General features: G+C 36.7%; 1 protein-coding gene and 3 long non-coding RNA genes across 6 annotated transcripts; 2 read left to right on the forward strand and 2 right to left on the reverse strand.

Annotated features, from left to right (window-relative positions):
- Positions 1-3,938: 3,938 nt before the first annotated feature.
- LOC147369004 (uncharacterized) lies at positions 3,939-8,035 on the reverse strand. The gene is made up of 2 exons (XR_015167066.1): positions 6,422-8,035; positions 3,939-4,310 (listed from the first exon to the last, which is right to left on the reverse strand). It is a non-coding gene; the product is annotated as an uncharacterized LOC147369004 (long non-coding RNA).
- A 2,151-nt stretch (positions 8,036-10,186) lies between these two features.
- Positions 10,187-71,725, reverse strand: SRFBP1 (serum response factor binding protein 1). 3 transcript variants are annotated; one of them, XM_086410711.1, is made up of 9 exons: positions 71,646-71,725; positions 68,618-68,684; positions 58,748-58,836; positions 57,661-57,733; positions 34,781-34,852; positions 19,874-19,955; positions 18,196-18,907; positions 16,655-16,692; positions 10,187-11,489 (listed from the first exon to the last, which is right to left on the reverse strand). In XM_086410711.1, the coding sequence occupies exons 3-9, from the start codon at positions 58,825-58,827 to the stop codon at positions 11,305-11,307; spliced, it is 1,242 nt and encodes a 413-aa protein (XP_086266837.1). In that variant the 5' UTR covers positions 58,828-58,836; positions 68,618-68,684; positions 71,646-71,725; the 3' UTR covers positions 10,187-11,304. The 3 variants fall into 3 exon arrangements, with proteins under 3 accessions (XP_086266837.1, XP_086266836.1, XP_086266838.1); XM_086410710.1 differs by lacking the exon at positions 68,618-68,684; XM_086410712.1 differs by lacking the exons at positions 57,661-57,733; positions 58,748-58,836; positions 68,618-68,684.
- Positions 71,726-71,880: 155 nt separating this feature from the next.
- On the forward strand, positions 71,881-73,003 carry LOC147369006 (uncharacterized). The gene is made up of 2 exons (XR_015167068.1): positions 71,881-72,322; positions 72,456-73,003. It is a non-coding gene; the product is annotated as an uncharacterized LOC147369006 (long non-coding RNA).
- An 8,581-nt stretch (positions 73,004-81,584) lies between these two features.
- Positions 81,585-88,362, forward strand: LOC147369007 (uncharacterized). Its single transcript, XR_015167067.1, has 2 exons — positions 81,585-83,882; positions 88,130-88,362. It is a non-coding gene; the product is annotated as an uncharacterized LOC147369007 (long non-coding RNA).
- Positions 88,363-111,297: the final 22,935 nt, after the last annotated feature.

Genomic DNA, 111,297 nt, shown 5'->3' on the forward strand with positions numbered 1-111,297 from the left:
TATGATTTCCACAGTTATTGCGGTTCCCACATTGATGGTTATTTCTTCATCTTAAAAACAGGGTCCTCTACTGTCTCCCCAGGACTTGACACCTGAGGGTGAAAAGAAGGGTAGAAGATAGATGACAATTTCCTGGGGCAGACCTAGAAGTAGTTTATATAATTTTCACTCATATTCCAATAATTAATTCTTGTTACACGTCCCCAACCTAACTTCAGGAGAGGCTGAGAAACACAAATTCACTGTAACTAACTGGTGTGATTATTTAGCAGTTTGCCCATCAGGGTAAATTCCAGAAATATTAAGCTTGAAAGGTAAACAAAAACCCATAAAAGTTCTAGAGGAAAATGTAGTATAATTATTTAGAGATGTCAAGAACTCTAAAGGGTATGGGAATTCCATAGGTCTACACTGGGCACTCAGGAGAAAGACTGGGGACAGAGCAAAAACTGTTGTTGATGGTGCAGGCCTGAAAGAGGAGAGCTACTACTGAAGCAAGGACACAAATACCTACAAGGATCCTTCTTCCTTACTGAGAAAAAAAGCCTTAAGCCACAATAAGGTCGTCAAACATTGTTAACCAGAACACAGGTACAAAGACTTGCTGTGGGCTGGGGAAGGGTAAAAGGAAAAATACGAAAAACAAGAAACAACTCTGTATCCCTGGGAAGGGTCAAGGCTTCACCCAGATCTCCTAACTTGGGAAGGAACAAGAAACTCCACCACAGATACAATGACTGTTTAACTGTCACAAGCAAAAGGGGCAGGATCACTGAGAAAGCCACAAACCCAAGATCCAGTCATGTTTAACTATGAAAACCAGAGAAAAAAAATTTATAGTGTGAAAACTACAGAAAAACATTGAAGCATCAAGAGCTCAAACAGTTTTTTCCATGAGTTCTTTTTGAGGAATCTGCTAGAAAATGAACTTTATCCAACAAAAGATGACTGAGAAAACTTCAGCAATTTAGCTTTAACATACTTAATTGTAAATCTAAGCCTAAAATGAAGGTGGGGATAAGGGAACAATATGTTATATAATAATGCTCTATGTTATGTGTTGTATCTCCTAATGAAGTAAAAACAACAAAACTAAAAACTGGAAGAGAATGCAGATGGAAGGAGGAAAGTAGAATAAACCCATTAGTTGTGGTTTAGGCAACAAGTGAAACTTAAGAGATGTCACTGAAAATGGATAATACAGATTGTGAATTTAAAAAAAAAAAATACAGGACTAAAGGCATTAAATAAAGGTAGAAGCACAAAGATAACTACCAAAACGGAAATACCGGCTTTTCTAAACATCAAATTTAGGAATCTCTTTCTAAAAAAGAGAACATAGCAGACATTATGGAGAGGAACAAAATGAATATAATAATTATTGCCTGAGAGGATGAGAAGGTTGGACAGCATCAATGACTCAACGGACTTGAAAATGAGCAAACTCCAGGGACACAGTGAAGGTCAGGGAAGTCTAGAGCACTGCAGTTCATGGGGTTGCAGAGTTGGACATGACTGAACAAAAATAGCATAAGATAATCTGAAAGAGTTGAAAGCAATCATATTCATCTTATTAACAACTGTGAAAGGGTTTAATTTGATTATACAGAAAGATTTTCAAGCTGGCTCATAAAGGCTCAACAAAATGCTCTTTTCAAGAGACATATCTGAAACAGAATGATTCAGAAAGACTAAAAATCAAAGGATAGTCAAAGGTGTTTCAGACAAATGGAAACACAAAGAACACATGGACAGCAAAATTGATATCAAAGAAGAAAGAAAGTAGCAGAGTAAGATTTTCTAACTATGATCCCAAATGTATATATAAAAATTAAAATAATAATTAAAATAATAGTAAATACAGAGGAACCAGTACATCTGAATACATCAAATAAGTGATAGACAAACATGATGGAAACATGAATGACAAAAATCAAGACAACTGACAATGTATGGGGCTATTTTTAATAAAACTACATACACATTTACCTTCTAACCTAACAGTATTACTTCTAGGAACCTACTTCAAAGACACCCTCCAACAATATGAAAATACACTGTTGGTTCATATTTTATTTGAAAATTGCTTGCAGTTGTAAAATATGAAAAATAACCAAAGGCTCATACATGGTGGTGGTGGTGGTGTAGTTGCTAAGTTGTGTCTGACTCTTGCGACCCCATGGACTAGAGCCTGCCAGACTCCTCTGTCCATGGGATTCTCCAGGCAAGAATACTGGAGTGGGTTGCTATTCTCTTCTCCAAGACTCATACATAAGTGAGTGAATAAATAGATCTACTCAATGATGTGTGATGCTATTGCTATTCTGTAATGGCTTAAACAAAAATAAACATAATCTAATAGTTCTAAAGTCTGACATGGGTCTCAGTGGGCTAAAATCAGAGTTTCAGCAGGGCTGTGTTCCTCTTTAGAGGCACTCAGGTAGGGTCCTTCCCATGGCTCATTCAGGTTGTTAGCAGAATTCAGTTTTTTGAGGTGGTAGGCCTGAGATTCCCATTTTCTTCTTGGATGTCAACGGAAGGCTTCTAGAAGCCACCAGCTTTCCTCAGGTTGTGATTCTTTCTCTGTCTTCAGAGCAAGCAACAGTGGATACAGCCCCTCTCACACACCTGGCCATGCTCCAAGTGCTGTGCACTACATCCTCGATACTTTTTTGTTCCTAGCAGTTTGAACCTCTTAATCCCCTTCACCTATCTTGCCCCTCCCCCACCTCTCTCCCCTTGGTAACCACTAGCCTGGTCTCCATATCTGTGTCCATTTCTATTCTGTTATATTCACTAATTTTAAAGAAGGAAGACCTCTATGGACAGATCTGTAGAGATTTACAGAATATGTTGGGTTGGCCTTTGGTTTTTAACTAAAAATAAGACACATTTTTCATTTTCACCAAGAACTTTATTGAACAACACATTCACTATGTTGTTCCACTACCTTCTGGCATTTTTCAGGCAACTTTGTCATTCCATCATCCCAAAACTTTCTCTCTTTTTGAGCAAAGAACTATTCCAGGTGCCTTTTCAGTCTTCTAGGAAACGGAAGCTTTTTGCATTAAGAGAATTTAAAGACTGAAATAACTGGACATGTGAAGGTGCAATGTCTGGTGAAAATGGTAGATGAATCAGAACTTCCCAGCCAGGCTTTAACAGTTTTTATCTGGTCATCAAAGAAATATGCAGTCTTATGGTAAGCTGATTATGCATTTTCTGTTGACTAATTCCAGACACTATTCTTTGAGTGCTTTCAGTTGGTCTAACTGGGAGCAATATTTGTTGGAAATAATCATTTGGTTTTCCAGAAGGTGCTCATAAGAGGACTCCCTTTCAATCACACCATATACACAACATCACCTTCTTTGGATAAAGTTTGGCCTTTGGTGTGGTTGGTGGTTCATTTTGCTTGCCGCAGGATCTCTTCTGTTCTACAACATTATACAGTATTCACTTTTCATCACTTATCACAATTTGTTTTAAAAACACAATATTTTCATTACTTTGAGGTAGAGAATTGCATGAAGAAATATAGTCAAGAAGGTTTTTTCACTTATGTGGAACCCAAATGTCAAAGAGATTAACTTGGCCAAGTTCGTGCAAATTATTTTCAACACTTGAGTTGGATATTCTGGGTATGTTGGCTATCTCCTGTGTGGTAAAATATTGATTATTCTCAATTAATGTCTATTTGATTGCTATCACTTCAACTGGTCTACCCGAAGACCATGGAAGATTTTTCAGCGAAAAATGTCCAGAATGAAACTCTGTAAACCATTTTTGACATGTCTGATCATTCACAGAACCTTCTTCATACACTGTACAAATCTTTTTCACATATTAGTTGTTTTCACCTTTCTTGAAATAATAAAGCATAACATGCCAAAAATGTTGCTTTCCCCATCTTCAATATTAAAATGGCTATACAAAAATTCACCAAGTTTGATAAGTTTTTAATGCATGCTGATATGACAGCTGTCACAATATAATCTAACAAAATTGTTTTGAACAATGTTAAGGACAACTAAGCATTAACAAGAGCCATCTTATGGAAAAAAACAAATGAACTTTTGGACCAACCCAACATTTTTAAATGAAGAACGTGAACGTGAAGCTGCTCAGTTGTGTCCGACTCTTTGCGACCCCATGGATACCAGGCTTCTCTGTCCATGGAATTTTTCTAGGCAAGAGTACTGGTGTGGGTTGCCATCTCCTTCTCCAGGGAATCTTCCCAACCCAGGGATCAAACCCAGGTCTCCTGCATTGTAGACAGACGCTTTACTGTCTGAGCCACCAGGGAAGTCCTTTTTTAAATGAAGAAACCAAGGATTATACAAGCATCTAGAAAATTTCAATTTTTATGTAAGAAAGGGGAAATAAAAAATTAACATTTATTAGTCTGCAAATAAAAACACAGGAAGAATACACTAAGGATGAATGAGGCTGATTATCTACATGGGGAGGGAGGGCTTGGGGTGAAAAGGAAATAAACAATTTGAAGAGCAGAGCTGCCACTTCTCTGAGTATACTGTTTTATGGAGCTCTTAACATACAGAACAATATTAACGTTTCACATACATAAAGAAAAAAGTAAATACAATTACCAAGGATATAGAAAATAATCCTTAAAATAAAATACAATCAGAAATATTTGAACTAAAATGCATTTCAAATGAAGTACTATATGGAAGGAAGAAGAGTGGGGGAAAAAATACACTAACCCAGGTAAAATGTTATTATTATTTTAAAAAAATGAGATGTAATTCACATACAGTAATATGCATCCTTACAAAGCATACAATTCAGTGGATTTTTGTATATTCACAAAGTTGTGGAACCAACACTACAATATCCAATTTCAGAACACATCCAGTCCTTAAAGAAATGTCACATCCATTAACAGGCACTCCCTATTCCTCTCCCCCTCAGCCCTTCTCAGCCACTAACCTACTTTTGATTCAATGGATTTACCTATTCCAGACATTTCACATAAACAGAACTCTAATTCATCCATGTCACAATATGTATATCAATACTCCATTCTTTTTTAATGGCTCAATAATATGCCACTGCATGTATATACCATTTATCCAGTCATCAACGGATGGATATTTGGGTTCTTTCCTCTTTTTCTCTATTATGAATAATGCTCCCATGAACATTTGCATTCAATTTTTTTTTCCTTTAAATATGTTTTCAATTCTCTTGGGGGTATACCACTATACTGGAAATGTGGGGTCATATTAGACTCTCATTATGCCTATATTAACACACTTGATGGTATCCCCATGGATCTTCAAGAGTCTACTAACTTTCATTATTTATTTTCAACTGATGAATTGTGAGCTTCAGTTAATCCTTCCTAACTGCTCAAATGTACTGTCGAACCCGTGTGTTGACATTTTTGTTTCAGTAATGTATTTTTCAATTTCTAAAATTTTTTCTTTCTTCTTTATAATTTCTATCTCATTACTTATATTCTCTATTTGATAAGAATAGTTCTCAAACTTTCTCTTAGACTTTTAGTATTGTTTCCTTTTGTTCACATTTAAAATAGCCTATTTAAAGTTTTTATCAAATAAATTCAAAGTCTGGGCCTATTTGGGACAGTTTGTATAGACTGTTTTTCTTTCTCCTTGTATATGAGCCATATGCTGTGTATGTGTTACAACATTCTGTTGAAAACTAGACATTTTAAATAACAATGTATGTTGCAACTCTAAAAATCAGATATTCTCTTCTCCTTAGGGTTTGTTGTTGCTATTTTTTGTTGCTGTTTGTCTAGTGACTTTTCTTAACTATTTTTGTGAAATCTGTATTCTTTGTTGTATATGGCCACTAAAGTCTCTGCTTCATTTGCTTAGTGGTATGCTAATAACTGGACAAAGATTCCCTTAATGCCTGGAATTGATACTTCACTAACTTTGTTGAGAGCCTGTGTTGGGGTACACCTTCAACACTTGGCCAGGAAGTTGACAATTCCACACTAGCCATCACTTCCCGCTTATGTAGAACTCCCAAAGTCAACCAGAAGTGAGGGTTTAGGGCCTTCTGAACACTTTCCTGAACATGCACATAATCCTGTCATTCATATGACTTTCTTAATTCCAGGAAATATGTCAAAACTTATCAAAGTTCCCAAGGATAGTGAATTTTCCAGATTTCCTTTTAAACTGTTTGATTAACTTCTGTCTGTCCCAACTTATTCACTGCCTTGGGAAGTTGTGATGTTAAACAATTGCCTCTAACTGATTTCAAAAAGTGATCTCAGAAAAAAGGCTTTTCACATTGGGCAAGCTCTTAGCCAAGTTAGTTAAAGACAGAATTGCCATGGGGTGTTCCAGTGAACTACCTTACTGGTCAAATAAAGATAATTCTCAGGGAATTTGAAAAAGTTCTTTGAAAAAGTTCCAACCTTTTTCTGGCTTCTCCAGTATCTGTCAGGCTGCAGGTTTTCATCATGATTGTGGGCTGCTGATTTTCAAGACACCATGGACTTGGGGAGTGGGGAATGAGAATAGAGCAAGTTAAAATGTCACAAAGATACTCTATCAAGTTTCAGCCATTTTTAATAAATAACAACCCTTAGTAAACTTTTGGTTAATTCTGCAGTTCTGAAAACGTCAATTCTGACACTATGAACAGCTTTCTCCACTGCTTTTAGAGGAGAAAGCTAATTCTTGGATGTCCTTAGTCAGCCATTTTTGCTAACAATATCCCAGATAACTTGCAAACTTAGTTTTGAAACCATATGCCCTCAGGCTAAAGAAAAAAGAACTTCAAACATAAATTAGTTTGGCTAATTTATTTAGCCAAATATACTTGTGTTTTGCAGAGGTATCAACCAGCAATTTTGAACTGAACTTCTGTGTACTCTGGGGCTGAGAAAATAAATATATTGTGGAAACTAAGAAACCACCTTCCTCACTACTACAGAAAGGACTTACATGCCAAAAAAACACAGGAAACAACTTGAAGGGGCTTCCACTAAGCAAAGTAAGGATAAACCAAGCATTGATATAAAGAACTTCTATTTCCTACCATTACAAAATAACAGGAATTAGATTTATTTTTCTATATTAAACTAGAAAACTGGACAAAACAGATGTGAAACAAAGGTTTCAGGCAATAGACAAAGAGCAGTACAGGATATTAATACCTGAGAGAAAACACAAATGAGTGCTCTAAGTGCACAGCTCACTGGTTGAAGAGTTTCCAAATTATAATGCAAGAGGAAGGGACATCAAAATAGCGCAATAGCTTTACTTAGGAGACAGTTCAAAGTTTAGGTAGGTTTATGTGACTAGAATTTGTTTGGCAAAAAAAAGAGGAAAGAGATGCACAGAGAGGAGGAAGCGCTCTGGAGGTCTATACAATGATTCCCTGAAATCAATCATATTAGACCGATCTGCATAAAGTATATAAAGAATCTAACAGGGCCAGGGGAAAAAAGTCACTAGACAAAAATTAGTGGAAACATCCTAACATAGGTCCAGGTACAGTCTGCTTTCACCAGACACAACAGAAAAATTTCCTAAGAGACAAAGAATTAGGCAGAGTTCTTAGAATGGTAATGCCTCAACAGTGGCACCAAATGAGCCCCAGACCAAGATTTCATAACCTTGGTACTGCTGAAATTCTGGGTGTGGTACTTATTTCTTGCATATATAATAGAATACTTAGCAGCATCCCTGGCCTATATCCACTAGATGCAACATTGTTCCCAGATGTGACACTCAAAGTATCTCTGCTGCTGCTGCTAAGTCACCTCAGTCATGTCTGACTCTGTGTGACCCCAGACAGCAGCCCACCAGGCTGCCCTGTCCCTGGGATTCTTCAGGCAAGAACACTGGAGTGGGTTGCCATTTCCTTCTCCAGTGCATGAAAGTGAAAAGTGAAAGTGAAGTCGCTCAGTCGTGTCCGACTCTTAGCGACCCCATGGACTGCAGCCTACCAGGCTCCTCCGTCCATGCGATTTTCCAGGCAAGAGTACTGGAGTGGGGTGCCATTGCCTTCTCCACAAAATATCTCTAGGCAATGCCAAATATACCTTGTTGGTACAAACTGCCCCAAGAGAATGACTGCAGACAAGATCATTAAAACAGCTATTAATATTCCAGGAAGTAGAGAAAATCATAAACATGATACAAAGAAAAACAGAAATTTTAGTAAAATCAATAACAATGCACTACAGGGTTAAATGTAGAAGCAAAATGTATATAAACAACAGTACAAAAGCTTGGGGAGAAATGTGACATTTACTACAGTAAGGTGTTTGGATCGTATGTAAAGTGGTATAAATACTACTTGAGATGTATACTATAATAAATCTTATAATCCAATGATCGATAAAATGAATAAAAAATAGCCAATTAATAAAAAAATAATAGAAAAGGAGAAAAGTACCCATGAGATAATACTGAAATACATTTAAAAGCTCAATTAACAGGAAAAAAATGTAAGATTCTCCCTTATTCTAAGAAGCCATCTAGTAAGTATAGAAAAACAGTGAAATAAAAAAAATCATAATTTAAACCACTATAGCAATAATTATTTCAGGTTAAGAATTATGAATGAATGTTAAAACTAGTGCATGAAAGTTTCAAGACAGTTTCACACAGTCTCAAAGTATCTCCCCATAAGATAATTATTCATGACAAAGAGAAAATAGTAATCCTGCAGTGGAAAAACCATATAAATACCACTTAAAACAAGTAAGCAGAGTTAACATCACCAGTAAAGGCCCAGCCATATCAACATCATCACCTAACCTCAGATATGATGCAACAGGACAAATTCAACATTCTTTCTGCAACATTCCTGCCAAAAGTACATAACTTGAACATGAAAATGTGAATATTAGACAAGCCCAAATAAAAGCACACTGCAAAATAACTGATGTGCATTTTTGAAAAAGGTCAATGTCATGAAATCCTAAGACAGACTGAGGTACTTTTTCCAACCAAAGAGAGATAACTGAATGTAAGGTGACAACTGGATGTAAGGCTTGATGCTGGATTTTTCTGTTGCCATAAAAAGACACTGGGACAATTGGCAAAATCTTAACATTTGATAACTGAAGTGTGGTAATACAAAAGAACAAAGAATGACTTTGTTTTTAGAGAGAGGCTGTAAACAGCATAGAGAAAAAGAAGAAATGGTAAAAGGATGAGAGGAAGAGAGCAGATGGAGAGGGAGACAGGGATAAAATGAGGAAAAGAGAGATGAAGGGATAAAGATTATAAAAAAGGAAGGAGAGAAAGGGGAAAAGGGAGGAAAAAAGGAGGAGAGAAGGGAGTATGAGAGCCAAAGATAAAGTAGATACAGAAAAATGTTAGTATTGGGGGAATTCGGGTGACGGATGCTGTGCAGTAAAGAACCTGGCCTTGCCCAAAGAGAGAAATGGCCTTTGCCTTCAGCTTCTTGAGGCACTCTATGTCATACCTGATAGGAGTGTCCTTGTTTAGAGCAGGGGTTGGCTGCACTACAAAAGACCTCATTTAGGATGAGCCTTCGGGTCATATGATATTATCAATCTATCTGAAACCATCACATGGGCAATCAACTGAGCATGTCTATATATGAAAGATACAATAAAAACTCTGGACACTAAAACTCCAGTGAGCTTTTCAGATTGGCAACACTGTACATATTGATGCAACGATGGTAATGCAACTTGAGGACAACAGAAACATTGCTTTTAGAACCCTCATGGACTTTGCCCTATGCATCTCTTCCCTTGGCTGGTTATAATCTGTACTCTTTACTTGTAATGAACTATCTGTTGTTGTTCAGTCGCTGAACTGTATAATGAACTGTAACTAGGAATATAATAGGTTTTAGTGAGTTCTGCAAGCACATGTTTGAATCTGACAGTATTTGGGGAGCCCTCCCTTGCAATTTCCAAACCTGCAGTTGGTGTCAGAAGTGAGCAGTCTTGTGTGGCTTCTTTCTTCTAACTTTGTAGTCAAACCCTAACTCCTTGAAGTTAGGGTTAGAAGTGTTGGGTCGATGAATAGTGCGCTCAACCTCATGGTTTAGCTAAATCTGGGTAGGGACAGAAACATTATTTTTCAACTTTCTTAGAGTCGTTTTTCATAATTAAACTTTCAATTCAAATTAATTTCAATGTGACATAATTTTGTATGTAACTGTAAACAAACTTAAAAGAAAAAACAAATTTTGCATTTAACACAGCAAAAATAATTTTATTTCCGTATAACCTCTTGAATTCTACTGCTTTAGTTATCTAAACTCTTTAAGCATTTGAAAAAGATAAAAATGACTTTCCAGAGTTCCTGAATTCCTACCACCAGAAAGCTTTATTTCATCATTAATAGGATCAATGCATAAAAACATAGAATTTAGTTAGCATTACTTAGTTAACCAAGAACTTTAATTTCTCCCAGTAGCAAGAAGTGAAACATTTGAAGGGATTTTTAAAATTCTGTTTTCCTTTTAAATAACAGTACTATGAAATATAAAGCAGTCCCATCTTCAGTGAGTTATAACCTCTGCTTAGCTATCAGTGAAAATGCTTCTGTAATTATATCTCCTTCAGAATTTGCTCTTGTAAATTCCAAACCTATGATTCCTCAAAAACTGTTTCTATAAAGAACACATGTCTAGTATGTTATATATTTATGATTTTACAGAAATTTTATATGCAGTAAAACCAATTTTTGGTTGGTTGCAACATTTGAACATGAATGCTGCCCAAATAACTAAACATAATTCAGAAATCCAAAAATTTCCTTGGAAACTATTTTAAACAGTCAAAAACTAAAAAATTACAAATAATTAAAACTATAATAAAAACTAATATTTACTTATATAACTTATTATCTGTATACCCATAATAAAAGTTATCATCTTAGTTTTGCTAACAAGAGTATCTTCCAGTAAAAATAGTCTGTTTTAAATAGCTACACTTTCCTCATATTTTTGCATTATTATTTCAAATATCACTCAACATTTATTTTCAAAGTAACGAAACACAGAGCTGACCTAGTGAAATACACTTCGTGATAAAACCAAATGAGAAAATGTGAGATAGCTATCATCTCAAAATTCTTTTATAGAGGGACAGCAGTCTAGACATATTTAAAATTAAGTATGTACTTGATCAACAGAAGCTTAAACGTACATGAACACACGTAAAAAAATAAAGACAAAATCAACTCATTTCTATAACCCATTCAGAGACTTACTTAAATATATATTTTAATAATGAGCTAGTTTAAAAAATAAGAAGAAAATCAAATTTAGACAGAGAAGTTAACAAAAATATAGTACTGATCAATCATCAAAAGTAATTTTTTTCCCCTGAAACACAGCAATTTTGGATTGCTGTTCTTTTCGCCGCCGGCTTGCTTCCCATGAAGGATGAAGAGGCAGCTGTGATTTCTGTTTTGTATTTTCAAATCCTCTTTGTGCTTTCTTATTAAACTGATTCTTGTTCTGAGGTTCAGTGTGCTGAAAATCTGTAGGAGAAAACAAAATTAATGAAAACTAAGTCTATACATAAATAGCATAGAAGACAAAAACATTTTATCTTCTCAAACCAGTATTTAAGGAAGAAATTTAGTTTTACTTAAGTAGAATACCTCATACTGTTAAAAAATCTAAGCCCTACTGGGAACTTTGAACTTGAAATACACATATGGCCAGTGATTTTGGGACACATGCTTTCTGTTGTCAATAAATGTTTGTTGCATGCCTCCTAGTATATGCTGTTCTATCTTTTTACATTGACATTAAGGAAACAGTCCAGACAACACATAAGGAAACAAAATTTTAAAAGTGGAGTATTTTGTATTTTTAAAGGAATATGATTCATTGGCAATATGATATCTGTGTGTGGAGCAATGCAGCCAGAAAACTCACATGTTTTAACTAAAATATTGAATTCAACAGTGTGGATAAGTGAGCTGTTTAAAGGGCTATTAATTGATTCCACTCCCTTCTGTTACTGAACAAAAAATTTGTGACTGCAAGGTAACTGCTATATCTACTCAAATTTAAGACACTGTTCTTTTTGACCATAATATAAGTTATCCACCAAATATGAGGGTGGCAATTTGTAATCTAGCTCTTACCTCTTTCATTATGAGAAACTTCTATTACATTATTTTGAACAAAGTACTGGGAGACATACGGGCCTGGATGGACTGAATCAATGCACATTTATAGGATCAGAAAGACAAGGCAAAAAATTTAATACCGATTTATTAATCAGTCCTAGGGGTGCATAATTTCTCCACTGCTAGTTAGCCATCATTGTCAAGAAGCCTTTTAAAGATCTTAAAAAATGTCATAATGTTATTGAAACAAGTGTACAATTGGGATAAATTTCCAAAGATCACTGCACACAGATTCAAAACATCCCATATCTTGTACAAATCACATGTGCTCTAGAAATCTGTTATAATATTCCAAGAGTGCCTATAGTGATAAAGAGTAAAGAATGAAAATGTTAAATGAAACCATTTCATGTAACTTAAAATTTGAATAAGATAGTATTTCTAAACTGGTATGTATTTTAATAACTATGTAAGGCATACTTGGATGTGAAAATAAATGGATAAATTAAATATCATAAATTTATAAGCTAAGTAGAAACAAAAACACGTTCTACTTATGCCTTCTCATTAGGAAGATGTGGGAATTTTTTAATTTGCAGCTATTCTGTATTTGTGAATATAAGGCCACGTATTTCCCAATGACTTTATACAGTCATTAAAATAACATAAAAATGTGGCATGGGTTTTGCAGTTCTGTTGTAGGTAGTATGGCACCCCACTCCAGTACTCTTGCCTGGAAAATCCCATGGATGGAGGAGCCTGGTGGGCTGCAGTCCATGGGGTCGCTAAGAGTCGGACATGACGAGCGACTTCACTTTCACTTTTCACTTTCATGCATTGGAGAAGGAAATGGCAACCCACTCCAGTGTTCTTGCCTGGAGAATCCCAGGGATGGGGGAGCCTGGTGGGCTGCCGTCTATGGGGTCGCACAGAGTCGGACACGACTGAAGTGACTTAGCAGCAGCAGCAGCAGTAGGTAGTGAGGAAATGATATCTAAGGCTGCAAGTGAGTATCCTATGTGTCACAAGTGAGCATCCTATGTGTGAGTATCCTATTTGTTAGTGAGTATCCTATGTGTTAGGAAAAAGTAAAACTGTTGTTAGTTAAAACTTGGGAAGCAGGCTACATGCTTATGGAACTGCAGCACAAGGTAAATGTCTGGAAAGAATAAAAAGATTAGTGTACTGATGGCTCTTTGGCAAAGTACTAAAAAGAAAAAGAGAACAGTTCAAAAAAAACTGGCCAGTTCACAGGCAGATACAAAAGGGAAAAGAGGGTACAGATATTGGGCATTTAAGGTTTAGAAAAGCCTTTGGACTCCAAACTGTGAGAGATAAGACTGAGAAAGATTTTAAGCAGTAATGACCTACAGAGATGTAGCCCTGTAGCAGAGCTAAGAGTAAAGGTATGGCTCTCTCATGAATGCAAAGAAGAGAAGCAGAAGGCAAAGGAGAAAAGGAAAGATATACCCATTTGAAGCCAGAGCTCCAAAGAATAGCATGGAGAGATAAGAAAACCATCCTCAGTGATTCATGCAAAGAAATAGAGGAAAACAACAGAATGGAAAAGGCTAGAGATCTCATCAAGAAAATTAAAGATACCAAGGGAACATTTCATGCAAAGATGGGCACAATAAAGGACAGAAACAGTATGGACCTAACAGAAGCACAAGATACTAAAGAAGAGGTGGCAAGAATACACAGAAGAACTGTACAAAAAAAATCTTCATGACCCAGATAACCGCAATGGTGTGATCATTGACCGAGACCCAGATATCCTGGAATGCGAAATCAAGTGGGCCTTAGGAAACATCACTACGAACAAAGCTAGTGGAGGTGATGGAATTCCAGTTGAGCTATTTCAAATCCTAAAAGATGATGCTGTGGAAGTGCTGCACTCAATATGTCAGCAAGTTTGGAAAACTCAGCAATGGCCACAAGACTGGAAAAGGTCAGTTTTCATTCCAATCCCAAAGAAAGGCAATGACAAAGAATGCTCAAACTACCGCACAATTGCACTCATCTCACATGCTAGTAAAGTAACGCTCAAAATTCTCCAAGCCAGGCTTCAGCAGTACGTGAACCATGAACTTCCAGATGTTCAAGCTGGTTTTAGAAAAGGCAGAGGAATCAGAGATCAAACTGCCAACATCCATCGGATCATGACAAAACCAATGAATTCCAGAAAAACATCTGCTTTATTGACTACACTAAAGCCTGACTGTGTGGATCACAACAAACTGTGGAAAATTCTTCAAGAGATGGGAACACCAGATCAGCTTGCCTGCCTCCTGAGAAATCTGTATGCAGGTCAAGAAGCAACTGTTAGAAATGGACATGGAACAACAGTCAGTCAGTCAGTTCAGTCGCTCAGTGGTTTCCGACTCTTCGCGACCCCATGAATCGCAGCACTCCAGGCCTCTCTGTCCATCACCAACTCCCGGAGTTCACCCAGACCCACGTCCATCGAGTCAGTGATGCCATCCAGCAATCTCATCCTCTGTCGTCCCCTTCTCCTCCTGCCCCCAATCCCTCCCAGCATCAGAGTCTTTTCCAATGAGTCAGCTCTTCGCATGAGGTGGCCAAAGTACTGGAGTTTCAGCTTCAGCATCATTCCCTCCAAAGAAATCCCAGGGCTGATCTCCTTCAGAATGGACTGGTTGGATCTCCTTGCAGTCCAAGGGACTCTCAAGAGTCTTCACCAACACCACAGTTCAAAAGCATCAATTCTTCGGCGCTCAGCCTTCTTCACAGTCCAACTCTCACATCCATACATGACCAAAGGAAAAACCATAGCCTTGACTAGACGAACCTTTGTTGGCAAAGTAATGTCTCTGCTTTTGAATATGCTATCTAGGTTGGTTATAACTTTCCTTCCAAGGAGTAAGCATCTTTTAATTTCATGGCTGCAGTCACCATCTGCAGTGATTTTGGAGCCCCCCAAAATAAAGTCTGACAGTGTTTCCACTGTTTCCCCAGACTGGTTACAAATCAGGAAAGGAGTACGTCAAGGCTGTATATTGTCACCCTAGTATTTCAACTCATAGGCAGAGTACATCATGTGAAATGCTAGGCTGGATGAAGCACAAGCTGGAATCAAGATTGCTGGGAGAAGTATCAATAACCTCAGATATGCAGGTGACACCACCCTTATGGCAGAAAGTGAAGAAGAACTAAAAAGCCTCTTGATGAAAGTGAAACAGAAGAGTGAAAAAGTTGGCTTAAAGCTCAACATTCAGAAAACGAAGATCATGGCATCTGGTCCCATCACTTCATGGCAAATAGATGGGGAAACAATGGAAACAGCAAGAGAGTTTATTTTGGGGGTTCCAAAATCACTGCAGATGGTGACTGCAGCCATGAAATTAAAAGACGCTTGCAAAAGCATCTGCCTACAATGCAGGAGACCTGGGTTCGATTCCTGGGTCAGGAAGATCCCCAAGGAAATGGCAACCCACTCCAGTACTCTTGCCTGGATAATCCCATGGGTGGAGAAGCCTGGTGGGCTACAGTCCATGGGGTCGCAAAGAGTCGGACATGACTGAGTGACTTCACTTTACTTCACTTGCTCCTTGGAAGAAAAGCTATGAACAACCTAGACAGCGTATTAAAAAGCAGAGACATTACTTTGCCAATAAAGGTCCATATATTCAAAGCGATGGTTCTTCCAGTCATCATGTATGGTTGTTAGAGTTGGACTATAAAGAAAGCTGAGTGCTGAAGAATTGACGCTTTTCAACTGTGGTGTTGGCAAAGACTCTTGAGAGTCCCTTGGACTGTAAGGAGATCCAGTCCATCTTAAAAGAAATCAGTCTTGAATATTTATTGGAAAGACTGTTGCTGAAGGTGAAACTCCAATACTTTGGCTACCTGATGCAAAGAACTGACTCATTAGAAAAGACCCTGATGCTGGGAAAGATTGAAGGCGGGAGAAGGGGATGACAGAGGATGAGATGATTGGATGGCATCACCAACTCAATGGACATGAGTTTGAGTAAACTCCGGGAAGTTGCTGATGGACAGGGAGGCCTGGGGTGCTGCAGTCCATGGGGCCGCAAAGAGTCAGACTTGACTGAGTGACTGAACTGAACTGAAATCAAACAGACTCAATATTACTGATAAGTTCTGTCTGTATCTTTCCTACTGGCAGAACATAGAGAGTTAAAAAAACCACCTAATATAAAAAAACAAAAAACTATACTGATAATTACAAGATGCTCTATTTTCACTTCTGTGGGCACAGAATTTATTCAGACTACTAAGCAACCAGGCTTCTCTGGTGGCTCAGTGGTTAAGAATCAGGAGACACAGGTTCAGTCCCTGGCTCGGGAAGATCCCCTCGAGAAGGAAACGGCAACCCACTCCAGTATTCTTGCCTGGGAAATCCCATGGACAGAGGAGCCTGGCAGGCTACAGTCCACGGGGTCACAAAAGACTCAGACACAAAAGTCTCAGACACGACTTCATGACTAAATAACAAGTAAGCAACCAGAGTTTTTCTTCTTTCCTCTTTGGAAAGGAACTGCTCAACTGTATGTGGAAGTCAGGTAGTTATTAGTACATACCCATGGTTTTGCTTCTTGGAACCTGTTCTCTGTGATTTCTAAAAGAAGAAAAACACCATTAGGATATTTAATATTGAAACAAATCTTCTGACTTTAAGAAGACAACATAATAAGAATGTTGATAAAACTCACTTTAAAAACTATCATGCTCCTTTACCTCCCCCACTAGAAACAATTAAAAAATTATGAAAACCCCATGTTTTAGCTACATCAAAGGTTTGTTAGATCCCAATATCACTATGGGCTTCCTAGATGGCACTAGTAAAGGTGGTGAAGAATCCACCTGCCAATGCAGGAGATGCAAGAGAAATGCGTTTGATCCTTGGGTTGGAAGATCCTCTGGAGTAGGGATTAGCAGCCCCGTTTAGTATTCTTGCCTGGAGAATCCCATGGACAGGGGATGCCGATGGGCTACAGTCCATAGGGTCACAGAGTCAGAGGTGACTGAGCGACTGAGCACAGTATCACTACAGAAGTATGTAGGAATCTTTCTCTCAACATCCTTACCGTGACTTTTGGCTATAAAATATCCTGTCTTGGTTACCTTGGATGCTTGAGAACTATCTAGACAAAGAATTTCAAAAATTTTCTTACTGGAACAATGAATCACATGTAACAAAAAGTAAGTTAACAATATTGGGGAAAAGAAAGGGATAGTGGTGTGTAATTTTCAAGTGAGGAAAAAAAATAAATCTTTCGAAGGCAGAGTTGGGAGCTACAAGGACTAATTTAATAATTTTCAAGGCTTCAAAGATGGTTTATGTGTCTTTTCCATACTCTTACTTTCTGGGAAAATTTCAACATCACTTTTTTTGTTTTATTAAAAATTATGCCTAACCTATTTAGTATAGAAAAAGTTTACTGAAGAAGATAGCTAACCATGATTTTTATTCTAAAATGTAAAGATACCGCCTAACATTAGAATTACAAATGAAATTAAACCTATTGATTTACAACAAAACAGCTGAAAAAAGCAGTGATTACAGAAGGGATAAGGATGACCACCTAGTATAAGCACCACCAAATAGAAAGCAGTCTGGAGATACTTGGTGTTAGGGCAAGCAAGCAGCCTTATATACTGAAACAGGAAAATGTATAAAACAATTGTTTTACAATAATGCTCTAGGTCAACAAGAGAAAAAACAAAACAAAACAAAAATTCACCACAGTCTTTTCAGAAAGTTCTGTTTAGAAAGTGAAATACATGAGACATTTTCAAAAGTTTTCACCAAAAGTTAACTCAAAAGTTTCAAAACTTCAATAAGTGAAGGAATAAACTTAAATTAGCTAGATATTAAATTAGATAAATTATTTATCTATCTCATTTTCTGATGAGGCTGGAAGAATTTGGCTTTATCATACGTATATTTGAATATATTACTCCAATATAAAGTTGGAGACGGCCAAGTCTAAAGACAAATTCTGTACAAACTAGAATTATGTATGAGAGATAGCCATGTCAATGTCAGGGTGTGCAGCTATTTCATACCTTTCACAAATTAAGAATTAATAATTATTTCAGAATGAAAAAATATTCTTACCTTTCAAGGCTCTTAGATCCAGATAAAGACTGGAAAAACACTGATTCAAACCTCCTTGCCTGTGTACGTGGCTTGTTTTTATCATTTTGTAAATTTTGATGGGTTTCAAGTATACCTTCTTCAAGCAACAAGTTTTTGGGGGGGTTTTGTTCCTTATCTGAAAAACGACAACTACTTTCCTTCTTTCGTGCCCGTTTGACTTTCCCAATGAAGAAGTCATCACCACTATCACTATCCTCAGACATGGAAGACTGTTTGTAAAACCTTTCTTCTGTGCTATCATCAAAATATTCCTTCTCTTCTTCATATAATTCTTCTCCATCACTGTCAACATCAAGTGAACTACTGGACTCTTTCATTTTTTTGGTTTTACTTAATGCTTTCATTTTGGGGTCAGAAGGTGTCTTCTGGGATGCTGAGGAAGCTGGAGAATCTTTTCCGGAAGGCTTTGATAGAGAATTTGGGACATCCATTGCTTTGGGTCCATGATCCATCTTGGCTATTTTTTCTTTTGAATTATTTATCAGTTTCTTTGCCAATATTTTGGCTTCCTTCTCTTTTTGTTCACGGATAATAGTTCCTTCATGCTGTAACTTGCTGGCATCATCATTTGAACACAAAGTGTCCTTGGAATGATTTTCTTCTGAAGCACTGTTTGATGACTTAACTTCAACAACATTTTGTCTTGCATCTTTAAAGGATTTGACAGCAGCTGCAAGAGAAACAGCACATGACTTGTTTCAGCACTGAAACAAATAATAAAAAACATCACTGTTTTAGTACCATATTTCTTAAATTATTTGGAAATACTTAACAGAATGATTGGAATTTAAATTACATATATATAATAGGTGCAAATTCACAAAGAACTCTATTAACTTTTAGAAAACCAGAACACTTATGAAATGCTCAGAGATATCCATTTTAAATCTCTAAAATTAAATTTATTCTTCCATATATGATGTTAAAAACAGTAAAAACTTCACTGAATATAAATGAATAAAATTTTGCAACTTTAATTTCTATAGCAATAATGTATTAATACAATTTCAGGGTACTATAAATTGTGCTTTCAGGCATAAAAATAATTATCTTCTAATCTGTGTCAGAAGCATTTAGTTCTTTCATTGTATTTTATAATATACAAACATAAATAAAAATTATGTGACTGAATGGCAAGGTAAGTAATAATGTGAATTACATCAATATTTAGAAAGGGCTTGGTGGCTCAGTTGGTAAAAAAATCTGCCTGCAATGTGGGAGACATGGGTTCAATCCCTGGGTTGGAAAGATCCTCTAGAGGAGGGCATAGCAACCCACTTCAGGATTCTTGCCTTGAGAATCTCCATGGACAGAGGAACCTGGCAGGCTACAGTCCATGGGGTTGGAGAGTTGGACACAACTGAGTGACTAAGCACAGCAAAATATTTAGAAAGTCAGTTGTATTTAATATTACCATGAGTATTATCTATTTTAAGAATTTATAAAATTTAGAAAAAACACAATTTTTTAGATATAAAAAAATTTTCAGGTTGTTTCCTACATTTGGAAGCATTTGAAAAGACATTTATAATGTAAAAGATCCTCAAAAGTTAAAAAAAAATCATAAAAGTAAATAAATGAATGGCCATTTATTCAAATTATTTACTGAAAATGGCTTAAGTCATTTAATTCATACCTTTCAGCACATCTATTTTTTTCTTCAGAAGAGGGTGCACTGCTAGTCTAGCAATTGCTCTTTCAGCAGCAGTCGAATCAGGCTGCAAATTGAAATAATAAACACATGGGAATAAAAACTAACACTACTAAGAAGTGAATAAAATGCAACTCATAATTTTTAAAAGTTAAGAGTTAGGGAACAGAAATTTGTTAATATTCTAACTAGGTAACTCACCTATATAATGCATTCTAAAGATAACATGCTGAAAAAAATACTACTGTTCTTGACAGTTATAATTATGTAATCAATTAACAAATATTCTTTGAGTAATTAATATTATTCCAGAATTGTGGTAGGCATCATGTGTGATATTTTAAAAAATGTAATATAGATCCTGCAGTCAAAGAGTTTAAAAATCTAGTATAGAATACTAAAATAACATGAACGAATCAAGTAACATATTAGTACTAAGCTGGGTGATAATCCATGACTAATATAACGCCTGAAGTTCCATTTACTAGAGACCTAAAGTTACCAAATACTATATATTTTTATGTTGAATGACTAATACCACTATTTCATTCTCAGAACTTTTCACCAGTGCCTGGCTTATAGCCAACACTTTGTAGATGTTTGATGATGACCGAATGGGATTATATACATATAATGATATGTGTGTGTGTGTGTATGTGTACACACATACACAAACATACAGACACACACATACATAGTATTTATTCATTGAGAAAATTCATAGTTCAGACTACTTTAAATAAATATTATCTGTGGTTGAAACTTCCAAATTTCTACCTCAAGCTCTAACTTGATCTCCAGACTCATATATCCAACTACCTACTTGACATGTTAAAAGAAAATTCTGTGATTTTCTCCTGAAACTTTAAACCTTTTCCCATCTTATTAGATATAAGTTTAATTTTTCTGTTGGTTAAGGGTTAAAACTCATGATTCTTCCATTACGTTTCTCCTTTTTTCACAGCTCACAATAAATCCTTCAGCAAATCCTGTCATTTCATCTGCAAAATCTATCCAGAACCAGTCACTAATCACCATTTCTACTTACTTCCTTTGACCAAATCACCAACACCTCTCACCTGGACCAAAGCAATAAGCCCATAACTAGTCATTCTCCATTGGCTTTTGTTCTTCCACAGACTGTTTTCCATATAGCAGTTACAGTGAAGTTTAAATGTAACCAGATCATGCTACTTCCTTATGGGTTCTTTTGAAAGCTTTACTGCCTTCTGATGCTTAAGCTATCCTTTGCAAGTTCTTCTCTACTTGGCTGATCATTTCATTGTATTCAGGTCTCTGCTCAAATGTTATCTGAATTAACACAACACTTTTCATCACCATTTACTTCACATCACAAGAGGCAGGGACTCTGTCTTCCACATTCCTGTAGACCTAGTGCCTAAAACAATAACTGATAATAGTTGGTATTCAATAAACACTCCCTGAAGCATGTAAAAATTTCACTAGTGTGTGAGAGCAGAGCTATCAGCTTTAAACATCTTTATATTTACCCTATTGTTAATAGCCCAATAAGGCTATTTTTCCTCCCAGTCATAAACACAGATGAGTACCTAAGCGAAAGCAAGATAGTAGCTTGAAATCTATTCTGTATGGAGAATTTATCTAGGTAAAAATCACTCAGAAAACAACTTTAGACCTGATGCAAATCCTGTGCTAGGATCACTTGCTGCCTAATTACGGTTTTTATCTTGGGTCAAATGGTATTATCCTCAAGTTTGATACCTAACAAGAAACTGCAAACGTGATCCTAGTTGGAAATAGGAACAAGGGCATTGCAGATATAATTAAGAGGACAGCATACTGGTTTAGGATGGGGCTTAAATCTATTATGACTGGTGTCCCTATAAGGAAGACACGTGGATACAGAGACACAGTAGACAGCAAGAGAATAACACTGAAGTAAAGGTTGGAGGTAGCCTCCCACAAGCCAAGCTGGAAGAAGCTACTGGCTCCACTAAAATGAGGAAGGAAACAAAAAGAGTGAGGAAGGCATGGATATGAGAAATAGGAAATTCAGGCCAAAGAAATGCCCAGGATGGTGACAGGGGATTTAGATTTATATTTAGAATACCTAGTGTTATTAAATATCTTGAGAAGAGATTTCAAAAACCAATGAGGAATTTGGTTTTACATAGAGTACACAATCAACAAAATAAGCATAATAATTATAAACTATAAGTAGAAATATTATACAGAAAAACAAAAGTAATAAACATTCACTAAATGACTCATAGCCAAAGTAACATAATCACTAAATGTTCACCTCATCTAAATCTGACCCAAGCATATTAGGAAGACAGAAGAGATAAAGAGGGTACATATATGACACAGAGGCTGAAGGAGGAAAGAGATCTAAATCCTTGTAAACCACAGCAGGAAGTCAATAGCTAGTGCTTAAAATGTATTAATATAAACATATTGATGTGGGGGTAAATTCCATAAGAATCAACTGTAACTGAAGGTGGGGGATGACCAATAGAGAACTGTCATTTCTCTCTCTCTCTCTCTCTCTCTCACACACACACACACACAAATCTTGTAGAAGTATTTGATTTTCAAAATCAGTGGCTGGCAAACTAACTCATGTGCCAGTTTCTCACCTGCTATCTGCTTTTAAAAATAAAGTTTTATTAGAACATAAAACCAAATTCATTCATCTATGGCTGCACTATGTCACCGTTGTATTGTTCAGTAGTTGTGACAAAGACTGTAAGGCCTAGAAAGCCTAAAATATTTACAATATGGTCCTTTATGGAAAGAGTTAATGTCACTCTATATTACATGCAAGAAGAATCTTCAGCGGGGATCAACCAAAAACTGATAAAAACAGAAAAAACATTTTTTTTTAAAGCGAGCTCATGATGTCTAAAACTTGAATTTAAAACAAAAACACTGCCCTGACAGTTTTGCTGCCAAATTGAGGCAATGGGTTATAGCCCTAAATGCAGTAAATGTGTTTCCTGAACTGTGATATACTAAGATATTCTGGCTTAGTAGAAACAATTTGGTGTTCAATGCAGAGGCACTATTCTTAATCCTCAGGACTGCTGCTGCTGCTGCTAAGCTGCTTCAGTCGTGTCCGACTCTGTTTGACCCCATAGATGGCAGGCCACCAGGCTCCCCCGTCCCTGGGATTCTCCAGCCAAGAACATTGGAGTGGGTTGCCATTTCCTTCTCCAATGCATGAAAGTGCAAAGTGAAAGTGAAGTCGCTCAGTCGTGTCCAACTCTTAGTGACCCTATGGACTGCAGCCTACCAGGCTCCTCCGTCCATGGGATTTTCCAGGCAGGAGTACTGGAGTGGGGTGCAAATTACATTTTCCCTGGGTAGCTACTAAAAATTCAATTCACTTAAAAGAAAATTCCTGATGATATATGAACAACTGTATCTGTAAAGCAGAAAAACTAGAAAGTAACTATTTTTATCATGTGAGTTAATTTCACATGTTTTAGATAAGAAGTTCTGGGAATCCAAAATAGATTTTGACTAATGTATTCATGTATAATTGTTCAAAGCTATATTTATTACTGTTTCCAAATCTCTGTTTTGACAACTTGCAAAGAGTTTTAACGACCTGGGCGTTTTTCTTTCCAGAGCTAGCTGCATCTTTCCAGTTAGTCAGAAAAAGTTTAAAAGAACAGTGGTAGTACATGCATATCGAGTGTAGACACTAAGTAACACCACCTTGATAAAAATCACTTTACTTTGAATTTACTTAGCAATGCTACTTCTGTTCTCTGGAAAATATCTCAGAGTAATCTAACTTAGTGATCCAATTTCAGTAAATTTTATTTAAATTAAAAAAGAGCCCTAGAATATGATTTAAAATTGTATAATTACATATGACTTCTAATAAATGAAGAGTTATTCTTATTTGTTACATATTGTTTAACTGTATTTTTACGCTGCAACCTTTGCGGTGGACTTATTTGGGAAGAATACCAGGTTATTAAGAAGTGAGATTGAGTAAAAAAGAGTCATTGTATTCCATAATCCTAGGGTTGGCATTCACACTAGTTGTCACAATTGGAGTTATACAGTATATTGCTTATGCACCCAAACGTAAACGGTGAATTCAAACAAAAACATTAAGGCTCGAGTTGACAAGTTACACGGGTCTATAAAACTAAGTAGTTACTAATCAGGTATGATTACATAACAATAAGTAGAATTACCTATATCACAGCTTTAGGTTTTGTGATTATATGCAATTTGTGTTTTTAAAGAAAACAATGATATCAGCAAATAAAATTTTTATTATTCTTCTGAAAGTACACTGTTGATGAGTAATTACTTTAAAATAAAGATATATAATGAATTCTCATTCTTTGTGCTTCCTAGCAAACAGCTAGTGTGTGATGACAAGCGCTGGTGGCTCAGATGGTAAAGAATGCAATGTGGGAGAGCCAGGTTTGCTCCCTGGGTCAGGAAGATTCCCTGGAGAAGGGCATGGCAACCCACTCCAGTATTCTTGCCTGGAGAATTTCATGGACAGAGGAAGTTGGCTTGTTGAGGCAGTGTCCAGTACTATAAGGCAGTGTCCATGTCCTTAACAGTAGCTAGGAGAAACAGTACTCCACTGGTAGGAATACAATTCTGCTTAAAAAAACATAAGGAGACGAATGAGTTTCTCTAATGGTTTCTCTAATCAATGGTTTCTCTAATGCCAATCCTTTCAAACTCTTTCAGAAAAAAAAAATGAAGGGAGAACATTATTAAAGTACCAAAATTCAGCAACCACCACCCTGATCAGTCAGCAGTCATAAATTTCAAGGTAAGACCCTCCACCAGCAAAAAGAATACAACTTGCTGAAGACTCAGATGATGGCTAGTACTTTTCGGCAATGAAGTATTTTTAAATAAAGGTATGTACATTTTTTAGACATAATGCTATTATACACTTCATCGTCTACAGTAGTACAAACATGACTTTTACATGCACTGGGAAACCAAAAATTTGTGTACTCTTTTATTGTGGTTATTTGCTTTACTGAGGTGGTCTGAAATTGAACACCCAATATCCTCAATGTATGCCAGCAGTTCTTAAAATGTTTGATTTGGATAAAGTCTTAGTTAAAAATATCAAATTTTATATATTAGAGCAAACATTTAAATAAATTCATAAAATTCTCTAAGTAAAAAATTGTCAAATTTAACACTTTAAACTTTTCTTTAACTTTATTCTTAAGAAAGCAATTAGAAAGCATTTATTTAATTTTTTAAGTTCAAATTTTAACAAGAGATTAAAGAAGTAAACAGAATAGAGATCACAGATTTTATCAACAATTAAATTAACAGTATTGACTTGATTTCAAGACCACTTAGCCAGTTAGGAACAAGTGAGAACTCAAAGTCAGGTTTCTAAATTCAATCTAGTATTCTCAACAAGCTTTTCTCTCAACTATTTCAAATTGGGTCATTTTGTGACCCAATTCCAAGACACCCTCAAATCTTTTTGTAAAGAAATTAAATATAAACGTAAAAACAAAAAGAGGCTTATTAATCAAGTGGGCTAAGTTCATACCTTTGGCAGTGTTTGGGGTCTGTGCTGCAATAAGAGATGTCTACATTTTCCTTAAGGCACTGAGGTTAAGTGTAGGAACTCACAAGAGTAAGTACAACAGTCCCTGAAATAAGGGACTTCCAATTCTTTATCTAACTTCCTTACTTCTTTCCCATCCCTTTTCCTTCCTCACTTAAGTTTCTCCCTCTTTATATTTACAGATATCTATATATAAATAGATACAGCTAACAAAACACATACACTAGAACAAAGTAATGCTCAAAATTCTCCAAGCCAGGCTTCAACTGTATGTGAACCGTGAATTCCAGATGTTCAAGCTCAATTTAGAAAAGGCAGAGGAACCAGAGATGAAATTGCCAACATCCACTGGATCATCGAAAAAGCAAGAGAATTCCAGAAAAACATCTGCTTTGTTGACTATGATAAAGCCTTTGACTGTATAGACCACAACAAACTCTGGAAAATTCTTCAAGAGATGGGAATACCAGATTACCTTACCCCTGCCTCCTGAGAAATCTGTATGCAGGTTAAGAAGCAACAGTTAGAACTGAAGATGGAATAACAGACTGGTTCCAAACTGGGAAAGGAGTACGACAAGGCTGTAAATTGTCACCCTGCTTATTTAACTTATATGCAGAGTACATCATGCAAAATGCCAGGCCGGATAAAGCACAAACTGGAATCAAGATTGCTTGGAGAAATATGAATAACCTCTGATATACAGATGACACCACACTTAAGGCAGAAAGTGAAGAGGAACTAAAGAGCCTCTTGATGAAACTGAAAGAGGAGAGTGAAAAAGCTGGCTTAAAACTCAACATTCAAAAAAGTAAGATCAGGCCATCCGGTCCCATCACTTCACAGCAAATAGATGGAGAAACAATGAAAATTGTGACAGACTTTATTTTCTTGGGCTCCCCAATCACTGCAGATGGTGACCGCAGCCATGAAATTAAAAGAATCTTGCTCCTTGAAAGAAAAGCTATGACCAACCTAGACAGTATATTAAAAAGCAGAGACATTACTTTGCCAACAAAAGTCCATCTAATCAAAGCTATGGTTTTTCCAGTCATCATGGATGTGAGAGTTGGACTATAGAGAAAACTAAGCACCAAAGAATTGATGCTTTTGCACTATGGTGTTGGCGAAGACTCGAGCGTCCCATGTACTGTAAAGAGAACCAACCAGCCCATCCTAAAGGAAATCAGTCCTGAATATTCATTGGAAGGTCTGATGTTGAAGCTGAAACTCCAATACTTAGGCCACCTGATGCTGAGAAAGACTGAAGGCAGGAGGAGAAGGGGATGACAGAGGATGAGATGGTTGGATGGCATCATCAACTTGATGGACATGAGTTTGAGCAAGCTCTGGGTGTTGCTGATGGACAGGGAGGCCTGGGGTGCTGCAGTCCATGGGGTCTCAAAGAGTCAGATGTGACTCAACTGAATGACTGATACGTAAGTATGCTTTATTATGTGAAGGTGAAATCTTACACATAAGGATACAAATATCATCTCTTGAGGCTCAGAATCTTTCACTAATTTAAAAGTTTAAAACAAATGCACAAATAACTAATCCAAAGCAGAACGTGATAAACTTCACAGGAGAGACTGAAAATGTTGTGGAGGTTTATAGAAGAATTAAAATATAGTCAAACATCTTAAATTCAAATAAAAATATTTTGAAGCTTAAAAGCCTAAACAATCTCTATTAACAAATAGAGATTTGTTAATCTTTCTTCCACACCTGCAAGAAACAGTCATCACAATATTGGGAGATATGCAGGAAACCACAATTTTCCTTATTTGAAGTTGACACAGTGTTTGCCTTGGAGCATTCTCAGGAAACTGTGGTTTTCACACACCTCCAGTTTCTTCCATTTCTAATAAATTAAATCAAAAAGGGAAAACACCTCATCTTGGAATGGAAAAATTTTATTTTGGCATATGGGTATTTCTGTGAACACAAAGCATTTGGCGCTCAATTTTGAAAAGAATTTTGAGAATGTACATGTAAATATAAACAAGAGTCTAAAAGTGGAACAGCTCTCTTACATGCAATGTTCATTCCTTTGAAATGTTGTTGCCTTAGAGAAGAACTAACACCTATCTCTGCTCAAACTGTTCTAAAAAATTGCAGAAGGAGGAAAACTCCCAAACTCAGTCTATGAGGCCATCACCATCCTGATATCAAAACCAGACAATGATATCACAGAAAAGGAAAACTACAGGCCGATATCACTGATGAACATAGATGCAAAAATCCTCAGCAAAGTTCTGGCAGACAGAATCCAACAACACATTGAAAGGAACAAACACCATTATCAAGTGGGGTTTACCCAAGGGATGCAAGGATTCTTCAATATATGCAAGTAAATCAAAGTGATACACCATATTAACAAACTGAAAAATAAAAACCATATGATCATCTCAATAGATGCAGAGAAAGCTTCTGACAAAATTCAGCACCCATTTATAATAATAATAATAATAATAATTTAAAAAAACCTCTCCAGAAAATTTGCAAGAGGAACTTTTTACCTCAACATAATAAAGGCCATACACAAGAAACCCACAGCAAACATTACTCTCAACAGTGAAAAACTAAAAGCTTTTTCTCTAAGATCAGGAACACTTACCACTATTATTCAGTATAGTTTTGGAAGTCCTGCTGCTGCTGCTAAGTCGCTTCAGTCATGTCTGACTCTATGCGACCCCATAGACGGCAGCCCACAAGGCTCCCCTGTCCCTGGGATTCTCCAGGCAAGAACACTGGAGTGGATTGCCATTTCCTTCTCCAATGCATGAAAGTGAAAAGTGAAAAGTGAAGACGCTCAGTCATATCCGACTCTTAGCGACCCCATGGACTGCAGCCTACCAGGCTCCTCTGTCCATGGGATTTTCCAGGCAAGAGTACATGAGTGGGTTGTCACTAGCCACAGCAATTAAAGGAGAAAAAGAAATAAAGGAATCCAGGTTGGAAAACAAGTAAAACTCTCACTGTTTGCAGATGACATGATACTACACATAGAAAACCCTAAAAATACCACAAAACAACTACTAGAGCTAATCAATGAATTTAGTAAAGTCGTAGCATATAAAATCAATACACAGAAATCCCTTGCGTTTCTGTACACTAACAATGAAAAATCAGAAAGAGAAATTAAGGAAACAATCTCATTCACCATTGCAACAAAAAGAATAAAATACCTAGGAATAAACCTACCTAAAGAGACAAAAGACCTGCATGCAGAATAAGACACTGATAAAGGAAACCAATGACGACACAGATGGAGAACTCGACCATATTCTTGGATTGGAAGAATCAATACTGTCAAAATGACTGTACTACCCAAAGCAATCTACAAATCAATGCAATTCCTATCAAATTATCAATGACATTTTCCACAGAACTAGAACTAAACATTTCACCATTTATATGGAAACACAAAAGACGACAAACAGCCAAAGCAATCATGAGAAAGAAAACCAAGCTGGAGGTATCAACTTCCCTGACTTCAGACTAAACTACAAAGCTACAGTCATCCAAGACAGTATGGTACTGGCACAAAAACAGAAATATACACCAATGAAATAAGACAGAAATCCCAGGGATAAACTCATGTATACCTGGGCACCTTATTTTTGACAAAGGAGGCAAAAATATACAATGGAAAAAGAAAATCTCTTCAATGAGTGGTGCTGGGAAAACTGGTTAGCTACATGTAAAAGAATAAAATTAGAACATTTCCTAACAACACACACAAATATAAACTCAAAATGGATTAAAGACTTAAATGTTAAGACTAGAAACTATAACGCTCTTAGAGGAAAACACAGGCAGTACTCTCTGACATAAATCACAGCAATATTCTCTCTGACCCACCTCCCTGATTAATGGAAATAAAAACAAAAATAAACAAATGGGACCTAATAAAACTTAAATAAAAGTAAAAAATAAAGCTTTTGCATAGCAAAGAAAGCCATAAACAAGATGAAAAGACAACTCTCAAAATGGGAGAAAAAAACTGCAAATGAAGCAACTGACAAAGGATTAGTCTCCAAAATATATAAGCAGCTCATACAGCTCAACATCAGAAAAACTAACAGCCCAATCAAAAATGGGCAGAAGACCTAAACAGACATTTCTCCACAAAGAAAATATCAGATCACATCAGATCAGATCAGTCGCTCAGTTGTGTCCGACTCTTTGTGACCCCATGAATCGCGGCACGCCAGGCCTCCCTGTCCATCACCAACTCCCGGAGTTCACTGAGACTCACGTCCATCGAAGTCAGTGATGCCATCCAGCCATCTCATCCTCTGTCATCCCCTTCTCCTCCTGCCCCCAATAGAGGTGGCTAATAAACACATGAAAAGATGCTCAACATCACTTATTATTAGAGAAATGCAAATCAAAACTACAATGAGGCATCACCTCACACCAGTCAGAATGGTCATCACCAAAATATCTACAATCAATACTGGAGACGGTGTGGAGAAAAGGGAATTCTCCTGCATTATTGGAAACAGTATGGACACTCCTTAAAAAACTATAAATAAATCTACCATATGTCCCAGTAAATCCACTACTGGGCATATACCCTGAGGAAAACACAATTCTAAAATACACATGTATCCCAATGTTCACTGCAACAGTATTTATAATAGCTAGGACATGGACCCAAGCTAGATATCCATCGACAGATGAATGGATAAAAAAGATGTGGTACATAAATACAATGAAACATTCCTCAGCCATAAAAGGGAACAAATTTGAGTCAGTTGTAGTGAGGTGGATGAACCTAGAGCCTCTTATACCAGTAAAGTAAGCCAGAAAGAGAAAAACAAGTACCATATATTAACACACATACATGGAATCTAGAAAAATGATACTTTTTACCTAGTACAGAACAGACTGGTGTCCACGCTTGTTGTCTTGTATGTGTATCATACTATCATGTGTAAAACAGTTAATGGGAAATGCTATAAATACAGGGAGCTCAGCCTGGTGCTCTGTGATGACCTAGAGGGATGGGTTAGAGTGAGTGGAGGGAGGCTCAAGAGGGAGGGTGTATATATATACACAATGAAGTGTTGGTTTCTGCCATAAGCAGCATGAATAGATTGCCATGTGCTGTAAACATCATAGTAAAGCAATCTTTCATCAGTTAAAAATAAAAATCAAACTGACCAAAGGAACTCGTACAGGTAGAAAGCTAGTAGCAGTACTTTTAACATTAACTCGACTTCAATTCTAGGTTTTACCTAAAGATAGAAGTCAACACATTCATATTTGTATTTATTAAAAATTTAGAAATATAATAAGAAACAGTCCTCTTAGCTGAATCAGAAGAATTGTGACAAGTAAAGGGCTTAGAGTCCACATTTAGGAGAACAGGAGATTTTTCTGTATTCATTAAACTCTTAAAATCCCATGATTCCAAAATGCTTTTATATATAGACACTTATTCTATCCTTTTGTCCTAAAATTTCATTTTGCAGGCAGAGACTTTGCTTGTCTAAACCTTGGATCTAACATTTCCTACTGATTGATCACAGGTATATTTTGACCTTTCTGGGCCCACTGTCTCATCTGTTAAATGAGATTATTATCATCTTAATGAGAAAGCTAATGTATATAAAGTATCTAACAAGTCAGCTACTAGCAGATGTTAGCAAATATTAATTTGCTTCCTCTTATCCTTTAAAATCAACATTCAGAAAACAAAGATCATGGCATCTGGTCCCATCACTTCATGGGAAATAGATGGGGAAACAGTGGAAACAGTGTCAGACTTTATTTTTTGGGGCTCCAGTATCACTGCAGATGGTGACTGCAGCCATGAAATTAAAAGATGCATACTGCTTAGAAGAAAAGTTATGACCAACCTAGATAGCATATTGAAAAGCAGAGACATTACTTTGCCAAGAAAGGTCCATCTAGTCAAGGCTATGGTTTTTCCAGTGGTCATGTATGGATGTGAGAGTTGGACTGTGAAGAAAGCTGAGCACCAAAGAATTGATGCTTTTGAACTGTGGTGTTGGAGAAGACTCTTGAGAGTCCCTTGGACTGCAAGGAGATCCAACCAGTCCATTCTGAAGGAGATCAGCCCTGGGATTTCTTTGGAAGGAATGATGCTAAAGCTGAAACTCCAGTACTTTGGCCACCTCATGCGAAGAGTTGACTCATTGGAAAAGATTCTGATGCTGGGAGGGATTGGGGGCAGGAGGAGAAGGGGACGACAGAGGATGAGATGGCTGGATGGCATCACTGACTCGATGGACATGAGTCTGAGTGAACTCCGGGAGTTGGTGATGGACAGGGAGGCCTGGTGTACTGCGATTTATGGGGTTGCAAAGAGTTGGACACAACTGAGCGACTGAACTGAACTGAATCCTTTAAAATAACTATGTTCTATTCCCTTCCTTTTTTACATAGTGCCTGGCCAACTGTTCTGCATATAATAGACATTTGGACTTGAGAAGTCCTTGAAATTCTGGCAATAATTGTCTGGAAATGTCACAGTTCTAGTGCCCAAACTCTATAGTTTTAAAACTCTCATACAAATATTAACTGGCTACTTAATCTTTCTAACCATTTCTGAATTTGGAAAATGAAGATACTACTAGTATTACTACACACATGTACACACATGCATGTACACACATGAATGTTTTCACTTGAAATCAATGTTGTAAGATCAACTGAGATACTAATGTATATGGAAGAACTAAGCGAGCTCTAAGGAGTTACACACATCAGCTTGTTCTGCTCTATTCTGATGGTCAGACAGCTTCAAATGTATAAGCTCTATGTAATAGCCTTATACTACCTCTTTGGTCATCTTTAATTAACTTCCCTTCCTGTGGCAAACCAGTCTTCTCTCCATGACACTCAGCTAATTTATTAACATATTTTGATACAGGAGAATATTAATTCAATGGGAAGAATATCATAAGTGAAATAAAACAGTAACAAAATAGTTGAAATCAAATAGCTCAGGAGGAATCTGAAACCATTCTTAAGCAAGGCAATTTCCCTTGGCTCTAAATCGTCAAGGGTTCCATCAAGAACTATAAAACAGAACTGTCTTCCTTTGTCCTTCTCCACCTCCCTTTCCTTCCTTTCATTTGGAGGAAGGTACCGAAAGGGCAGAAATGTAATGAATTTTTTTTTTTTTTTTGCTTGACAACATTCCAGTTTGAGCCCAACTTTCTACATGTTTATGATACATCTCATGACTATAAATCTAGTGATATGCAAATGTATTTACTATTTAGAAAATATAAATGATAAGCGAATACAGACGCATTTCCCCATTTTTAGGATCACATTTCACACACTGGAAGGTTAAACAAAAGGTTGTAAATGTAATAAGATGCGCTAAAGAAACCTGATTTTACAAACACTACACATACATTAACTAACAATAACCTTCCAAGTGAAAATAATCACACTGAAAAGTTCAAAGAAAAAAAGACCAAGATATATTATTTTGGATATTTTCAAGTTCCAATTAAAAAATACTGTCAAGCTTCAGTGCTGAAATTTAAATGGAAACATGATATTAGGCAACAAAAAGAAATTGGTTTTTATTCCCATCATAAATTAAATATTACTGAGATACTTTTAGGGTGCAGCAACCAGAAAATGAAAAAAATTTATTCTGGTAAAAACCTTAAATTATTATTTTTTTAAACTCTCAAGAGAAAACAAATACATTCTATCATATTTTTATACAATTACCACTATTCTATTTAACATGTCATTGTTTTGTCAGAAACATATACACCAAGTAAAAAAGTATCACAGAACTAAATTTTTTTCCTCTCTATGAATGAATGCTATGAAGTAAGAATATTTACTGCAGAATCAGGTAGAATCAAAATAAGGAAGCTGTAAAATCATGCTCCTGACTTTTTGGTGTCGCTTTCCTGACAAGGACCATAACAACAAAAACAAACGTTCCCTTTCCTCAAACATACAACAACCTTTCATTTTCTGCCCTTCTTACAATAAAATGTTTTAAAATTCTAATGTCTAATATCAATTAATTGCAGAGAAATGAGTACTAGTGTACATAAATGTGGAGTTAAGAGTATTTTTCTTCTTAAAGCTGTAATAGGAAAACCGCCATTTATAGTTGTAGATTCCAATACATCTCTCCTAGTAATCAATAAAACAAGCAGGCAGAAAGTCAGTAAAGCTGTATATCATCTGTACAACACCATCAATCAGTTTGACTTAAATGACATTTACAGGCCACTGATCTCAATATAATAATATTGCTTTCAAGTACACATGAAATATTCACCAAGATAAGCCATACTTTGAACAAGTAACATAAATACTAAAGTTAAAAGAATAATAATCATAAAAACTATGCTCATGGATCATAAAGAAAACAAAAAGATACCCCAAACCCTCTAATTGTTCAGAAATTAAACAATATCCATCTAATTAAACCATAGGTTAAAGGTGAAGTTTCAAGAGAAATTTAAAACATTTTAAAATAAAAGAAAATAAAATACAACATATCATATATATAAGATGTAGCTAAAGCAGTGCTTAGAGGGAATTTTATTGCATTAAATGTTTATATTAGAAAAAAAGAGAAATGTCTAAATTAGTAATTTAAGCTTCTAAATTAAGAAACCAGAGGAAAGAGCAAGTATACACAGATGCAAGAGGAGGAAATAATACAGATTACAGCAAACATGAATAAAAGTGAAAACAGAAAATCAATAGTTACAAAAATCAGTTAATTCAAAACTGTTCCCTGGTGGAACTGTTATGTAGGCTTCAGAAAAGTGGGCAGAAATGAAAAAGAGGGAAAAGCAAGAAGCAAGTGTAGCAAATGCAAGGGGTAGAAGCTCTGTGTAAAAGTCCATGTAAGTAACTGAACGTAACAGTGGTGTACTCTTACTTAGCTCACTTCTTACTTTCCGAGCTTCAGTTTCCTTACTTATAAAAAGGGGGTAGAAATAATTTCCATAGGATAAATGCAGAGATTAAATATTTATAAAAACTAGTATGCGGAAAAAATAAAAAATCTGTGTTCTAAATAATAAAATTAACAGACTAATTGCAGTCTAGCACACAAATGCCACATTAACGTCAACATACCTTTTAAGGTCTCTGGAGGTGTGATATAAGAATAAAGTAAAATTCATTAATTATCATAAAAATTTTTTTGGTAGCAACAGTAGAGCTCAAATAGAGAAAATCATCATACACTAATAGTAACTGGTTTATTCAAGGAAAAAAAGTTAAAAGAAAAAATGAGGTCAAGAATATAAATATGGAACTATTCCCCAAAGAAATACAACTTACTGCAAAATTACCTTTTTGCAGATTTTTTCAAAGTTGATATCTTCACCAAGAGCAGATTTAGTTACTACATCAGGTTTCAACTCCTGTAAAAGAATAAATTAATTTTAGTTATGACCCTAACTTTAAACTGTCATTATATTATGAGTTGAATTTCTTCCTGTGTTTTGCTTTCAAGGACTCTGTTATTTAAAGAAATTACTACTTATTTTAATGATATTTCAGGACACTGGAAATTCTATCAATTTATAAAGAAAAGCTGATATTTACAGAGAAATACTTAATTTTAATCCTTGATTTAAAAAAATCTAAACCACAAATATTCTTCTACTCTGGAAAGGATAAATCTTTTATTTTAGAAAACTAAGAAACACAGAAAAACAAAGAAAAGTAAATAAAATTACTGGCAATGTTTACATAATTATAATTTTATTATATATCCTTCTACAAGCTTCTTTCAGAGTTTAAGTTTGATATGCATTCCACTAAGGAATCATCAGTACCAAAATCAGACTGATTCTATTCTATGCAATTGAAGATGGAGAAGCTCTATACACTCAGAAAAACAAGACCTGGAGCTAACTGTGGCTAAGATCATCAGCTCCTTATTGTAAAATTCAGGCTCAAATTGAAGAAAGCAGGGAAAACCACAAGCTTATTCAGGTATGACCTAAATCAAATTGCTTACACTTATACAGTGGAGATAATGAATAGATTCAAGGGACTAGATCTGGTAGACAGAGTGGATGAATAACTATGGACGGAGGTTCATAACACTGAACAGGAGGTGATGACCAAAATCATCCCCAAGAAAAAAGAAATTCAAGAAGTCAAAGTGGTTGCCTGAGATAACCACTGAGAGATAAGAAGAGAAGTGAAAGGCAAAGGAGAAAACATATACCCAACTGAATGAAGAGTTCCAGAGAACAGCAAGGAGAGGTAAGAAAGCCTTCTTAAGTGACCAATGCAAAGAAATAGAGGAAAACAATAAAATGTGAAAGACTAGAGATCTCTTTAAGAAAATTGGAGATATCAAGGGAATATTTCATATAAAGATAGGCACATTAAAGGATAAAACTGGCAAGGACCTAACAGAAGCATAAGAGATTAAGAAAAGGTGCAAAAATACACAGAAGAACTGTACAAAAAACCTCTTAATGACCCAGATAACCACAAATAATCACTCACCTAGTCAGACATTGTGGAGTATGAAGTCACGTGGGCCTTAGGAAGCATTACTATGAACAAGGATAGTGGAGGTAATAGAATTCCAGCTGATCTATTTCAAATCTTAAAAGATGATGCTGTTAAAGTGCTGCATCCATTATGCCAGCAAATTGAAAAACTTAGCAATGGGCACAGGACTGGAAAAGGTCAGCTTTCATTCCAATTCCAAAGAAAGGCAATGCCAAAGAATGTTCAAATTTCCATACAACTGCAATCATTTCACATGACAGCAAGATTATGCTCCACATTCTTCAAACTAGGCTTCAAAAGTACATGAACCGAGGTCTTCCAGATGAACAAGCTGGATTTAGAAAAGGCAGAGGGACAAGAGATCAAATTGCCAAAATATGCTGGATCACAGAAAAAACAAGGGAATTCCAAAAAAAAAAAAAACCCATCTACTTCTGCTTCACTGACTATGCTAAAGCCTTTGACTATGGATCACAACAAACTGTGGAATATTTTTTTTTTCCCGGAATATTCTTAATGAGATGAGAATACCAGACCATATTACCTGTCTCCTGAGAAACCTGTATGCAGGACAACCAGCAACAGTTGGAACTGGATATGGAACAATAGACTGGTTCCAAATTGGGAAATGAGTACGTCAAGGCTGTAAATTGTCACTGTGCTTATTTAACTTATATGCACAGTATATCATGCAAAATGCCAGGCTGGATGGAGTTAAGATTGTAGGGAGAAATATCAACAACCTCAGATACACAGATGATATCACTTTAATGGCAGAAAGTGAAGAACTAAAGAGCCTTTTGAAGAAAGTGAAAGAGGAGAGTGTAAAAGCTGGTTTAAAATTCAACATTCAAAAAATGAAGAACATGGCATCCAGTTCCATCACTTCCTGGCAAATAGATGGGGAAAATGTGGAAACCGTGTCAGATTTCATTTTCATTTTTCATTTTCTTGGGCTCCAAAATCAATGCAGATGGTGACTGCAGCCACAAAATTAAAAGAATAATTGGAATAATAGCTATGACAAACCTAGACAGTGTATTAAAAAGCATAGACAACACTTTGCCAACAGAGGTCCATATAGTCAAAGCTATGGTTTTTCCAGTCGTCGTGTCTGGATGTGAGAGTTGGACCATAAAGAAGGCTGAGAACTAATGAACTGACACTTTTGTACTGTGGTGCTGGAGAAGACTCTTGAGAGTCCCTTGGACAGGCAGGAGATCAAACCAGTCAATCCTAAAGGAAATCAGTCCTGAATAATCATTGGAAGGACTGATGCTGCAGCTGAAGCTCCAACACTTTGGCCACCTGATGCAAAGAGCTGACTCACTGGAAAAGACCATGATGCTGGGAAAGACTGACGGCAAGAGGAGAAGAGGGCGACAAAGGATGAGATGGTTGCATGGCAACGCTGACTCAATGCACATTTTGAGAAAACACGCAGAGATAGTGAAGAACAAGGAAGCCTGGTGTTCTGCAGTTCATGGGTTGCAAAGAGTTGGACATGACTCAGTGAATGAACAACAACAATAGCATAATTCAGTGTTTTGGGTCAATTCATTTTTAACTTAATTTTAAATATAACCATATCTCCTATGACATCATACAAAATTTTTAAATGGTGCTTAAGTATCACTGTATAAATAGAAATGCTATGCCATAACTGGAATTTTGGTTCAGAACTATCCTAATTAGACACTGAGGAATTTAATAAATCAAGCAGTTCACTTGGTAATAAAATAAAAATAAAATAAAATATAAATTATAAATATATAAATTATGAACTTATTCTTTCCTCCCTTCAGTTTTATTCAGAAAAGATCAGGAACTGCCTTTCAGAAAAGACTCTTTGATATGTTATTCCAAATGGAGAGCAGCACCTCAAATGTTAGTATTCCTTTTAGAAGATACGATGAAATCTAACTGACAGCCTTTCTCAATTCTTCTAAGAGTCAGCTATGCAGTCTACTTGTGAAATTCATGGTAAACTCCCAAGACTTTCAAATTGTTGCTCCAAATTCTAAATCTGTATCTATTCTGACTCAGTATATCTAATATATGTTTAAAGGAAGAAGTCTTAAGAAACTATTTTCATTATTCTTGGATTGGATTTAGTAGTTCTAATGATAGGTTATAATCTAGCCACAAAACTCAATTTACTCATATTGTAAGAATAAATTATCCTTCAAATTGATTATGAAAGACAGTTGCTATAGCAAAATTCACTAGGGTCTAACAGATCAGTAATATAAGCTACAGGGAATAGTATAATATTTTTTTAATACAAGATCTGAAGTAATCCACAGTTTTCAAAGAATGCCTTGGATGATGGGAATTTTTTACTGCAGCAAATGGGATGGGAAGTTGTGACTATAGTACCTTACCTGACATTCAGCTACTTTCTTCATTATAAATGAATGGCTTCCCATAAGAGTTTGAAAAGCATGTAAGATTGCAAGCTTTGTACATAAAACTCCAAAAAGCCCTCATTTAGATAAAAAGTAGAGAACTCTAAAAGACAAGTGGTATTTAGAAGCTTGGTCATGAAAGAGTTTCAACAATTTCAGCTTTCAGGCTAGCTATTCAGAAATAGAAGTATAATCTAACCAGCATCTTGGGAACACTTCCACTTCAAGTACATGGGAAGAAGCTAGCTTGAACATGGTTAGGCAGTAAGCCATCTGGTCAAAAGGTCCGAGGAACTACATAAAAACATTGGGGAATAATTTATGTTTATGTTAATCTTGTTTTTCATTTTCTTGATGGGAAAATAAAATGAAGGGCCTAGAATGTAAGTTTTTCAAGGGTGAGAATGGTTTCTTATTCATCTTTGACTATCTGATCCTAGTACAATGACACATTTATTCAACAGAAATGGACCAGGGACAAGAAATTTAAAGTGCTTATTCCTCAGTGAGAGGTCAGTGAAGTCTTTTATCAACAGAAAAGGCAAATTCAGAATTTCCAAAGAATTTTTAGATGCCAATGTGGGCTTTTTCTTTAGAAAAGCAAAGACAAGTACTATAAAAAAAACTACTAGGACCTACTAGAATGTTGCAAAGTAGAACATTATGCTCCAAAGTATTCTACACTACCTTAATTTTTATGTATAGCAGGAAAAGGCTAAATACTACTTAAGAACTCACTGAAACATATAGCTGTATCTTGAACGGCCAGGAAACCACACTAGCTAATAAGCCAGGCAGGTGCCATAAAAGACAAGACTGCTCTTTCTGAGAAAAGACTTCATACTAACTCAAAAATTAAGATTCATTTCTAGACCCAGGAAAAGACACTTTTACACAACAGCTCTGTTCCTATTCCAAAGACATTATACATACTCAGTGTAGAAAGGTTGTGTGATCCCCTCATGCACTAGACTTAAACGTAGTGTTAGTCACTCAATCGTGTCCAACTCTTTGCAACCCATGAACTGTAGTCCACCAGGCTCCTCTGTCCATAGAATTCTCTAGGCAAGAAGACTGTGCCATTCCCTTTTCTAGGAGATCTTTCTGACATAGGGATCAAACTCAGGTCTCATGCATTGCAGGCAGACTCTTCAATGTCTGAGCCACCAGGGAAGCCCTCAACATGGTTAAGAAAATACCGGTAAAAATGTGAAAGAAAAGACATCAGTTCAGTGCTTATATGATAATTTTACACTATGCCATTTATAGTATTTGGGGTTAATGATAAGTAAAATGACTAAGACAGGAACACTTAGCTTTCTTTTATATAAAACTAATTCTAGTATCTTTTTTCAGATAAAAGTATTTTTCTTAAATTTTAGAGCTTTCTCTACTTTAAATTGAATTTAACCATTTCAAATAATTCTGCAACTTTAAATGCAGAACAAGATGCATTATTACAGATGGTAATTTGCAAATTTTATACCAAAGTCATACATTATGGACTCTGGGGGAAAAAAAAATGCCTAGGTATATTTCAAGGAGAAGGCAATGGCACCCCGCTCCAGTACTCTTTCCTGGAAAATCCCATGGATGGAGGAGTCTGGTAGGCTGCAGTCCATGGGGTCACGAAGAGTCGAGCACGACTGAGCGACTTCACTTTCAATTTTCACTTTCATGCATGGGAGAAGGAAATGGCAGCCCACTCCAGTGTGCTTGCCTGGAGAATCCCAGGGACGGGGGAGCCTGGTGGGCTGCCGTCTATGGGGTGGCACAGAGTCGGACACGACTGAAGCGACTTAGCAGCAGCAGCAGGTATATTTCAACTTATGAAAAGAAAATGTTGAACACTTTTAAATCAAAGAAATTTTAAATATGACCCAAGCACATTAAAAGGGAAAAAGAATAACAATATTAAAATGCAAAACTATTCTCAATTAGAAAACCATGGATCAAGAAAAAACAATGGGAAAATAAAGATACCGCCAACTATGTAACAGGTGTTAAATATTGAATACTTCACTAAACAAGTTTAAAATGAGTGAGAGACTAACATTAAACAAGACAAGTAAAACTTGAGCAATTTTACACAACTGTACAAAAATGCTGCAAAATTTTTTCACTAAAAAAAGATGTTTAAATTTATCATAAGTGCCAGAGAAATTAAAAATATCAATAATTTGCTAATCAAATGCTAAGTGAACTTAAGCTTCTGAAACTGGGCTTAAGTAATTTTTTCCTCCATAGACTTCCTTAATGTTCACTTCCTTAATTTCCTTTATGTTCATCTTCCGACTTGTAAGCTTATTCATTAGTGAGCAGGGCTTGTGTTGACTTGTATAAGACACACATTCTTTTGTTTTTCGACATTCAATTCAGCTTTGTTTTCTAGCATCAGCATAACTTCTTTTATTTCAAGTTTCAAATAGTTATGATTATCTAAGCCTTCTTAAAGATGAAATAAAACATTAACTACAATATATGAGTTACTAATCTGTTCATAAAACATCATAATTATTAGGGACTTCAGCTATCACATAATTCTACACCTGTGCAGGAAAGGGTTAAAGTCAGCAGGCGTGGGCTGCTCCAACTGCACATTCCTGAGAAGGCCTAACTTCTTCAGGACTGGCCTTTGGCCAGTTCCTAGGAATTAAGTTCTGAGCCCTTGGCCACAGGCTTACCAAGCTGATCAGGTAGTTTACCCTAGTAATGTGATTTATGGTGACTATGTCTTCACTCTGGGGAGTTGGAGTTTGCGTAGTAGGGAGGAGTCATGCAGGTGATTCATGTCTCTGTGACTGGCTCCCAATAAAACCCCTGACACCAAGGCTCAAGTGAGCTTCCCTGGTAGGCAACACTTTGCAAGTGTTGGCATACATCTCTGCTAGGAGTGTGTCCATGCAACCATACTATACTGGCTGAGGGCATCTACAGGCTTATGTCTGATTTTTCCTAGACTTCCCTTAGGGGCCTTTTTCTTTTGCTGATTTTAATCTGTATCCTTGAATATAAATAAACTGTTATTCTGAGTATAAAAGTTGCTTTTTGTTTTTTTTTCCTGAGTCCTGTGAATCCTTCCAGTGAATCATTCAACCTTGGGCACCCTCAACCATTCAATTTTAAAAAGAGAAAATGAGAAGCCAATAAAGTTTAAGAAACTCATTAATTTAAACTAACATTGCTCAAGTTTCCCACATTAAAGATAGCCATTCACTAATAACCAGACCCAGCAGAACATTTCAGTTCCTTATTCTACAGTGCCAGATGCTATGCAGCAAACTCGGTGGGAATTAGCTAATCTCAAATTTTGATTATTTGGCTATCTCCTTGTCTTTTTTTCTCTCCAAAGGCTTTTATTTGAACAAATGAATATACCGAGTCATAACTAAACATAAAACTAGTGTGATGTTGTCTCTGGCTGAGTGGGCAAAGTATGTTTGCAACCAAACTATTCTGTATCAGGCTGTGGGGAGGGACACTAAGACGAAAAATAACTTGAAGGCATTAATCAAGCTGATGCTTTTAATTCCAAGAGACTCTCATTAAGGTTGGGCTTTTAATGTAATAAAATATAAAACATGTTTGTACTTTCCAAAATGTGATTAAAACTGGAACATGATATTTTAGATTACGAGGGGTTAATCTCTAATACCAGGGACTTACAAGGTGCCAAGAAAAGTCTGGATTCTTGGAGGTATTTTTTGTCTATTTGGAAATGAAGCAATAAATGCATTTCTCTGAAATAAAGAACCTGAAATAACTCGTGAGAGAGCTATTGACATCCAAATTCATGCTTTTCCACAGATGGGAATGTCATTATGGTTACCCTTCAGTGACAACAAAAACCCTATTTCCTATATACTGTTCTACTGTCTCCTAAATACAGTACCAGATGGAACTTCAATAAGGTTACACTCTGTCACCATATCGCCAAGGGATTTTTCCAAATAAAACATCTCTGTCTTTGTCCTTCACCTATCCCTGTGTTATCTACAGCATTTAATGGCATCTCCAGCCTCTGCTACTCAGGTTAGACAGCTCAGAGTCATCTGATACTGCGGGCCTCCTCGTCACGCCTCTGCTATGCTCCCATCCCCCTTTCCACTACTCTGCTGTGGTGTCTGTTGAATTTAGTTCCTCCTTTGGATTACCATTATTGTACCCACAGAATCAGAACTTCATTATGGATTGTGTGGGTTATAATAACGTAACTGAGTTTCCTGCCTCCACAACCAGTAATTCCAAGGACCATTATGTCACTGTCTTGAATACAGAAAGAAGCCCAAAACCTTTATTCTGGTGTTGAAATCCTTTCATTATCTGGTCTCGGTGCCTCCTTCTAACACTATAATACTCTTTTTCCATAAGTCTTATATGCATTCATTCAGCTTTACATAGAATTCCCTGAATAAGTTTCCTATTCTCCCACCCCAGTATCTTTGCTGCGTGCTTTAACAATTTTTATTGCAAAATGCCTTTCTCTTATCAGTCACCTGGCTTTCTCACGCTTTCTCCCCAATCAAGATCTATTAATGTTTCAACTCTTTGTTTCTGAGTGTCACTGAAATGAAGCAAGGCTTCTTAGAGACATGGCTGAATAGAATCTAAGGCAGAAAAAAGTATAATCCATGCAACGTTCTGTTACGCCAGGAAAGAAAATTGGGTTCTCTCAAAAACTCATAAAAGGTAGCTTAGAAAGGATACTACTGGTCAAATTTGGGTGTCAAAAGAATAATGACAGCAAAGAATCATAACCACACTGACCATATAAGTAGCTGTTTAAACCAGTACCCATCTGAGAGTGAAATGAGGCTCTATTAAAAATAATGCTGGGACAAGTGATGATTACCAGAACACCAGGGAAATCTAGTCATATAGCCACCCTAATCATAACACTTGCCAATTTTTCTCTTTTTCTCTTAAAGCCACTGCAAGCAGACTTTTAGCACGATTATCCCCATCAATCTCATTTTTGTTTTCACCAATCTCCACACTGCTAAATCTAATGAGCAGACCTCAGCACTCCTCTTACTTGAGGAGCATCAGGTGTCTTTTAAGCACCTAGAAAAGGGCATGTCATTTGGTAAATGTTCAGAAATACTTGTTAACAGAATAGATACTGAAGTTATTTTTACCCATTAGGCATTATAAATTGCTAAACTAAGTATCTATTATCTCAGTATTGGGTATAATATATGCCAGACCTGCTAGTAAACCCTGCTTCTGCTCAGGAGCTGAAGGAACTACAAGAGAGTACACTTAGAACTATGTCTTTCCTTCACATTTGTTATTTTTCAATTTTCTAAGTTAAAAACAAAAGACCCCATTAATCTTTATCCATGACTACACTGAGATGTGAATCTAAATCACTATCACAGATAACATAACTTCATTTAGGCAAACTTGTAAAATAATCTAAAAACTTTATAACTCTTGATCTTACAAGTACTTCCTTTACAAATTTTCAAAACAAGCACAATAAAGGCATATAAATTTAAGTGTCCATTCTGTAACCTGTGAAGTTACAGTCACTTTTTTTTTTTTAATTTAATTTTATTTTTAAACTTTACATAATTGTATTAGTTTTGCCAAATATCAAAATGAATCCATCACAGGTATACATGTGCTCCCCATCCTGAACCCTCCTCCCTCCCCATACCATCCCTCTGGGTTGTCCCAGTGCACTAGCCCCAAGCATCCAGTATCGTGCATTGAACCTGGCAGGAAGTTTCTCTTGAGTCCTCAAAGCAGTACTAAGTGGTGCTCCTCCAAGACATCTACCAGTAGATGTATTGTATTCAATACACTGGACTGAAACTGTTTACATGTCCATGTCGCTCATCAGACTCCAAGTTTCTCAAGGGCAAATGCCATACTGATTTCTATATACCTGTAAATTAGTACAGTATTTGGCATACAAAGTACAGACCTAGTACATTTTTGTTGAGCTGAAATAAAGTGCTTTGGCCATCTGGAAGGTTCTGAAGTCATTATAAAAATGTGCAAACTCTTCAGGCAAAGTACAGTTCTAAACATACCAGGTAAAACTTTCATTTTTGGATCCTACGGTACAAAGTAAAAGAATGAGAATGATTTCTGCACTAGTCTAAAGTCATAATGCAACATGGACAATGATGATGGACTGTGTGGTATGCTACGTCTCCAAAAGACCTCTGGTTCAGGAACTCTGTCGTTGAATAGTTTTGGCCTACCTTTAAAAAAATGGTATTGAAGACAATGGCTATCTCAAATAATATTTCATCCATGCAAATTATATGGAGTAAAAGACTACAGAGATTCAAAATCTTGAAAAATTGAAAGAGTACCATACTAGGAACATTGATGTGGCATATTTTATTTAATCCCTACAGCAAATAGTTCAGACAGGAATTATTTCAAATTTTAAGGTGAAGAAACAGACTCAAGGACACAAATTAGTTAATGGTACAAAAACAGTATCAATCCAACTTGTTAAAAATTTCAGGAAATAATGTAAATGGTTTATTCTTCTTCACTGTTAGAATTACACCCTTCTGCATTTTAAAAGTTACCAACTTACTGTTGATTTTAGTTCAAAAAACTACTGAAATTCAAATTCTTAAATCCAAAATTCTTCAACAATAAAATCTCAAACATTAGCATTAGATAGAAAATAAGAAAAAGAAACAAAACATACCAAACAACTTTGATAGAGATCTATCTTCCTTTTGATTAGAAAAATTTAATGGCGCTTTGCTATTACCTCTTCAAATATCTGTTTATAATAGATATGTGCTTTGCTATTACCTCTTCAAATATCTGTTTATAATAGATGTGCGCTTTGCTATTACCTCTTCAAATATCTATCTGTAATAGATCTGTTATTAATATCTGAAACATGTTACTATTGTGCAAAATATCAGGCGCTGTTTAAAAATACAAATAACCAGAAAGAGTATAGTTTTTAAAATAACATGCAAATGACCTGACATAACACAAGGGAAGATACACTAAAATACAGACTGTTAAAAACTATCACTTAAGAACTATACATATGAAGATGAAGTAGCAGGGCAATTTCTCCTCAGTGTTGTAGCTCTCAATGGTGGGAAAATAAAAAGATACTCAAATTACTGGGAACCTTTCTCAAATTGGCCAAACCTCCCATCCATTATGATATACATGCCAGGCATGAATCTTTGTGCATTTATCCCCTGCCTCCTCCAGTAAAACCACTGTTACAGAGGACGGTGAAGGCTGTGAAAATGATTCGCTCTAGTTTTGTAAAGAGCATGTAAGAGTTGGTGAATCCTGCCTTGTTATCAATAAAGCCCATGAAACTTAAAAACAGGATAATGTACAAAGTACGTGGAGGAGATACAACGCCAACCGTAATATGCAGACAAAAATGATCAGGAAGAGAGAGACCAACTGATAAAAACCTTTAAATACCCACAAGGAATTAGATCTGGTCTGGTAGACAACAGGAAAAGCTAACTTAGGTTGATTATTATGAGAATGATATAACAAAACAAAGTAGGTTTACTATTAGAAAATTTTACCAATTTCAGGTTTTTGCTGGCAGCCAGTTCAAAGCATTACTAAAGAATATACTAAAGATCAGTACTCTACTGATCTTTATATAATATATAAAGTATATTATACTAATATACTAATATACTAATAGTACAGTACTCTCCCCTTATCTGTGGTTTTGGTTTCTGCGGTTTCAGTTACCCACAGTAAACGGCAGTTCAAAAATAAAAAATTCCAGAAATAAACAATTCATAAATTTTAAATGATGAGCCATCACTCGAGTAGGGTGATGAAATCTTGTGCCATTCTGATCTGTCCTGCCTGGTACATCAATCATCTGTTTGTCCAGGTTTCATGCTCATTAGTCATTCAGAAGCCATTCCTATTAGACTGAGTGCTGAGGTATCACAGAGCCTCGGAGCAGTGACACTGGCAATTTGGATATGCTAAAGAGAAGCAGTAAAGTGCTTTCTTTAAGTGAAAACATGAAAGTTCTTGAAAATAATAATAATAATAAATCCTATATTGAGGTTGGTAAGATCCACAGTAAGAACAAATTTTCCATCCATGAAATTATCACGGAAAAAAAAAAAAGAAATTCAAGCTAGTTTTGCTGCTGAGCCTCAAACTGCAAAAATCATGGATAAGTGCCTAGTTAAAATGGAAAAGGTATTAAATTTGTTGATGGACAACAGGAACACAAAACACATTTCAAGTCATGGCCGTGGGCTGCACCAGAAAGCCCTGAGCCTACAGGAAGACCACAGCCAGAGACTTACTGAAACAGGTGACACTAGCTTCACTGCAAGTAAGGGACGATTACACAGATTCAGTAACAGGTTTGGACTGAAAACTGTAAAAATTACTGGAAAGCTGCATTTGCCAATCAAGAAGCCTCTGCCACATTTTTGGCAGAGTTGAAGAGGTTGATAAAGGAGAGAGATCAACATTCACATAACTTTTATTACAGTCTACTGTTAAAGTTGTTCCATTTTATTATTAGTTACTATTAATCTCTTACTGTGCCTAATCTGTAAACTAAACTTTACTGCAGGTATTTACATTTAGGAAAAAACGCAATATTTATAGGATTGGTTTGAAACTGTTAGTCACTCAGTCATGTCCAACTCTTTGCAACACCGTGGACTGCAGCCCGCCAGGCTCCTCTGTCCATGAAATTTTCCAAGCAAGATTACTGGAGTGGATAGCTGCTCCCTTCTCCAAAGGATCTCCACAACACAGGGATCAAATCTGGGTCTCCTGCACTGCAGGCAGATTCTTTACCATACTAGGCAGCAGGGAAGTCCATAGGATTGGATACCATCTTCCACTTTAGGCATCTACTGAGGGTCTTGGGAAATGTGCAGATAAAGGACTATTATACTGCCTGACTTTACTTCCATCTTGACTTGCATTCATGTTTAAAGCTGAAGTTTTGTATTTTAAAAACAGAATTCATCTTTCAACTATAAATTATTTTCAAGATATGAAAATAATTAGACACAAAAATAATTACAATTTCAGTGTGCTAAAAACAACTTGTACAATTCGACAGTCCAAACATTTGCATTTCACTTAAAAATAGTAACTAAGCATAAACATCATCAAATAATTTAGTCAAATGAAACTCTAAAACCACCTTATCTCTCACAATAGAACACTTTTTAGAAAACAGAATAGGACATTTTTATCCTTCTTTCCCCTGATCTAAACTGTTCTTGGCACATAAAATGACTCACTTCTGTCATGTTCAAAGAGGCAGGCAGAGAGAATGAGATAAGAGTAATTCTATCAACCCAGAGACTCTACACAGAACACTTCTGCATTCTAAAATAAGTCAGAGTAAACAGATTTTTTCATTCTAGAGATTCTTTTCTAACAAAATGGCTGGCTTTGGGGATAAAAGTTAACCATTTTTGAGTGGAATCCAAACATTTGTTTAAACGGGCATTATTTCGTGGCAAATTTATAGGGAGTAAACAAAATACTTAAACACCATATTTAGAATAACATGTTGAGAATAAGAACAATTAGAGAAGGTGAGATAATATATAGGTATTATTTTTTATTATTTAATAAGTATGTCAAAAAGAGGATAAATTATAGCTTGGTATGAATATAATAAATGTACTTTACTCCTGAATTTTTTTTAATCTATATATCTTTGCAACTTTAGATTTCTTAACCCAACAACAAAGAGCTAAGGAAACGAAGAAACAAACAAAACCTCAAATTTAATGAATAATTATATAAGATCATAGCAAATATTCCCCACAGTGTAGCACCTAGAAAATGCATCAAAAGGCAGGAAATTGTTAGGGAAATTGTATTAGGTGCCTGAGGCAGTCTTTCTCTGTAATTTTAGAATTATGACTTAGATATAGGGATGTTCTAAAAGGGTTATAGGCATGTATTAAGAAAGAGAGCAATCTTTACCTGAAAGAATAAGGAACAATCTTTCAAAGTCTCTAGAAAGTCACATTATTTGTTATTACAAGTTCTAATTCCTTCAAAGTATTTTCTCTAGAACCTTCAAATTTGAAGCAAACTTTTCCAAGGGCATATATGATAACAAAATACATACTCATTTCTTAATTATATTTCTAAGTGTTAATAGTTTAAGGAACCTGTATCAATAGGATGTTACATTCAAGTATGTTTTTAAAGTGAAAGTGAAAGTTGCTCAGTCATGTCCGACTCTTTGCGACCCCATGGACTATGGACTACTGCTACAGTCCATGGAATTCTCCAGGCCAGAATACTGGAGTGGGTAGCCTTCCCCTTCTCCAGGGGATCTTTGCAACCCAGGGATCGAACCCAGGTCTTCCGCATTGCGGGCAGATTCTTTACCAGCTGAGCCACAAGGGAAATACAGTGCCAAACTGAGTAAGGAATAAAACTTTTTTGAAATATAATCACTGTTATCAGTACATAATCCCAAGGGAATTGATTATTTTGGTATTTAGCTTCCAGACATTATTTCTAAATATTAAATTTACACACAAAAGCCTTTATGGATAACAAGACATTCTGTATCTTTAGGAAGTCCCAACTATTCTAATTATACCAAATTAAAAATGAATACTATTTTTCAACTCAAAGGAGCAATGATGATACAGTATTTCACCAGTATTTTTACTTTTCTATTAAAAACACAATGCAAAAGCACATTTATCATACCTTTATCAATCTTGATAAAAAAACTGTGTACTTAATTCTTTTTTTTTGTTTGTTTGTTTTTTTTGTACTTAATTCTTAAGAGAGGTTAGGTTAGTAGAGTGTTAAGAACACAGGTTATTGATATAGATAGACATAGACTGAAGAACTCTGAGCAAAGCAATTAACACTTAAATCCCCAGTTTCCACCTCATTAAAACGGGGTTAAACAGGAACCTTTATGAGTTAATAAGATTACAAATAATACATGTAGATTGTAGCAGAAAATATGACATAGAGCAAGTGCTAAATAATAACTAAAATTACTAAGCTATTTATGAGCAGTATCCTTATATCTGAAATTGAGCTTCACAGTGCTATAAATAATATGTAAGTCTTGGATATGAAGTTGTTACATGAAACACTGTCCTTGCTGTCTAATTGGGATTCAATTAAATACTATCAAGGAAATCACATCAGTTTGAAAAATCAGTAATTTTTAAATTAAACTTTCCCAAGAAACATTCCTCAATTAATTACTAGCTAAAAGCAATCTTTTCTCTTCCATAATTTTCAAAGACCTTATCATAACTTGGAGGTACTTGCAGATCTGTATGCATTGTTCTTGTGCTCTATTTATCTAGTCTACCTTTTTGAAAACAGAATCATACTTATTCTTCAGGTTCCAACTCAGTACCACAATTCTGTAAGATCTTCCCTAAGTCCTAAAAGTAATTAAATAAATTGATCCTTTCTCTAGGTTCTTACAACTTTTTGACTGTAACAGGGTATGGCATATATTATAGAGACTAACATGCTTTTTCCCCAGAGAACAATGTGTTCCCTGACAGCAGAAATCTATTAATCTACACATATAATAGGCTCTAATTTAAAAGACATTTAACCAACCTGAGTATACAGTATGGAATTTATAACAGCTGTACTGTAAATTCCTAATTGTTTTTTTTTCTTTATACTTTCTCCTTTTCTGGTTGCAAATTTCATGGGTCTTAAAGATATATGATCATTAATAAACTAGGATGCTATCTTAGATTGTGATGAACAGCAGAAAACTATAGTTACTGATTCACTACAACCAAAACTCATAAGTTCTACTATATTTTAATATACCAAGTTTCAACGAAAATCAAGAATTTTAAAAAGTGAGAATTTCTCTCTCAACCTCACTCATATATAAAATTAAAATGCCTTTTAAGGAGTTTAGTTTTTATAGAAGGGGAGAATAAAAGAGAAATATATATTTTCAATGCAAATTGCTAAAAAAACATTTTTAATTGAATTAATTACTACTTGGGATTATTTTTGTTTCTTGGAAGACTACATAGTTTACATAATTTAGTGGCAGGTAGAGAAAAAAATAAAATTCTTCACAGGCAAGAAAAATTTTCTCTTGTCACAAAATACTGATTGAACAGCAAGCCACTAACACGAGGTATTCTAACATAGAAAAAAATATAGAGAGAGCTTCCATCACAATAGAAATCTGGCAACATAAAATATATGTTCAAAGTAAGGAATTTAAATGTTTAAAAATAATCTGTCTCCATTTAACCCAAAATTCAGGTGATATCCCAGATGAACAGAAAGAAAACCTCATTAAAAGAACAGTTACTTACTATTCTTATTGCTGCTTTTCTCTTGGGCCCTTTGTCTTCCACTGGGTATTTCCAACAATGCTGTAATATTTGCTCCTTTTCTCAATCACTGCATTATTCCATATTGGAATTAGGACAGTAGTATTGGTTGTCCAAATTTTTAAAAATTAATAGTTGAAAGGGGCTTTGGGTACTTTCACAGTTAGTTGGAACATCATGCCAAGGTTGTAAGTTCAAATTTCCAAAATTACAAAACTTAAAAAATCAAATCAAAACAAAACAGAAAAAACAATATACATTTTGGGGGAAAAAAAACTCATATGATACTCCTTCCTTCCTACCCCTAAATCCTGTTTACACACTAAGTAAGTAGCCTTTGAACTAGGCTTAACTGGACTGAAGCAATTCCAAAGTAAGTTTTTCATTTTAAAATTAAGTGTACATGACTCAGTAAGTGGTAACAGTACTTCATCAATTTTACCAACAAGGACCTGTACCTTTTCATTTTCAAATAAAAGCAAGGAGGTTAAAAAGCAGGGAATGGATACCACTTTTATTTGCTACAACTGCTCTTATTTAAAACACAAAAATACTTTAAGGCCACCACAGACTTGACATAACATCTTTAATATCAAAGCAGCTTACAATGAAAACCATGACTCCTACATATTAAAAAATGCAACACTGCTAAGGATTTCAGGAATATAAACTATTCAAAATACTGGCTTCAAGCTGCAGGATCCACATGCCAAGAAAGCAAACTGGAATTCCAATGTGATGATCTGTTACTAAATGATGTTGTATGAGTGTGAGGAGAGCGGTATATACTGGTCCCTTGCCCTTTTAAAATACCACTATGACTTCCTGTTTATCATTTCAAATGTCACAAGCTGAGTACAGAAGGATATTAAATCAGGGCATCCTGCTCTGCCTTCAGAAGCAATAAAAGTTCTCCCTTAAAAAAAACAAAACTGAATTAGAAGTTAAATGGTCTTAGGAGTGCTGGTTAAGCTGACTATAAAATGAACAGCCTATTCATTCTTTGGTTTCTGATAATTAACATTAAAACCAACAAACAAAAACACACTATCCTAAGTTGACAATTTTTATTGAAGATCTTTAAAGTTACCTAAAGGTTTAAAAAATTATTTATTACTCGACTTCTACAATGCATTAGAGAAAATAATCTAAATAAAAAGTACAGATTTATAAGAGACTTACAGGTCATAGTGCTGAACCTGTAACTATAGAAGACCATAATGTGGGTTATGCTCGAGTATGGAAACCACACAAGAAACAGAAACATTATGCCTCTTTCATACTTGGACCAGTGTTTGCAGCTTCTAGGTTTCAGACATAAAGGAAGAAAATATGAATGTGGAAACATTTCAAACTTTTGAGATTTTAATATCATTTTACAGAAACAATCAAGACAGGGAAGGGGAAGAATAGAAGGCATGCTTAGGATGACATGAGCAAGAACAAAACCCCTTCTGGTTCTATCAGCACAATTCTGCAAGGTATTCTAGACTCTAGAATTGAGACAACTTGAAAAATTCATTAGTGATTAGGATCTAATAGGTGAGTTTACACTTTACAAATAATATTGCTAATTTTGAAAACAAGAACAACAATATAAACACTTAGTTCATCACTCTGTTCTCTTGAGACAGTTTCTTCACTTGGTTTCCTAGATACCATACTCTCTTGGTTCTTTTTCTCCTTCACTATCTACACTTTCTCAGTCTATTTATTCTGTCTCTCTAAGATCTAAACTCTCAGTGTTGTGGGGTGCTCAGTCCTCTTCTCTAGCAATTTATAATTACTTTGAACTTTGGCTACTTCCATTTCTGGGAATGACAGACCAAGGTACTAGCAGATAACATGATTAACCCTTCCTTCAAAAAACAAAGTAAAGCAAAAATGAAAACTGGGCACACTACAAAAAACCTTCTCTGAAGGTAAAGCAGAGAGAATGCAAGAAGGCAGAGTCTGATGCAGTGTCAAAGCGCACTACGAATACAGATGGAAAGCTGTACAAATAAGTCACAACCTCTTAAGAATGTAACCTAAAACTAACTGCATTCTTCATGGTTCAGAAGCAGTGGCCAAGGAACACATGGAACCCATGTGAAGCCTAGGTACATTACCCGCTCAGAGAGTAGGGGAAACCCAGAAGAGACGGAACCATACAAGGGGTTCTGAAACTTGAACAACTCATCAAAGAAACAGATTCAGTTCATCTCACCAAAAGGCAAAAGATCCGAACTGAAGCTAAAAGTGCTATCCAAGAAACACTGTTTGAAATTCAAGTGAAAGTCGCTCAGTCATGTCCAACTCTGCGACCCCATGGATTATACAGTCCATGGAATTCTCCAGGCCAGAATACTGGAAAGGGCAGCCTTTCCCTTCTCCAGGGGATCTTTGCAACCCAGGGATTGAACCCAGGTCTTTTGCATGGCAGGCAGAATCTTTACCAGCTGAGCCACAGTTTGAAATAAAAGCCTACTCCAAAAAGCCACCATTCACTGGAGAAGAATAACCAAACCCTGAATCTCTATCATTTAATCTTCGTAAAGTTCAGAGTACAATGCAAAATTATCCAGCATATGGTACTTCCCTGGCAGTCCAGTGGTTAGGACTCCATGCTTGCACTGGCAAGGGGCATGGGTTTGATCTCTGATAAGGAAATAGATACTGCAGCATGCTGCACAGTGCAGCCAAAAACAAAACAAAAACCCCCTCAAATTACTCAGCAGATGAAGAACCAACAAAAACAACCATCTTTTCCTCTCTGAAAGCAAAAATGGCTATTATCCCTTTCCTATGATGCTAAAAGGAGAAGGCAATGGCAACCCACTCCAGTACTCTTGCCTGGAAAATCTTATGGACAGAGGAGCCTGGTGGGCTGCAGTCCATGGGGCCGCTAAGAGTCGGATATGACTGAGCGTCTTCACTTTCACTTTTCACTGTCATGTACTGGAGAAGAAAATGGCAACCCACTCCAGTGTTCTTGCCTAGAGAATCCCAGGGACGGGGGAGCCTGGTGGGCTGCCATCTGTGGGGTCACACAGAGTCGGACACGACTGAAGTGACTTAGCAGTAGCAGCAGCAGCACCATGATGCCAAAAAAGAAGAAAATCCTTTCAATGGATTAAAATCTTATGAGATAAATTAAAAAAAAAAAAATCCCAGCACAGAAACAGAAACAAAAAAAACTGGTAACTGATTCAGTCACAGAACATCAGTCACTGGGTGAAAAGACCACAGGATATTCACATAATCTCAAAGTTACCATTTTACAGATGACTTAACAAATGCTAAAACAGAAAAAGGAGCCTTTAAAACGGAGGAATCTGTCAGACAACATCTAAACCAAGTGTTTGGAACTCACCATTGCCAGTAAGGGATAAACATGTATGTGATACAATGTATTATTATTATTACACCGTAACATTACAATTTTCCTTTAGTTTTGAAATATTTTCCAAAAAGTTAGAGGGAAATACAAACAAAAAGAAAAAAATTGCAAAAAGGTGTATTTTTACAAATCAGAGAGAGAAGAATTAAAACAGCTGCCTTGCCATCTGTTCACTTTTCTTACCAGGAAGAAACTCAGGGAAAGGTAGAAGATGGAGTTTAATGTGTAGTTGAAAATCTAGGTATAAGTTGCATATAACTTAGAAACAGGCCATGATGGAGCACAAGACAAAGCAATTCTAACAGCTGATAAAGTGCAAAGGATGCTTTTAATAAGAGATTGAAACATGCAAAAACAGAAAAAGAATGGAACAAAAGGTGAAAGAGTTTTAACACAGAGAAGAGTAGCAGACAGAGCAAGATCTCACATATAAATTTTCATTGTATACGAATACTTAGCATAAAGAAAATTAATGGCCTCAGAGAAGTGAAGAAAAAAAAAGTTAACTGGGTATATTTAGCTGTGAGGAAATAAAGAATCTGAAAACTCATCACACATCTTTGGACCTTTTTTCCTTAGAGAGAAAGCTTCATGTTTATTATATTACCTCTTTACTGGTGGCTTAGATAGTATGGTAAAGAATCTGCCTACCAATGCAGGAGACTCAGGTTCAATCCCTGGGTCAGGAAGATCCCTTAGAGGAGGAAATGGCAACTCACTCCAGTATTCTCCCCTGGGAAATCCCATGACACAAGAGCCTGGTGGGCTATAGTTTATGGGGTTGCAACGAGTCAGACACCACTGAGCAACTAACTCATCCAATCTTTAGGAGATAGAGTCTACATATATTTCTGAAGTTCTCATTTTAATGAAGGAGCATAGTGAAATGGCTAACACTATCAACTTTATAGTTAGTTACAACTAGATCATTACCTAACAACTATTTGACCGAGAACAAGCTGCTGAACTTCTCTAAGCCTGTTTCCTACTCTGTAAGATGGAGATAATGATATCTACCTCATGAGATCGTGAATATAAAACACACAATATAGTGCCTGGCACATAGTAAAGAATAAAAGCTAGTTATTTAACCCTTATTATTGAGAAGAAAGATTTCTTGTACATTTTTATTAATTTCATTCTATGCTTTAATTTTACTGTCTCCTTCTCTAGCTAAACAACCTAGAAATCTAAGTCAAAAAGCTACCTTAATATCCAAAGAGAAAAGAACTGTTTCAGAAGCCAGTGTATATATACCAGAATCAAAGTTAAAAGTGTGAATACTATTAGAAAAGGCAGCAAGATTTCTTTCACATTCACACATTAAAGGCTATAAAACTGGAATCTATCATTTTATAGTATCATAAAGACCAGGCAATTTTTTTCCTTGACCAGAAAAAACAAACTCTTATTTCTAAAAATATCTCAGGTTTTCTTCTTAAGGAAGTCCTCTTGCAACAAAATACCCTATTATCATAGAAAGCAAGTATAGGACAAGACCATAAAAATGTAGTGGTATATGAGCCGAGGAAAAAATTCATGTGGAAAAATGAGTAAGAAAAGGTTTTTTCTTCAAACTTAATTGAGACTGTGAGCTTTCTGTTTTGTGACTATTTCTTTGATACTCCCATGTACATGATAAAACATTCCCTTAAGAAATTACAAATGATCTTTCAATTTAAAAATGTTTTATGTATGTGCTTCTTTTAGAAAGAAAAGTAGACCAATTTTGTAAAAGAACCATAACTGAAGAATGAAATTTGACATGCAAGGAAAGCAAACATATAGACTTACTCTTTTTCTAGTTTTTATATTTAGATTTAATCCATTTTTTAAACAGCACTGTGAAAGTTGAAGGTAGAGTATCCAAATTAAACTACCCTAACCACTGACATTGACTCAAGAAATATATATACTATTAATTTTATGAATTCAAGGACTATATCAGGCAGTGAATTTTAGCTTTCTATGAGGCAACAATTCCATAGTGGTCTTTTATAAACACAAGGAAAAACAGAAACAAACAAAAACTATAATCATGACAGTAATCTTAAAAACCTATGAACTTTATCAGTAAGTCTGATTTTCTACTGCTGATGAGGTTTAAGAATTACAGAAAACAAGTTTCACATATAGATCAAATAGGACAACTTTGTCCCTAATTAACTAAATTAAAATCACTATTGAGTTATGGAAGGCATGTAGTTTAAAGATTAATGAATATCTTTTGTTTCTAAACTCCTGATACAATGCACAGAGGTTTACTGTATATAATCCATCCTTTCCACAGTAAAATAAAATCACCAATTATATAGTAGCTCAAAGCCTCTGAATAATTTAGGACTACAAAAATGACTATTCAGAAGAAATTACAGGGAAAAGTTTAGGTAAGGAATGTAATTTAGTAAGGAGCTTGGTTAAGAGAAAGTGAAAGACAACAGCACAAATCATAACTTCTTACCTTAGTGTTATCCTCAAAAATCTCTAAAGATTTTATTTCTCATAGGAATTTTATGGGAAAAAAAGTCTAAATATGTATAAAACAAAGTGATACAAATAATAATTAAAAGTCCAATATAGAGTATTTTGAATGAATGGCTGGACAGTAAGAGTATTAAAACTTATGACATATCAAATGGATGCCATGAATTTTATGGTCCTGTGAAAAACAATACAAATTGAGGGAAAAAAGCCACAAAAACCATACCTCACACCAAAGAATCATGTCCTACATCTGTTTCTATTCAGATTAACTATGGTAACTTTGTCTTATAGGACACTTTATCATCCTTTCAAAAGGAAAAAAACAGTGAGAAGTTTTGATAATCTAACTCAATTAAAATAGTTAGAGATTTCTCTTGCTTCTTTATCTATCTCAAAACTTAGAAGTTCTACCAAAATGTAATAGTCAAACATACATGCAAAATGACCCTCCAATTAAGGTAATTGCTGGTACCAAATGTTGTTTTTAAGTTCTTCAATAAAACAGTCTTCCAGACATTTAATAGTATGTCATTTGGTAAATGAAAGTTTCCACAAAGAACAGCGAGAAGACCTAAAAATTATGCTAGAGAAGAGTCTGGCTGAAAGAAACGAAAATACGGATCATTTTGGTCCAATACTAATTTTATTTCAAGTTACTACAGAGCTGAATAAAATGGTGATGCCACCACACAAAAATTTATTGAGCTGGCAATAGGCAAAGCATGATGTCAGCCATCAATATCACCATCCACATTACCAAACAACAGGAACTTAACTTAGACTTCATGCCTAAACTTTTAGTAAAAATAAAAACCTTAGGTATGAAGCATTATTAAATATAGAAGAGTTTAATCTGGCAGTTTTGACTCAAATTAATCTAGTACTTTAACAACTTAAGTAAAAAACATAAAATAATGCAAACAAATCTAATTTTCTAAATGTAGTGCTACATTCTTCACCAAACAGATCCACACAAACAAGCCTTAGCCAACTCACAGTTATATTCAATAAATAACACCGAACACACATACACAAAATGCAGCTGACAGGAGACATGGAAACACACATATACACAATTCCGCATAAGTTCTTACCTTCATGGCACGAATTTCTTCGAGCAATCGTTGTGCTCGTCTTTGGTTTTTTAACAATGCATCTTCACTACCCCTGCAAAAGACACATTATAATACGTAGCCAGAAAAAAGCATGTATTTTAGACTAGTATCATAATAAAAAGTCCTCCATTTCTTTTGGAAAAGCTTAATAATCTCTAAATAACAAGCATTCTGTCATTCTGCACTGCCCTTTCCCCCATCCAAAACACACTCCAACTCCATCAACAAACCCAAGATTTTGGCATTATATTAATGACTATTATCACTGATAGCTTGTCTTCTAATTCCTTAATAGGAAAGCCAAATAACACTTTCCAGTCAATTAACAGCACATTGCATTTCATGTAAGCGATAAGCTTGGATACAATTAAATGAAAATTTGTTTTCTGGAATTAAATAAATACCTAAAGAAATTAAATATATAATTGTATCAGAGGAGAGCTACCTTATGAAACACACACACAAAAATAAGAAATTAACCAGAAACAAAACATGTTTGAAGACTCTGTAAGTATTCATGCTTTAAAGCATAAGAAGTATAAATAACATACTTTTGTTCTCATACTAGTGATACCAAAAATATAAAACATTATTTTTTCAAAAAAATTAAATGGAACATAACGTTTTGACAAATACTTCCAAAAGGGACTAAAGATTTCAAATTAATCAGCAATTCAAGGAATACAGTGATATAAAATCTTCATAATTGATTCAGAGTATCACTTGATTTGCTAACCTATATGAAAAACATCTTAAAAGAATAACTTCTAATAACATAAAAAATATAAATAACTTCAAAGACTTTTCAGTTTGACAAAGCCAAAAGAAGAGTTTTGAAAACAGAATTTATCCTATGTCTTAAGTGAATATGGTCTGAACTATGTAAGCACATGCTGACACAGCACATTTTATCTCACTCAAGATCTATCCACATATAAAACAAAGTGCTGTAAGAGTAAGAAATTTAATTACTCTTCTAGGCCCCACCCTCAAATTTTGTAAATACTGAACAAAAACAACTTTCGACATTTTGTTAGTCACAGGACCATAACATTAAATGACTAACTTTTTTGACTTCAGTCTGCCAACACTCCTGACAAGTTTTCGGATAACCAAAACTCGGATTCTCTTCACTTCTTTTCTCATCTTCACAACCTTCAAGGAATAAAGCCAAAATTAGAGAGGGTCTTAATTCAAGAGAGAATATACCTTATAGTGCATACTAATAATGCAGAATATGCCTGCCACTTCGGCAGAGTTTCGTTTAACTGTATTTATAGCTTGATGAAATCTAACTTCTTTCGTAACAGTGAAGGAATAAGAAATAAATCAACATTCTAAACAAGTGTATGAGGACTTACGAGAAACATCTCATGATTTAAAACACAAAACACAGCATTCCCAGTGGCTAGTGTTTTAAATTACACTTATATCTTGTTGGGTTTGGCACACAATAAACTGTGAACTCACTGAGATCAGAGACCATCATATTTATCTCTAAATCCTTGTGGTTTAAAACAAAGCTTCACCTAAAAACTGTAGGAATTTAATTTACTGAATGAGCATTTGTATTAACAAAAGCAAATGCATGAAAGTGATTTTATTTTACTTATTTTTAGCACATCCCTTTAATTTATATTTAACAAATCATTTGAAGCATAACTTGAAAAACACGAGGGCAGACACCATGCAGGCACACACAGACACTTTAAATTACTCCATTAGAGAACAATGCTGAGCTCTAAGAATCAAAAAAAGCCAAAAAACAAAAAACTGTTGGCCAAGAGAAAGAACTATTCTAATGATAAACAACTACATGTTATTAGTGCAATGGGATGCTACCATTCTGAGTTCCTGTTTTCTCCATCATTGTTAAGAGGCATACATATATAATTCCTCCTGTAATGTCCTTCATCCCATTCTCCACTTTAAGAACTACATGAAATTCAGTCTGGATGTATCATTCCTGTGAAATCTTCAACGACTTCTTCAGTAGGAGAGTCATCCTCTCCCTGGAGTTGCCACTATACCTGTAGGCAGCGCCTACCACCGCACTGTTACTATTGCTCATAAAGCGGTCTTTTTCTATAACCTCCCAAAGGGCAGGGCGCTTGCAACACTTACATAATGTATTCTGTGCCTTGCAAGCAAGAGTGTCTGGCATGTACAATTCTCAAAGTCTTCTTGCCAAAGTAACAGTAGTAACATCATTCTGTTTTTACAAGGCTCTTGTATTTAGCTGTTACTTTTTTACCCTTCATTAATATCATTCATCCCCTTATTCATTGACAATATGGGTGACCAACCCACAATTTCTCTCCACCATAAGTTTTGCCATTATTCTGGGTGATGCAGATGTCCCAGAATTATTAAGGTGTCCACTTGAATAATCTACCCAATATTATAGCCTCATTCCTTGATTTCCTCCTTTCTAATGGCTTAATCTGTTCCATCACAGCCACCCACTTTCATGGTCACACTGTAGTCCCTGTCATTGTTCATGATTATTCAATTTCTAAAACCATCAATTTAAATGCTATACACTGAGATCAAAACTGCTTTCAGCTTGCATGTTCAACCCCAGCCACCACAAAGGTGTAACGATTTCACTGGAACCACCAGTTCACTGACCCCTATTACTTTTCCTCAAATGATTAGTCCTTTTCAATTTCCTTCTCTTATCTAGTTTAGGTACATAACCAACACTTGCCAATATATTATACTCATGCCTCTGGCTAGTGTATCCTGGATAAAAACAATATTCTGAGTTCTTTATCACAGTACCCCAAGAGCCATGAAACATCTGAGATATTCTATCTACTAGATATCTATCATAATTAACCTCGAATGAGTCCTTACTCTTCTTATCATACATAAATACATACTTTGGTCAATTCACTTTACAATCATTATTCTAAATCTGTGCCTGCTTTCCTAAAACATCTAACCTTTCTCTTCCTCTCCTTCTCAATTTCATGAAGAAAATAAACATCAGATGGGAACCATCATCTTTCTACTATTATGAATGTAAATTTACTTGCATCACCCATCCCCTCTATTAATAAAGTCATGTGCATGCTCAATCATATCCAACTCTTTGTGACCCAAAGGCTATAAGCCCGCCAGGCTCCTCTGTTCATGGGATTTTCCAGACAATAATACTGGAGTGGGTTGTCATTTCCTCCTCCAATTCCCAACCCAGGGATTAAGCCCATGTCTCCTGTGGCTTCTGCACTGGCAGGCAGATTCTTTACCACTGAGCCACCTGGGAAGCACTTAATAAAGTTACAATATAAGAAATATTACTAAACTTTTCTGAGGTTAATCTTCTAACTGTATTTTGGATCTCATCCTTTTCTGCCTTCCTAGAATGCTTACTGCAAACTATGCATTTAGTTTGACTCTAGCACTGTCAATCTCTTAAATGGATGTTTCTCACTCATTTTTAAAAAACTGGGGTACAGTTGCTTTACAATGCTGTGTTAGTGGTGTACAACAAAGTGAGTCAGTTACATGTGTATATATATATTTCCCTTTCTTTTTGGAGCTCCCTCCCCCCATTCCACCCATCTGGGTCACCACAGAGCACTGAACTGAGCTCCCTGTGCTACACAACAGGTTTCCATGAGCTATCTATTTTACACATGGTAGTTTATCTATGTCAATTCCAATTTTCCAATTCATCCCCCACATCCGTCCCCACCCCTTGTCCACACTGATTTTTGATCATGTTTGAGTCATTTTCATAAAAAACAGAAACAAAACAATCTCACTACAAAGTTTACAGGAAGCATCATCTCTCTTCAACCGCCCCAGAGTCAGGTTTTTTAGAGATGTTCAAACAGATCACTCCATATATGCATGCCATACAATTCCAGTTTAATTTCCCTTTCCACCAGTCTACTAAATGCTGTCACAAAGACACCAATGACTTCTAAAAGTCCCTGAAGCCAACAGGAATTTTTCAGACTTATTTTGCTTGAAATTTCAGCAGCATTTGATACTGATGAATACTTTCTCCTTCTTAAAATACTCCCCTTTGGCTTGTATACCAGAATATTTATTTTGGTTTTCCTTCTTCCTCTCTAGCCACTTCATCTTCGTCTTCTTTGGAGACACATACACATCTAATCAGTCTTGAACTGATTAGGCCAGCTCTTCCTTTCAAGATATATTTTTTAGCCCTAAGTGATCTTATGTGTATATACAGTTTTAATTTGCCACCAAAGAAAGATGACTCAAAAATTTCTACAATTAGCTGAGATCTCCACTTTAGCTCCAGACCTAAATGTGTAACTGCCTACTTAACATTTCAAGTATGCTTAAAAACATCTCCAACTCACACTGAACCCATGCTTTCACTCCCAACTGGATCTCTTTTTTGGTCTTTCATATTTAAGGGAATAGAACAATTTTTTCAATTATAAACCTAACTTTCTTTTCTAAATCCCTCACAATGAATCTATTACTAAGTCCTAATAATTTTATTTCCTAATTATCTGCCAAATTGTACCATTTTTCCTTCTATCTTGACTCTCTTGGCTCTCTCGGCTGAGTTACTGCCAACTAGTTTCTCAATATTGTCCTTCTCCAATCAGTTATCCACAACTCAATCAGAATACATTTTTTAACACTTAGATCTGATGTAACACCTTTACTTATCTCTCTTCAGTTCAGTGGTTTCAACTGTTCTTAGGATGGCCACAAGCGCCATCTTTTAGTCCATTCTCACCATGCTTACAACTACCACCAATCTTTACATCTGCCGTCTTCTCTGTTAGGAGTACTCTTTCTCCTCATGTTAGCTTGTTAACATCTTATCTGATTTGGCCTAATTGTCATTTCTCACTAAAGTGTCTCCTGGCCTCCCTCAGAGGGTCAAAAAGTGCTTATAGAATTACCTTGACCCTTATTTTAATACTTTGCTTTTAATCTGATAATGCTTAATGTGTCTTTCTCCCACTAGGCTATAAATTCCATGAAAGTAAAATATCTGGTTTTATTCAACATTGTATCTTAACAGTGAGCATAGCAGATGACACAACACATGTTCAATAAATATTTGTTAAGTAAACGAACAGAAAAGGAGCAGTGCTCCCGTGATCATTCACTGTTTCTAAACAGTAATATTTTAACAGAATATAATCAGATTTCCACTGTCTATATTAACCTCTTTAGAATTTGTTTCAAAGTTAGATCTATTTAGGAAAAAAAAAAAAAACCATACTTGCATAAACAAAAAGCCACTGAGATGAGGTTTAAGTGCAAAATGAACTGCTACATTTCATAAGCAGCCTAATAGTGGATTATGATCCACTTCTGAAAGTCAGGTCATTCACAAAATGAATAGCAAGTGATAAATTATGCATTAAAATATATTAACAAATGTTTCCAACCGCTGTACCCTGCAGGTGCAGGAGAAGATTATCCATTTGCTAACTGCTGTTAACCAAACTTAACTAATAAACTGCAGGAAGCAGAACTGGTCCTCAGTTACATTCCAATCATGGGAAAGCTAGACTCCAATTTTAAAAATCCAATTTAAGAAGCACTATGTTTGTCATTACTGCATAAGGGAATTCTGAAAAGCAAAGGGAATGCTTCATGTGCTTAGTTTCATGCCGATGCCAAAAAATGCTTTTTTAGCCTATTAAAATTTTCAGTTATTTGGTAAGTTTAGTATACTAAAAAAATACATATATTCACTTCATATAAAAATGGAATTATTACTTTTATTTTCCTCATACTATTTGTCTCAAACACTTAGCTTTCTCCAAGCATTTAAATTTATTTTTGCACAACTGACAAACAGCTACCAGTAGCCCTTTACTTAGAATTTAAAAGGCTGCCAATTCATTTGTCACCCAGAAATTATGAAGCTGGTTGACAGATATCCCAGACATCAACAAACAGTCCTTAGACACCCAGTACTGTCAGAAGGCCAATGTACTGCTTAAGGGCAACACACTTTGGTGAATTCTTTAACCAAAAGCAAACATAACTGTGATTGTTACAAATGTGAAAAGAGTATAACACTGTTTGGGAGGAAAAGAAGGAAAGAGAAATAAAGTGAGAAAGAACAAAACAGGAATAATAATGAAATGTGCTGACAGGCAAGAGACACAATGAAAAAGAAGTAGAAGAGTGTGAAGTCAAAAACTGAAGGACAAAACTCTGTAGTGCATCATTACCAGGACTGGTAAGGCCACACTGAGTGCTTCTAAGCTGCAAAAGAATGCATTCAGTAACCGCAAGGGCACAAGAAGAGTTAAGACACAAACATCCACATCCACACAAAACACACGTACTCACAAAACACACGTACTCACAACACACGTACACTCACAACACATGTACACTCACAACACACGTACACAAAACACACGTACTCACAAAACACACGTATCACCTAGAACCTGGGCACAGAGATGCCCTCAGTTAACCCGGTGAAACCTGAACACAGTAATGTAAACCTGGATCAACTCTTATGAAGATAGTAGAACAATTATGATAATTAAATGAAAAGCTAATATACTTGCTCGGAGAAAGACCAAGTGAACATATGGGCAAGACTCAATATAAACACAGGAAAGGGAACCACAAAGAGCAAAAGCTGGCAGTATCTGAATCAAGAAGATTCCAGAGAAAAGTTCCCCAGCTCAGAGCCTTGGGAACTCCAATTTAGACGGGAATAACTCAATTATGGGGACAGATCTTATCACAACCCAACACTGAATCATGCAACTAAAACCCTTGCTGTGGTAAATGTAAATGTTACTTCGAAATTATGCCTAGTTGGCTATCTGCTAGTCTGTCAATTAGCCAACCTCTTTTGGTAATGTAGTAACTTTGCTACATATATGAATTAGTGAAGTCACTCAGTCATGTCTGACTCTTTGCAACCCCATGGACTGTCTCCCCCATGGGCTGTAGCCTACCAGGCTCCTCTGTCCATGGGATTTTCCAGGCAAGAGTACTGGAGTGGGTTGCCATCTCCTTCTCAAGGGGATCTTCCTGACCCAGGGATCAAACCCAGGTCTCCCTCGTTGAAGGCAGACGCTTATCTGTCTGAGCCACCAGGGAAGCCCACATATCATACTGTATAAATGCAGTATCATAATATGTATCATTCTACAAGTTACTTTTTCACCTAACACTATTTTCAGAGTTTATCCATAATACATATAGATGTCTTGCATTGATCTAAAATATAGTACACTGCTTATGCTTTGTTTACATAATATATGAATTAATTTATAACACAAACACATGGTTATTAGAAAACAATTATTCAAAGTTCCAGCTGGTCTGGAGAAGCTTGCAGTGCCAAGAAAAATCTGAGTATTCCTCTGTTTTGTAAGACACATTAAAACTTCTTTTTACTCATTACTTAGGGCTTCCCCAATAGCTCAGTTGGTAAAGAATCCACCTGCGATGCAGGAGACCCTGGTTCAATTCCTGGGTCAGGAAGATCTGCTGCAGAAGGGATAGGCTACCCACTCCAGTATTCTTGGGCTTCCCTTATGGCTCAGCTAGTAAGAATTCACCAGCAATGCGGGAGACCTGGGTTCAATCCCTGGGTTGGGAAGATTCCCTGGAGAAAGGAAAGGCTACCCATTTCAGTATTCTGACCTGGAGAATTCCACGGATTGTATACTCCACGTCGTCACAAAGAGTCAGACACAACTCAGCAACTTTCACTTTCATTTTTCACCTGTCAGACTAGCAAATACAAAAGAATATAACACATTCTGCTTGTGAGACTTTGAGCAGGCACTCATGCACTGCTGGTCGGAATGCAAATTGGTATACTCCTGGGGGAAACTGGCAATATCTAACAAAATCCCACTTCCAGGAATCTGTCCAGAAGACATACCTCCAGCTATAGAAGAAGGCTACACACAAGACTACTCAATGTGGCATTCTTACAAAATGTTGCATAAGAGAGAAAATATCGGATATAAACAAAGCATAAGCAATGTACTATTTTAGATCAACGGAGGGATCTATATGTATTATGGATAAACTCTGAAAATACTGTTAGGTGAAAAAGTAACTTTTAGAATAATGCATAGTATGGTAACTGCATTTATACAGTATGATATCACACATGTAAAGTGTAATACTATACACTGGTTATGTATATGGGTATATGTTACAAAAACTATAAAATACATATGAGAAAACACAGAGAATAAGTAATGTTTACTTCTAATGTGGAAAGGAAGGTAGGTGGAATCAAGCATTATGATATGACAACATACTGATATTTGCTAAATATAGGAAGTAGATTACAAGGATATTTTTTGTATCATTTTTCCATACATTTACACTATTTCATAGTTAATAACATTAACTACAGTTTTATACAGAGGACTTCTAATTTGACCAATTGGATGATATCTTATTACTGAATTATATCTTTTATTTCTGATGAGCAACAATTTAAAAATTCTAGCGTGCTTGGTGATTGTCTACAACTTAATCATGACTGAGTATATGCTGCCACCTAGCCTAATTTCCTAGAACTGTTAAAGAACTGAACAGAAAATGATTCTCTTATACTGAACCTAGTTTAGTATTTCAGTAAAGAATTATTTAAAAAGTTATCACATATTTAATTATGAAACTGGAGCTTTGCAACTTCAAAAACATATACAAAATTAGTTTTTGACAATAAGCCTTTGCAAATCAGCTTGTTCTCTGGCATTTTAGTTTCTACTATCTTAAAGGACATGGAAAGCAATTTTTAAATAGACTCCTTGATAATCTGCTATCAAGAATAAAATAATGTCAGTTTCATATAGAAGCCCTTGGTCCTCCTATGGAATTAAAGTACTTTACCATATTAGAATGTTTCACTTTCTAATTCTCATTTTTATATATCATTGCAGCCTAAAGAAACAGATGACTAGAGAAAATCCAGCTCTAGATCCGCAAATTCTTTATCCAGTAAATGCCTTGGCACTATTGTTTTCAATTATACATCCCTTTTCTGGTTCTAATGGTAAGGGAGAAAGAAGTTTACACTTAGCAGATTTCTCCCCCTCATTTGAACATTAAGTGATTCAAGTTGAGCTATTCATACTTTTATCTGCCCAGTAAGTATATAGTACCTATTATTACCCATACACAAGGAACTATGTTAGAGATTAGGGAAGCTACTATAATAAATCAGTTAAATATTCTCTCTTCAAAGTCCACATGAGTACTTTTGAAGATAAAATATGCAACAAATAATCATAAGATTAAGTAAAAAGTGATTATTTTATTTTTTTAAAAAGTAAAGGTAGGAGCTTATATTCTTTCAGAAGACTACACGTATTTTAAGAACCTAGAGTCAGGAAGTGTTCTGTAACTGTTAGCTGTCAGCCTTGGAAAACAACTGGGGAAAAAAAAAAGAATTAGGGCTGAACACATTGAAAGTTCGCATAATATAATAGTTGTGTCTGCAGTCAGGCTTTTATTTTTACAAAAGACATTCTGGAAAATTAAATATACTGTAAATTAGCTGGCCATATAAGTTTTTAAAAGAAAAGACTATAACCTCTGCCCCCCAGAGACAGGCATAATAAGCACAACAAATTGCACATAATTTCAGGCAGTTATATGATCCCTGAAATCTTCCTGAATCTCAGTTATAGGAGAGCTAATTATTCAGTTATCAAGGATCAAAAAAACGATGTCTCAAGTTACTCAGTCAACACACAGGCACTGCGGATATGATGGTGAGCAAAAATTTAGTCAGGTAGAGGGCATAAGAAATCTCTCATGTTCACATGCCCCTCATATTAAGCAATTCTTACAAATGCTAAAATGAAGTAAATAGTGCTACAAAAGCTCACAAAAGGAGCAAATGGAAGTCAAGAACCATTTCCCTGATAAAGCAACAAAGAAGTATAGAATGTACTGAGAGGAGAAGGAGCTATGGATAAAAGGAATACCATCTATGCACATGGTAGGGCTATGACTGACAAGGAGGAAAGCCAGTGTGGCTTAAGTACAGTGCCTGAGGCAGGTGAGGGGTGTGGTGTAATAGTGGAGAGATTGGCCTTCTTTAGATTGGTCTTGACCAAAAGCAACAGGAAGCCACCACATCAGTTTTAAGCAAGAAAACACATGATTATGCATGTTTTTAAGATCACACTCCATCTGTACTACAGAGATGAGATTAGAAGATGGGTCAAGTAGTTGGGAGGCAATGACAGTAGTTCTGCTGGGAGATATAGCTTGGATTTGGATAGTGAGGATGAAGGAAAACCTAGAGGGGTGGGATGGGGGTGGGAGGGAGGCTCAAGAAGGAGGGGGCTGATTCAAGTTGTTGTATGGCAGAAACCAATACAACACTGAAAAGCAATTCTCCTCCAATTCAAAATAAACAAATTTTTTTTAAAGGGGGAAAATGTAATGGAAAGACATGAAAGAAAACAGTGAATTTGAACTCTTTTTCATATATGTATTTCTTCCTTAAAGAACTTAATTCATTTAACCAATTTCCTATGAGATTATTTCTCTTCGTTTCCATTAAGCTATTTTATAGTAATGACATTAGCCATTTATCTGTCATATCTACTGTATTTTTCTTCTAACTGGTTGTCTCATTTCTTCCCCCTGGGTTTTTGAATTTTTATGTAAGCAATATGTTTTTCCCTTTGTAGTCATTGTCCTATTAATTTTAAATTATAACACTCTTCTTCCACCATCACCACTTTGTCTTTTTTCCCCTACTTTCATATTATAACACATAAGATTTACTTCAGTATGGGATGTATAAACTTACTAATTTGATTAGTTCATTCAATTATCCAGCAAACATTCATATACCACACATGGCGCAGGTGAGAGACCCACACACAAAAAGAGAGAAACAGGTAAACAAATGCTTTCAGGGTAGAGAGCATCCTGGTTGCATAAAGAATGGACACCTAGCTCATACCGAGATGAATTGGTGACGACATCCTAAAGGTCAAATTTTAACTGTTCTGAAGAGGGCTGGAAAGTAGCTAAAAGGAAAAAGAAAGAACCTTTAAGTGAAGAGTAAAGTAAATGACTGTCACCACTCTTCAGAGTAATTTCAAAATCGAACAGGAAACTCACTAGTATCTGCAGTGAATTTCCAAGGACATCACTCAGATTATGGGCTTTTATATCTCATCTGTAATCTAACAGGAAAAAAGACCACCAAATGCTTTCTGTAATTAGCACGAGATTAATGTATGGTTATTAATATAAACCAAATACCTTCAAGAGTTCTCTTCAGTATACCCTGTTGTCTACTGTCAAGTGAAATGCAGACTTATTAACCTGGCAGTAAGACAGTAACGTGGGCCTTAGGAAGCCTCACTACGAACAAAGCTAGTGGAAGTGATAGAATTCCAGTTGAGCTATTTCAAATCCTAAAAGATGAAGCTGTGTAAGTGCTGCACTCAATAGGCCAGCAAATTTAGAAAACTCAGCAGTGGCCACAGGACTGGAAAAGGTCAGTTTTCATTCCAATCCCAAAGAAAGGCAACGCTCAAACTACTGCATAATTGTAGTCATCCCACATGCTAGCAAAGTAATGCTTAAAATTCTCCAAGCCAGGCTTCAACAGTACATGAACCCTGAACTTCCAGATGTTCAAGCTGGATTTAGGGAGAGGAACCAGAGATCAAATTGACGACATCCGCTGGATCACAGAAAAAGCAAGAGAGTTCCAGAAAAACATCTACTTCCGCTTTATTAACTACACCAAAGCCTTTGACTGTGTGGATCACAACAAACTGTGGAAAATTCTTCAAGAGAGGGCAATACTGGACCACCTGATCTGCCTCCTGAGAAATCTGGAGCTCAGGAAGCAACAGTTAGAACCGGACATGGAACAAACTGGTTCCAAATAAGGAAAGGGGTATGTCAAGGCTGTATATTGTCACCCTGCTTATTTAACTTATATGCAGAGTACATCATGAGAAACCCTGGGCGGGGAGAAGCACAACCTGGAATCAAGATTGCCAAGAGAAATATCAACAACCTCGGATATGCAGATGACACCACCCTTGTGGCAGAAAGTGAAGAAGAACTAAAGAGCCTTTTGATGAAAGTGAAAGAGCAGAGAGAAAAAGTTGGCTTAAAGCTCAACATTCAGAAAACGAAGATCATGGCATCTGGTCTCATCACTTCATGACAAATAGATGGGGAAACAATGGCAACAGTGGCTGACTTTATTTTGGGGGGCTCCAAAATCACTGCAGATGGTTACTGCAGCCATGAAATTAAAAGATGCTTACTCCCTGGAAGAAAAGTTATGACCAAGCTAGACAGCATATTAAAAAGCAGAGATATTACTTTGCCAACAAAGGTCCATCCAGTCAAAGCTATGTTTTTTCCAGTGGTCATGTATGGATGTGAGAGTTGGGCTATAAAGACAGCTGATCACTGAAGAATTGATGCTTTTGAACTGTGGTGCTGGAGAAGACTCTTGAAAGTCCCCTGGACTTCAAGGTCCAACCAGTCCATCCTAAAGGAAATCAGTCCTGAATATTCATTGGAAGGACTGATGCTATGCTGAAACTCCAAATGCTTAGGCCACCTAATGTGAAGAACTGACTCATCTGAAAAGACCCTAATGCTGGCAAAGACTGAAAGCGGGAGGAGAAGGTGAGGACAGAGGATGATAGGGTTGGATGGCATCACTGACTCAATGGACATGAATTTGAGTCAACTCCAGGAGTTGGTGATGGACAGGGAAGCCTGGCATGCTTCAGTCCATGGGGTTGCAGAGTCTGACACGACTGAACAACTGAAGACAGTAATACACTAGCTTTATTTCCTACTTCATCTCACAAGTTCTCATGAGTAGAGTGTTCTTTACTCCTGTATAACTCAAGGTGTTTCCCACTTCCACTTCCCCCACTCCCCGATACTTTTAGAGAATTTAATACGCTTTATATAAAAACATAATTCTCAACCATTGCCATATTTATATTACCTTTTTTTCTTTTAACACCAAAAACATCCTTTCTTCGCCTATGTGTCCCTCTGGCTAGAATGCCTTCTTTCCCCTTCATTGAATCACTAAATGCAATCTTGTGTAAGATCCTTAAAGATCAAGACCAAATATCACTCATTTCATTTTGCTTTCTTTGGAAACTTTTCTGCACTAAGTATCTTTTTTTTTTTTCTGTGAGTATTCTGTATCATTGATGGATGCTGATTACCCCTTCCTACCTGAAAACAGGTTGGTTAAAAACAGAAAGTATGTCTAAAGAGCAGGCACATAACCACTGAATAAATACGAAGAACTTCCTTTGCTGGAGCTCTAAAGTTCTTAACTGACCCCCGCTTTCCAGCCTACTTCAATTCTTCGATGACTTTTGAATTTCCTGAATAGAACCAGAAACCAGAAAGGGGATAATGACAGAAACGGTAAGCTAGTAAAATTAACCCGTAAGGGTGGAGGTGATGAGGGCAAATGTCTGATAAGACTGGATTTAAGAGAGTTAAGATGAAAACTTGGGGGCAGCAAGTATTAAAATTTTGCTGCAAATGGTAGCAGAGAAATGGAACAAAAGCTGAAAGAAGAAATGAGGTACTGAGGAAGCATTCATCCTTATAAATGATACGGTCTCATTCAAGACGAGCAATTTCCTAGGAAAAGCCACCGCTCTCAACCTCTCAAGGAAAGTACTACCATGAGCTTCCTTTTACAGACGGTTACTGAATAGAGAAATTAAATAATCTTCCCAAGGTCCATGGAAAAAAATTCAAGACAACCGACAGCCAAAAACATTTCAGTCACCTAGAAACCAGGAGGTGGAAGAGTACGGGTGGGGAGTTACGGCTGTCAGTTCTCAGAGTTCCGGAAAATCCGCCTGAGCTATCAGGCGCACTTCCCGCTTCGACCCAGACCCTTCCAAAAGACGCAGAAAAGCCGTCCTGAGGCCCCCAAAGATCAGCCCCACACGTTTCCAGACCTCCGTGCTCACCTCATTATTGAGGTTCAAAGTCCCCGGCTCGGCCATGGTAGCTCTTAGCAAAAGATCCGCCGCTGCCGCACGTGAACTGTAGCTGCCGGAACGCGGATGCGTCCTCACGCCCCCAACGGCGGCCTCAGTGGCCCAAAATGCATCCGCCGTCTGCTCAAGCAGACGCGTAAGTAAAAGGTATACTGACTTTGAGGGGAGGAGCGGAAGTGACGAAGAACAACTTCCTGCGTAGAGTGCGCCGTACCGGATTTGCGTGTTCCTATGGAAACCAGGCAGGCCGGTGGCTGAGAGGGTGTTCTGCAAGTAATTGCCTTCTTCAGAAGTTTTTCAAGATGCTGATTTTCTTATATTCCTTTGCAGAATGGTTCCAGCTTTGTAAGGACCTTGTTTTTCTTGTCTCAATGGGAATGAAAACCTTTATGAAAGGATCACTTGAGCGACCAGTTTTGCCCCGAATTTTTACCTAGCTTCTGTGAAGATTTCTGCGTTTTTGACAAGCACCTTTGTTAGATTCACCTTTTTTCCTATCCTCACGGTATAGGCATGGTCATATTTTTCTGCACACTGAAAGGTTTAAATTTATATAGAGAACATATAAGCAAAACCAGGATGTACAGTTGCTGCTGCTTGTGAAAATGGCTGTTTTGAAGTATAATGTGCATGCAGAGAACCAAGGAGTGAGTCGGAATTAAATAACATTATTAATTGTTAACGCCTGGTGGTATTGAGCTTTATAAGGGGTCCAGTACGTGTATTATCTCTAAAATAGTCAAATCTAAAGAGATAGGAACTATTATTCTTATTTTACAGATTTGGAAACTAACTTTTGAGGAACCAAGTGTCTTACCAAGAGTTGCCCAGCTGGAGCCCACCACTGCTACAGGACCTCAGGGCTGGTGACATAATTTGAGGGGCCCAGGGCAAAATGAAAATGCAGGACCAACCCCGTTCCCCGCCCCCCCCCCCGCCCCCGGCCCAATTCAAAAAGTGGGGGAAAGTTTCTTCTTTTCTTCTGTGGTGTCTTTTGACCTGTCATGTGCTTTTTATTTGGTGTTTAATGTGGTGCTTCTTCAAGCAACAGGGATGCCTTGGGGCTAGTGCACACCTTCACAGGTGCCTGGAACCCATGTTTGAGGACCCAGGGAGGGGTTCCTGTACTGGACCAAGATGGCAGCAATTGCTAGGCAGAGACTGGGAAGTAGGAAGCCAGAGAATCCGAATGGGAGTATGTGATAGGAAAGACCACACTGATCTGAGACTAAACTCTTGACATATGTTCCATTGTCCCACTGGATTTTACTTAACAAAACTCAAATTCTCGAACTTATTAAGAATTTCAAAACTGTAATGAAAGAAAATTTAAACCAGGCCCACTTCTGAGGTTCTGCCCAAGAAGAGGGTGCTGTGTAGAGTCTATGCTCTTGACTCCTGAGTCTGTATTCAGTTTACAACTTAGTCTTGTCTTTGGATTGGTATTCTTTAATGTATGATTTGGGCACAGTTGGATTAACCCTGGCTTCCTGTTTGACTAGTGTTGTGTAAAGGTAGTTTTTGTATTCATAAATCATATGCTGAAATTGTAATTATCTTCATATTCAGCTAGTTCTTCTTATCAAAACTGATCTCCTGGAGTGAAGGGGCTTTTCACCCCAGTTGGGGAGTAGGCACTTCAGGCATAAAATATATAGGAAAGGATGTTTTAAAGATAAATGTAGAGCTTATGGGAAATCTGTCTTCTAATTCAGGAAAAATGTGTTTTTAGTATGATTCCATAATGCTTTAAAATTATTTTTATTTACAGTTTTCTACTTTTATTTTGAAATTTTTTATGTACTGTTTATTCTTTTATGTGATCAATTCAGTTTAATTCAGTCACTCAGTCATGTCCGACTTTTTGTGACCCAATGGACTTCAGTACAGCAGGCCTCCCTGTCCATCACCAATGCCCGGGGTTTACTAAAACTCATTTCCATTGAGCTGGTGATGCCATCCAACCATCTCATCCTCTGTCATCCCCTTCTCCCACCCTCAATCTTTCCCAGCATCACGGTCTTCTCAAATGAGTCAGTTCTTCACATCAGGTGGCCAAAGTATTGGAGTTTCAGCTTCAGCATCAGTCTTTCCAGTGAACATTCTGGACTGATTTCCTTTAGGATGGACTGGTTGGATCTCCTTGCGAGTCCAAGGGACTCTCAAGAGTCTTCTCCAACACCACAGTTCAAAAGCATCAATTCTTTCGCACTCAGCTTTCTTTATAGTCCAACTCTCACATCCATACATGACTACTGGAAAAACCATAGCCTTGACTAGATGGACCTTTGTTGGCAAAGTAATGTCTCTGCTTTTTAATATGCTGTCTAGGTTGGTCATAACTTTTCTTTCAAGGAGTAAGCATCTTTTAATTTCATGGCTAAGCACCACATGGCTAATTTTATGTGATAAGCTCTCAGTAAACTTAGATATCATTTTTAAAGTGAATAGTAGTTTTTCATTGTCCTTGCTGTATCACTTCCTTATCTATCCAGCTCTGTCTTTTGATGCTGCAATCTCAAAATTTTTGATTCTTTACAAAGGTGATTCTAGTAATGAATATGTCCTCTAATAATGTATTAATATTTATGTTAATCAGGCTACATGTTTCTGTAGAAAGCAGTACCTACTTGTTTTATTTTTGAAGAACTGAGCTGGATCAGTTAAATGCTGTCAGATATATGAAACAGCAATAGTATTACCATTAAAAGCAACTGGTATGAGACCTCTTTTGTCTTTATTACAGTGTTCCATTTAATGGAAGTAAGGATTCCCAAACGTATACAATGGGGACTCAAGTTTTCTAACTTGAAGTTTCTTAAGACTTTATCAGATTCCACTGTATTTGTCTACTCAGGCTACAACAAAATAGCACAGACTGGGTGACTTAAACAACAGAAATTTCTTTTCTTACATTTGCTAGAACTTCTAATATATTCTACATCATTCCTGATTTTAATGGGAATAGCTTTAATATTTTACCATTTGAAGTGACATTTTGTGTTTGTTGTAGTGAATAGTTTAATAAAACTCAGGTAGTTTTCTTGTATTTGTCTAGCCTTTTTTTTTTTTTTTTTGATATGTAGAAGTGGTTGATGAAATTCATCATGTGCTTTTTCAATTTCTTTTGTTTTGATCATATAGTGTGTTTTTCCCTTTAAAGCATTTCCCCCACATATGTTCTAATTTTATTGTGGCCTTTGGAAAAGTATAGATGTGGACCTTAGCATCAGGCCTGCCTGTATGTGGACCCTAGCAGTAAGCCTGCTCATCTGTGTCTCATGCACAGCCCTCACCAGCCATCCTTCCTGTGGACCCTGCCAGTAGGCTTACCCAGGATCTCTGGGCAGTTTGCCTGGTAAATGACTTTCCTGTGAAGCCAGATTGGAAAGTCTATTAGAGGACAATGCAAAGCTACTATGATAATGGAAATCAAGGAAACATGATACCACCAAAGAAGCAAAATAAAGATCAAGTAACCTACCCAAAGGAAATGGTGACTAGCAATTTTCCTGACAGAGAATTCAAAATAATCATCTTATATTAACCTCAATGAGCTAAAAGAGAGCAGACACATAAAACGAAATATCATCAAGAAAACAATATATTAATAAAATGAGAAATTCAACGTCTTTTCATGATAAAAACTCTCAACAAATTGGGTATAGCAGAAATGTACCTCAGCATAATAAAATCCATGTGTAACAAGCCCAAAGCTAACAGCTTAATGGTTGAAAACTTTTCGTCTGATGTCAGGAATGAGACAAGGATGCTCACTCCCACTATTCCTATGCAACACAATACTGGAAATCCTAGCCAGAACAATTTGGCAAGAAAAGGATATAAAGGGCACCAAAATTAAAAAAGAAGAAGTAGAATGATTTCTGTTTGCAGATGACATGATCTTATGTGTAGAAACCTTGAAAATTCCACACACATAAAAAGTGGACTAATAATATACACATTCTGTAAAGTTTCAGGATAAAAATCAACAAATAAAAATTGTGTTTCTGTACACCTAACAATGTTCTATCCCAAAAGCAAATTAAGAAAACAATCCCATTTAAAATAGCAGAAGAAAGAATAAGATATTTAAAATAAATGTAATCAAGGAGGTGTGAAACTTGTACACTAAAAACTATAAAACACTGATGAAAGAAATTAAAGCAGGGCAAATAAATGAAAAGACAATCCTGTGTCTATGGACTGGAAAAATAAATATTGTTAAAATGCCCATACTACCCAAAGCAAATTCAATGCTTTTAAATAGAAAAAACAATCCTAAAATGCATATGGAATTATTAAAGACCCTAAATAACCAAAACAATTTTGAGCAAGAATAATAAACCTGGAGGCATCACCCATCCTTTTCAAAATATACTACAAAGCTACAGTAATCACAACAGTATGGAAACAGTATGGTAAAAGCAGGCACGCACACACTCACACATGGAACAGAATAAATATTCCAGGGATAAGCCCACACATATAGAGTCAATTGATTTTTTTTTACAAAGATGCTAAGAATATACACTGGGGAAAAGATTTAAAAAAGAAAAACTCTTTTAAAACTCTCACAATAAATGGTGTTGTGAAAACTGTATCTACCTGCAAAAAAGACCTTAAACCACAAAAGTCCTTAAACCAACAAAACATAAGGAAAAAGCTTCTTGACACTGGCCTTGGTAATGATATTGGATATATCACCTAAAAGTTCAGGGAAGTGTAGATAAGTAGTATTACAGCAAACTGAAAAGCTGCAAAACAAAGGAAATCATCAAAATTAACATGCTAAGTCACTTCAGTTGTGTCTGACTCTGTGCGACCCCATAGACGGCAGCCCACCAGGCTCTCCCGTCCCTGGGATTCTCCAGGCAAGAACACTGGAGTGGGTTGCCGTTTCCTTCTCCAATGCATGAAAATGAAAAGTGAAAGTGAAGTCGCTCAGTCGTGTCCGACTCTTAGCGACCCCATGGATTGCAGCCTAACAGGCTCCTCCGTCCATGGGATTTTACAAGCAACAGTACTGGAGTGGGGTGCCATTGTAACTCACAAAATGGGAAAATTTCAGACCATACATCTGATAAAGGGTTAATATTTGAAAGTTATATGACTCAATACCAAAAGGAAAACAGCCCAAGTTTAAAAAAAAAAAAAAAAATGGGCAAAGGACCTGTACAGACATGTCTCCAAAAAAGACATACAGATAACCAGCATGTATGTGAAAATATGTTTAACATCAATAGTCATCCCGGAAACACAAATCCAAATCACAGTGAGATATCACCTTGCATCTGTTAGGATTTCTATAAACAAAAAACAGAAGATAACAAATATTGGTACTAATGTGTAGAAAAAGGAACCCTTACACATTGTGGGAATGTAAATTGATGCAGGCAATGTTTACTGCAGCATTATTCACAGTAGCCAAGACAAGGAAGCAACTTAAATGTTCATCAGTGGATTACTGGAAAATGAAAATGCGATTCACACAAGCACAAAGATATTACTCAAGTTTTAAAAAGAAGGAAATTCTGCCATTTGTAATAACATGGTTGAACCTGGAAGACATCATACTAAGTGAAATAAGCCAGACACAGAAAGACAAATACTACATAATTTCAGTTTAGCCACTCAATCATGTCCGACTCTTTGTGACCCAATGGACTGCAGCACACCAGGCTTCCCTGTCCATCACCAAGTCCGGGAGCTTGCTCAAACTCATGTCCATTGAGTTGGTGACGCCATCCAACCAACTCATCCTCTGTCAGCTCCTTCTCCTCCTGCCTTCAGTCTTTCCCAGAATCAGGGTCTTTTCTAAGGAGTCAGTTCTTTGGATCAGGTGGTCAAAGTATTGGAGTTTTACCTTCAACATCAGTCCTTCCAATAAATATTCAGGACTGATCTCCTTTAGGATGGACTGGTTGGATCTCCTTGCAGTCCAAGGGACTCTCAAGAGTCTTCTGCAACACCACAGTTCAAAAGCATCAATTCTTTGGTACTCAGCTTTCTTTGTAGTCCAGCTCTCACATCCATACATGACAACTGGAAAAACCATAACTTTGACCAGATGGACCTTTGTCAGCAAAGTAATGTCTCTGCTTTTTAATATGCTGTCTAGGTTGGTCATAACTTTCCTTCCAAGGAGTAAGCGTCTTTTAATTTCATGGCTGCAATCACCATCTGCAGTGATTTTAGAGCCTCCCAAAATAAACTCTCTCACTGTTTTCATTGTTTCCCCATCTATTTGCCATAAACTGATGGGACCAGATGCCACGATCTTAGTTTTTTGAATGTTGAATTTTAAGCGAGGTTTTCACTCTCCTTTTTCATTTTCATCAAGAGGCTTTTTAGTTGTTCTTCTTCACTTTCTGCCATAAGGGTGATGTCATTTGTGTATCTGAAGTTATTGATATTTCTCCTGGCAATCTTGATTCCAGCTTGTGCTTAATCCAGCCCAGCGTTTCTCATGATGTACTCTGCATATAAGTTAAGTAAGCAGGGTGACAATATACAGCCTTGATGTACTCCTTTCCTGATTTGGAGTCAGTCTATTGTTACATGTCTAGTTCTAATTGTTGCTTCTTGATCTGCATACAGATTTCTCAGGAGGCAGGCAGGGTGATCTGGTATTTCCATCTCTTGAAGAATTTTCCACAGTTTGTTGTGATCCACACTGTCAAAGGCTTTGGCATAATAAATAAAGTAGAAGTAGATGTTTTTCTGGAACTCTCTTGCTTTTTCTATGATCCAACGGATGTTGGCAATTTAATCTCTGCTTCCTCTGCCTTTTCTAAACACAGCTTGAATATCTGGAAGTTAACACTACATAATACTACTTATATCAGGAATCTAAAACTGTCAGACTCATAGAAGCGGAATAGAATCATGATTGCCAGAGGCTGGAGGGAGGGAAAAGTGGGAAAGTATTAGTCAAAAGGCACAAAGTTTTAGTTGTACAAAATAAATAGGTACTATGTATGATGCTTGGAGAAGGCAATGGCACCCCACTCCAGTATTCTTGCCTGGAAAATCCCATGGATGGAGGAGCCTGGAGGGCTGCAGTCCATGGGGTCGCTGAGGGTTGGACGTGACTGAGCGACTTCACTTTCACTTTTCACTTTCATGCATTGGAGAAGGAAATGGCAACCCACTCCAGTGTTCTTGCCTAGAGAATCCCAGGGATTGGGGAGCCTGATGGGCTGCCGTCTATGGGGTCTCACAGAGTCGGACACGATTGAAGTGACTTAGCAGTTAGCATGGATGATGCTAAAGCTGAAACTCCAGTACTTTGGCCACCTCATGTGAAGAGTTGACTCATTGGAAAAGACTCTGATGCTGGGAGGGATTCAGGGCAGGAGGAAAAGGGGACGACAGAGGATGAGATGGCTGGATGGCATCATCGACTCGATGGACGTAAGTTTGAGTGAACTCCGGGAGTTGGTGATGGACAGGGAGGCCTGGCGTGCGGCAATTCATTGGGTCACAAAGAGTCGGACATGACTGAGCGACTGAACTGAACTGATTTACTATACAGCATAGTTCTTACAGTTAACAATACATTATTGTATGTTTAAAATTTGCCAAGAGGATGAATCTTGAAAACATTTTAGTGTTTTTATCATCAGAACAATAATAAAAAGGACAGGAGGAAACTATTGGAGGTGATGGATATTTTAATGGCATAGATTGTGTTGATGGTTTCACAGTATATACGTCTCTCCAAAGTCATCAAGTTGTATATATTAATTATTTACAGCTTTTTGTATGTCAATTATGCCTCAATACTTTTTTTTTCTTTTTTTTTTTTTTAGAAAAGACAACTATGGTGTATAAAAAAGTAAAGAGAAATGCTACACCTTTCTCTCACTTGAATAAGTGGATAAAGAGAACTTAATATTGAAAAACCTGTCAGTTTTTGAAAGCATGTTGTTTACAATCTTTAGTACTTGAACTATTATTATTAATTCACCTCACCACAGATTCCAACACAACCGAGTATTTCAATCCCAGGTTAAGAACCACTGCATTAAGTTTCTCAGTTATTCTGGCTCTGCACTTTCAATCCTCTATCCCCTGGATGGCAGTGTTGTTCTCCAAATTTCACATTACAATAGAAATTTGACATCTTAAAGAAAGCCATCTGAATGAATGGCTTATGATGATAGCATTTTTGACTTAAAAGGAAAAGAGATGGATCCCTCAGATTTTATATTTTTAATGCTCTGGTATCAATTTTTAAGTTGAAGTGAATTACCAGGCAATAATAAATCCTCAAATTGAGCCACTAATGGATGTATTTGATTCAATGTTTTATATACATAACATACTGAAGAGACAAGTAGTTGGCAAGTCACTAGACTAATATATTTATTTACTAAGTCAATCCTCCAGTCTAACAGATTTTTTTTCCCCTAAATTGCATGTCAATGTTTATGGAATATTTTGGTTAGATTTGTTACTTTATATCTCTGGAAAATTTAAAGAAAAGTTTCTGTTGTAGGAATTTTAGGTCTTAGAAAATTTAAAAATAGCTAGTTAATATTATGTAGTCAAGTTTTACAAAATCTGAAGGGATGGAGTTTAGCAGTTTAGCACTTTGTCTAAGAGCTTTGGCTGTGGAATCAGACTGATATCAAATTCTAATTCTGTCTCTTAGTAGCTATATGCCCTTGGGCAAATTATATCAGCTCTTTGTGACAAGATTTCTTTATTTATAAAAATGGGAATGATAATCACCCTCACAAGATTGTTGTTTAAATGAAAACACAATCTAGAGTTGAATATTTACCTCTCAATAATTTAATCTGCTATTAGTTTCCATTATCCAAATTGATCTTGACAGTGACTTTGGAAGATAGGCTTGGTACATATGAAGAGTGCATGTCTAATGAATAAGAAATATGCCTGAGATCAAAGAGGTAATAAGAGGGCAATCCAAGTATCTTGACATAAAAATGATGGTGGCAGTTTTACAACAACTGTATATGAATATATAAATTACATTAATAATTTATGACTGCTATTCTTTCCCATTCACCTAATTGTTTATTGATTTTTTTTAGCAATTAATGAATGAGCTAAGGTATTTTATAAACTATAAATCAACACATATATGATTTATTTTAATTATTACCAATTAGCTCAAGATAGGCTCAAAGATTATGCAAGAAAATCTATAATAATTTAATCTAAGTTTAGAAAGTATTAAAGTTTCCAAAAACATTATTGGGCAGACATAGAAATTAAAACTTTTTAAATTTTTAAAATATGTTCAGTTCGGTTCAGTCGCTCAGTCGTGTCTGACTCTTTGCGACCCCATGAATCGCAGCACGCCAGGCCTCCCTGTCCATCACCAACTCCCGGAGTTCACTCAGACTCACGTCCATCGAGTCAGTGGTGCCATCCAGCCATCTCATCCTCTGTCGTCCCCTTCTCCTCCTGCCCCCAATCCCTCCCAGCATCAGAGTCTTTTCCAGTGAGTCAACTCTTCGCATGAGGTGGCCAAAGTACTGGAGTTTCAGCTTTAGCATTATTCCTTCTAAAGAAACCCCAGGGCTGATCTCCTTCAGAATGGACTGGTTGGATCTCCTTGCAGTCCAAGGGACTCTCAAGAGTCTTCTCCAACACCACAGTTCAAAAGCATCAATTCTTTGGCGCTCAGCCTTCTTCACAGTCCAACTCTCACATCCATACATGACCACAGGAAAAACCATAGCCTTGACTAGACGGACCTTTGTTGGCAAAGTGTTTGGTGCAAAAATAATTGTGATTTTTATGTTGTTGAAATTTGCCATTTTATGTTGAAATACATTCTAAATAAATGTGGTTATGTTATACATCACTTTAATGTGCATTTCTTACTTTATGTTTTTTTACTAATGACTTATTACTTGCTGTTTGTTTTAGACTATGTTAATGATGTTAGACAAAAAGCAAATTTGAACAATTTTCTTACTTAAGTTCAAAGTGGATCATAAAGCAGCAGAGACAACTTGTACATCAAGAAAGCACTTGGCCCAGGAAATACTAATGAATGTACAGTGCAGTGATGGTTCAAGAAGTTCTGCAAAGGAAACAAAGGGTTTGAAGATGAGGAGCATAGAGGCTGGCCCTCGGAAGGTGACAATAATTGAGAGCCATTATCGAAGCTGATTCTCTTAAACTACACGAGATGTTGCTGAAGAACTCAATGTCGACCTTTAAGGTCATTTGGCATTTGAAGTAAATTGGAAAGGTGAAAAAGCTGGTAAGTGGGTGCCTCATGACCTGACCACAAATCAAAAAAATTGTTATTTTGAAGTGTCATCTTCTCTTACTCTACGCAACAACAATGAACCATTTCCTAGATTGGATTGTGACATGAGATGAAAAGTGGATTATATACAACAACCAGTGATGACCAGCTCAGCTCAGTGGTTGGAATGAGAAGTTCCAAAGCACTTCCCAAAGCCAAGCTTGCCCCCAAAGAAGGTCATGGTAACTGTTTGGTGGTCTGCTGCTGGTCTGATCCACTACAGCTTTCTGAATGCTGGCAAAACCATTATATCTGAGAAGTATGCTCAGCAGAAGGATGAGATGCACTGAAAACTTCAACACATTGGTAAACAGAAAGGGAACAGTTCTTCATGTCAACACCTACCCGCACATTGCACAATCAGCTCTTCAAAAGTTTAATGAATTTGGCTTCAAAGTTTTGCCTCATCCACCAGATTCTCAGGACTGTCCTCTCACCAACTGACTACCACTTCTTACAAGCATCTCAAAAACTTTTTGCAGGGAAAATGCTTCCATGACCAGTAAGGGGCAGAAAATGCTTTTCAGGAGTTTGTCAAATCATGTATTTTGTTGTTGTTCAGTCACTAAGTTGTGTCCAACTCTTTGCAATCCCGTGGCCTGCAGCACACCAGACTTCCCTGTCCTTCACTATCTCCTGGAGTTTGCTCAAACTCAGGTCCATTGAGTCAGTGATGCCATCCAACCATCTCATCCTCTGTCACATCCTTTTCCTCCTGCCCCCAATCTTTCCCAGTATCAGGGTCTTTTCCAGTGAGTCGGCTGTTGCATCAGGTGGACGAAGTATGGGAGCTTCAACCTCAGCATCAGTACTTCCAATGAATATTCCAATCCTTTAGGATTGACTGGTTTGATCTCCCTGCTCTCTGAGAGATTCCCAAGAGGCTTCTCCAGCACCACAGTTAAAAAACATCAATTCTTCAGCATTCAGCCCTCTTTATGGCCCAGCTCTCACATCTGTACATGACTACTGGAAAAACCATAACTTTAAGTATACTAACCTTCGTTGGCAAAATGACTCTCTGCTTTTTTTGTTTCTTGTTAAAACATTTTATTTATTTTTAATTGGAGGATAATTGCTTTACAAGATTGTGTTGGTTTTTGCCATACATCAACATGAATCAGCCATAGGTATACATATATACCCTCTGTCTTGAACCTCCCTCCCAGCTCCCACCCTAGGTTGTCACAGAGCACCAAGTTTGAGCTCCTTGCATCATACAGCAAATTCCCATTGGCTATCTATTTTATATGTAATGTGTATGTTTCTACTTTTGAATACGCTGTCTAGGTTTGTCATAGCTTTCTTTCCAAGGAGCAAGCATCTTTTAATTTCATGGCTGCAGTCACTGTCCACAGTGATTTTGGAGCCCAAGAAAATAAATATTTGTCACTGCTTCCACTTCTTCCCAATCTGTAGTATTTGCCACAAAGTGATGGGACTGGATGGCATGGTTTTCGTTTTTTTAATGTTGAGTTTCAAGCCAGCTTTTTCACTCTCCTATTTCTGCACTACTTAACTCTAACGCAATTTTCCCCTCAGAAATTGGGGTCATCTTAGAAATGGGTTAGTCATATTCCTCAGTTTGTATACATTTTCATCATCGGTCAGGACAAAATTTCTTTCTTATTTGAGTTATGTATTTACTTTCAGTTCAGTCGCTCAGTCGTGTTCAACTCTTTGCACACCAGTCCTGCCTGTCCATCACCAACTCCCGGAGTCTACCCAAACCCATGTCCATTGAGTCGGTGATGCCATCCAACCATCTCAACCTCTGTCATCCCCTTCTCCTCCTGCCCTCAATCTTTTCCAGCATCAGGATCTTTTCAAATGAGTCAGCTCTTCGCATCAGTTGGCCAAAGTATTGGAGTTTCAGCTTCCACTCCTATTTCCACCCTCTACCCTGGTAGGTAAGTACTCTACTGTATTTAATATGTATCTTTTTAAAAGGAGTAGGTGTGTTTCCATACAAACTATGTATTACCTTATAAATTAAAACATTTTAATTCTCTTTTAAAATCTTCACTGTCCACCATACAGGTCAAACAGAAGATAAAAAACATAAATAATAGCATGATGTAATTAAAAAAAATAGAAAAGGTTGAGTTTTGAGAATCTATTACCTTTGTTGCTAATACAGTTTATTTCATAATAAATTTACATAAATTTTAATAATGGTTATGTTTTGAAACATTATATTCTTGGTTTTTTTTTTTCTCCTTTTTTGGTGTATGTTTACTCTTTGAGGAATATCATCTGCCCCCAATGTTTCACCTTTCTTTTGAAACATTTCCCAAGTAATGTTCTACACAATATTTCACAGCATTAGGTCTAGCTAGAAAAATGGTCTATATTCAAATACATTTAGAATTTTCTATATGATTTATAATGTAAAATAACATTGATAATGTAAACTAAATCCTGTAATTCTGAAATAATAAGCCTCTCAACCATGTTGAGACTAATCTTTTCCAATCTCATTGAAGTGTAGATCACCGTGCGTTTACCAAAGCTACTAGAACTGTATATATGAGTTTCAGAAATATTAGCATAAAAGTTGATAACTTTCCAATATATGTATCCAGTCTTTCCTTTAATCTGAAATCCAAGACTGAATTTTCAACTGTCTCTTACATACCCAGAAGTTTACATAGTCTGATATTAGCAATGAGGTGAAGCCAAAGACTACCAACATACACTTACAGTTAAATGAGTTAAATGTATTACTGGTTACAGCAAGGGAAAATGCAAAACATAGTGAAAGAGGATGTCTCACAAAGAGTATGTTAGATCTTGTAAGATTTTAATATAATTTGAGTAATTTTGAAGAGGACCGAAGGAAGTAGAGGCTAGCTCTAGACTGGGTGCTGCCAGAAAAAAAGAACAAATCTATGACTGAGTATCTCAATAAAATTTTTGTGTCAGAGGGCTGGATAGAGTGAGAATAAAGCTATAATTGGTAAAGGAGTAACAGTTACTTATTTTAGCTGAGGGAGGGAAATATTTGGTATTTTGTGGATTTCCCAATAATCATCTTTTTGTGTTATTTAGTCATGGTTACAGAGTTATTTGTGTTTGATGTTCATCTTTGCTGAGGTTGTTTATGTCCAAGAGCAGAACACCATGGTTTAACTGTTAGCATCATAAGGACTTGTAGTAACACCGAGGCCTACCTGTGTGTTTCAGAACAGGTCTCCAATATCAGGAGCTATTTTGTCTTTCCTTAAATCCTTTACAATGCTTGTTCTTTGTTTTGTATTATTTACTAGCATAACCTTAGTCATCCAAACAAGAAACATATGGTTAATGTTCATCTCTCATATTCCTGACACTTTGGAAGTGAAAGTGAAGGTGTTAGTCACTCAGTCATGTCTGACTCTTTGTGACCTCATGGACTGTGTAGCCCACCAGGCTCCTCTGTCCATGGAATTCTCCAGGCAAGAATACTGGAGTGGGTTGCTAATCTCCTGACATTTTAGAGGATTATTAATCACCAATTTCAACCATAAGTACCCATGAAATATTTTTCAAAATCATTCCTGTACCTCTTATTTCAATACCTAGATTCAGGCCCTCATTATTTCTTACCTGAAGAGTTGCAGTTGCCAATAAACAGATCTTTCTGATTCTGTTTTATAGCCAATCATGTTATCCTTTCCCTATTGTCGAAGATTTCTTCCCAAAACATAAGTAAAATCATGTCCTTCCTCCATTTTACAAACTTAATGGTTCACTTTATCTACACATTTTGTTATGCATTGTATAAGTACCTACCCTGCTATTTATTTAACGTCCTTGACAATTTGATATATCTTTACAGTCTCACTTCACACACAGTCCTGTCACCATATATGGTTTTTGCCCTAAAATTCATTCAATAAATATTTGTTGAAATTATTTATGATGTGTTTTCTTTGGGCCATGTTATTCATCTAAATAAGTTTTAAAATTATATGGCAATTAGTGTGCTTGTTTAATATCTATCTCCATACTAAACTTCAGTTCAGAGTCAGCAGGCGCCATATTTTGTTTTTTCACTATTTCGTTCTCCACCATCAAGCAGAATATTCAGACTGCTAACATAGACTACTTAGTTATATAACAGGTGCAGGATTAAACTGAGGTTAAGTTCAAAATATTTTGAATTGGAAATACTCAAAGTCAGACTTTCTTAATATCCAACTATGATTAATAGTTGAAGGCGAATAAAAAGATTGAGCAATGAATTAAATGAATCCTTGTAAAAGTACACAATGACAATAGTTAGACCACCCTTCTGAATCAATGTTAACATAGATCTGAAAATAAGAATTCTAAATTGTTGTGCTGAGACTTTTTCAACATTGAGAAGCTAAAATTTGATGACTTATTATATCCTGCCAAGATAATATTTAAGTAGATTTAAGGCCTATGAAATAGGAGTCAGAATGATATGTCTAGTACTAATACTAAAACTTAGTAGCTCAGTGCCTGAGAACTCTGCGTTCACTTTCCTGAATCTCAGAATCCTCACCTTTAAAACTAGGGTAGTGCTCTAATAATGCTCCACATAGATTATTTTAATTCTGTAAGATAAAAGATACAGCAAATTCTCCCCCACCTCAAACGCCTTAGAAGTCCATCTCACACTTCTTGCAAGAAGCAGTGGCAGTTTTTTACTTCCCATCATTATGTTCTCCTTAATCTAAAAGATCCATTGATCAATGATAATGTAGTGTGCCCTACTTTATATTTCTGCTTCTCCTGTCTAAAAGACCAAATCTGGTCCCATGAAACATCACGGTAGATCCTTGAGGTGTTCAGCATATATTGAGTTAGTTCTTAAGCCATCAACCACTTTTTACTCAATATTGCCTTTCTCTGTACCTTGTCTCTAATTGGTCTCGCCTTTTTAATCCTTTAAAGTTTTGATTGCTGAACTTTCCAGTTTGTCTACATCTTTCAGTGTACAATATCCTATATTGATAATTCCATAATAACTGACAGAGACTGAGAGTTTGTTCTGTAACTTCTTTTCCTCATCTGATATTGTAAAAGAATCACTGATGTTTTAAGCTTAGAAAACTAAAAATATATTCAGTCACCTAAGTATAGATTCTGTTAAGCTTCCTTTACAGATAGGCTAGCCACCTTATCAATTTGTGACCAAAGGGTCATAAATGAAAAGTGGTTTGTATGGCTTATGTTGAAGTGAATGTACCTATTTCTCTGTCTCCTTTACTGGAATGTTGACATAATGTTGACATAATGGCAGGAACTCCAGCAATATTTAAAAACATATAAATGAAGGCTACATAAAATAATGATGAAGTCAAAATTTGGAGGAGTTTGGGTCCTTGATTACTTCATTGAACTGACATGGCCCAAGATAGGGCTATTCCTTGAGTGAAAAGAATTATAAGACAAAATTTGTGTGTTTGAGCCACTTAAATTTGGATTTTTTTTTTTAACATGAGGGTGAACTTAATTTTCTCTGATATAATAATAATGGTAACCACATTTTTAAGAAATTTCATTTGATTTAGCTACCCATTTGTCACTTTTCTTCCCATACATTACCTATCAGTATCTATCCAAAAGAACTCAATGCAGTGTGGTGGGATATTATAAAACATGAAAATTACATAGTATTAATATGTGTCTACCTCCTTTTTCAATCTCCTGTAATAGTTTCATCTGAACCCTGAAAACTTCTTCTCTTCCCAGTCAAAAGGACAAGAACTACTCAAGAGTAGAGCATAAAGGCTAGAGAAAGTATTAAAATAACAAACAAATGAAAAGAATTTTTGTAAAAAAAATAACAGCCACCGGCCAAAGCAGAGTTTAGAAATCTTAGGATATACACATCTAAGGTTAGTTTTCTTACTTACATAAGCTAAATAAAGTGCATGGGCAGAGGAAAGAAAGAGTTGAAAGAAACATGGGGGTAAAAGAGAATGTGCTGGAGAAATTAAGAGCCTCTGCCAGAGTTACAAAAAACTATTTCTTGATTGGGCTTCCCTGGTGGCTCAGAGGTTAAAGTGTCTGCCTGGAATGCGGGAGACCCGAGTTCGATCCCTGGGTCGATCAAAAGCCAGCTTTAGCTTATGGAATATTAGGTTTCAATTAAAACTTGATTGTGCCAGTCTCACATCTCTATCCAATATATCGTTTAAAGGCAACCCTCTCTCTGATGGCTCAGGACAATTGAAAGCCTCTGCAAATGTGTAGTGGGAGACCCGGACCCTGAAGTTTGAAATGTAACATGAAAGTAAACCTTGCCTCGGTTCAAGGTAAGACAAATGAAAGCAGTTTGAAATTGCACACAAAGTGGAACTGTTTTGAGGTTTACAAATATACAATTTGTTGTAGGATAAATTTATAAAGTCAGTAAGGCAAATGGAAAAGAAATGGAAGAAAATAAGATGGAAGCAGAACCTTGGTTATATTCTAAATGGATGCCACATTTTTTAGGGATAAGCCATGAGTTAAAATCTAAGATTATAGTGTTAATATACAGGGAGAAATACAGTAATTTTGATGTTTTAAAAGTTCATAACATAAAATATGTCTTGTTGCTTAGAAATATCTTTTGTTCAGTCACTAAATCATGTTCAGCTCTTTGTGACCCTGAGGACTGTGGTACTCCAGGTTCCTCTGTCCTCCACTATCTCCCAGAGTTTGCTCAAACTCATGTCCATTGAGTCAGTGATGCCATCCAACTATACAAACTAATACTAATACAAAGATAACAGAGAACCAACCTTAGCTTGCTCCTCCTCCCTGAAGCCATCATGTCAATGAAGATATTCTCAAAATTTTTATAGTGAACATATCATTTTTTCCTGTTGTTTACATATTTATCTGTCCTTAAAAGAATGTTTATATTTTGTGTTCTACAACTGAAGGGCATTGAAAGTTTCAGTTCATCAAAGTATTTTTTCAAAATATTAAAGATTAAGTTAAAAAAAGTGGGGAGAGGAATGTTCATCTTCCAGCCTTGAGAGACTAACACGATCTGATATTACTTTCAGATGTAAAAAAGTAGAAAACTGTGTGAAATATATTAAATTATATATATAATTCATGTATAATTTTGGTACATTGAACAATAGGAGCACAGGAATGTAATCATTGAAAAAAAGTAAACAAATGAATTTACACCTAATTTAAGATGTTCTTTTATGCTCTCAGAGTTAGTATTAATTATACCTCTTCTGAACAACAAGATCAAGACATTTTATGTTGTGAATATTTTGAGTTTTAAAATTATTTTAATGTGTTTTTTATAGTAGTAAAATCACATCTAAATATCATAGTATCATTTAATCTGTCCTCTAACTCTTATATTTCTTATAATTTGGTACTTAGATCTGGAAGATAAATAGAATTTTTATTTTTCTTAAAATAAAGATACTTCATTTGCAATAATGTGTACCTCCATAAGAAGGCAAGGATATTTGACTCCTGTGACATAATGTAGCTATTATAATCATTGATTAGTTCAGTTAATTTCCTAATGGCTCCAAAATGGCGGTATTTTAATTTCATGGTTAGTTTATTTAGAAGTTTTCTTACTTCTATAAAAATAAACTTCCTTTTGAATTATTTGATCATATTAGGGCACAGTCATATAGGAAAGACAAAGTAAATACTTGCTAGACTTTTTCAATTTTAAAAATGAATTGATTTCCCAGCATGCTCAAAAAATTGACTAAAGAATTTTCTGGGATTTTGTTCGTTTGGTTTTTTAAATGCTTGTTTTAGAAAACAAGTACCAGTTTTGGGGGAAAAGATTTACCTCATTGGGGTCATTTTCTTTAAAATATTTATTTATTTATTTGATTTTGACTGAACCGGGTTTTCCTTGCTACACGCAGGCTTTCTCTAGTTGGCGAGTGGGGGCTCCTCTTTGTTGTAGTGTGCGGGCTTTTCATTGTTGTGGCTTCTCTTGTTATGGGGCACAGGCTCTAGGGTGGGCGGGCTTCAATAGTTTCAGAGTGTGGGCTTGGTCGTTGTGGGGCATGGGCTTCGTTGCCCGGTGGCATGTGGGATCTTCCTGGATCTGGTGTCCCCTGCATTGCAAGGAGGATTCTTAACCACTGGACCACCAGGGAAGCCTTTAGTTCAGTTCAGTCCTTCACTGGGGTCTTAATCATAAGACCGATTGATGACCAGATGGTCAGGAAATAAGTTGAGGTAGATCCCATTGTTTGCTATTGCTATCAGAAGTTATGTAAAGGCTACTCAATTACTTCCTCTCTTTTCATAGACTCACTTCAGGCAAATTGAAATGTTACTGCTCCTTAATAGTTTTCTTTTGTCCTAGGAGAAAAACAAAGTGACAGGAATAAGAATCCTAGGGGGAAAAGTAGGATAGGTAGGCAGAGGGGTATGGATTATCTTAAGCTGGGGATTCACAAACCAATCAGGTTGTTGGGGGAGTCTGTAGTTACATGGCTCTTTGATCAAGCTGTTGATTTCCCAGAGTGGACCAGTGTAGAAAGACCTAGAGAGGGAGAAAATATTGTGTTTTAGACCACAGAAAAGGAACAAGAGAGGAAACTAAGCTCTGTTATGAAGTTTTAGAAGTGATGACTGGGCAAAATACGGGCGGTAGAGAAAAGAATATCAGAGGCCACACAGGCCCTAGGATCAAGAGAAGGGCAAGATCAAAGGCAAAGTCCAAAAATCGAAGATAATTGCTTTTAAAAAGTTGGAGAATCCAAGGGTTACTTTCACTGAGTCAGTTGCACAAGACTTACAAATATGTGGGAGGCAAAAAATCCTTAAAATGCTGAAGTGCTCAGCCCTCAATTTATTCTGAAACATGTGTCATTGCTCAGTCGTGTCTGACTCTTTGTGACCCCATGGACTGTAGCCTACTAGGGTCCTCCATCCATGGGATTTTCCAGGCAACAATACTGGAGTGGGTTGCCATTTCCTTCTCCAGGGGATCTTCCCGACCCAGGGATTGAACCCAGGTCTCCTGCATTGCAGGCAGACGCTTTACTCTCTAAGCCACCAGGGAAGCCACCAAATTTATTCTGGGGTGGCCTAATTTATTTCAGATTTTGGGAGATGGTTGATTATGTTTGATTATATGCTGATTGAAATGCTGTGTATATCTTTATCAGAATAGAGCTCAGTTTTAAATGGAGTTGCTCCAATTTTTACTATTTGGATGATAAAAAGACTTAATTCTAATAGTCCTTAAACAATCATGAATAATAACCTCTTGTCAGAAATCCTAGATGAAAGGATAACAATTGCTTGACAACATCATCAGCCTGCCATGTTACAAATCCTTTATTTTCAACGTTAAGCTTCAACAGCACTGCTGCTGCTGCTGCTAAGTCGCTTCAGTCGTGTCCAACTCTGTGAGACCCCAGAGATGGCAGCCCACCAGGCTCCCCCGTCCCTGGGATTCTCCAGGCAAGAACACTGGAGTGGGTTGCCATTTCCTTCTCCAATGCATGAAAGTGAAAAGTGAAAGTGAAGTCCCTCAGTCGTGTCCGACTCTTCACGACCCCACGGACTGCAGCCTACCAGGCTCCTCTGCCCATGGGATTTTCCAGGCAAGAGTACTGGAGTGGGGTGCCATTGCCTTCTCCGTCAACAGCACTAATGCAGTGCTAAAAATGAAGGAAGCCACTAGAATTCTTAAAGTTGCCTTTGTGTTGTTTTATCTTTTGTAACCAAAAGAGGATTGTGTCTTATTTAGCATATGTCCTTAACACACAAGAAATACTAATAATTAAATAAATTCCCCGACCTCAGTTGCAAATTCAATAGAGGCAAAAAGAGCAATAGTATAAATGATGTTCTTCCAGTGGAGACAGATCAAGTTTGAACAGGCAGAAAAAAGCTAGATGATTAAAAGTCATGGAAAGGTTTGAAAAGAAATGTATTTTATGTGAGAATGCTAAATGTGTCTACTGCTAATAGTATGTCAAATCCAAATAGTGACAGAAGTGGTTTAAAAAAATGTCAGCTTTGATTAGAATTTTGACAATTTTCTAGCATTAAATGATTTTATGTCCATCCAGCATAGAATGCTGTATCTAAACAGAAATGGGAAGAATGGACTCATGAACTTGGCAGAATTATGCCTTATTCATCTATAGAAATATTTTTGTGCCAAAAAAAGAAGCCCAAAGCTATAGTTTTATTGACTTTACCTTGTAATTAGGAATTTTTGCAAGACGGCTTCCATAGCAAATTAAAGAAATGCATTTCCCTTTGGAATAAATGTGACTTTATTTTTCAGTTTTCAAGAAGGGAAAGAACTTTAAATTTTAGCTTTTATTATTTAACACAAGAAAATCTCATAATATTAGTATTTTAAAATGTAGGAATCAATTTCAGTGTTATATGATTGTATATTCTTAAAAATGATCTCTACATGGATCCACTGATCAGAGAAATTTTATATCCTAAATGTATTATAATATGATACCAAAAATAAAAATGCATTTATGAAATGGTTCTTAATTTTTTATTTAAGCAATAGTTTCCTATGGTCAGGTGTATTTAGTGTATTTACTAGAGTTTAAGTCCATTCTTCATTGGCTTAACATTGAGGTTTTCAGGAGAGGACCCCTCTGATGCCAGAGCCAAAAAATTAGGTCATCATTGCTTGTAAAATAAGGGAGCCATGTGAATTCCTAAGGTAATGCAAACAAAGGTATTGAAATAACATTAAGTTTTGTTAGTTCAACTCTGCAGCTATTCTAAGAAAATGAAGACTGCTTCCAGTTTTGTTGACTCCATAAGTATATCAAGGTACATATTGGTAATAGGCTCATGATTATAGTTATGGTTCTTAAAAGTATTACTAAAACAGTAATATTGACATAATATATCAGAACTACTCTTTTCTAGCTATTTGCAATTTTTACTATTTTGAATACTACATTTTGTTTTTCAAATGAGAACATCTTACAATGTATTAATCTTTGTAAACCTCTCTTGACTGTAAACCTCTCTTGATTTCCTTGTTTCCTTCCTGGTAATTTGAATTCTTTGACTGTAATGTTTGGGCTAGCAGTAGACAGGCAGGGAATGATCAAATTTTAGTTCAATATATAAAAGCTACTTAGTAATCTACACTCATTCCCTGATTCTAAAACCCAAATTATCATTATACAAGTTCACATTTGTATTCAACCTCATGTTACAAAAGCAATCTAATATTTCCTTTATTCCAAGCCCTCTCGACTTCCATTATGTCCTCAACTTTCATTACTTGCTGTCCTGAATAGTTATGCGCTCCATGATCATCCCAGAAACCTGAGACTGTCATGAATTTTTCGATTTATCTTACTTTTTGCATCAGTTGGTCCTTGTCCCTAAACATGTCTCATTTCTTTCCATGCTTCTCCATTCCTACTGCCAATTTCTAGCTTAGGTGTTAATCGTGCATCACCTGTCCTTGAAACAGTTTCTTAACTGGTCTTTCTGTTTCTAGAATGATGCCATCCAATCCAAGTTCTATCCTGAATCCAGAGTAGTCTTTGTAACCAGGATATGTTATCATGTCAATGTCACTTCCTTCTGTATGATTTTTCAATAATTCCCCACTATTTACAGGATACATTTGAAACCCTTTCCACATAGCAAATATTATCTTGCCTTTCTCAGCAGCTTTAACTTTTAGAACTCCTACCTTTGCTCTTGTAATATACCACATATGTTCAACTGTTTGAAATCCCTGAAACATCAAACTTACAAATGTCTGAATCTTGTTCAACTGTCCCTACTGCTTAGAAATCCCTTCCTAATCTGTCTGCCTACTAAATATCTACTCTTTCTGCATGTTTTTGGAAAGATACCTACAACTCCTTTCCTTCATTCAGAACTTTATCAACTCAGTTGGTCTTGAGACCACCAAGACCATTCCTACCACACCTTTGATTTTTGTATATTCTAGTCCCTGAAGGAAGCCCTGGGACTCTGTCCCATATGGCTTATGCTTAACCTTATCTGATTCTACTTTTTACCCATATTCCCAATTTCATTTCCTAGATTCTTATAGATCGCCCTATGGAACTTGTGATTTGTCCTTATGAAAACATCCTACATCTTCAGCCTCTTAATTAAGCACTTCCTTTACTTTCGTGCTCTAACCAAGATTTGGTTATAGCCTTATTACATTTTTTTTTTTAATTTATGTCTCTCAGGTAGTGGTTATTTTTTCTTCTCCTATGGCCCTTGTGATTCTGAATCTGAAATAGAAATAAATGGCCATTTTTATTCTCTCTGTTGTATTCAGAATATTGCTTTTCCTTCTTTCCAAAAGGCCTTCAACACTGAAGCTCCTGCATTCAGAATGTGTCACTCATTATTATTTCTGTTAGCTACACACAGACCAGTCTCTCTCATTTCTTGAATACTTAAGTACTGGTTCACTGTCACACCCTGTTACAAGAAATACAAAAAACATTTTATCATTTCAGTATCCATATAGATTCAAGTAGATAGACTTTCCATTTCCTTGTCCTGGTTTCTCAACTCTTTGACTTTCCTTTACTAACCATATTTTTCATCTTTAAACAGGCAGCTTTCATGTTCTTACTCTAAACCACCTGTAACAAATAACTGTACTTCCTCCATGCTTTCATGTTTAAGCATACTGCTTTCTTTTCCTTTCCAGAATTATATTATAAAAAGTTTTCAAACATACAGAAAAATTAAAAGAATTTTTACAGTAAATATCTGTATATCCACATTTAGATTCTATCATTAACATTTTATTGTATTTGCTTTACAATATAGCTATCTGTCTATCCACCCACCCCTTTCTGCATCATTAATTCATCTTATTTTAGTGCATTTCAAAATAAATTGCAGGCATGAGTAAAACTCCTTTAATACCTTAGAATAAATATCAGTAACTGTAATTTAATATTTATTTATGATAATAGTAATTCACACACACACATAATTATGAATATTTGCATTCTGCTTCTGCTTTAAAACAGAACCGTGATCTTCTTGAGCGTATGCACTTATATTTGTATTCTTAAGGGCTAACACAAGAGAATTTCAGTCAGTTCAGTTCAGTTGCTCAGGCATATTCGACTCTTTGCGACCCCATGGACTGCAGCATGCCAGGCTTCCCTGTCTATCACCAACTCCTGGAGCTTACTCAAACTCATGTCCATTGAGTTGGTGATGCCATACAACCATCTCATCCTCTGTTGTCCCCTTCTCCTCCCACCTTCAATCTTTCCGAGCATCAGGGTCTTTTCAAATGAGTCAGTTCTTCACATCAAGTGGCCAAAGTATTGGAGTTTCAGCTTCAGCATCAGTCCTTCCAATGAATATTCAGGATTGATTTCCTTTAGGATGGACTGATTGGATCTCCTTGCAGTCTAAAGGACTCTTAAGGGTCTTCTCCAATAAGAAACTCAATTCAAAAGCTCAATTCTTCAGCGCTCAACTTTCTTTATAGTCCAACTTTCACATCTATACATGACTACTGGAAAAACCATAGTTTTGACTAGACGGACCTTTGTTGGCAAAGTAAGGTCTCTGCTTTTTAAAAACTTTTCTTCCCAGGAGCAAGTGTCTTTTAATTTCATGGCTGTAGTCACCATCTGCAGTGATTTTGGACCCCCACCCCTCCAAAATAAAGTCTCTCACTGTTTCCATTGTTTCCCTATCTATTTGCCATGAAATGATGGGACCAGATGCCATGATCTTAGTTTTCTGAATGTTGAGTTTTAAGCCAACTTTTCACTCTCCTCTTCCACTTTCATCAAGAGGCTTTTAAGTTCTTCACTTTCTGCCGTAAGAATGATGTCATCTGCATATCTGAAGTTATTGATATTTCTCCTGGCAATCTTGACTCCAGCTTGTGCTTCACCAGCCAAGAGTTTCTCATGATGTACTCTGCATATGAGTTAAACAAGCAGGGTGACAGTATACCGCCTTGACATACTCTTTTCCCGATTTGGAACCAGTCTGTTGTTCCATGTCCAGTTCTAACTGTGGCTTCCTGACCTGCATACAGATTTCTTAAGAGGCAGGTCAGGTGGTCTGGTATTCCCATCTCTTTCAGAATTTTCCACAGTTTATTGTGATTCACACAAAGTCTTTGGAAAGAGAATTTAGTAGGTAGTAAATAAATACTAGTTGAATGAATGAAGGTCTCACCTCACAGTAATACCAATATCAATACCAAGGTAAGATAATAGGATAAATCCTACCAGATCACTCAAATCCAGAATTAGATTATCTTGACAAATCAGGCAGAGAACATTGCCAGTGTATTAGGACACTTAAGGATGAGTTCATAGACAAATCAGGCTTTTTCTTGAACCACTTTTCTTACATTTCATTACACCCTGAAGAAGTGACAAAATTGAAATTTATTACATGTCAAAAGACATAATCCTTAATTGGTTTCTTCAAAAAGCCATGCTTGTTATTGTAGTAACATTTATTTTCTATTACAGCTAAGTAGAGGCTAATATTTGTATTATAAGTTTGGTATGCCCAGAATAATTATAGTTATAGCCTCTTGATGTAGAATTACTTCCAGACTGCATTTTCCCTTTGGGCTTTGTTAAGCAAAACTATATCATATATAACAGAAAGATACCATTAATGAATAAAATGTTCACATCAAATCTTGTTAGGTTACATGGATCAGGTATTTAATAAACGGAATGCAATCTAACTTGGCTTTTATACATCTTGTTGATTTTCCATGGTTGCCTATAGTGTAAGTTATATTGATGTTATCCTGTTAATGAGAAAATTTAGGCTGTGTAATGTACCATACTCTCAACAATGTAGTTGTATAATTTATTCCTCCTGCTAAGAGAATCAGTAAGTTTACTTACTGAACAGATGCAAAGAAAGAGAAATGTGTGAGATCTCTGACAGGATGACACCATCCACAATACTAAACAAGAAGCATGTGTCATAAATGCAAACCTTATATAATAGAATAACACCTTTCAAAACACAAGTGTGATTGTAAAACCATCTGCTTCATAATCAGCTTCTCAAGTACATCTGGTATTGCTATATTGCTCACTAAATTGTTCCTAAATGCATTTTAAAAACATAAAGTGAATGCAAATAGTCTATGGAATAAGAAACTAAATGTCCAAATGGCTTCCTTTAGTACCTTTCTAATTTCATCATTGTATTTCTTAATTAAACTCTCTCAGTAAGCATGTAACTGTTACTAATAAAAACATATATTATTTAAATGAGTGTTTAAAGGACTCAGGTACGTAGTGGTTTCAATTTAGCTGTGTAAGTTGGGTATAATTTTATTTCTATGTAATTATTTCTTTTTATTAAAAATAAAGAAAATACATCATGAGTCCTTATTTTAATCATAACATCATATATAGTATGACTGTATTGTTAGAAGTAGCAAGACAAAATGGTAAATTAACGTAGAGCAGAAAATGGGTTCTGACTTTAAACATTTTTAAAACAACAGTTTAAAACTTAGTCTAAACTCACAAGCACCCTTAGATTTTATTATTGACATTAGATATTTTGTTACTGTATTTTTTAAGAGTAACATTTGTGTTGGAACTGTTTCCTGGTTGATCAATATTTCATAGGCAAGTTCAGTTCAGTTCAGTCACTCAGTCATGTCCGACTCTTCGCAACCCCATGAACTGCAGCACGCCAGGCCTCCCAGTCTATCACCAACTGCCAGAGTCTACCCAAACCCATGTTCATTGAGTCGGTGATGCCATCCAACCATCTCATCCTGTCATCCCCTTCTCCTGCCCTCAATCTTTCCCAGCATAGGGTCTTCTCAAATTAGTCACCTCTTCGCATCAGGTGGCCAAAGTATTGGATTTCAGCTTCAAATCAGTCCTTCCAATGAACATCCAGGACTGATCTCCTTTAGGATGGACTGGTTAGAACTGGACATGGAACAACAGACTGGTTCTAAATAGGAAAAGGAGTACGTCAAGGCTGTATATTGTCACTCTGCTTATTTGACTTATATGCAGAGTACACTATGAGAAACATTGGGCTGGAGGAAGCACAAGCTGGAATCCAGATTGCTGGGAGAAATATCAATAAACTCAGATATGCAGATGACACCACCCTTATGGCAGAAAGTGAAGAAGAACTAAAGAGCCTCTTGATGAAAGTGAAAGAGGAGAGTGAAAAAGTTGGCTTAAACTCAATATTCAGAAAACTAAGATCATGGCATCCGGTCCCATCACTTCATGGCAAATAGATGGGGAAAACAGTGCAAACAGTGGCTGACTTAATTTTTCTGGGCTCCAAAATCACTTTCGGTGGTGACTGCAGCCATGAAATTAAAAGACGCTTACTCCTTGGAAGGAAAGTTATGACCAAACTAGACAGCATATTAAAAAGCAGAGACATTACTTTGTCAACAAAGGTCCGTCTAGTCAAGGCTATGGTTTTTCCAGTGGTCATGTATGGATGTGAGAGTTAGACTATGAAGAAAGCTGAGCGCTGAAGAATTGATGCTTTTAAACTGTGGTGTTAGAGAAGAATCTTGAGAGTCCCTTGGATTGGAAGGACATCCAACCAGTCCATCCTAAAGGAGATCAGTCCTAGGTGTTCATTGGAAGGACCGATTTGAAGCTGAAATCCAATACTTTGGCCACCTGATGCAAAGAGCTGACTCATTTGAGAAGACCCTGATGCTGGGAAAGATTGAGGGCAGGAGGAGAAGGGGACGACAGAGGATGAGATGGTTGGATGGCATCACTGACTTGATGGACATGGGTTTGGGTAGACTCCAGCAGTTGGTGATGGACAGGGAGGCCTGGCATGCTGCGGTTCATTGGGTCACGAAGAGTTGGACATGGCTGAGTGAATGAACTGAACTGAAATGGACTGATGTACCTGTTTTGCTTATTTCATAGAAACAACCACAGGAAGTCAAACAAAATAAAGAAACATAGGAGTACATTCAAAGAAAAAGAAAAAACCCTGATGAAATGAAGCTAAATAATTTATCTGATTGAGAGGTCAAACTAATGGTCATAAAGAAGCTCACCAAGTTGAGGAGAAGAATGAAGGAATACAGTGAGAATGTTAACAAAGAGAAAATATGAGAAAGAACTAATCAGAGATGAAGACCATAATGGAAATGAAAAATACATGAGGGGGAATAAGTAGTAGATTATGTTATACCAAAAAAATATATGTGATCTAGAAAACAGAATAATGGAAATCATCCAATCATAATAGCAAAAAAGAAAAAAGAATTTTAAAATATGAGGATGTTTACAAGAATTCTGGGACAACATGATGCACATCAACATTTGCATTATAGAAGAAGAGAGAGAAAAAGGGGGCAAAAAAATTATTTGAATAAATAATGGCAGAAAACTTACCTAACCTGGAGAAAGAAACAGATTTCCAGGTACAGGAATAATAGAAAGTCTGAAACAAGATGAATCCAGAGAGATTCACACCAAGGTATATCATAATTAAAACACAAATATTAGAGTATTAGAGTGGAAAGAAGAGTGCTAGGTGCCAAGAAATTCAGACAGCCTCTAGAAGCTGGGAAGATGGAATGTTCTGGAAGAGATTAAGATAGCAGAGTAGAAGGATGTGAAAGTTACCTCTCTCCATGAAAACATGGAAAATAAATCTTTATGTGGAACAATTCTCACTAAAAAGTAACTGGAGACTGACAGATAGACTCCTATACAACAAAGGCTGTAAAAAAAAGATTCATGTGGATTTGAGCAAGAAGGGAAGAGAAGCAATCAAGTTGGAACCTTTGCTCCTGGGAGAGGACTCAGAGCAAAAGGGAGATTACATGGGTGGGGATCTTTCCTGAGGAGTGAGTGGTTCAAGCCACATATTGAGTGCCCAAGCACTGGGGCCCAACACAGGGAATACAGGCTCCCTTTGTTGTTTGGAAGCTGGTGCAACTAACAAGAGGGCTGTGGGAAGCCTGAACTTGTTCATAAGAAGCACATACATGTTTTCTTGTTCCCAAAGCAGGGCAGAGAAGTTGGATTGAAAATTGCACCAGTGGTTGGATCTGTGATTGCCCTGGTGAATGCTACAGCCTGAACCAAGCAAACAGTCCAGCCTGATGTTTCACGAAACAACTCCATACTGGGGCAAGGGTTTGGCTGTGCGACACAGACCCCAAACTGCATCTGAATAGAGTGGAAAAGCGAAAAGGGAGGTGAAAGTGTTAGCTGCTCAGTCATATGTCTGACTCTTTTCAACTCCATGGACTGTAGTCTACCAGGCTTCTCTGTTCATGGAATTCTCCAGACAAGAAACACTGGAATGAGTAGCCATTCCCTTCTCCAAGGGTTCTTCCTGACCCAGGAATTGAATCTGGGTCTCCTGCATTGCAGGCAGATTCTTTGCTGTCTGGGCCCAGCCATTACTGGCACTTATAGAAGCAACACATCAGAAGCTTTGACCCAAGTCAGATTTCTGCAGCCTGTTCCCAGACATGCACCAAGTAACTACACCAAGCCCTCTTGCTCCAGCACTGTTCCTCTTCTGGGTGAGGATACAGGTGCTAGGAGAAGAGAAAACACACCCCTGCTTGGCCATGATCCTCTGGGCTTCTCTCATGCCACTTGGACCTACCCCTGCTCCTGGTAAGTTGGTGATAGCCACTGAGGAGCAGGTTTAGCCCCAGCTCGCAACTGGCTCCAGTGCCAGTCCTTCCATTTCTAGCCCCACTTCTCACCAAGGTGATAGCTGGCAGCATACCCAGAGGAAAGATGTGACTCGTGTTCACACCAATTCCAGCTCTCGCATCAAAGTACTGGGCATATGTGGGCTATATAGGGATGCCTCACATAAGGAAACCCATTCAAAACCACCAGAGATAACTGCTTCATATAATTTCGTAGACAGAAAGGTTAAGCAGAATGATAAGACAAAGGAATTTATTTTAGTAGAAAGAGCAAGAGAAAACCCCTGAAAAGACAACTAATGAAATAGAAATAGACATTTTACCAGATAATCAAATCCTTAATAATAAGAATGCTACCTGGATTAGGAAAAAATAGATGAAAATAGTGAAAAAATTTGACAAGAAACTAGAAAATAAAAAAAAATAGCAGTCAAATCAGAAGAATACAATTATTGGAATTAAAACATGCACACGCACACACACACACACTCACACACACTAGGAGGAATTAATAGCAGACTAGGAAGAACATCTGGAAAATCCCATGGATGGAGGAGCCTGGTAGGCTGCAGTCCATGGGGTCGCTAAGAGTCGGACACGACTGAGCAACTTCACTTTCACTTTTCACTCTCATGCATTGAAGAAGGAAATGGCAACCCACTCCAGTGTTCTTGCCTGGAGAATCCCAGGGACGGGGGAGCCTGGTGGGCTACCGTCTATGGGGTCGCACAGAGTCGGACACGACTGACGTGACTTAGCAGCAGTAGGAAGAACATCTAAGTGATCTGGAATATAGGAAAATGGAAGTCACCAAATCAGAACAGCAAAAAGAAAAAAGAGTTAATAAAAAGTTTAAGGGATCTCTGAGATAGTATCAAGCACACCAACATTCTCATTATAAATGTCCCAGAAGAAGAGAAAGAGGAGAGGATTGAAAATACATTTGATAAAATTATGACCAAAATCTTCCCAAACCTGAAGAAGGAAACAGATAATCCGGTACAAAAGGAGAGGGTTCTAGACAAGATGAACACAAATGGACCTACACCAAGATATAATTAAAATGATAAAAGTTAAAGGTAAATGTAATTCTAAAGTCAGTAAGAAGAAACAATCATATACAAGGGATTCCCTATAAGGCTATTAGCTAATTTCTTTACAGAAACTTTGCCGGTTAGAAGGAGGCATAAATATGTTCAAACTACTGAAAGGGAAAAACCTGCAACATAGGTTACTCTCCCCAGGATTATATTTGAATTTTAGGAGAAATATGGAACTTCTTAGATAAGTAAAATCTAAAAGAACTCATCAATACTAAAGTTAATCTAAAAGAAGTAATGGGTCTTGAAGTTGAAAAAATGCGATAAAAAGAAGAAACTAGAGGAAATGAAAAATCCCACTAGTAAAGGTAAATATATGGTAAATACTGAGGATCAACCTCTTAAATAAACTAGTATGAAGATTAAAAGACAAAAAAATATAAAAGCAACAATTAGTTGTTAAATAATAAGCATGAAGATTTAAAATATGACATGAAAGCCCCAAAATGTGGAGGAGAGGAATGAAAATGTAGAACTTTTAGAATGAGTTTGATCACTTCTCAGCCTTTTGGCTAAGAACAAGTGTAGGGTGAGTTTGAACTTAAAGGAAAACCTATTTAAATAAGTAGATATAACTATAAGTCAACATTTATGAACTGCATGTTAACCACAAATCACAAACCTACAATTGTTGGGCAAAAATCAGAGGGAAAGGAACATAAGCACAGCACAAAAGAAACTGATCAAACCACAAGGGAAGAAACAAAAATAAGATGAAGAGAACAGAGAACTTTAAAGACAACAGGAAAATAAGTACTAAAGTGGCAATAAGTATATACCTATCAATAATTACTTTTAATGTCAATAGACTAAATCCTCTAATCAGAAAACATAGGGTGGCTAATTGGATTAAAAAAAAAACAAAACAGAACTCATCTATATGTAGTTCAGAAAGAAGAACAGAGACTGAAAGTCAAGGGATGGAAAAAGATAGTAATGTGAATGGAAACAACAAGAAAGGGGGATAGAAATACTCATGTCAGACAAATTACTTTATTAAAAAGTCTATTAGTTGCTCAGTTGTGTCTAACCCTTTGCGGTCCCATGGACTGTAGCCCGTCAGGCTCCTCTGTCCATGGAATTCTCCAGGCAAGACTACTGGAGTGGGTTGCCGTTCCCTTCTCCAGGGGATCTTCCCAACCCAGGAATCAAACCTGGGTCTCCTGAATTGCAGGCAGATTCTTTACCATCTAAGCCACCTGGGAAGCCTGGTAAAAAAAATGGAAGGGCTTTAAATAATGATAAAGGGATCAATACAAGAAGACTCATTGACATGTATCACTCAATAAAGGAGCTTCTAAATCTGTAAAGAAATTACCATCAGACACAAAGGGAGAAATTGACAGTGATATAATAATAGTAGGGGACTTTAATACCTCTCTTACATCAATAGAGAGATCATCCAGACAGAAAAATTAAAAAGGTAACAGTGGTCTAAAATAAAACAATAGATCAGCTGAACTTAATAGATATCTACAGAATGTTTCATCCAAAAAAAAAAGGAAAGTACAAACTTTTTCCAAGTGTACATGGAACATTGTCCACAATAGCTAATGTATTAGGCCACAAATCAAGTCTCAGTAAATTTAAGAAGATGGAGATCATATCAAGCATGTTTTCCAACCATAGCAATATGAAACTAGAAATCTATTACAAGTATAAGACTGGAAAGATCGCAAATATATGGAGACTGAGCAACATGCTACGAAGTAACCAATGAGTCAATGAAGACATCAAAAAGAAAATAAAAAACTACCTGAGACAAATATAAACACAATTTTCCAAAATGTATGGGATGTAACAAAAGCAGTTGCTCAGTCCTGTCCGACTCTTTGCGACCCCATGGATTTTAGCCCACCAGGCTCCTTGGTCCATGGAATTTTCCAGGCATGAATACTGGAGTGGGTTGCCATTTCCTTCTCCACATAGTAATACCAGCCTACTTCAAAAAACAAAGAAAATCTCAAATAAGCAACCTAACTTTACATCTAAAGAAACTAAAAAAGATCAAACCAAGCTCAAAGTTAGTAAAAGGAGGGACATAATAGAGTGATATTTTGTAAGATAGAAAATAAAAAAAGAAATCAATGAACCTAAGAGATAGTTCTTTGAAAAGATAAAGAAAATTTACAAATCTTTAGCCAGACTCATTAAGAAAAAAAGAGAAAGTGTTCACATAAAGAAAATCAGAAATGAAAGAGGAGATGTTATAACTGATATCACAGAAATTTAAAAAATAAGAGATTACTATGACCCGTTATACACCAACAAACTGGAGTAATATTGGAAGAAAAGAATAAATATGTAGAAATATACAAGCTTCCAAGACTGAATCATGAAGAAATAGAAAACCTAAGCAGGCCAATAACCAGTAATGAAATTGAAAGAAAGAAAGAAAGTTAAGTTGCTCAGTCGTGTCCAGCTCTTTGTGACCCCATGAACTGTAGCCTGCCAGGCTTCTCAGTCCATGGAATTTTCCAGGCAAGGATACTGGAGTGGGTTGCCATTTCCTTCTCCAGGGGATCTTCCCAACCCAGGGATCTTCCCAACCCAGGGATCTAACCTGGGTCTCCCACACTGCAAGCAGACTCTACCGTTTGCGCCACCAGGGAAGCCCAATGAAACTGAATCAGTAATCAAAAAAGTTCAACGAGGATCAAGGAGCTTCACAGGTCAATTTTGCCAAAATTCAACATCCATTTGTGATCATCACACGGCTAACATCATACTCAATGATTAAAAGCTGAAATTATTTCCTCCAAGATTAGGAACAAGATAAGGATACCCATTCTCACCACTTCTATTCAAAATATTTTTGGAAGTCCTAGCCACAGCATCCAGAGAAGAAAAAGAAATAAAAGGAATCTAAGTTGGGAAGAAAGAAGTAAATTGCAGGTGACATGATATTATACATAGAATAGAAAATTCTAAAGAGGCCAGCAAAAAACTACAGAAGCTCATCAAGGAATTTGGTAAAGTTTCAGGATAAAATATTAATACACAGAAATATGTTGCTTTCTATACTCTTATAATGAACTATCCAGATGAGAAATTAAAAGAACACACCTATTTACAATTATATCCAAAAAATGAAATATATAGTAATAAATTAGCTAAGAAGGTAGAAGATTTGTAGTCAGGAAACTATAAAACACTAATGAAAGAAATTGAAGATGACACAAACAGATGGAATGATATACCAAGTTCATGGATTGAAAAAGTTAATAATGTTACAATGACTGTACTGCAAAAGGCAATCTACAGATTCAGTACAATCCCTATCAAAATACCAATGACATTTTTCATAGAATTAGAACAAATAATTCTGAAATTTGTATGGAAACAAAAGGATGCCAAATAGTCAAAACAACTTTGAGACAAAAGAGAGCTGGAGATATCATGCTCTCTAACTTCAGACTCTACTACAAAGCTACAGTAATCACAACAGCATGGTGCTGGCATGAGAGCAGATTCATAGCTCAATGGAACAGAATAGAGAGCCTAGAAATAAACCCATACACTTATTGTCAGTTGATCTATGGCAAATGAGACAAGAATATACAGTGTAGAAAAGACAGTCTTTCAATAAATAGAGCTGGAAAAACTGGACTGCTGCTAAGTCGCTTCAGTCATGTCCAACTCTGTGCGACCCCATAGACAGCAGCCCACCAGGCTCTGCCATCCCTGGGATTTTCCAGGCAAGAACAATGGAGTGGGTTGCCATTTCCTTCTCCAATGCATGAAAGTGAAAAGTGAAAGTGAAGTCGCCCAGTCGTGTCTGACTCTTTGCGACCCCATGGACTGCAGCCTACCAGGTTCCTCCGTCCGTGGGATTTTCCAGGCAAGAGTATTGGAGTGGGTTGCCATTGCCTTTTCAATAAATAGAGCTGGAAAAACTGGACAGACTCATAAAAGGATGAGTTTAGAACATTGTTTCATACCTTGTACAAAAATAAAATTGACAAAAGACTTAAATGTAAGACCTGAAATCTTAAAATTTGGAGAAGAGAACATAGGTAGAATACTCCCTGACATAACTCCCTGACATAAATTGTATCAACATATTTTTTTGGTTCTTCCTCCTAAGGCAAAAGAAGTAAACACAAAAATAAGCTAATGGGACCTCAGTTCAGTTCAGTCACTCAGTTGTGTCCGACTCTTTGCGACCCCATGAACCGCAGCATGCCAGGCCTCCCTGTCCACCACAAACTCCCGGAGTTCACTCAGACTCACATCCATAGAGTCAGTGATGTCATCCAGCCATCTCATCCTCTGTCGTCCCCTTCTCCTCCTGCCTGCCAATCCCTCCCAGCATCAGAGTCTTTTCCAATGAGTCAACTCTGCCCATGAGGTGGCCAAAGAACTGGAGTTTCAGCTTCAGCATCATTCCCTCCAAAGAAATTCTAGGGCTGATCTCCTTCAGAAAGGACTGGTTGGATCTTCTTGCAGTCCAAGGGACTCTCAAGAGTCTTCTCCAACACCAAAGATCAAAAGCATCAATTGTTTGGTGCTCAGCCTTCTTCACAGTCCAACTTTCACATCCATACATGACCACAGGAAAAACCATAGCCTTGACTAGACGAACCTTTGTTGGCAAAGTAATGTCTCTGCTTTTCAATATGCTGTGTAGGTTGGTCATAACTTTCCTTTCAAGGAGTAAGTGTCTTTTAATTTCATGGCTGCAGTCACCATCTGCAGTGATTTTGGAGCCCCCCAAAATAAAATCTGACACTGTTTCCACTGTTTCCCCATCTATTTCCCATAAAGTGATGGGACCGGATGCCGTGATCTTCGTTTTCTGAATGTTGAGCTTTAAGCCAACTTTTTCACTCTCCACTTTCACTTTCATCAAGAGGCTTTTTAGTTCCTCTTCACTTTCTGCCATAAGGGTGGTGTCATCTGCATATCTGAGGTTATTGATATTTCTCCCAGCAATGTTGATTCCAGCTTGTGCTTCTTTCAGTGCAGCATTTCTCATGATGTACTCTGTGTATAAGTTAAATAAGCAGGGTGATAATATACAGCCTTGACGTACTCCTTTTCCTATTTGGAACCAGTCTGTTGTTCCATGTCCAGTTCTAGCTGTTGTTTCCTTACCTGCATACAGATTTCTCAAGAGGCAGGTCAGGTGGTCTGGTATTCCTATCTCTTTCAGAATTTTCCACAGTTTATTGTGATCCACACAGTCAAAGGCTTTGGCATAGTCAATAAAGCAAAAATAGATGGTTTTCTGGAACTCTCTTGCTTTTTCCACCCAGCGGATTTTGGCAATTTGATCTCTGGTTCCTCTGACTTTTCTAAAACCAGCTTGAACATCAGGAGGTTCACGGTTCACGTATTGCTGAAGCCTGGCTTGGAGAATTTTGAGCATTACTTTACTAGCATGTGAGATGAGTGCAATTGTGTGGCAGTTTGAGCATTCTTTGGCATTGCTTTTCTTTGGGATTGGAATGAAAATTTACTTTTTCAGTCCTGTGGCCACTGCTGAGTTTTCCAAATTTGCTGGCATATTAAGTGTAGCACTTTCACAGCATCATCTTTCAGGATTTGAAAGAGCTCAACTGGAATTCCATCACCTCCACTAGCTTTATTCATAGTGATGCTTTCTAAGGCCCACTTCACTTCACATTCCAGGATATCTGGCTCTAGATGAGTGATCACACCATCATGATTATCTGGGTCGTGAAGATCTTTTTTGTACAGTTCTTCTGTGTATTCTTGCCATCTCTTCTTAATATCTTCTGCTTCTGTTAGGTCCATCCCATTTCTGTCCTTTATCGAGCCCATCTTTGCATGAAATGTTCCCTTGGTATCTCTGATTTTCTTGAAGAGATCTCTAGTCTTTCCCATTCTGTTGTTTTTCTCTATTTCTTTGCATTGATTGCTGAGGAATGGGATCTAATTAAGCTTAAAAATTTTGCACAGCAAAAGAAACCATTGTCAAAGATGAAAAGATTACCTACCTAATGTGTAAAACTCTTTGCAAATGATAATGATGAATACAGGGTTAATATTTAAAATATAAACATCCCATACAACTCAACATAAAAAAATAACACAATTTTTAAATAGTCAGATACCTGAATAGATATTTTTCCAAAGAAGGCATATAGATGGTCAACAGGTGTGTGAAAAGATGCTGAACTTTGCTAATTATCAGAGAAATCAAAACTAGGATGATTTATTACCTCCTATCTGTTAGAAAAACTATCATCAAAAATCTCCACATAATAGAAGTTGTGAAGGACGTGAAGAAAAGTAATCCCGTACACTGTTGGTTCAAAATGTAAATTTGTGCAATGTAAATTTGTGCAATCACTGTGGAAAACAGGGTGGATTTTCTCAAAACACTAAAAACAGAACTGCTGTATGATCCAGAAATTCCACTCCTGTGTGTACATCCAAAGAAAATGAAAACACTAATTTGAAAAGATACAAGCACCCCAATATTCATGACAGCGTTATTTAAAATAGCTGAGATATGGAAGTAACCTAAGTGTCCACCAAAATATGAATGGATAAAGAAGATGTGGTGTGTATATGTATATAGAGACACTACACATTTATATAAATATATGTAAAATGAAATGTGTATGTGCAAAGTTGCTTCAGTCGTGTCCAGCTCTTTGCAACACTATGGATTGTGGCCCACCAGGCTCCTCTGTCCATCGGATTCTCCAGGCAAGCACACTGGAGTGGGTTGCTATGCCCTTTGCCAGGGAATCTTCCTGACCCAGGAATCCAATGCGCATCTCCTGCATTGACAGGTGAGTTCTTTATCACTAGCGCCACATATTACTTGACTATAAGAAAAAAAAAAAAAAAAGGAAATGATGCCATATGCAAAATCATGGATAGACCTAGGAGGTATTATGCTTAGTGAAATAAGTTAGAGAAACTGATACTGAGTGTTATTCCTTATATGTGGAATATATAGTACAAAGCACATGAATGAATATAACAAAACAGAAACAGACATATATTGCCGGGAGCCAGTGTGAGGAACTCCGCCCGTGGCAAAGGTCATGAGGAAGGAGGCTTGGCATACACAAAGGCGGGATTGAGCCTCAGGAGTCCCCCTGGAAATTCTTGAGCATCTACCCCCAAAACCAGTCTGCCTACTTTCCGCTTTGTGCTCTCACCTACACCTCTGACTTTACGGGGCGCTGTCCCCCACAACCTCTCTCTGAAAAAAGAGTTAACTTACAGCTCCAGTTAATAAAGTTCCTGGGCGTGACAAGAGTGTTTCAACCTACAAACTCCTTTGGAAGTCCTCTCAGTTCAGTTCAGTTCAGTTGCTCAGTCGTGTCCGACTCTTTGCGACCTCATGAATCACAGCACGCCAGGCCTCTCTGTCCATCACCAGCTGCTGGAGTTCACTCAGACTCACGTCCATAGAGTCTGTGATGCCATCCAGCCATCTCATCCTCTGTCGTCCCCTTCTCCTCTAGCCTGCCTGAATAGGTTTTTCCGGCCACATGTGATTGTTCAGAGCCTCCCAACTGTGAGAGGCATGAGATGTTCTAAACTGTCTAAATACAGATTCCTTTGAGCAGTTAAAAGATTGATTAGAAATTGTATTGGTGAAGGGTTTTTCAATTGGGCCATTGTTTGCTGCTAAGTTTCCATATCCCTTACCTACTGTTCCCTGGCAGTGTATTGATTAATATAATTGGTGTATAGGAATGTAAGTAGTAGCTTTAATGTTCGTAACCTTGGACCCTTGAGTTAATTCTTTTTCTTGTTATAGCCCACCACACCTTTGCCCTATAGGAATGCAACTTTATCTAATGCTTTTGGAGGGTGGCGCCTGACTGATTAGTCAGGCTTTAGAGAAAAATAAGTTTTCTGAAGAAAGGGTCTTAAAATGTTAACAGGCCTCCAGGCCAGAAGATGATGTAAATCACCTAAACTTTTGCATATGATAAGCTTGCAGGAAGAAAGCCTGGCTTACTGCTGACTCTACCCCTTCCCCCATTATCCCCTATGCACAACTTAAGGTATAAAAACTACTTTGGAAAATAAAGTGCGGGCTTTGTTCACCGAAACTTGGTCTCCCCATGTCATTCTTTCTCTCACCTTCTGGTTGAATTTTCCATCTGGGGCGTGGAGGTTCATCAAGCCTACTAATTTTGCCTGGGCTTCTAAGATCTGACCGGGGAGGCCTTAGTGTCTCCTCTCCTTCGGGAGAACGGGAGGACGCCTGTGGCCTACGTAGGTGACGCAAAATTCCTTGTTTTGGAATTTTATTAGCTTTCCACGTAAACCAAGTTATTCAGCCTCTTTTCTCCACTAAATTTTCTCACTGAGCTATCCTTATTTAACCACTCTTTATATCCTTAATTAACGTTTACTTAAGCAATTGTTTCCTGATCCTCGCTGATGCCGTCCCCTCTTCGAATTCCCTGGATCCACCGGGGCTGGACCTTGGCAATATATAAAGAAAACAAACTAGTGGTTACCAGTGAGGAGAGAGAAGAGGGAGGGGCTGGGGTCGGAGAGTAAGAGGCACAAACTATATGCCAGAATATAACGTTAAATGGAGTATTATCTGTAAAAAATATTGAATCACTGTGTTGTACACCAGAAACTAATTATAATCAACTACTTTGATTAAATAAATAAATTGGAGCCAACAGAACTTTTGCGTTTAGTTCTTCACACTGGCCACTCCTCTGGGAATAGTGAGCAAGAGATCAAGATGATGGAGTTTTGCTGACAACTGTTGTGTATACATGTTGTATTTCTCTAACAATTAGCCTTAGTGACCTTGCCAATCTCTTTGCTGTATTGAAGCTGTTATACATCTGAGTCTCACTGGACATATATATGATTAATCTTACAAGCCAACTGGAGTGCCTGAGGCTCAGCTCTGTAATTTGCCCCTCAGCTACTGTCTGTCACAATTTTTGTGACAGAGAGTTTTAAAGTTTTATTTGTCATTTTTGGCTTACTTGCATGAAATTTATTCCAGCCAGTACTCACCATTACCAGTAGTTAGCTAATTCTGTAATTCTCCTTTCAGTTTTACTACGTATCTTTCTATCATTTTTCTAAGTGAGTTTAAATTATTGAAGTACCACTACATACATTAAACTATACAAATTTTAGGTGTTGAATCACGTATGTGTTATTCGCTTTTGAATTGCGATACTCTTGGGGCTTCCTTGGTGGCTCCAAAAGAATCCGTCTGAAATGCAGGAGACTAGGGTCAATCCCTGTGTTGGGAATATCCCTTGGAGAAGGGAATGGCTACCCACTCAAGTATTGCTGCCTGGAAAATCCCATGGACAGAAGAGCCTGGTGGGGTACAGTCTGTGAGGTCGCAAAGAGTCGGACATGAATGAACAACTGACGCACAGCGCTGCACTCCTCTTGGGTTTTGGCGTTGAAGCACTTGCATCTGGAATAATTTAATATAGTCTATATTTGCTTTATATTCATAGTATTTATAACTTTGCATTTTTCCCTGAAAAGAACGTCTCAAAGTGGGAGCTTATGTCCAAAATAAAAACAATTCATGAGAAATAATTCATGTTTTAGGAATTTTATTTTTAAAAATTAATGTTATTAATTTTCCTCTACTAAATTTAAAAAACT

This window comes from Bos grunniens, chromosome 7 (genome assembly GCF_055505025.1).
Source record: "Bos grunniens cultivar Pamir isolate PY7600 chromosome 7, Bosgru_T2T1.0, whole genome shotgun sequence".
Taxonomy (NCBI): Eukaryota; Metazoa; Chordata; class Mammalia; order Artiodactyla; family Bovidae; genus Bos; species Bos grunniens.

Coding starts and splice junctions, on each gene's coding strand:
- SRFBP1 (XM_086410710.1), bottom strand. CDS start 71,681: ATGGCCGAGCCGGGGACTTTGAACCTCAATAATGAG. Junction 19,956..34,780: donor TTGAAAAAATCTGCAAAAAG/GTAATTTTGCAG, acceptor TTCAATTTGCAG/CCTGATTCGACTGCTGCTGA. Junction 16,693..18,195: donor GGATCTAAGAGCCTTGAAAG/GTAAGAATATTT, acceptor TTCTTCTTTTAG/AAATCACAGAGAACAGGTTC.